The sequence below is a fragment of the Orcinus orca genome, chromosome 2 (genome assembly GCF_937001465.1).
Source record: "Orcinus orca chromosome 2, mOrcOrc1.1, whole genome shotgun sequence".
Lineage (NCBI taxonomy): Eukaryota > Metazoa > Chordata > Mammalia > Artiodactyla > Delphinidae > Orcinus > Orcinus orca.
The window spans coordinates 62949963-63091665 of NC_064560.1; the positions used below are offsets into that span (position 1 = coordinate 62949963).

General features: G+C 50.1%; 3 protein-coding genes and 1 pseudogene across 4 annotated transcripts; 2 read left to right on the forward strand and 2 right to left on the reverse strand.

Annotated features, from left to right (window-relative positions):
* The first annotated feature begins 205 nt into the window (after nt 1-205).
* MFGE8 (milk fat globule EGF and factor V/VIII domain containing) lies at nt 206-14328 on the forward strand. Its single transcript, XM_004278245.4, has 9 exons — nt 206-368; nt 3099-3227; nt 3608-3739; nt 5926-6107; nt 6528-6683; nt 7351-7495; nt 12003-12187; nt 13304-13459; nt 13581-14328. Exons 1-9 carry the CDS (start codon nt 296-298, stop codon nt 13716-13718), a joined length of 1296 nt encoding a protein of 431 aa, XP_004278293.1. The 5' UTR covers nt 206-295; the 3' UTR covers nt 13719-14328.
* An 846-nt stretch (nt 14329-15174) lies between these two features.
* HAPLN3 (hyaluronan and proteoglycan link protein 3) lies at nt 15175-33225 on the forward strand. 2 transcript variants are annotated; one of them, XM_004278244.4, is made up of 5 exons: nt 15175-17515; nt 25349-25528; nt 27490-27858; nt 30328-30630; nt 31533-33225. In XM_004278244.4, exons 2-5 carry the CDS (start codon nt 25405-25407, stop codon nt 31817-31819), a joined length of 1083 nt encoding a protein of 360 aa, XP_004278292.1. In that variant the 5' UTR covers nt 15175-17515; nt 25349-25404; the 3' UTR covers nt 31820-33225. The 2 variants fall into 2 exon arrangements, with proteins under 2 accessions (XP_004278292.1, XP_033258723.1); XM_033402832.2 differs by lacking the exon at nt 15175-17515 and adding an exon at nt 17553-19998.
* A 934-nt stretch (nt 33226-34159) lies between these two features.
* On the reverse strand, nt 34160-70571 carry ACAN (aggrecan). Its single transcript, XM_049705293.1, is given in 18 exon segments — nt 34160-35072; nt 35438-35620; nt 36429-36573; nt 37437-37519; nt 37943-38101; nt 41294-41407; nt 48615-48725; nt 49555-52671; nt 55682-55897; nt 57689-57982; nt 59293-59420; nt 59919-60093; nt 61952-62356; nt 63378-63671; nt 65404-65531; nt 66843-67017; nt 67952-68335; nt 70089-70571. Coding segments are annotated over 18 exon segments (6258 nt in total). The 5' UTR covers nt 70159-70571; the 3' UTR covers nt 34160-34995.
* Nucleotides 70572-118849: 48278 nt separating this feature from the next.
* On the reverse strand, nt 118850-118949 carry LOC117196031 (uncharacterized; annotated as a pseudogene).
* Between the last annotated feature and the right edge of the window lie 22754 nt (nt 118950-141703).

Here is a 141703-nt window from a genome sequence, read left to right on the forward strand (position 1 = left end):
CTGAGCCCTTTCTAGCCCAGTCGACTCAGGACTCAGGGCCTGGTCACCACCAACACCACGCGGGATGCCGGGCGTGGCCGGAGCTGGAGTGGGTGGCCGCGGAGCCCTCGGTTCCCCCCCATCCCCTCCCAGCCGCGGAGCCCCGCCCCGAGTCCGCCTCTGGCGGGCCTGGGCGGAGCACGTGGCCCAGTGGGAGGTGCTGCGCTGCCTGATTTATTCCCGTCCAGGAGAAGGAGTGAGAACCGCCGGGTCTGAACAGCCCGAGCGTCGGGTCTCGGGCCCGCATCTCCACACCATGCCGTGCCCCCGTGTGCTGGCCGCGCTCTGCGGCGCGCTCCTCTGCGCCTCGGGACTCTTCGCCTTCTCCGGTGAGTCGATCGCGCCGCCCTCTCGCCCTCGCTCCTCCTCTCCGCGCCGCTCGGAAGTTCGCCGCCGCGCCCTCCCTCTACTTCCACTGTTTACAAACTTGGTCAAAGAGCCGGCGCCAAGCGGAGGGGCGACCTCTCCGGCTGCGCCCGGGAGGGAGGCGGGGATGCTCTCGGCCTCTCCTGCTGTCTCCGCGCCGGAGGGCTTTTGGCCGGTGATAGAGGCTTGAGCGCTGGGCGGGGACTCGGGACACTGGGTGACAGCCCAGCCTCCCCCAGGGATGTGGCTTACACAGAACAAAGGAATCCGCTGTGTCGGGCCTCTCTTTTCCCATCTGTAAAATGAGGCCATTGAACTGTGTCTGACTCGCGCGCTTCTTCCACCAGGAAGTTTCTAGGACTCTTGTATTGATAAGTCTTCTCCAGCCAACTTTCCCTGGTAACTCCCTTCCCGGCCCTGGCGGCTGGTCAGTTCACTGGAATTTTATCCTCTGCTTCAAAGTAGGTGTCTGGTCAGATAAGCGAAGGGCTGGGGAGTCGGTGGAATGGAAGGGCCTCCAGCTGGGACCCAAGAGGGGGCAAGGAGCCTGGGGAGGGACTTGGAAAAGGGCTCTCTCCTGAGGTGGCGGCTCCTGACTACACCCCTCCCCCTGCGGCCTTGGGCTGCTGGTTTATCTTCCTTGGTCCTCCTCCCCCGCCTAGGATGCATCGTGCTGGCAGCTGGGCCTCCAGCAGGGTGGTCATAGGGATGCCCTATTCGCTTCACAGTGGGCTGAGGAAAGGGTGCCCACGGGGTGGGGGGAGATGGCAAAGACTCTTCAGGCACCCCCTCCATCATTTTCTCATAGAAATAAGATTGGCTGAAGCAAGTTGGGGGTGGGTGGGTGGGTCCCAGATGAGCCCTGGCTGTGCCATCCGGTGCCAGTCTGACCCCCAGGCTTGGAGTGGAAGCCTAAGGCCTCTCCAAGCTCCCCTGAGACATGGAGAGCTGGCTGGGTCTTAAAAGTCCCTTGCCACTCCTCTCTGGCCCCAGAGCCTGAGCCCTGGCAAAATGTCCCTGGGGAAATCTCCCAAAGAGGGTAGGACACTGAAATCCCAAAGGCGGTTTTGTGGAGGGTGACCTGGCTTTGTGGGAAGGGGGAAGTACCACAGCTGCAGTGCACAGGTGAGTCAGTCAAGGACCTGCCAGATAGGGGAGACCTTTCCCTTTCCCTTTTGCCCACTCACCTGCTTTGCCCTGGAGCAGTACAGGGAGAGGGCACTTTGGGAGGGGGAGGGAGGGGAGTTGGACCTTGCCTGGTCGGGAGCCCAGGGCTCTGGCCATTCTCAAGCCTCTGGCAGTGCCCACCAGCCTGTCAGGTCAGGGAGGGGATTAACCTGCTATTTAAAGCCAGTGACTAATAGCTCATTGGGAGCCTCCTTAAGCTCCCGAGGCCCACGCTGAGGTGGAGCTCTGAGGCCTCCATTGCTCATTGACAGTGTTCCCTTCCTTGGAGCCCCCGCCCTGGTCTCTGGAGCTTTGGGATCTCAGGAGGGCCTCCAGCCTGGGATGGCTTGACTCTGCAGTGAGGAAAAAAGATGTCTCATGTTTTACCCCAAATGATGGGTTTGGGTGTAGGGTCTGAGGCAGCCCTTCTGGGATGCTAAGGTCAGCTAGAAGGTGCTCTGCAGGCCTGGCTGACCTAGTGGGCTGAAGTTCACTCGAGTCAAGGGATTGGGGACAGGCTAACAGTGCACATCTGTCAGCCAGGGCCCCAGCCGGAAGCTGTGATGTCCTCTCTAGCCCTCTTCCCACCTCTACTCGTTGTCCAGTTTTTCTCAAATCTGTCCTTCTTCCTCACCCCTTCGCCTGACTTCCTGTCTTACCAGGAGGCCTGTGACAGCCTGCCTGATGCTCTCCTGGTTTCCTACCTCACCTGCTCCCGTCCTGTTTCCACACAGAGCCAGAGGGCACACAGAGCCAGAGGGATCTTTGTGTAGCTACAGGATGCCTCCCCACCCTGGGCAGCGCATCCACATCTCTGCAGATGGCCTTTGCTTGACATTCCCCATCCCCAACTAAGAAATGGCTTCCCCACTCCCACCTCATGCTTGAGAATCTCTGACATTTTTTTCCTGGTGGACAATGGTGGGGAGACTAAAGGAAGGTTAAGAGCCCTTGTTCTGCAGGTTGAAAAGTCTAAACTTGTCATTCTTAAGAGTCCCTGCCAGTCTCCCTTTTCAGCGATGTCTTACTGTTCTCCAGCATACCATGTCCTCTGTGCTTCTGCTTTTCTGAAGAAAGTTCTTTCCTCATTCCCCAGCCTGACACCCTCCCACTCTGACTTTTTTTTTTTTTTTTTTTTGGCCATGCCACAGGGCATGTGGGATCTTAGTTCCCTGACCAGGGATCGAACCTGTGCCTCCTGCATTGGAAGCACAGAGTCTTAACCACTGGACCGCCAGGGAAGTCCCTCCCTCTCTGACTTTTAAACTAGCTCAAATGTCCCCACCTCTGAAACTTCCTGCTCCCTGGCAGAAACCATCCTCTGCTGGCCCCTCATGCAGGCTTCCGTCAGAGCTCATGGCCCCTCTTCATTATGTGGTGACTTGTCTGCCGCTTTCCTCTGGCTTCTTGAGGCCTAGACTGCATCTGATTTCTCTGTCTCAGGGGCCCAGGACGTACATGGTAGTTGGCCCCCCAGATATTTACTCAATGAACGACTTGTTCCTGACTCAGAACTGTTATTGCAGGTGACTTCTGTGACTCCAGCCAGTGCCTGCATGGTGGGACCTGCTTGTTGGACCAGGACAGAAAACCCCCCTTCCACTGCCTCTGCCCTGAAGGCTTCACGGGCCTCATATGCAATGAGACTGAGAGAGGTACCCGCCCTGGGACATACCTGCCACTTCCCACTGGCTCCCAGTTGCAGCCCAGGCTGCTGGGCTGAGCTCCTCCTGAAGTGGACACTGGTCCCCAGCACCCCTCCTGTTGCCCGCCAGCTTTTTCCTGGAAGCTCCCAGGCCACTTGGAAAGCTGGGTGCTTCCTTCACTTGGGCTGACTCACCTACCCGTGACCCTTCTTGGCTCCAGGCTGGCCCAGGCCCCATCGGGCAGATTGGGAGGGGGGAGGGACGAGATGGTTGGGGGAAGCGGGCAGTGGGCCAAGTTTGGGCGGAGGGTCCTTTTGGGCTTGGCGCTTCTGCCTGTCCCCAGCTCCTTCCTGATCACCTGCCCATCTCACCTGCCTCCCTCTCCCCAGGTCCCTGTTTCCCAAATCCCTGCCACAATGATGCCGAATGCCAGGTGATTGACGACTTCCACCGAGGGGATGTCTTCACCCAGTACATCTGCGAGTGCCCTCATGGCTACACAGGCATCCACTGTGAGATTGGTGAGTATCTGGGGGTGCCTGTTCCAGGGGGCAGACCCTGAGCCACAGTCCTGGCAGCCCAGGCAGTGTGCTGGCCTTATTCCTGGGTCAGGGTGCATTGAGGAAGTGGACAGAGCCTCAGTTAGGCCGGGGTGGTGTGTGTGGGAGGGGCGGGGGACCCTGTTGTCCCTCCCCAGGCTTCTTCCTGCCTGGCCCTCTCTCCTGGGACTACAGGCCAGGCCTGATGTCTCTGCAGGGGAGTGAGGGCTGGTGGTAACCCCAGAGGTCGTGGGAGTGTTATTTTATGTCACCATGAATCAGACACACAGCATTAGGGTAAAGTCTTGACATTTTTCTACCAAGAGGGGAAAACCAACAGATTCTTAATCTTTTGGGGCCCAGGAGGTTAGTTAAGGTTTGAGCCTCAGGGTCTGACAGTTCTGGCCCAGGTCTGATCTCTGGCTTCATCACAGAGCTCTGGGAAGAGGGAGAGGCCTGGGCAGGCTGGGTCATCCCCTCACGGTCAGGCGCTCAGAGGCCCTGCGTGTGCAGAGGGGCTGACCCGCCTGGCCTGGTTGGTCATCCACGTGGCCACAGACCGGTGCTGGGCGGGTACCCGGCAGACCTGGCCAGCATTGTCTGTGCACGCCGTCTCCCTCCTGGCCTGGCTGGGGTCCCTCCCACAACCCAGGACTCTTCCTCACTTGCTGTGGGGCGGCGAGGTCATGTCTAGGTGCAGGGGTAGGGGGAGTAGGGGTGGCGGTGCCAGACGTCTGCAGTCTGGTGGCTCTGTCACTGAGCCCTGTGGGCAGGGGGCAGGTGCTCCTGCTGTAGGCAGACGTGGGGCTGGGCTCTGGGAGGAGGAGGGAGGGCAGGGCCAGCCCGGTGGGAGCTGGCTCCTGGGGAGAGCAGATGAAGTGCCTGTGTCGCCCTTCATGTTAGAGGAGACAGCCCCGAGGGCCTGGGCCCTGGGCCCTGGGCTGAGGCCGATGTGTCTGAGATACTGGGTGGAGGAATGTGGGGGGGCGGGGTCGCCAAAGCTGACAGAGCCCTGGGTGGGGCCAGGTGGGCCCACTAATTACGCTGCTGGGTTAGCCCAGGTAACCCTGTGTGTGCCTGAGTGGGGATTACTCATCTAGCCTCCTTCTGCTTCTTGGCCTGGGGTCTGTCCAGCACCTGGGGCAGAAGGCAGGAGGCGACCACAAAGCTGGAGGAACACCCCCAGAGAGACCTTTGCAGCCCCTCCTTATCTGTTACATGGTGTGTTTCCTTGGAGCCCACCAGGACCCCACAGGCCCAAAGAATGCACGTTTGGGGCCCTCTGGGTGTGGGCATGGGGGCTGTGAGGACAGAGCAGAGCAGACCTGGCTTCAGGTCTCTGCTCAGCCAGTGGCCGGCTCTGATCTCGGGTGTATGGCCTCCCTTGTGCCTCATTCTCCCTGCGAGAATGTCAGACACCGAGCTTGGCGTGAGCCTGGGATTTTGGAATAAGAGTGAATCTGTCCCGGGTTCTCTGCTTGGGAGCTGAGCCCCAGGCACACAGGCTCGGCCCCCAAGCACCACATCGCTTGGCCAGGGGCAGCTTCCCAGATGGCTGGGTCAGGACCAGTGCTAGAAGGGGCAAAGGGTATGAGGGAAAACAGAATGGCACTCACACCCCATCCAGAAAACTCCTGCCAGTGGGATTCTAGAAACCTCCAGGCAGATGTGCTTCTTGCTTTATGTGCAGTACGAGTAATGTTCACTGCTGTCTGAGGCGTCGCTTCTTCCGCAGCCATCCTCCTGGGGGAACCAGGGACCGGGCTGGGTGTGGCGGTCCTCCTGATGGGGCGGGGGCACGAAGGAAGAGGAGGCCACGCTGCTATTCACTCAGCAGCCCACCCCCCCTCGAATAATTGCTGCTCCATATCCTGTAAGAACGAGACCACCTCCTGCAGCCTGGTGGGGGACACCAGCTGCCAGTCATGGCAGTACCATGAGTGCCGGCCTGCCCTAGAACCTTCTGGCAGCCCAGGGTCCCAACCCCCAGTGACTCTGCCCGGCCCCTCTCTTCCTCACTGTGCACCTTGTCTTGGTATCTCCTTGGCCTTCATTGTCCCTTCATGGTCTCTGCTCTGGGTCCCCGGCAGAGGCCACACTGTCTTGTTCTTGTGTCCTCTGGGCCCCGCATGCTCGGGTGGCCCTCTGACTGCCCCCTCCCCCCTCAGTCTGCACCTCGCCGCTGGGCATGGAGATGGGCGCTATCGCCGACTCCCAGATCTCCGCCTCGTCCATGCACTTGGGTTTCATGGGTTTGCAGCGCTGGGCCCCGTATCTGGCCCGCCTGCACCTCACGGGCATTGTCAACGCATGGACATCCAGCAACTACGACAGAAGCCCCTGGATCCAGGTATGGAAGGGACGGCTCAGGGGTGCGTAGCGTGATGGGAATGAAGAAGATGGGATGAGTGCACCTGCATTTGGGGGTCACCACGGGAGGATTCATAACCGGGATCCAGGTAGCATGGTAGCAGGTTCCCACGGGTGAAGTATCTTTAAGTAGAGGGCAGCTTTGGGGGGCCTGGAGTGCATGGGCAGAATGAGGGGGAGTGAACGCTAGGCTGTAGAGGGGCTCTTTGCACTGTACGAGGCCTCTGGAAGCTTGTCCTTGTGTGCTTCCCTGAGCACTGGGCCCAAAGCCTGGAGAGGGCCAGATGAGAAAGCCGCCCTTATTTGTCCTGCTTGGGTTGTTCTCCTTCTGGGCTGGGGGAGTGATGGCGGTGAAAAGAACCTGGGAGATAGGGGTTCTGTCCTTCCTGTCCTGGTCCAGGTGAACCTGATGCGGAAGATGCGGGTGACGGGTGTGGTGACGCAGGGTGCTAGCCGCGCAGGCAGTGCCGAGTACCTGAAGACTTTCAAGGTGGCCTACAGCACCAATGGGCGCAAGTTCCAGTTCATCCAGGGCGCAGGGGAGTCAGGAGATAAGGTGAGGTTTGTCGTGAGCCCTAAAGAAGGGCTGTGGTCAGCAACCCCTGGGGCTCCAGCGCCGTTTGAGGGCCCCCAATGAGGTGAGAGTGCCCTGGGTGATTGGCCTTGAGGTGGGTTTTCAGGTGTTTCTTGGTTTGAAGAATTTGGGAAACCCAGATTGTGCCCGTGCTCTGTGGTTAAAAGTAATAGCCCCACTTTATAGATAAGAATAGTGAGACTCAAAAAGGTTCAGTGACTCGTTGAGGGTGGCGGTAGTGGTGGATATGGGATGCATTCAGAGCCATCAGGGATACCATGTACAGTCATACAGGTTGTACACTGGTGTCATTACTAAGTCAGCACCATTCACGTCATGTTTGTGTACTTCTATCTGTGGGAAAAATGTTATAAAAACGTCTTTTGAGAAAGGAGTACCTTATCCTAATTTGCACAGGGGCACCCTATAGATCATAGGTGGCCCTGTGCGAAAGACGGGGCTTTATGCCCAGGCCCCATGGTGACCAAGGAAGATCTGAAAAAGGGAATCTGTGTTGAGGGCTGTGAGGTGGCCAGAGGAAGGGCTGAGCCCACCTCTGCCTCCGGGCCCAAAGAGGAAGGGGAGACCACCCCAGGAAGTGGGACTGCCCACACTGACCCACTCCTCCAGTCTGCCTCTTCTCTCCTAGATATTTATGGGTAATGTGGACAACAGCGGCCTGAAGGTCAACCTGTTTGAAACCCCTCTGGAGGTGCAGTATGTGAGACTGGTGCCCGTGATCTGCCACCGGGGCTGCACCCTTCGCTTTGAGCTCCTTGGCTGTGAGTTGAATGGTGAGTGCTGGAGGCTCTGTAATCCTCGGAGATGGCTTTCCCTGCCCCCTCTTTTCTCAGCCAAGCTGAGCTGAGTAGGGTGGCAGCAAGGCCCGGGAACCTGGGCTGTCACAGGAGATGGCCACAAGAGGGATCATCTGGCCATCAGCAGTCCTGCCCAGGTGTTTGCTCTTTGCTGGTTGGTAGAGGAAAAAAGACACCACTTCAATTTTCAAAATATTTTCACTTAACTCTGATTGGTTCCTTGAACTTCTAGAACATGTAGCATTCGTTCTGTTTTGCAGATGTCAGTTCCACGAGGGCAAGGAGTTTGTTTTGTTCACTGCTGCGTTCCCAGTGCCTAGAACAGAGCCTGGCTCATAGGCACTCAGTAAATATTGATGGATGAGTGAGTGAATGAATGAATGAGGAAAATGAGGCCCAGATAAATTGTTTATCAGGGGCACACAGCTGGTAGGTATTAAAAGTTGGTCTGAATTCCTGGGCTTCTGACACCTACCCATCCACTGTTTCTTCCCCCAAACCTGTAGCCTGCATTCAAGAGAAACATGGGGACTTCTAGGGTCATAGGGCTGGAGATGGTGCTTTTTTTTTAAAGATTTTTCTTTGATGAGGACAATTTTTAAAGTTTTTATTGATTTTGTTACTTTATTGCTTCTGTTTTATGTTTTGGTTTTTTGGCTGAGAGGCATATGGGATCTTAGCTCCCTGACCAGGTTCGAACCTGCACCCCCTGCATTGGAAGGTGAAGTCTTAACCACTGGACCTCCAGGGAAGTCCCCTGGGGATGGTGATTCTTTTTTTTTTTTTTTTTTTTTTGGGGTACGCGGGCCTCTCACTGTTGCGGCCTCTCCCGTTGCGGGGCACAGGTTCTGGACGCGCAGGCTCAGCGGCCATGGCTCACGGGCCCAGCCGCTCCGCGGCATGTGGGATCCTCCCGGACCGGGGCACAAACCCGTGTCCCCTGCATTGGCAGGCGGACTCTGAACCACTGCGCCACCAGGGAAGCCCGGGGATGGTGATTCTTGTTGCTCTTTCGGAGAGATTCTCAGATGGAGGGATGGGGGACCAGAAGGGGATAGGTTTCTGCTGAGTCATAAAAAATCTCACCACTGGAGAGGTCAGGGTGCAGAGGTTGGGCTGAGGGCCTTGTCTCTGCCCAGCTCAGCCCAGCCTTGCCTTCTCCGAGGCCTGGATATTTCCCTCTTTTTACAGCCACAGTGCCACCTGCTGGCCACCGGCAGAACTGTAGGGCTCACTAGGCAGAGCTGCAGAGCAGAGGTGCTCTCTGTCTTTCTCATCTTAACCCAAGACCCACCCTCTGCTCCCCCTTCCACCCCCTGTGGCACCTCTTTCTGTTATCCCGTTTTAGTTACTGCCCAATACCACTCAGAGCTCAGTTCAGTGACTGTCTGGGTTTAGTCTTTTTTTTTAAGTATGTACTTGAGCCAGCATATTCTTGCTCCCAGGGTCACTGCTTTTTGAGCCTAACTGTTCTTTTTTTTTTAAATATTTATTTATTTTGGCTGCACCAGGTCTTAGTTGCAGCATGCGGGATTCTTAGTTGCAGCATGCATGTGGGATCTAGTTCCCCGACCAGGGATCGAACTCAGGCCCCCTGCATGGGGAGCATGGAGTCTTAACTACTGGACCACCAGGGAAGTCCCCCAAGCCTAACTGTTTTAAGTGGGGAGTTAAAGACTTTGCCTTTTGCTAAAAGGAAATTCAGGCGATTGGTAAAGGACATAGACAGGTCTGGGGCCCCCCACCCTGGGCTCCTCTCCCTGGAGTCCCTCACTACTCACTGTCATAGTCTGAATCCTTTGGCTGATTTCCAGCCTAGGCCTGTCACAGCCGGTTACCTCCAAGGCCAAGAGAGGGTGAGTCTGGCAAGCCGAGGAAGTGAAGTTTTTCTGTCTGCTTCCCTCAAGGACTGGACCATCTCCTTTCCCTTGTAGGCATTCCGGTCACCTGGAGAGAGTGTTGGTGTGTGCCCATGCGTGGGGCTGAGGTCTGGGCATTTCTGGGCATGCCCTGCACCAGGATTCCTCTTCACCAGCGGGCAAGGTGTCCTTGGTGAATTGATTAGTTATTTAACTCAGTAGATAGACATTTATTAAGATATTTATTAAGCTCCTTCTGAGTGCCTGGCTCTAGGGAGCAATATTGGTGAGATCCCTGACCTCATGGAAATTGCATTCTAATGAGGGAGGCTGATGTGAAACAAGGATCAAATAAAAGAAAGGTCAGATAGCAGCAAGAACTATGAAGGAAACATTAGAGGGAGTTGTGATGAGGGTGACTTGGGGTGAAGAGAGGGAACGGCATGGGGACTGCTGTGTTGGATGGCGTTTGAGTAGAGGCTTGAATGATGGAGATCAAGCCGCGTGAAGAACTTGGAAAGGGCATCCCAGGCAAGGAATTGACACATGCGAAGGCCCTGGGGCATGTGAAGGATAGAAGGGAGGCCAATGGAGCTGGAGCCTAGAGAATGAGGGGTAGCTTGGTGGGTGATGAGGCTGGAGAGGTAGGCAGAGACGGACCAGGCAGGGGCCACGTAGACCATTTTAAGGATTCAGGTCTTTATCCTGAGAACAAGGGGCAGCCATTGTGGAGGGAGTGCTAATAGGACACGATTAGAGTTGGGTCTAGAAGAGCTCCCTTAGGCTGTATAGGGAGAATGGGGGCAGAGGGCCCCTGTGAGTGAGGGAAGAGACATGTGGGAAGATAAGGTGGCTTGGATCAGGGTGGTGGAGTCAATGGATTGGGCAGATTAGAGCCTTCTACTAAAGTGAGCTCCATGGACCAGGAGGATGAGCATCACCTGGGAGCTTGTAGAAATGCAAACTCCCAGCCCCACCCTTGACTTTCTGAGACAGAATCCTCATATTAACAAGGTCCCCAGGTGATCTGTGAGAAGCACTGCTCTGGTACCTCATTTTATGGATGGGGAGTCTGAGGACCAGAGAGGGGAGGGACTTCCCAGGGTTGCATAGCGAGTGGTGGAGCTGACAGTCCTGCTCTCGGCTTGGCACCCTGCCCAGGGCATTTTATGTGGAAGGCTGTCTGACATGCCGTAAGCGATGGGGGCATGAACTGCTGGAAGCAGATGATCTGTAGAATGGTCCACCGTGGGCAGATGATGCCTTGGTGTCCTCTGCAGAGTGTTCCAGCCTTGGGCTGGTCTCATGGCCCTCCAGGTCTGGAGCCGTGGGATGAGCCACCTCCCAGCCCAGCAGCCTCTCTTTGTGGGAGCAGGGTAGAGGTTACCTGGTGCACCACCGTCACGAGGAGATGGTACGATTGGTCGGCATCAGCACACTCTGGAGGCAAATGTCTTTACTGGCAGGGGAGTGAGCGTGTGGGGAGACAGTGAGGTAAGGCACTGGGTTCTATAGTCAGCTCCCAGATGGAGCCATGACTTTCCAAGCCCACTCTCCCACTCCTGACTTTGCAAACGGACAGGCGGTTGTACAGTGGTGATTCTGCCACGTGTGAGACACGCCCATCGTTCTTTTGGGAGTTTTATCTCCTGCCCGTTCCCAACTGTTCTGGCCACCTGCAGGTGCAGAACAGCCAGCACATTCCTGAGTGTTTGGAGCAGGCCTGAGTGAAACCAAGGCCAGCTTCTCAGGTAGCCCTCCCAGGCCTCTCTGACAGCATGCCAGGTAGTGAGTGTGTGAAGGCCCTCTGGGAGGGGCTGTGGGGCAGGGATACAGGGTTGGTTCTGAGCCCCAGGAATTCTGACTTTTCTGCTTCCACCTGCTAGAGAGCAGGAATATTGTCCTGCTCATCGCCGGGTCACCACCAGGCAGGCCTTCACGGCTCTGGGTTGGTGCAGGAATGGTGGAGATAGTGTCACAGTGTGACATGGTGATTAGGAGTGTGTGTGTGTGTGTGAGACTTGGGCACAATGCTTAATGTCTCTCAGCCTCAGTTTTCTCATCTGTGGAATGGGGTTACTAATACCCTCTTCGTTCCGGTTTTTGTGTGGTAGATTAAATGACTGAAGTCAGCACTGAGTCAGTGAGATGATTGTTATTAGCACTCTTGACGGTTATCCCAGGACTCAGCGGTGTGAATAGCAGCTGTACTGTAGGAGTGACAGAGAGGAAGTGCTGTGAGTCCGGAGAAGGGAGAAGTCCCACCCAAGTGAGGTGGTCAGGGCAGGCTTCTTGGAGGAGGTGTCCCATGAGTCAGGCCTTAAAGGAGGGTGGAGGTGGTGGATCAGGGCCTGCCGTGGTGCAGAGGGAGAAGAGCGGTGGGTGATCTGTGCAGAGCAAGTGAGGGGCACTGGGTGGGAGCTGAGCTGAGGAGTGGGTGGGGCTGTCAGTAAGCAAATAGAATGGTTGGCCCTAAAAGTGGAAGGATCTTCCGTCTGTTGTCTAAGAGGATGCCAGAGGTCAGTCAGGAGCCACAGAGTTCTTTCCCCTTCACCACCTCACGCTCACACCCCTGGGAGGCTGTGGACCCCAGATCTGGGTGACAGCACCCCCCTTGTTGGCAGGATGCGCCGAACCCCTAGGCCTGAAGGACAACACCATCCCCAGCAAGCAGATCACAGCCTCCAGCTTCTACAAAACCTGGGGCCTCAGTGCCTTTAGCTGGTATCCCTCCTATGCCCGGCTGGATAATCAGGGCAAGTTTAACGCCTGGACCGCCCAGACCAACAGTGCCTCTGAGTGGCTTCAGGTGGGTCAGGCTCCCCCTGGGGTGCAGGGCTGGGGTAGGCTGGCGTTGGGTGGGTTTGGGTGGGGCTGTTGGATCTATGACCCTGGCCCAACCCAGGCTTCTGCTCCCCAAGAGGGAGTTTCTGCACGGCCTTGTTTGTGTTCGGCTTTGCTCCTTCTTCCTCTCATATCCCCACCTTTCTCCTGATTCTGTAACTCCAGAGGGGGGGATGGTGGGGGAGCTCAGTGCTGCTTCCACCAAGGCCCCCAGCCCCAGGTGGTGAGTGTGTGTGTGTGTGTGTGTGTGTGTGTGTGTGTGTGTGTGTGTGTGTGTAGGGGTAGGGCCACCTCCATTGGCTGCCACAGGGTGATAAGGCTGAGCCCACGTACAGCAGGGCAGGATGGAGGAGGGACACCTCAGGATGTCTCTGCCTGCACTCAGAGGATGCTCTCTAACTCGCTGTCTGAGAACACACCATGAGACAGCCCTTGGATTTCACTGAAATTGGGAAGCACAGGAGAGTCATGGAAAACCAGAGCATCCACTCATTTTATAGATGAGGAAACTGGGTCCCAGCAGGGTGAGGATTTGCCTGGGGCTCACCCGCTTGTTGTCAGAGAGTTGGGTTTGCAGCCTGGGTCTTCGCACTGCCTGCCCAGGGGCAGCCGGCAGGCTCCCTGGGATGGGCAGGGAACTGGGGGGCAGGAGGGGCATCTCTAGGCCCCAACAAGCACATTAGCCTGTGGGGCTGGGTTCCGTGAGGAGCTGCCTGCCTTTGGAGTCCCTCAGGACCAATGTCAGGCTGTGGACAGCCCTGCAGGGGCCTCGGGAGCAGTTCATGTCCCTGTAGGCTATGGCCTCCCCTGTCCCTGTTCCTATCCTGTGAGGGGTTGGCAGTGAGGTGGCTGGAGCCCAGGCTCTGAAATCTGAGCTTCATTGCATCAAAGTGCTTAACAGTGTCTGACAAAGTAAGTGGAATTATTTATGCCCATTTTATAGATGGAAAACTGAGGCTCTGCCAAGTGAAGTAGTTTTTCCAGAACTAGATTGTATGCCCCAGTGTGTCTGCCTTTTCCCACCTTACTGGAGATGGTCCAAGCAAAGAAGATGGGGTGGATTTTTTTTTTTTTCCTGTAGATTGACCTGGGCTCTCAGAAGCGAGTGACTGGCATCATCACCCAGGGGGCACGAGACTTTGGCCACATCCAATATGTGGCAGCCTACAAGGTGGCCTATGGTGACGATGGTGTGAACTGGACTGAGTACAGGGACCAGGGGGCCGTGGAAAGCAAGGTGAGTGTGTGTCCAGCTGTCCTTCCCTCCCCACTCCAGGGATGCCCTGCGAGTGGGATCCGGGGCCCTAAGGGGAGGAAGGCTGGCTCTGGGGCCCTCCTGACCCCCTCTGTGTCTCTAGATCTTCCCTGGCAACATGGACAATAATTCCCACAAGAAGAACATGTTTGAGGCGCCTTTCCTGGCTCGCTTTGTGCGCATCCTGCCTGTGGCCTGGCACAACCGCATCACCCTTCGCGTGGAGCTGCTGGGCTGTTAGTGGTAGGCCCGGCTGCAGCGACCGCAAGGGCCGTGGGGGCACCTGCCCCTTTCCTGGTTCTCCTGGCCTTCTGGGGACCTGCTGCCTTTTCCACCCGTCCTCCTGATTGTAGCTGACCTGGGGGCGGGGGTTTCAGTCGTCTCTCCCTCCCTCCCTCCCTCCCCCTCCCACGTGCCCGTGGTGCCTACCCCTCATGCCATCCCATTTTCTTAGGCGCGGTGGGAGTTGAGTAGGTCTGGGATGGACAGGGAAGGGCGAAGTAGGGCGCGTGGGTCCTCCGTAGCGCCTCTCCCACACCCCCCATTCCCTAGGCCCTGGAGGAATAGGCCCTGAGGCCCCAAGCTGGAGAGTGCTGGTCTCCTGCCCCTCAGCCCTGGGGCATGATGCTGCCACTCTGCTGCTTCCACCTAGCCCCCCGACACTTCCCCCTCATCTCCCTGGAGACCCCTCTTGACCCTCTTCCTGAAGCCTAGAGGGAGACAGAAGCGGGTGGGTTGGGTCTGTGGAGAGATGGGGGAGGAGGTGGCTGGGCCTGGGCGGCCCTCTGTGCTGGTTCTTCACCCCCGAGTACACAGGCAGCTTTCAAAATATATTTATATCACCCCCTGAACTCTCGCTGTGGTTCATCGTTGCTCCGTCAAAATGGGCTTTGACTTGGGCTGGTGTCCCCACCCTGAGTCCTCCCCGGGTCCCAGCATTCTTGTGTCACCTGCCCGACTATAGAGAGGGAGGAGACTACTGGGGGGGGTCCCACTGGAGGGGCCAGGACTCTTCCCCTCAATTCTCCTCCTCCAGACCCATGCAGCCCCAGGGCCATCGCTGCTGCCAGGTGAGTGCCTGGGGCGGGGCCTATGCAGAAGCTGTCTTCACAAATGCCTTTGCTCCCTTCCCACTCCAGGAAGACAGGCAGAGGCTGCTGGTTTTCCCCTGCGGCAATTGCCATTTTCTCTGCAACTGGAGTGGTGGGCTGGAGAAACTATTAGAAACTCAGTGAACCTGGGCTGCTTTCAGAGCTGCAGGAGCCCCAGGACGGGGTACAGTGTGGGATGGGAGGGGCCAGGGCTCTGCCAAGTGGGTGGGGCGTTCCTGGCCCGGCACACTGGTTCCTGAGAGGCCACTGGCAACTCCACTCCAGGGCTGGGAGGAGAGCTCCAGGGGTACCCCTCTCCCCCCACCCCCTCACACCATGCAGGGGCCATCAGGAGGTGGCCAGTGGGAGGCAGTGCAGGCCAGTGATCTGGAAGTGGGGCTTGCAGATAAAAGAGGGACTGACTAGCTGGGAAAGGGCATATGAAACCACCCCAGTATTCAGTGCCTTGGGACACAAGATGGATTTTCCAGAACAGACTTTGGGAGCCATGCCTTTGTACACATAGGCACCTCTAGGCAGCAGATCTGGCCATGTGGGAGGGTGTGGCTTTGTTGGAAGTTCATCAGAGATGTTAGTCTGGAAGTGGCTCCCCCCCCCAAGAGCTCCTGTTGCCAGGGCTTCTTGGCTGGGCAGGGATGGAATAAAAGGCCCAGGCTGTGGTCTCTGAATGAACTGGGTTTGTGGGGCTCCCCACCCCTGGGGGTCTATTGGCTCACTCCTTCCTGTCTCAGAGCTCTCCTCTGTGGAGTTGCATGGGTTGGGTTTGAAGTCAGTCTTTCTGGGTGGTTGCTGGCTTTAGGACTCCCTCCTGGGAGCATTTCCTACCACCCAACCTGTTCAGGCCTCTCCTGGGAACTCTTGGATGCCTCCTCAATAAGTAACTGCAGTCGAGCCTTGTTAGAATGCAGGAGTCCCACTTGCAGAAGGGGAAACCAAGCATCACTCCCATCTGTCAATTTGTCCCTCTTTGTGGCGTTGAATATTTTCTGTGGGCCAGTCCCATTGGCTGGTTGGCTGGGTGGGCTGGTGTCACAAGCCCCCCACCTGGACCAGGAGATCCAAGGTGACTATGGAATTGCCTAAGCCACCTCTCAGTCCCTTCTTCCTGCTCATCTTTGCAGCCTTGGATGTGTTGGCCACAGCCTTCTGAAAGTCCCCTTCCTGGGACCCTGGACCTGGGCCCCCTCCCTCCTGACCCCTTCTGTCTTTGGCTTCTCTCCCTGAGCAGCCCCCTCCACTTCCACAGTATTCACTATCACCTCCACAAATTTACTTTTTTATTCCTGACTGCAGTCCCGAGAGCCAGCTCTGAGATTCCACCTGCTGGCCAGCCCTGCCACTGGCTGGGACATTAAACTTGCTTAGCTGTTACAAAACTGACCTCTGCTGTCCATCCCTCTCCCTACACGTGTGGCTGTCAGCACTGGCCTCTGTTGACCCGCCTCTCCCAGGAGTCTAGATTGCTTTCCGTTCCTGGTTTAAATATAGTGGAGTGATTGGGAGTGCAAGGCCTCAAGTTGGAGAACCTGGGTTCAAATCTTGGCTCTGAGTGACCTTGGGCAATTTACTTAAATCTCTCTGGGTCTCAGTTCCCTATCTGTAAGGTGGAAATAATAGAACCGACTCCATGGCCTTGAGACTGATGGAGAGAATGTACATAAGCACTGATGTAAAGCCTGGCCCATCAGAGGCCTCAAAAACTTTGGTCATTGTTAGAAAAGCTTGCAACTTTCCTAATTGGAACTCGTGTCCTATTTATTTCCCCCTCCAATCCATCCTGCATCCAGTGCACAGACTGGTCTCTCTTCCTTATGGAGGAACTTTCATTGGCTCCCTTTTGCTCATCAAGCTGGCAGTCACTTTGTGCAATTTAGCCTTGTCCACCACAGCTCTTTGTGCTCTGATTTGCTCCTGGCTGTGGGTATGTAATGCGTGCGTGTGTGTGTGTGCGCGCGCACACACACACACACACACACACACACACGCTGTCAAGGTGTATTTAGGAAGAGGCTCTGGGTTCAGTGACCACTTGGCCAAGGCTGAAGGACCTCCTTAGGCTTTGCTGCTGAGGAAACGAAGGGGCTGTCCAGGCCAGGCCTCCTGTTTGTCTGGAGGGGAAAGAAAACACCCTGTCCAAACAGAGGCATCCTGGGAGGTGGCTGCTTGATGGCTGTGCTGACAGATGTCAGGATTCTAAGGTAGGGTCACCCCTGTTGGAGGACCTGTCAGAAAGGCTTCCGACCGCCCCTGTGGGCTGCTGGGATCACCATCCCCCATCCTGTGCTCCCCCCCCCCCCCAGGGCTCATTCAAGCCCCACCTACTAGGGGCAGCATCCCCGTGCCTGACACTGAGTTAAGAGGCGGACTGGTGATTTCCTGACGGTCAAACTCAGAGGCAGGAGGGATGTCAGCGCCCCCTTGCCTTCTATAGGGGGAAAGGCGGGTATACAGAACGCTCACCACCCCTCCCTCTCCTGAAGGTGGGGGGCAGCCATAGTCCACCTGCAGTGTGGAGAGGGGCTCCACCTGCTTAGTCCCAATGCTTTTGGTAAACCGGAGCGTGCTAATGAGACCCTCCCTCTACAAACGCTCCGCTTCCATCCTCCCCCACTTCCTTCCCCCAGATGTGACAGCCTCAACTCCTGGATACTCCCTTCACATCGCGGCCAGCAGCTCTGCGGGTTGGGTGGTTTCCAGCCGAGTCTGGAGACAGCCCAAGTCTGTAGCACCTCCTCCCTTTGGGCCCAGCCCGAGGGAGGGAAAGGGGCGTGTGTTCCTTTAAGGGGCTGGCCCGCCGGGAGCGCGGGGATTTGTCCGCTGCCGCTTCCTTTCTGGCCATTCAAGATCCCCAAATCCGCCTGCTTCCTCGGACCCTGTCAGCCCGCAGCCTGGAGCGCTCGAGCCGTCGAGGAGTCGCCTGGGGACGGTACGTGGCTCAGAGGTGGCCGGGCTCCTGGGGCCCCCTGTGGGCCGGTTCCTCTTTTCCCGCTTTGGGTCTCCTGCAGGCCCCACGCCTCCCGGGGCAGGGTTGGGGAACCGGCCGGAGGAGTGAGCTGGGCACCGTGGGGCCAGAGCGGAGCTGGGTTGTGATCGCCAGCGCCGGTGGGGGGGCTCCCCCGGCGCCAGTGGGTTGAGAGCAGCGCGGGGCGCGGGCTGACTTGCCTGGGACCCTTGTGCATAGACCCTTGTTCGCGAGAAGGCAAATGCCGAGGGAAACCAGTGGCCTCCGAGACCACTACCCGGGTCCCCTTTCCCACCGGGAGCCACCGGGTCCCTTCCCGTCTCGTCCTGTCGCGGTCCTGCAGCCTCCAGCACAGCGCAACGCCCGCCAGGCTCTGCCCCGGGGCATCTGTCCGATGCTTCCGGGGGCCGCGGGAAACCTGGCACGGGCTGGGGACAACTCGTGAGGCAGCGGGCAGGCGGACCCGCGCCTCTCGGCTTCTTACGGCCTGCTCTGGCCATCCCAGGGCAAACGCAATGGATGCCCGTCGGTTTCAGGCCTGGGTTCACTGGGGTTTCTGTCTTAGGGACAGCAGAGGGGCAGGGAGGGCTGAGGGTAGAGCCCTGGGTGGGAGATGGGATCGCTCAGGGAGGAATTTAGGGCTTTTGAGCAGACAGGAAAGAAACAGCTCCGGGCATTTGGACCCAGCTCTGTCACCAGCTCGCTGGGTGGCCTCCAGCAGCCTGTGACCCGGTCTGGACCTTGGCGTCCAGCGCCGACCTCCGGAGTGCCTTTGCCCTCTGCAACGAGGGGAGGTGATTGAGAGGGGCCCTGACCCCTTTCCCGCGGCCTTGCATGGGCCAGTGGGCTGGGAATGCTGGTAGGAAACACCTCCAGCTTCCACTTTCCGGGAACCGCAGGTTTCAAAGGCCCTCGTAAGCCTTGCCCAAACAGGGGGCACCGAAGTCAAATTCCTCTCGGGGAGCCGGGGCTGCTGCAGACCTGGAGGGCAATGCTGCCCTCTGCTGGTGTCTGGGAGACCTGTACTCCACAGCTGTGTAGTCGGGGTGGTCCGGTGGAGCTCCATCTTCCTTCCAAGTCAGGGTTCAGCTTACTCGGGTGTGTGGAGGGGTCCCAAGGCAAGTGGTGCTAGGAAAAGCAAGGAGATGGGCCGTCAGGAGACATGAATTTTCTCTAACCTGTTTTCCGAAGATAAAGCCTTGGGTCTTCGCCTCCCTTGGCCTCAGTTTCCCAACAGTGGCTGCTTCTCTTCTAGACGATGAGAGAGAACAATCTACTGAAATCTTGTGAGACTCACTTTGTAAACTGTTAACAGTAGTAATCGTAGCTAATATTTTTTGAGTGCTTGCCCCCTCCAGGAAGTTTTCAAAGTACTCAGTAGCCATTCTCTTCCTTAATCTTCACAAAAAGGTTTTCTGGTTGGTATTATTGTTGACTACCACTTTACAGATGAGGAAACTGAGGCTCCGTGACTTGCCCGGCGACAGACTGTTAGCAAGTGGGTGGAACCAGAACTGATTCCAGGTGGCCAATCTGATTCTAGAGCCTGAAGCCTGTCACTGTGTCTTCCGCCAATATGTATTAGCTACTATTTGTTGAGCGCCTGCTGTGTGTCAGGGGCTGAACAAAATTCATCTTTATAATTCTCACCACAGACCCATAGGGAGGTGCTACTATTATTATTTTTTACAGGGGAGGAAGTGGAGGCCCAGAGAGGTTGAGTAACTTGCCCAAGGTCACACAGCGGGATGCAGGTGTGTCCAGCCCTAATGCTGGGCCCAGACCTGTGTGCCCAAGTCTGGGTGCCCCAAATCAGCTGGAGCCACTCACTGCCAAGGTGACTGGGCTGGACTTGAACATGGGCCTTCCAGCTGGTGACATCTCTGTGGTGGTCCTGAGGGGCTGATGGCGGGGTAGCCAGCCTCAGGGAGCAGAGGCCGTCCATCGCTCCCCTTGGTGGTTGTGGTTGGGGATTGGCCCAGGGCAGGGCAGCAACTAGGCAGCAGTTGCCACCCCTCATTCACACCCAGGACTCTGTTCTGTGTTTTAGCCTTGACATTCAGGGTGGTCCTTGTCCTCAGGCCCTGAGCCTGTTAGTATTCTGTTAGTATTCTCTGGAGACAAGGAAACTTCTGTGCAGATGAGTCAAATGACTTGCCCAGGGTCAGTACTCCTAAGGAGGGTCGTAGCTCCTGGACACAGGCTGATCTTTTCTTCAGACTCATTTTGTTTTTCCTGGCATCCCCTCACATATTCTAAGGTTGCTTGACTGCTGGGTTGACATCCCAGAGGAATGTTAACCAGATCACACCTCTCCATTTGCAGCTGTGTTAATAAGCCAGGGAGTGAACCAAGGTGGGTGCTCAGACCGGAGGAGTAATGGAGAGGACTAGGGCTGTTTGTAGCTGGAAAGAAAGAGCCAGGATGAGGACATGCACTTGACTGAGGTAGGAAGATAGCCAGAATGATCCTTTTAGAATGTAAATCAGATTCATGACACTCCTCTGTGGAAAACTCTTCCATAACTTCCCTTCAGGGCTACAGCCCGGGGCCTGTGACTGCTACTTGGACCTCATCTCCTGCCACCCTCCCTTTCTCTATCTCTGGGCTCCAACCTTACTGGCCTTCAAGCTGCTCCTGCCATAGGCTTTTGCCCTTGCTGTTCCCTCTTCCTGCAAAACTTTTCCCTGGGATTTTCAAAGCTCACGCCTTCACTGCCCATCCGCTTCTCAGGGAGGCCTTCCTGACCCATCCTGTTGACAGGACCCCCCCACCCCCTGCTTCATCCTCTTCTGTCACGAGCCACATGTTCATTCACATCACATTATCCCACATGGTGTTTATTGTCCGTCTCCCTGACTAGAGTGTAAACCCCACAAGGACCCCTGGTTTGTAATCCCAGTGCCTAGAACCATGCCTGGCACATGGTAAATGCATGATAAATATCTGTTGAGTGAATGCAGTCAAGTCCCAGCTCCTTCATCTATTACCTGAGTAACCTTAGCCAAGCAACCTAGCATTTCTGAACCTCAGTTTCCTGGTCTGTACAATGGGGATAATTCTGACATTGTGAGGCCTATAAGCAATGATGTTCATGAAAGTGTGTTGACAAGTAGAAGGCAGCCCTTCAGTATGACAGATTGTTATGGAGATTGGCTAAAAAGAGTTCAACAGAGTCCTGCCTCTACCACCTCCAGGCTGTGTCACCTTTAGACAGTTGCTTCATGCCTCGGTGTCTCTGTTCACTTAATTCACTTGTGGATTAATTGGGGAGAATGAAATTCTCCTTGCTGATCAGGGTGGGGGTTGGGAGCTCTTGGGAGGATCAAGGGAGCTGTTGGATGTGGAAGCCCTTTAAAAGCCAGGGAGAAAGTGTGGTGCCCAGGCTCAAGGTTGTGAGTGTGTGCCGGGGTCTCTGAGGCTGGGAAAGGGTGCCTCGGAGACTTACACTCTGCAGTTCTGGAGGGCAGAACTCTGGTTCTGGAGACACCAGAAGGTGCAACGGTCTGTTCTGCCTCAGCTCATATTTCTGAACTGTGAATTACCTCATCCATGGTTGGTAAGAACCCTGAGGGAACAATGTCGGTAAAACATGGAATCGCATTGGTCTGGTGGTGATTTTTTTTCCAGCTCGCTAATGTATTGGAGTGACTGAAACAAGAGTTCTCACAATTAAAGAGAAAACCTTAGCAATGTATGAATTCCTTAAGATAAATGCTGCCAGTCCTGCAGAAAGTGCTTTTCTTTAATACAGATGTCCCTCGCTATCCAGATGCTTGCTATTCACTGTCCAACACAGAAACCAAATAGATTTGAATAACACAGCATCCCTCCCTATCTGGATCCCTCAAATTCTCAATATCCAAACTCTTGCCATCCCAACTCAAGGATGCAATAGATTTGGTGAGGGAGGAATGCCTGTACAGCTGGTTTAGCTGCTTAACAGAACTTAGCGTAAAGTTTTCTGATAAAAGTTGGAACCAGCTGAAGAAGTTGCAAAGACATTTCCTCTGTGTTAAAACAAAACAGAACATTGAAGAAGGTGACTTCACCCTGTGGCAGATTTTTAATTTTGATAAATCCATTGGAATTTACCAAAATTGGAATCCAATGCCCCCAAGGACCTACATGTTGAAGAAAGAAGCACTTGCCCCAGTGGTGGGTGAAGTCTGCAAAGGACTGATTGATGGGACGTGGGTGCCAGTGTCAGTGGAGTGTTAACGATGCTGGTGTTTTTTTGTTTTTTTTTTAGAATTGCTCTTGTTTTTGTTAGTGCTCTGGTTATAAAGTTGCATATGTTTCGAGTAGTTTGCCCCAAACTTATTTTTCCCCTAAACTTGTTACTTTTTAATACATGATTTTACAAAAATACACGTTTTTTTTCCAGGCAGACAAAGATCACTTTGTGGCAGAAATGCCTGCATTTGCTCATCGTGGGGAAGCCGTTTCTCACTGGGGAGCATCTGTACTAGATGAGGTGCTGGAAAGAGGCTGGAAACGTTGCAGGCGGAGGCTGCGGAGCCCCTCTGCTCCAGGAGGCTCTGGGTGCCCAGGGACAGGGCGGACCCTGGGACATCCAGCCTCTCCAACCTCATTCCACTTTTCTTTGCATTCTAAACATGGAAACCCAAGGAAGGGAAAGGAAACTAACTCCTACGAGGACCTGCTGTGTGCCAGGCAGTGGACTATGTGCTTTATACATGTCACTTTCCCTAGTTTGATATTGTGGTTCCAGGCTTTGGAGCTGGAGTGCGTTCAAATCCTGGCTTTGCTGCTTCCTAGCTGGATGACCTTGGGCAGATTATTTAATCTTTCTGTGCCTTGATTTTCCCATCTGTAAAATGGGGATACCAATAGGTCCCTCTCTAGAGGTTGTGGTGAGAATTAAGTGAGATAGTAAGTGCTCATTAAAGTCAGCTGTTAATATTTTTATGCTGATCATAGCAACCCTGTGGAGTTATTTTTTAGGCCAAGTGTGGCTAAGCTACGTTCATGAAGAGACTCAAATGTGGTGGCTTAGATACAATAGGACTTTCTTTTTCTCTCATGACACAGTGTAGGTGGGGGAGATCCAGGGCTGGTGGGGTGGCTCTGTCATTAAGCCTGTGGTTTCCATCTCTGAGTCTAAGGTGGCTACTCTGGCTGCCAACAGATTGGGGGAAAGAATACCAAGGAAAGGCATCCCAGATCGTTTTCAGTGTAAGACCTGCATGTGGCATGTATTATTTTTGCTCACAAGCATATTAACTGTGAGCATATTAACTGCACAGCATACATATAACAGAAAAGTGCATTATCAGGGGTCCAAACTTCTGTATTGGGTTGTTTGTGCTTAGGCTGCCCAGATCCAAGTCACCAAGAGGCTTTGTGGGTGTCACCTGGGGATTCCTCTTGGACAAGAAGCAAGGCTCACGGTGTCCTCCTGTTGTGCAAGGCACAGAGGGCAAGTCTGGGCCTTGGGCTCTCTGCAAAGAGGCCTAAGGGAACAGTGGGTTCTACCCCTCAACTTCCTTCACATCCATTCCTTCCTCTCCAGCAAGAGCTCCTAACTGTTCTGGAAACAAGAATGTTTCCCCCACAATCCCACCACCCTTACAGGCCAATGCATTTCTTTTCTTTTTCCTCCCTCCCTTCCTCTCCCTTTCTCTCCTTTTGCTGCTCCCTCCCCTTCTGGTTCCTGTTCACAGGCATTCTTAGGGCCACACACTTACAATCAGAGCAGAGTGGCAAGTCTATGTTCTGCCTTGTCTATTCTAAATGATACCCTAAGCACTTTCCACGTTGCTGCATGATAATCACAGTCATGCTTCCAAATGCCTGCTGTCAACTCTGGTCTTGCTGCCCTACTTTCCACTCAGCCCCCAGAGGGATGTTTCTAAGATGTAGGTCTGATCCTGTGGCTCCCCTGCTTAAAGCCATTACTGGCACCCTAGGGCTTTGGGGACAAAGGACAGGCTGCTGGGTCTGACACACAAGGGCATCTAGACTCTGGTCCTGCCGTGCCCTCTCCCCTCCTTTCCCCTATATCAGCCAGGGTCTTGGCAGGAAGCAGAATTCACCCTAGATGTTTCCAATAAGAGATTCTCATGATGCGATGACATTTAGAGAGGAGAGTAAAGGCAACAAGCTAGGGAGTTGGGGCGCAGAGACAAGCAATGGCAGTCGGTGCCCCCCTGGCCTCGAGGAGAAAGGGGAGGAAAGAGTGTTACAAAGCCATGAGAGTGGTATTGGGGAGAGGAGCCGCCCGGCGGAGTTGTGATCCTGACGGGACACGGGTACTGCAGAGACACAACCTCTCTCCCCTCCTGCCCATCTCCTGTGTGTGCCTCCTGTTGGCTGAATCTAGCTGGAAGCCAGAGGGCCTGGGGGCCTGGGAGGAGTGATCAGTGCAGGGCAGAAAAGAGCAGAGATGGACCAGGGAGTGGGGGGGGGGCACAAATGGACACCTGGCAGCACACCCCAGCCCTCCACGTGCTCTCTGGCCTCTGAACCTTTGCACTTGCTACGCCCCCTCCTGGGCAAACCCTGCTGTCCTTTTCCACCTGGCTACCTCCTGTGTCTTCAAGTCTAGTTTTCTGTACCTTATCTTTGTACTCACCACACGATATCTTCTGCCTATGACTCTGCCCCTTCCCTGGACGGGGCTCCTCCAAGGTGTGACCCGGCCTTTTAATTGTTGAGAGTACTCAGTAAATGGCAATGAGCAGGGCAGGGGTGGGGGGAGGTGAGTGAGGCACTAGCTTCATGTGCAAATTTAAGGGAGGGGAGTGTGTGTGCAAAAAAACTCAATAGTCAAGAAATAATATTTTGGGACTTCCCTGGTGGTGCAGTGGTTAAGAATCCGCCTGCCAATGCAGGGGACACGAGTTCGAGCCCTGGTCCGGGAAGATCCCACGTGCTGCGGAGCAACTCAGTCTGTGCACCACAACTACTGAGCCTGAGCTCTAGAGCCCACGAGTCACAACTACTGAAGCCCACACGCCTAGAGCCTGTGCTCCGCAACAAGAGAAGCCACTGCAATGAGAAACCTGCACATCGCAACGAAGAGTAGCCCCCGCTCGCCACAACTAGAGAAAGCCTGTGCGCAGCAACAAAGGCCCAACGCAGCCAAAAGTAAAATTTAAAAAGATATAATATTTTGATGCAATACAAAAAAATAGAATCAACAAACTACAGCCCATGGGCCAGCTGCCTATTTCATTTGCATGTCCACTGAACCTGGAATAGCCCCCCAGAAGTACTCTAGCATGGTATTAAATTTTTTTTTTTTTTACCTTGACCCAGGATAAGAAATAATTTCACACTGTGACCCCCCCGCCCCCGACCTCATCCCGACAGATATTTCTGGACTGAAACAGAAGCTCTGCAGTGCAGGACTCATCTTCACTAACCATGAATGCAACCTGATGTTTTCTAGGCTAATCTAGTCTCTTGGTTGTCATTAAAAAATGCTGCTCACAACTTTTCCAATTCAATCCCGGTGTTTGAAAAATGGTGATACTGTCATATCATCCTGCTTAATTTTCTCCGTGGTCTTTTTGCTGCCTCCTAACTCCTGTGTAGGACTTGTTGGCTTGCTTGTCGCCCATCTTGCCCGCAGGGTGCAGTCCCCTGAGAGCACGGACCTTGTCTAGCTCATCACCACTGTCTCCTTGGCCTCGAGAAGGGTGCCTGGCACACAGAAGATGCTCTACAATTTCCTGTCGATCGAGTGAATGAGTGGGTGCTGGAACCCAGGGGTCCCCGGCCCCCCGCCTCAGGGCTTCTCTCACTGGCTTGTTTTTCTCCTCTTCCTAGTTTGCCCCAGCCCCCAGCCTTCCCCGACGCCTGGGCTCTGCCACGTGCGGGACGCCATGGGCCTGCTGCCGCTGGGCCTGCTGCTCTCGCTGTGCTGCGTCTCGGGCCTGCCCTTCTACAACGGCTTCTACTACTCCAATAGTCCCCACGGCTGGAACCCGGGCAAGGGCCACGGCGAAGGTGGGTGGCCTCCTGGGTCGACTTCTGGCTTGGCCAGGTGACGAAGACCTGTCCTGGCCTCTGCTGTGTTGTGCAGGTTCCAGGCTGGGACAGGGGCGAGGGTATGAAGCCAGCAGCCCCTCTCCCAGCTGTGCAGTGGTCCAGCCTCGTTTCTAAGATGAGCAGAAGAGGTGTGGTTCTGTTACTCCGTGTTTGCTGGCCCCTCAGATGTGGAGCCAAGTGCACTGTAGGACAGTCATTTTTGCTTTTTATACTTTCCCCAAAATCCTGCCGAATTTTCCAAGATTCTGCTTAAACATGACCTCCCCAGGTCTCCCCATTGGAAAGGGGGTTTGGGGTTAGGGAGATGTGAGTCTGAATCTCAATTTTGCCGCTTCCTGGCTACGTGGCTTTGGGCAGGTGACTCTTTATCAGTGGTTTTACACACCTACTATGTGTCAGGCATGCTTCTAGGTGCCTTACATATGTTACCTGGTATGATCCTCACAGAAACCCTGACATAGGCGAGGCCTTGTTAGGTGTAGCTGTTTTTCAGCATGAGCTCCTTTGCAGGGAGCCTCCCTGTCTGTCTCCTGCTTACCCCTGAGGCTACCCCCTGCCCGCACCCTGTGTACCTCCAAGGTCTCAAGTCCAGACCCAAGGTCCTGAGACCATGAGGCCCCTATAGAGGGGCTCAAGTTAGAGATGGGCCAGCCTTAGCCCATAAACCTGGTTCTTGTGGTGCATGGGAGGTTCTGTGTTTGTTTGTCCCCCTGAGTCCTGACTATAATCTCTAGAAGTCCTGGCCTCATCTCACTTGTGTTTCCGGGTGTTTGGGAAGAGTCGTGGTGGACAGTGGACAGAGAGTGAAGGGCAGGCTGTGGTCTCCTGTGGCCAGTGTGTTCGGGAAGGAGACTCAGGGAGATTAGAGTCCCAGCCATCCACCCATCTGGGGGTGCTCTTGCTGCCTGCTATACCAGTTTGCTTCTTTTTTTTAAAAAAAATATTTTCTATTTTATCTTTTTTTATTTTTGGCTGCGTCGGGTCTTAGTTGTGGCACGTGGGATCTTCCTTGCAGTGCACGGGCTTCTCTCTAGTTGTGGTGTGCAGGTTTTTTCTCTCTAGTTGTGGCGCGCGGGCTCCAGAGCACGTGGGCTCTGTAGCTGTGGTGTGCGGGCTTAGTTGCCCCACGGCATGTGGGATCTTAGTTGCCCGACCAGGGATCGAACCGCTGTCCCCGGCATTGGAAGGAGGATTCTTTACCGCTGGACCGCCAGGGAAGTCCCCCAGTTTGCTTCTTTTTTTTTTTTACATCTTTATTGGAGTATAATTGCTTTACAATGGTGTGTTAGTTTCTGCTTTATAACCAGTTTGCTTCTTATACCTAACAAACCTAGTGGCTTAAGACAACAGCCATGTATTTTGCTCATGATTCCATTTTGGTCAGCATTTTGGGCTGGGCTCCATCTCCTCAGTCTTGGCTGTGCTCACTTAATTGATCGTGCCTGCGGTTGGCAGGCAGATCAGCCAGGGGCTGGTTGGTCTAGGATGGCCTCGGCTGGGACGGCTTGTCTCTGCTCTCTGCGTGTTCTCACCCAGCAGATGAGCCCAGTCTTGTTCTGATGGTGGTTGGCAAGGTTCCAGGAGAAAGAGTAGCCTCAGCAGGGCCTCCTGGAGCCTCGGCTCAGAGCAAGCACCACAGAACAGTCACTTCCATCATATTCATTTGGTCAAAGCAAGTGGCAGGGCTAGCAAGGATTCAAGGTCACAGGGGGGCGGGGCATAGAGTCACCTCCTGATGGAAGGAGATGTAAAGTTGCGTTGCAGAGCGTGTGGATGCAGGGAGGGGTGCAGCACTGCAGCCATTCTTGCAATCTAGAACTCCTGGGCCTAGCGGGAGCTGAGAGTGAGGGTGGGTTGGCCTTTGCAGGGGTACAGATGTGCTGCAGCGGGTCCCCATCTGCACCCGCCTTTCCCCCCAGGCATCTTCAATGGAGTGAAGCTGGTGGTAGAGACGCCTGAGGAGATCCTGTTCTCCTACCGTGGGGCCAACGTGACCCTGCCCTGCCGCTACCACTACGAGCCGGCCGTGGTCTCTCCTCGGCCCGTACGCATCAAATGGTGGAAACTGTCGGAGAATGGGGCCCCGGAGCAGGACGTGCTGGTGGCTATTGGGCTGAGGCACCGCGCCTTCGGAGACTACCGAGGCCGGGTGCATCTGTGGCAGGAGAGGGAGCGTGAAGTGTCACTGGAGATCCGGGACCTGAGGCTGGAGGACTATGGGCGCTACCGCTGCGAGGTCATTGATGGGCTGGAGGATGAAAGTGGCCTGGTGGAGCTGGAGCTGCGGGGTGAGACCCCAGTGGGGGCTGGGTCCTGGGAACTACAGGGAGAGGGCTCTGAGAAAGCATCCAAACCTCTGTGCTTTTGGCAGATAAACATTTAATCCTCAGAACAACCTCAGGAGGAAGCTGCTCTTATTCTTACCCCCATTGTACAGCTGAAAAAACTGAGGCACAGAGAGGTCAAGTCACTTACCTAAGGTCACACAGCTCATAAATGGCCGAGTAGGGGTTTGACCTCAGGCAGTCAGGCTCCAGAATCCACTGCTCTCTACTCCCTCTTGCTCACATCCTGTTCAGAGAGAGGGGGACAAGAGCGGGGCACCCAGCTGATGGAGACAGAGCTGAGATTCAAGCAGGGTTGGCAGGCAACACAAGCAAATGAGGCAGCCCAGGGTGAGTGATAGGGAGTGGTGGGGACTGGGGCACACTCCTGAGCCCTCATCCATCCGAAAGGAGCTGCTCTATTCAAGCCCAGCCGATGATGCTACATCAGAAGCAGGCCTAGTGCAGCCAGATTTTCTGATTTGAAAAGAGAAGCTTATATTTTCATGTGAAATCTAACTAAAAAAAAAATCAAACCAGTGCTGTGCAAGCCAGCCAAACTCTACACACTAGATCTTATGTATGGGTCCCTGTTGTGATCTCTACATGACTCCTACCTTCTCTGTCCCTAGGATGGGGCTCTGTGTCCTCATATATCTCCTACCTGTTAGGGAGGCAGCTGGGGGGTATGTAGAGAAGGGTGACCTGACTCCATGTCCATCCCATCCCAGCTGTGGTACCCTGGGTCAGTGCTTTACTCCCAGAGCTGCAGGCCCCTCACATGTAAAATGAAGAACAAGGGCAGTTCCTCCTTTACCTCCTTCGAGGAGATGCGGATAAATGTGAGTCAAGGGCCTATCAATCAGTGCAGCTATTTGCCATCAGCAGCCGCATCCCCAGTCCACGTGGCTTAGATGGTGGCCCAGAGGTGGCCTATGACGTTGGGGATGGGAGGGAGCCTGTGAGAGCCATTTGTCTGGGGACCACAGAAGCAGCCTAGAGAAACAGGGAGCCCTCACCGTGTTCCTGCTGCTGGAAGGGCTGGGAGTTTGGGACGGAACCAGGCATGAAATAAGCCCCCTGCAAACACACATGGAGGTTGTGCGCTGATTGTCAAGGCCCTGGGGCCTCTCTGCCTCCTCAACCTGGCTCTGCCCAGGGGCCTGGCTTCCTGCCCCAGGTGATATTGGGGGTGTGGGGCCCAGATGTTCCCAGGCCCCTGGCCACAGGAAGGAGATTCTAAGGGCTCCAGGCCCTGCTTCTAAACAACGTCAGTCCGAGGCACTAGGGACACCGCCTCTCCTTAAGGTTTCAACTGACTTGGTAGAGACTGGATCTAGGGTGTTTAAATTTTTTTTTATTATGGTAAAGTTTCAAACATGAATGGTGACTTTTGAGGGAGCCTATGGTACCTATAAGCCTCTGGCACCAGAAAGGGAAGCCCCCTGCCCAGGACCTCCCTGACCTTGAGCCTCCCCTTTATTAAGACCTTTTACCATCCCTCCTCTTCCCCTGAATTCCGTCTGTCCCACATGGAAACTTGTATTCTCCTAAGAAGCTTCCACATTAATGTTAGTGTTAATGTAGATGATGAGGTCTCAGCTACCGACAGGGAGAGCCAGAGCCCAACAGTGCACCCTCTCCTGTAGATGGCAGTACCTCCTCACTGGTGTCTTGGCTCAGGCTGCTGTAATAAAATACCGCAGTGTGGGCAACATAAACAGCAGCAATTCATTTCTCGCAGTTCTGGAGGCTGGAAGTCCCAGATCAGAGTGCCAGCATGGTCAAGTGAGGGCCCTCTGCTTGACTGCAGACTTCTCGCTGTGTCCTCACATGGTGGAAGGGGCTGGGGGTGGGGGGTGGTCTCTGGAGTCTCTTTTAAAAGGGCACTAACCCCATTCATGAGGACTCCACCCTCCTGACCTAATCACCTCCCAAAGACCCCACCTCCTAATACCATCACATTGGGTGTTAAGATTTAAACATCTGAATTTGGGGGAACACATTGAGACCATAGCACTGGGGTTCTTGCAACAGCCCTGTGAATTAGGCCTTAGTCTTATTCTGTAGTTGGGGATATTATTCTGTAGTTGGGGATATTAGTTAGCTGATTAATTCATTACCTTAACAAGCTAATAGTTTTCTGAGTACTGCTGTGTGCCAGTCTAGCTCTGGGAGGGAGGTGTAAAGCAGATATAGGCTCTGCCTCAGATTTGGATACTGGACAAGAGATGACAGGTTTACAGAGTTTTTCTGAGGGATTTTGTGTGTGTGTGTGTGTGTGTGTGTGTGTGTGTGTGTGTATCTGTGTGTGTGTGTGTGTGTGTGTGTGTGTGTGTGTGTGTTGAGGGGAGCATCTGTCCCAGTAGATTTGGGTCTCCAATCAGCTGGGCCCGGCCCACCCATTCAAGCTGCTTTTTCCTCCCTCCCCAGGTGTGGTCTTCCCTTACCAGCACCCCCAAGGGCGCTACCAGTTCAACTTCCACGAGGCCCAGTGGGCCTGCGAGGAACAGGACGCGGTGGTGGCCTCCTTTGAGCAGCTGTTCCGGGCCTGGGAGGAAGGCCTGGACTGGTGCAACGCAGGCTGGCTGCAGGACGCCTCTGTGCAGTACCCCATCACGCAGGCCCGACACCCCTGCGGTGGCGTGGGCCTGGCACCTGGTGTGCGCAGCTACGGCCCACGCCACCGCCGCCTGCACCGCTATGATGTGTTCTGCTTTGCTGCTGCCCTCAGGGGTGAGTGGAATGGCTGAGCACAGGCCTGCGGGTGGAAGGGCAGTGTCTGGGGAGCTTTCAGACCTCTCTCCCCACCCTGCTGGCACCTTCACCTGGAGGTCTGGAGCACCCGCACATGTTGAAGCCATGTCCAGCTGAGTTTTTTTTTTTTTTTTTTTTTAAGTTTCCTGGTGTTCATTAGGGATGCTCTTTATTTTATTTATTTATTTTGGCCGCGCCTTGCAGCATGCGGGATCTTAGCTCCCCAACCAGGGATTGAACCCATGCCCCCTGCATTGGGAGTGTGGAGTCTTAACCACTGGACCAGCAGGGAAGTCCCCCAGCTGAGTTTTGAGTGCTTTGCTGCTGTTGCTTCACACCAATCATTGGTTTAGTCATTCATCAAACATTTCCTGAGTGCCCACTATGTGCTGGGGCCAAGGCTAGGCACTGGTCATCATAGACAAATAAAACACAGCCCGTCCTCACAAAGGAGTTCATTTCATGGGAAGAGAAATGAATAAAAACAAATTGGTTCCGTGCCATATCCCAAGCACTTAGAAAATTGCCTGGCACATAGTAGGTGCTCAGTAAATGTCTGAGTGAATGAGAGACTCTGATTGGTCCAGCAGAGGTGGGGCACCAACCCAGGGTGCAATTAGGGAAGGCTGGGGTGGTGTACCGATATGACTGGAGGAACCCCAGCCCCATGGCAGGTAGGATGGCACTCTCAGAGAGGGAAGTTATCCCCCAACAGTATCCACTGCTGATGCCCATAGCCTGGCATCTCCCTAGGCTCAGAGAGCTGTCAGGTCTTTGGGGGCTGGTTGGTGGGGTCTGGATGGGCTGGCATTGCTCCAGGCCCTGTTGTCTTCTCTGGCTGCCTACTCCACTGCGCAGCTCTCACGCCCCACATCCCACAGGGCAGGTGTACTACCTGGAGCACCCTGAGAAGCTGACACTGGCAGAGGCAAAGGAGGCCTGCCAGGAAGACGGTGCCCAGATCGCCAAGGTGGGCCAGCTCTTTGCCGCCTGGAAGTTCCACGGTCTGGACCGTTGCGACGCTGGTTGGCTGGCAGATGGCAGTGCCCGCTACCCTGTGGCTCACCCACGTCTCAACTGTGGGTCCCTGGAGCCTGGGGTCCGAAGCTTCGGTTTCCCAGACCCACACAGCCGCAAGTATGGCGTCTATTGCTACCGGCCACGCTAGCGCCGGGCTCCAGCTCTGTACTCACACCTACCCCATCCCCTCATGGGCTGTATTTATTGAGTAGTTCATTTTCCCTTGCAGGTTGGGGCAATTTTCATTTTGTTTTTATACTTTTCAACTTAAAATTTTTTTAAATACTATTTTTTTTTGTAAATCCCACAGATCCTAGATCTTCCCTTTACTCAGGTAGACACTCCAAGGCTCTCCCCCTCCATGAATCCTCCTGCCCCTCTCCTCCAGGACACTTGAGGTTCATGGGCTCATGAGGGTGCTCTCTGCCATTGCTGAGTCCAGCCCCTTTTCCCTGCCCCTGGGAGGCTGGCGCCCAGAGCTGGCAGTGGCATGAGATGCCAGGGCGTGTTGGCTGCAATCCTCCCTCCGCCTCAGCCTGAGGGAGGAGAGGGCATCCAGGGCGGCTGTGGAGCTGGGCTTTGGGCCTTGCAGCCTCCTGCCCCCTCGTACTTCTTTGGCAAGCAGTTGGCCCACATCAGCATGGCGGAGGAGCTAGGGCTGGAAGTGGGTCCCTGGGCTTCTGTGTGACATCCCAGGGAAGAGAGAGACTTTCCTCCCCATCTTTTCCTTTTCTTAGTTCCAAATAGTCCATATTTTGTTCTCATTTTTCCCTATTTGGGGAGCAGCCCTCAGGTGTGTGTACTTTTTTTGGACAATAAATGGTGCTGTGACCCCTTCCTCCACCCCGAGTCCCTGCTCTGGGTCTCACTCTTTATCTCATTCAGTCTTAGGGCCCAGCTCCCTGCCCGGTGGGAATGGGGGACCATTCTGTCCCAGACTTCAAAGGTCGACTGGGTCTGTCCACTGGAGTGGGTGGGAAACACCATGGGCTGCACCTTTGGGCTGCCGTGGTCTGGCCTTGCCTGCCCTGGGGACACCCTGCCTCGGGGGCTGGCCTAGCAGCTGGAGGTGCTGGCTCGCTCTCCCACCATCCCACTCCCGGCTGTGAGTCTGTGCGGACACAGCACAAGAGTGGGAGGTACCTCTCGGGAGACCAGAGGAAGCTGTGCCCTGCAGAGGATCTTGGAGACCAGCCCTCTCTGTGCCTCACCTTCTGTCCCCACCGCCCCCCATGTCAGCCTCAGGAAACCAGACCATTTGCCTCTGCACAGGCACACCTCTGTCACCCACAATCAGTAACTCACTCTATCCTTCACGTAGCCCAGTGCTTCTCAAAGTGTGGCCAGCACCACCAGCTTCACCTGGGAACGTGTTCGAAATGCAAATTTCTGGACCCCACCCCTGACCTGCTGAGTCAGAAACTCTGGAGTGGGACCCAGCACAAGCCCTCTCGTTGCTGATGCAGGCTCAAGGTTGAAAACTACTGACACAGTCGTGTTCCCAATGAATCAGTTAATTAATCAATAAACTGCATGATTATTGCGTTCCTCCTATGTGACCATTGCTGCATCCTCTGCTTTTGTCCACTGATCCTTTCCAGATCTGTAGGTAACCTGGGTACACAAAAATATTCACCAACAAATACTCAACCACACACGTACACACCCAAAGAGACACTAGCAGACTCACACTGGCACACACTAACCAACACCCAGACACCTTCATAAACACAGAATCAGTGCCCGCTGAGCAAGTGTGATGAGAGGGTGGCGCCGACCTGGCCTTCTAAGGAGGAGGCTGGCGGAGGGTCACTGCCTGGAGTGCACACTCCAGCTCGACTCAAGGTCTGTTGAGGGAAATCCATAAACAGTCGAAATCGTTTTCGTTGGTATCCTACAGCCTACTTAAGGGCAGGATGCCCGGACCTTTGTGCTAGCGGCTAGCTAACCATTTGACCTCAAAAATGTATAAGCAAGATTCACTGTTCCTAGGCTGTCTGCAATTTTTTTCTTCCCTCTTATAAATCCTGATTTTGCTTCTGTTCTTGGACTCTCTCTACCAATCGACTCTTCCTATGTGAGCAAACAGTGTAAATCAAAGGACCAAACTCCGGATAGTGGCCAGATGTCTCACTTGAGTTGTTCTTTGACAGCATGCCAACTGGCAAATCCATACACAGCACCCGTTGGCTGTCTCTCTCTCACACACACACACACACACACACACACACACACACACACACCCCCCCCCCACACACACACAATCCATCATCCGCACAGGTACACTTGCGAAAATAAAGCACCACAAGTGTGACTGTCCCAGGCTTTCTGATCAGGCAGGATTTGCAAGAATTTGGGGTCATTTGATCAAAATGTGTCCCCACTGCCCCCATACCTAAGAGCCCCTTCAGTTGACCCTGGACCATGGTCGCCTTCTCTTTAAATTAAGAAAAGAAGGGAAAAGAAAAGAAATAGATCTCTTCCAATGTCTTTATTATCATTATAATTATCATAATCTTTAGTTTTCAAAAATATAAATAGGTGCACGGAACCCTGGTGCCTGCACGGTCCCGGGGGGTGGGGGAGGGAGGGGGGAGGGTTGGGCGGCACTCCCACTGGGAAGGAAATGCCCCCCGCCCAGCCCTGCCAGAGATCGAGATCGACACCTGCTGGGGTGGCAGACCTGGGTGAGACGACTCTGGAAAAGGGTCCCTCGGAAGGAACCCGACCCCCACGCCTCGGAAGATCCCTCGATTGCTCTCTCCTGCCCGCTCACCTGCGGCCGGAAGCCACCCCGTCTCCCCCAGGCTTCTCCCCCGCACAGATGGTGCAGCCCTCAGACTCCGTCTCATCCCATACATTCAGCTGCGGTTCCGCACTCTTCATGCCCTCAGGCCTCTGCCCCTTCCTCCCTCCTCCCTAGCTCTCCCTGGAGGTGAAAGAACCAACGATTGCACTGCTCTTGGATGAAGTCAGGAAACAAAAAATTACCTTCTTTATTTAACTTAACTCCTCCCCTTCTCCCCCTGTCCCTGCGCTGGTCCCTGGAAAGGCACAACGGGGGATTGAAGAAACGTCTCTAAACTCAGTCCACGGGTTACAATACGTTTGCTTTGCTTTGGCATTTGGGAGGAAAATTAGATGCAGTTTGGCGATTTGGGGGGGTGGGGGGGTGCATACACAATGTGGGATTTATTTTTTTTCCTTCTTTAATGGAATTCCTTATATGACAGAAAGCGACAAGGAGAGGACACCATCCCTGTGGGATGTCAGCCTGGCAAGGCTCCTGGGCTCAGCATCCTGGGCACATCCTGGAAGCTCCTCTCAGTGGGCCGTGCTGGGGCGGCTCCTCCGCAGGGGCTGTGAGCTCCGCTTCTGTAGTCTGCGCTTGTAGGTAGAGGCTGGGGTGAAAGGGAGATGGAAACATCTGGGTGAACCCTGGGAAGAAAGTGGGCCAACCCAGCCTCTCCCCGTCCTGACCCTTCTCCGCTGGCTCCCCTCCCTGCAGAAACCATGGGCTCTGGAAGGCAGCTTTACCCACTTCCTGGTTTTGACTTTTCTTGGAACCACCTTGGGCTTCGGGGCTTCGGGGCTGGTGTTGAAAAGGAAAGTGGGCCACCTGCTTTCATCTTCACCTTCTCAGTGCAAGTGAGCCCTCCCTGGGGGCAGCGGACATCTGTGATTGAGCCCATGGACGGTGCAGACAGCGGGGGGCAGGGAGGAGGACGTGTTGGCGGTATCTAACGCTGTGTGGGGCGATGCTCACGGTCTGTGCAGGTGATCCGAGGGTCCTCCCAGTGCCCGCTGGGCTGGCACCGGATGGTGGGCACATGGCGCTGGACAAAGCCCTCGGTGCACTGGTACCGCACCAGGGAATTGATCTCGTACCGGTCCTTCTTCTGCCCGAAGATCCTGGCGTGCTCCACCACGGGGGGCTCTCCGCAGGCCACTGAGGGGCAAACACCCTTCAGAAAGGGCTCTGAGAGGGTCTCCCGTGATGCCCCATGCTGGTCATGAGCCAGTATGGCCCCCTCTGGCTGTGAGGAGATGGGCTCAGAGCCCAAGGAAGGGGCACGGAGCCTGAACACCCAGCAGTGAGCCCTGATTGCTGGGGAAGGGGTGCTTTCATGCCGCACTAAGAATCTGGAAAACACTGGTTCTAACATTTGGGTTCCTCGATTTAGAGCAGCAGTAAGGGAATAAAAGGGAGAAAGGTGGGGAAAGAGGGTGAGAGCCAGGCAGACTGTCTGTGACTTCTCTATGAAAACAGTGATGCAGGGGAAAGTGGGAACTAAAGGAGGCCTCGGGGGGCAAGGGAGGGGAACGCGGCCAGGAGCGGGAACAGGTGGGGAGTGTCCTACCCGCACCTAGGTGTCCACAGACTTAAAGCTGATGATCAAGGCTGACAACTCAGACTCTGCGACTGACGGGCTTGGGAACCCCAGAGAGGGAGGCTCCCAACCTATGTGTGATTGTGGGTGACTTTCTGTGCTGATATCCAAGGCACCGTATGTGTGGAGGGGGTCTGTCCTCCTGTGACCTTCACCCTCTTCCTGTCCCTAGTGGGCTGGCCCTTTCCATCAGCTCTGGGATGCTGGCATTGGGAGTGGCCCCCCAGGTCAGCTCCAATCTGCTGGTTGGGCGGGTGAGGTGACCTCAACAGCCAGAAGTCCGGGTGACTCGCCCCAGGTCACACAGCAGGAGCCTGGAGTCTTGATTCTCTCCACGCTGCTTATCCCTCCCAGGCTGCTGCTTACCTGTGCCCTTTTTACACGTGAAGGGCAGCTGGTAATTGCAGGGAACGTCATTCCACTCGCCCTTCTCATGCCAGATCATCACCACGCAGTCCTCCCCAGTGGCAAAGAAGTTGTCCGGCTGGTTGGGGCGCCAGTTCTCAAATTGCTGTGGGTGGGAGTGGGGAAGGGGTGAGGAGGGGGCAGCCGCAGTACAGCTTGGCCGGACCCCTGCTCTCCCTCTGCATCAAGCCCCTTCCGGGCGGGGGCGCAAAGACTGCTGGGAGTCTGGTCAGGGCTGTCCCAGGTGCCACGGAACCCACGGGCCCTCCAAAGAACTGCTCACACCATCTGGCTGTGGTCCTTGCCAGGAACTCAGAGCCCCCAGGACTCACAGTCCCTGTTAATGAGCTGACAACACTCTCCTCTTCCATATGGGCCAACGGGGCTGGTCACCCAGGCTGCCTGCTTGGGCAGGACTGGGAGGTAGAGATATGGCTCGCAAGTCCAGACTCTGCCATCCCAGGCTTCTCCCTCTAGCCTGACTCAGGGACAAACAAGTCCCCTTTCCTCTAATGTAACTGCTCCCCTCCCCCATGACCCTGTTCATCTTCGCCTCTTCCAGGGAGCCTTCCCTGAGGTCCTTTGCTGACCTCCATCATTTACTATGTGTACTGTTCAGCTGGCAACCATGTTGCTTTCTATCTGTCTGTCTGTCTCCTTGAGTGGACTCGAGTCCTCTGTGGGCAAGGAACCACTCTAAAGCTTCCACGTTCCCTCTCGGTGGTTTGCCTTCATTCATTCATTGCCCTCCTCATCCCTCACCCTTCCTTTCAGGCCATTATTTAGTTGTGCAGCCCTGGCCTGGTCTCTAAAGGGACAAGAACGAGACACAATCTCGGATCTCAGGGCTCCCAGTCCAGCAGCTGCTCAGTGAATGTCTGCATGTGATTTGAATGTGTCTCTCTCCGGGGGTCTTTATTCATTTCCTCTGGGCCGCCAACTATCCCGGGTGCCCCCAGCAGAACTCACCAAGGAGTGTCCATCTGACCAGCGGAAGTCTCCTTCGATGGTCTTGTCATTCAGGCCGATCCACTGATAGTCCTGAGCATTGTCTGGAGAGAGGACATGGGTATGGGGCGCCCTGAAGGTGTCTGAGAAACTTGCGCTCGTAGAGACAGAGGGGATGGAGGGGTGGCAGGAGCTGGGTGGGCTCCTAGGAGCGTGACACCTGCCTCCAGGGTCCTGACAAGGGTCTTAGCACCTGCATGTTTGGAGTGCATTTGGACCATCTCCCTGAGCTGACATGGACTGGTGACAGACTCGGGGTTAATCCAGGGCTGACTCTGACAGACAGTGGGCTGTCCTGGGTGCAGCCAGAGCCGTTGGCCCCTCAGGCGGCGGAAATGCCCTTCCCTCCCTCCCTGCCCCCGACCCCTGCTGCCTCACTGGGCTCAAGTCCGCTGACTGCTGTCAAGGGAGATCCTTCGCCCACGTGACCGTTATCCGTTTGGGCCCCTGAGGCCCGGCGCACTCACTGTTGACAAATTCCTGCTCCTCAGGGGTGACGATGCTGCTCAGGTGTGACTGCTGCTTCCGGCACTGGCCCTCGGCGTCCACCCAGGTCGCCCGGTCGGGGAAGTGGCGGTAACAGTGGCCCTGGAACTTGGTCCAGCCCTTCTCACACAGCTTCTGGTCTGCAACACAGGTCAGGGGCTTGAGGAGAGGGCCTGGAGGCCGACTGGGGATGGCGTCTGCTGCCAGTCTCAGGGCAGGGATTCCTGCGTTCACCCTGCCGTCCGTGTCACTCCCCAAAGGAAGGGAGAGGCCCGACTGGATCGGGGCTCAAGTTGGAAGCCAAGAGGCCTGGCCCTGCCCCCTCCTCCCCAGGAGCCTCTGGGAAATGCCAGGGACCCTTTCTTTTCCTGATATTGCCTCCCACCCACAAAGCTTTTCTCCTGTTGAAGTCTGCTCTGCAGGGCTGGCAGAGCTCAGCAGCCAGGTAAAAAGAGATGGGAAGGTAGGAGGTGTTGAGGCTTAGGGAAAAACACGGCTCAGAGGCTGTGAGGGGCTCCAGGGAGAGAGGGAGCTGTGGGGAAGTGTGTGAAGGGGGCAGCAGCAGGCGGTGCTGGGGGCATGAAATGGAAACTTGGGTGGGGACAGAGGAGCAGAAATGTCTGCTTTGGGTCCAAAGAAGACACAGAGCTCTAAGTCTATCCTATCAGAGCACACGATACTGCCTCAGGGTCCACGACCCAGGGACCCTGGCTTTTCATTCTATTTCTTGGTGGCAGATGGGAAGAGGGGAAGGGCTTCTCTCCTCCCAAGCCTACATTGGTAATGGATTCTGAGTCCAGCAGAAGGCACTGATGTGGAGCTCTTGGAGCAGAGCCTAGAGGGACAGACAGAGGCAGGTGGTGCTGGAACTGGCCCCTTCAGGCTTGGGAAAGCCATTAGGAGTGTGTCTTCCCAACTCGGCCTTTATTTTTTAATTTTATTTTATTAACTTATTTATTTAACTATTTTTGGCCGCTCTGTGCGGCATGCGGGATCTTAGTTCCCTGACCAGGGACTGAACTCGTGCCCCCTGCAGTGGAAGCGTGGAGTCTTAACCACTGGACCATCAGGGAAGTCCCCAACTCGGCCTCTAGTGACATTACACTGGTAGCTTTAACTGGCCCTCGTGAGAGTGTTATACCCCAGAAATTGGCAGATGCTACAAATCAGGGATCCTCCTTCCTCTCTGAGAGTCAGTTGTTAAACACCTGCCAGCACAGTACGGGACAGAGGGAATTCCAAGACCCTCTTTTCTTTCTTCCCCTGGTGCCTCACAGGTGAAGGGCTGTCCCTAGGGCCCCGGAGCTGAGTGTAGGGCCATGAACCCCCCAGGCTGTATGGCAGCCTCCCTGGTCTGGCTGTTCCGGGAAGAAAGGACTAGTACCTGAAGGGAAGGATGCTTAAGCTGAAGGGGTGGATGCTTGGCAGGGTTGGAAGACGGACGCTTGGGAAGAGCAGAGAGAGAGAAGAGTTTGAGGCCAGCAGCCTTTGAAGAAAGAGGCAGAGCAGCAGGAAGGCTTGGGAGGATGCTGCCAATGCCTTCCCCAAGGGTTTGGAAAGAAAGGCAGAGAGACTTCAGAGGTAGCTGAGCACCTGAGGAGGCCAGAGACATGTCATCCCAGGGCTGACTGTGGGTCCATTTTGGGGCCACCTGAGTGCCTGAGGGCTGAGTTGGGTGGGCAAAGCTGGAGGCAGCAGCTGTGCTGGGAGGGGCCAGGGCCATGCAGGATGGAGGCTCTGGGGAAACAGCAACACAATTCCAGGAAGGCTGCAAGAAGGAGCAGGGCCAGAGCCAAGGCTTGAAGCACCCTTGGGGTGGTGAGCGCTCAGGATTGGAGTAGGAGAAGAGATGCAGCCCTGCTCGGTTGGGTGCCTAGGCCCAGGGACCGGTTCGGGGGCTCTGGCACCCTCTCTCTGCTCCATCAGAGTGCAGAGCCCTCTGCGGGCCTGGCCTCCACTCCAGCAGGGCACTTCCTCTCCCAGTCTGACACCCAAGAGCTGTTGTCTGCGTGGACATTCCGTGCCCTTCTCCCCGTGGCAAATATTCTGGCACCCTGGAATCCTTGTAACTCTCCACTCCCACCCCAGACAAGACCCCATGCACCAGTTTCTTGGAGTCTTGGGGTGAAGGTGGAGAATGGGAGGCTGCAGGGAAGGAGGGTCCAGGCCAAGTCTTTTCTTCCAGAAGTTCCTCCACCAGTCTGTAACCTTGGCAGTGCCTCCAAGGAACATGCAATCCAAAACTACCTTCCCACTCTGATTAGGAGTTTCAGTTGCTGTCTGGAAGTTTCTGGGATGTCTAAATTGAGAGTTCATTGAAAATGGTTTTGAGCCCCTAAACACTTCCAGTTCTGCACGGACCATTGCTACTAGCAACTGCAAGCTCCACCTCCCCATTTCTGAGACGGGGTGGCCCTGAGATGGGGAGACTAGGAAACACTGAAGGTGAGAGGGCTGTGGGCTCAGTCTGGCCTAGGAAGTTCCTGGCCCACAGCTCCCCTTGGCAGGGCCTGGCCCAGGTGCAGAAACTGAGGGGTTGGCAAGGCCCAAGAGAGGAAGCTCAGAGCCCTTGCAGCGAGGCTCTGTTCTCTCTGGCCAGCCTTTTGCCTTGCACAAGGGAGGGAGCAAGGAAGCGTGGACTGGAGTGGCACTGATGTGGCAGCTGTCACGGTGGCAATGAGGACAAGGTGACATGCAGCTGTCCTTGTGCATGCATGACTTGAGCATGCTGGTGACACGGGAGCTCTCAGACAGACAGACCATAGCTCTTGCCAGAGAAGAAGAGGAAGGCAGCTTGACCAGTGTGGCACGGTGGCTCCCAAGGCCATGGAGGGGCCACAGAGGTCCCGTGGGCAATACGGCAGGCAGACACATGCCCATGGCCATGCTGGGAAGATCCGGGGCTCTCATCCAGAGCAAGAACCAATGACTCCCACCCATAGTGTCCTTCAAGACAAATGCATGGAATTGGCCCTGTCTTCTTAGTCTGATGCATGCACCAACTTTGCTGATGGCATCTGGAAGCCCTGGAGCAGGTTAGTGTTTGAAAGGTCCCCCAGAGCCCCACCTTCCAAAGTGCAGGCTGGCCCGGCCTGCATGTCTCTTCTGCGGTCAGATCAGCCAGTGCCCCAGAGAAGGGTTTCCGCAGGGAACAGCAAGAGAAGGAGTGAGAGTGAGTGGGGCCGACTTCTCACTTGTGGCCCCTGAAGTGGCTGTCTGGATGGATCTTGGGGGCCCCACAGGGCCTAGAACCTGTGGTTAGCAGGGAAGGATGAGGGAGGAAGAGGGGGTGCAGCAGTTAGTAACATTAGCTGAAGCCGAGACGGTCGTACCGATCTCACACAGGTCCCCTTGGTAGCTGGGAAGGCATAAGCATGTGAAAGAGTCGATGGCGTCCACGCAGGTGGCTCCATTCAGACAAGGGCTTGAGAGGCACTCGTCAATGTCTGCAAGAAACCAAGGGCCACCATTAGGACTCCTGCCGGCAACTCCAGCTTCACTATTGCATTGCAGCTTCTTTATGGGTGGCCAGCCCTGCTGCTCTCCAGAGCCCTGGATTTTCTAAGAACTGTTGCTGCTGCTGCTGCTGCCGCCATCTTGGAGTGCTGAGACAAAGATCCAACAAGGGTTTTCTTGGATGTGTGTGGCTCTGGATGGGCAAGCTTGGAGCATTGGAGCCAGGTTTCCCAGTGGGTGAAGGGATCTGCTGCTTTTGAGGGCAAATGCCTACTGTGAGAGTGAGCTTGGAGTTCCTCCAGGACGTCTTCTCTTGTGAATATTTCAAGAGGCCTTGAGGTCTGAATTGGCTCTCAAACATGGCGCTGCGCAAGGACACTGGAATTCCAGTTCTTGAAGCTTGGTTAGAGCTCTTTCTTTTCTTAGCTTCTTCTGTAGTTATGAACCAAAGAAAGAGGACAAGGCCGTGCAGTACTAGAACAAACAAGCTAGAAGTGGTTCACGGAGTATAGGATCGTGAGAAAATGGCAGTGTGGGATATCCGCATGAGATTGTTAGATTTTTTATTTTTTTGGTTGCAGACACCTTCTTTGTCTTCAGTAAATTAGATTCTAGAGTATCTTATAAAGATGAAGCCAACATTGTTATCTTGGGGGGAGGGACAGAGACCCAGCCTAATATTTCCCCATGTAATCTCCTTCCAGTTTAAGGCCTCAGAACATGGACATCTTCAATGAGTCATGATTTCTAGAAGGGCTGCATCCTGGCCAGTGGGAGACCAGTGTTTGAAGCCAGTGAGGCACTTAGTAAGTGGCCACCCACCAGCACCAGCCTGGGATACTGTCAGGTCCCCATCAGCCTCTGTTCCCCAGAAGACTCTTCTTTCTGTCTGTTCTTCTGGTCCAGGATGTTCTTTGTGATCCAACTTCTTTGTGGGACTTACATTGGTAAGTCATTGGCCTTTGCTTCAAATTTTCATCCATTAGCCAAGGTGAGAACTGAAACTCCTAATCTGGTCTTTCTGCACTTTCAGAGAAGCCAGAGACCTAGAGGATCCTTCTACTCTCTTTGTATTCGTTCTCCAAAAACACCGGCTGGGTTACTTCCTCTGGGAACATTATAAAGGTATTGTGAAGCTCCTCTTCCCAGGGGATTAATAAAATTCTGGAATGAAAGGGTTCCACTGGCTTATGGGGGCAGCATGATATGTACAGCTCTGTTCATACAACCTTCAGGACCTGGCGTGTCTGTGGGTGGTCTCCATGTAGGCAGCTCCCTAAATATGTTCCAGGACTTAGTTCTTACCTCTCGTAAGAACTGACTAGATCTTAACGTCAATCCTCTGATAAGAAGATAAAAGCACTTTCTTCTGGATCCTTTTCACTAGTGCATAGCCGATGTTATCTAGACCAGAGCTGGGTTTGTGCAATGGGAGGCCTGAAAATCTCAAGTCCTCAGGTATGTCTCTCTTCCCACGAAGTTCTTGACTTTATTTCACGGAGTGTACACCATGGGCTAGAAACCAACAGTTCCAAGTTTGAAACTGTTCCAAGCAAAACCAAAATGCATGGAGGAATGGACTGAAATCCCAGCATGCACTTGGATTCCCAGCATGCACCAGGATTCCCAGCAGCAGCAGTAGCAGCAATAGGTCAGGCCGGTGGGCGGAAGCTGGGGGAGGTTCTCCTGCTTCAGAAAAGCTACTGTTGTCTTTCATCCATTAGCGTCATTATGGAAGATGGGAAGCACTGGGCAAGGGGGTATTAAGCAAATGTAGATGCTAAAGCAGTTGTACAGAGCAGGGGACAGGAGTGGCCCATGGGGAGAAGAGCCAGACATCAACCGTGGGGCCTCTGGCCAACCCATGCGGGAGAGGGCAGGAGGGTGGAGGCCCCAAGGGAGGTCAGGCCAGGTAGCTTCCAGTGGTCCCAGAAGCTTATTTCACATCACTCGCCCCCACAAGGCAGCCTGAGGACTAGGACAGTTTTCCTTTGGTGTTTGGCCAGGGCACAGGATCTGAGAAGGCTGCAGGGACTGAAACTCAAGGAACCAGGTTCCCGGGCTCAGAAGCTGTTTTATGCAGGGCCCTGGATTCACAGATGAGGAGGAAAGGAAGGGCCATAATCCTGAAGACCAGAGAGCCTGTGAGTGGCTCTGGAGCAGCTTAGAGAGGCCTTCAACAGTAGGGAGAGGGCTGAGCATCCTGCGTGGGGCCTTCTCAGGCTTGTGGTGCATCCTCTCCCCTTCCACTGGCTGGAAGAGCCACTCTGGCCCTGATTTGCCCACCTCTTTCTGTGAAGGCAATTGGAACATTGCTTGTCTTCTGGAACCATGAGAAGAGTTGGGCTGGGCCTTGCTGTACTTTGGGTACCCCAGACAAGGTGACAGCAGATGGAGGACAGGAAGGGCTTTGGGCAATGGGCAGACTGTATGAAAGAAGAGAGGAAAGAGAAGGAGCCAATATCTCCCCCAAATCTTCTCTGAGCCAGACACTATGTCTCACACACACTTATCCTCCCAGCGGCCCTATGGCATGGACGTCGCTGGGCCATTTTAGAGATAAGAAAACAAATGAAGTGACCTGCCCATGCTGGTAAGTGAGGGAGACAGACTGGAGAAGATGGAGGAGAGAATTAGACCATGAGGATGAAAGCTGGGCCTCTGTTCCACATGGAGAGAGAGAGAGAGACACTGGACTCCTGGATCTCAGCATCTCATTACCATTTCTGCTGCGCCAGCCAAGGGCTCACCGGTCATCACTAAGCAGGGACTTTGAGTCCTCTTCTCTCTACTCTAACCAAACGGGATGGTTTGTTCCTGAACAAGGCCCTCTAGTGATATCTCTAACTTAAGGGAGAAAATAACTGAGAACCCTGGTAAAGGTGAGGGTTCTGAGTTGGAGACCACAGGTCTCCACCCTGAAGGGGTCTTGTCCAGCTGTTGCCTGGGTCAGAGCCCAGGATTTCCAAGTTAGAGTTTATTTTCTTCATAGAAAAGGTTGAATGAAGTGACAGCAGGCGCTTTTACTCAAGTGATACCCAACCAAAGGGGTTGCCACTCGTAAATAGCATGGTATGAATGGTACCCCTCAAGTTGTTCTGTGTACAACCTGTGCAGCTGTATGTACTGACCCTGGACATGACTTTCCTGGACAAGGATAGGGGGAAAATCTCCTCAAGAAGCACAGAGACAATTTCTTAGCTCAACAGATGCTCTGCACCCTGCAAAGACCTAGGATTAATCAGGATGAACAGAATTGAATACGTACACTCACTTTCTGGTGTATCACAATCGACAGAAGGATTACAAGAGCATATTTATCAGTTCCAATTTGCTTTAAAAACAAACATGATTAGATTAAAAGTATGTTATAGTTACTTATACTATCAAGTTGTTTATATTTTTAAAGTTTGATCTTGAATGTAACTTTAATATCCTGCTAAATTCAATTAGTTGCCTGCTAAAATCTGCCCATGGACTTCTTGGTTAAGTCAAGAAGGTGTAATTTGTATTTTCACTTGTAACCCTGTATTTTCACTTGCTTGGAAAGCACTTCCCCCCACCTCCCAGGGATAAGGTGTCACTGGAATTCAAACATCACCCCACTCAGGGGAGAGACAGGGTCAGGTCATAGATCAGAACCCCAAGTCCACAAAGTAAAAGATGTCAGTTAAACAGAAAAGAGGCTGATTAAATTTTAATTTCATGCCCTTCTAACCAAGGAGTTTAGAGAAATCCAGGCAATGCCAGTGATTCCTGGGAAATTGGATGTGAGATCTGATTTCTCAAATTTAGCTGCCCATTAGAATCACTGTGGTAGTTAATCTTTAGATTAGAAAGAATTACCACCAGCACCAGAGTCCCCGTCCCCGCCCCGCCCCCCCCCGCCCCCCCCCCCCCCCCCCCCCCCCGCCGGACCAAGTGAATCAGAATAGCTCAGGGCGGGGCCCAGCTATTCTGATTCTAAGGAGTAGCCAGGATTGAAGCCTCAGAATCAGAAATCTAATCCCCACAGGAAATACTGTATTAGCAATGGAGGTGGGGAGGATGCTTCTGCTTTTTAAGTGGATCCGAATAGGATAGTCCTGCTTTTCTTTTTTGGCCACGTTGCTAGGCATGCAGAATCTTAGTTCCCTGACCAGGGACCAAACCCGCACCCCCTGCAGTGGGAAGTGCAGAGTCTTAACCACTGGACCGCCAGGGAAGTCCCCAGTCCTGCTTTTAATTGCTAAAGAATCTAAGTATTCATTAAACATATTTATTTTGATGTAAAGAGTAGAGATTAATAATTTATCAAGAACTTATTTGTGGAACGCTGACTAAACAAGATTACACTGATCTATACGGTCTTTTAACAACCTGTGGTTCTCAGTTCTAGAGCCAGATGACAGGTGGGTGATCTGTGGGTACTGAACACTTTCTGCAGTCCTTTTGGAAGCACCAGATCTTGAGCCTGAATTGAACAGGAGCGACTTGGGATCCCACGGGTAGAGTCATGGACAATGAGACCCCAGATTTTGCATGTGGATGACTCTTACCACTTGCCCTTTAGAGATGACAAAGCTTTTTGTAATCAGTGGCTTGAGAGATGGGGAAGGGGAACTGGTCAGATGTACACAGATGGTCTTAATCCTCATAGCAGTGTTTCTCAGCTCTGACTGCACACTGGAGTCACTTGGGAGTTTAAAAAACCCCAGTGCTGGGCTTCCCTGGTGGCGCAGTGGTTGAGAGTCCGCCTACCGATGCAGGGGACGTGGGTTCGTGCCCCAGTCTGGGAAGATCCCACATGCCGCGGAGCGGCTGGGCCCGTGAGCCATGGCCGCTGAGCCTGCGCGTCCGGAGCCTGTGCTCCGCAACGGGAGAGGCAATAACAGTGAGAGGCCCGCATACCGCAAATAAAAACCCAAAAACAAAAAACAAAAAAAAACCCCAGTGCCAAGGCCACAGGACCATTCCAATCAGAATCTGCAGGGATGAGACCCAGTGCCAAGGCCACAGAAACACTCCAATCAGAATCTGCAGGGGTGGGACACAGGCATCAGAATTTTTTGAAGCTGAGAACCGCTACCTTTGACCCTATTTACAAATGAGGTAGTGAGGGCTTGTCTGTGACTGTCTAGTTGGACCAACTCCAATTCTACAGCTATTCTTCATTCTGGTTCCCCTGAAGTCTGGCTTCTAGCTCTTTAAGACCGACAACCGGTTGTTATGTTCAAGAGAAGGCTTCTTATTTAACCGAGTGTGTTAAACAGCGAACACCTCAATTCTTGATTGGACTTGCTCAGTGAAGTTAAGCAAATCACTTAACCTCTCTGTGCTGCAGTTTCAAATGGGGATGATTACCAAGCTCTCAGAGCTGCCTAGGAAGAAATTGTGGGAAAGAAAGCCCTTTGGAAATATACACCATTAGAGAAAAGCTGTCCTTAGAGCAGATTAGTTAAGGGCCATTGTCACCTACTTCTAATTTCAGAGGTGCCAGGACATGAGTCTTGCTGTGTGACTTCTGATACCAGCGTCACATTTTTGCTTCAAGCATCAGATTGGGGAAGCAGTTGTTAAGAATGAAGAGAGGTGTCAAAAGATACCAAAAGAGGGCAAAGGGGTTCTGGTCCTGGTGGCTGTCCCCACCCCGGAAGTCCTGTCGGGCTCTGAGTCTGTTCCTCCCTGACCCAGGATGAGCTGGCTGACGGAGCTGAGCTCCACAGCACTTCACCCAAGATGGGCCCCCTGCTGCTCTCCATCTGCACACCCAGACCCAGGGGGGGACGTGTCTGCACACCTGGCACGATGCCCTCCAGGGGCACTGCTCACGGGACAGACAGAGCCACTCCCACTGCCGACTGAAGACTTTGTGTGCTGGAAAGCGCACAAGGTCTCCCCAAGTTTTCATCAGGGGTGGGCTCTCCCAGGACAGAGGCAGTGCTCTGCCTTCCCCTTGGGGGTGGATGACAGAGGGGTATGTCTATAGCCCCTGGGGTCACTATGGCTCAGTGGAAACACTGTCCCCTCGGTAGAAAGGCCAGGACCTTCCTAGGAGAGCCTACCTTCTCTGGCCACGGAGGCCCATAGTGTTCTCAGTCACGGCCCCCCACACGTGGGCACAGGCTGACCCCAAATCAGGAGAGAGTGAATAGGTATTCACCTTAGTGCCTGTTTATATAAACATATATATTTCCTGTCTAAGTGCCAAGGATACAGCATCTTTATATTATGAGTATATAATGCATTATGAGGTGTTATTTTGCATATATATTAATGTCTATAAACACAGAATGCTTCTTTGTGTATGATGTAAAGGTATTTTGCCTGTGTCCTAGGTATGAAGCCCTTTTAGGGAAGGCCGTGGGTCTCTGATGCCTGACTTCAGGCAGGGTGGGGCTAAGGGCATGGGAGCAGCGCAGAGAGCTAACCCAAGAATCTGAGCTTGGAGGGGACCGGGAGTTTCTTTTCTCAAGGGTGGTGATGTTCATGAGCTGAGATGTCCTCATGGCCACAGGCCTCAGGGTGCTCAGGGAGTGACAGGTAGATTCTAATCATCTTGTTTTCAGGGCCACCTTCAATCAGAGGATCCCCCAGACTCCTCACTCATCCCACAAGCTGCTTGGGCAAACAGGGGTCCCAGGGTGGTGGGTGCCCAGGGGTGGGGCACTGCTGGGTCACAGCTGACCTGCAGCCATGAATCCTGGAGCTGGGAGTGACAAGCTCTGTCTGTGTCATCTCCTTCAGGGCCAGAAGGGGACCCAAACCCTGCCCAGACGCAAGCATGGAGGGGACCATAGGGTCTTTCCTGGAGGGCTCCACTCTGTGTGATGCAAGACAGCCTCCATGGAGATTCCCTCCCAGGAGCTGTGGGGCATGACGGGGTCTCCTCAACACACACCCTAGCTCAACATTTCTTTGAAGTCTCAAGTTTTATCTTCAAAATTCCAGCACGTTTTGCATTCTACTCATAAAACAATTATTGGCTTGACAAAAAAACCCGAACTATTTCTCAGTTTAATTACTTGACTTTTTTCTCCTAAACCGCCATGTAGACCGGACACTCTAGAAAGACGTGCCGTGTTTACCCTGTGCCTGCTACCCAGCACGTCACTGTGTACTCTCCTTCCCGGTGTGAGAAGCCTGAGCCCCAACTGACCTTGGTTGCCTCCTCCCAACCCCTCTGCCTGCACCCCCCATGGCCGATGAGGCTCTTACCTATGTCTCAGTGCTTGCCAGTGTGGCCAGGGGGACACAGGCATATGATGTGTCCCTCTGTCTCCTGGCAGGTCCCTGCACCGCAGGGCTCCTTGGCACAGGTGGTGGGGTCTGCAACCCCCGGGGAGAGGCTGAGCACCAAGAATGTAGATGCCTGGGGTACAGCACAGCCTCTACGACCTCGAGGGTGGGGCCTGAGGCCCCAGAAGCCCACAAGGCTGGTTCTGGGTCAACATGCTTCTGACGACCCTGTCCCTCCTGAGTCCCAGCATCTGGGAGTGGTTGGGGGGCTCTCTGACTGGGGAAGGTCTCTCAGCACAGGGGGAGGCAAGTGATCCCAACGCAAAAAGCAAAGGAAAATCATCAGCCTCTGGTGTCCAGTGCCAGGTTTGTGTCAAGGTGAGGCCATCACTATAGTGCAGAGGATTCACCTGCACAGGGTGAGGGTGGGGAGGCAGGGTCTAAAGGCAGGACACAGCCAAAATGACACTTCATAGTTCCTTGAGCTGTGCAGGTTTTCACCCTGCACAAAGCAAATACTGGGGCATAAATATCATCAGCAGATTCATTCTCTCATCTCACACTCACTCCATGGGAAACGGGCATAAGCAGAATTTCCAGCACTATCTAAATAGTGCTTCCCGTGCCAAGTACAGACAGTTGAATTCACATATAAATGTTTGTGTCATGTAACTCCACTGTAACAATAATAATCACGAATCTACAAGTGTGCACTGTGTGCAAAGTATGACGCTTGTTCTCTACATATTTATATCTTGCTTAATCTTTCTTGGTACTATTCCCGTTCTACAGATGACGCTCAGAGAGGTTAAGAAACTTTCTTGAGGCTGCACAGCTCATCTGTGCTCAGAACTTGAACCTACACGGCTACAGTCTGAACTACCCAAACCCATTTAAAGGAAAATAATCCCAACAATACCTGCCATGGTTGCCTCTGATTCATCTGTCCCTCCTGGAGAGTTTGGGATGGAAGCATCAGTTGGGGAGGTGGGTGTTTTGGCTGTTTGGGTCTCTTCTCCTGAGTGCTCGGGGCTTGAGGACTCCATTTCTAGATGCGCCTCTGCAGGGCTCTGGGTCTGCTGCGTCCACTTGGATTCCAGGATGGTGGTGCTGATGACAACATCCAACCCCGAGGTGTGACCAGACAGGTCTCTGCTGATTTCAGTCCTGTCTCCAGAAGCCATGGGAGTGGCCGAAGGTGAGCCTGATGCCTCTGTGCCCACGTCATAGGTGGTGGTTGACTCTCCGCTCACTTCCGGGGCAGCCGAGCCCTCCCTGGGGCCTTCCTGAAAGGCTGAGGTGCTACCTGTCACTCCCAGGCCTGAGGCTCCCTCCAGATCAGCTTCATGGAAGGTGGAGGTGGTTCCACTCAGATCAGGGGACCTGGAAGTGCCTCCGCTGGCCTCGGGGACAGCAGATGCTCCCACCTCAGCCTCAGGATAGGCAGACGTCTCGCTGCTAGATTCTGGGACTGATGATGCTTCTACCCCAGACCCGGGGAATCTTGGTGTATCCCCAGATGCAGAGGTTTCTCCACTGGACTCAAAACGCTGGGGGGTGTATGTTACAGGGGGTCTTTGGCCCAGTTCCTGGGAAACAGTAGGCTCAGTAACACCCTCCACGAACTCAGAAATGATTAAAGTAACTTCTGGAAGTCCTGAGGCCTCCCCACTGGTGCTCGTGGGTGCAGAGGATTCTCCGCTTACATCAGTGGTGCCAGAAAAGTCCCCACTAAAATATGGAGTACTTGATGGCTCTCCACTGGGCTCTACCAGTCCAGACTGAAGTCCACTTAGGTCCAAAAGTCCTGAATGGTCTCCAGACATGTCTGGTGCTCCAGATGGGGCACCACTAAGTTCCAAAATGCCCGAAGGCCCTTCTCCTGCTTCTTGGGCTGTGGGAACCTGGGTTACAGATTCCACCAAAGTTCTGTCTACAAGAGAGACAGTGGAGAAACCAGATGGAAGTCCACGGCCATCATATGCTCCGGAGGGCTGGCTGCTCCCACTCTCAGCTCCAGAGGACTCTCCACTGACCTCAGCTACTCTGCTTGGCAGGCCACTGAATTCTGGAGGCTGGGGTGTAAACCCACTGGAGTCAATTACTCCAGAAGAGAGTCCACTGACATCCACTATCCCAGATGTGCCTGAGAGATCTGCCTCTCCTGAAGGGAGGCCACTGAGTTCCACGGACCCTAAACCTTCTTCTTCTTTAAATGTAGTTGGGGTCACTTCAACCAAACTGGTGTCCACGAATGTAATGCCAGAAGATTCACCACTGCCACTCACGGCACTGGAAACCAGGTCACGGATTCCGGATGTTGTCCCACTGAACCCTGGTAACCCTGATGGCTGCCCACTGAGATCAGGGATCCCGGACGTTTCTCCACTCATGTCGGTTATGCCAAATGGTGGACCAATGCCAGAAAGAACTCCAGAAGCTTCTCCACTGATTTCTGGTTGTCCGGAGGACAGTCCACTAAGCTCAGTCACACCAGATGTTTCCCCAGAAAACCCTGATGGCTGCCCACTGACCTCAAAAAGTCCAGATGTTCCCCCACTAATGTCAGGAAACCCTGATGGCTGTCCACTGACACCAAAGAGTCCAGATGTTTCCCCACTGATGTCAGGAGTCCCAGATGCCTGGCCACTGAGTTCAGCTCCTGAAGAGAGTCTGCTTGCTCCTCCACTAATGTCCAACTCACTGAAGGGCAGCCCAGATGTTTCTCCAGCACCACTGATGCCAATGGTTCCCCTTCCTTCTAGTTGACCTGCAGTGGTGGCTGTGACCACTTCCACCAACGTAGTATCCACTAGGGAGACAGTTGGGAACCCAGATGGAAGTCCACTGAAGTCAGGAAGGCCAGAAGATGGGCCACTTCCAAGGTCCACCCCAGAATACTCACCACTAAATCCAGAGGGAAGGCCACCTGCTTCTGGAGCTTGCCCACTTCCTAGAGTTCCAGAAGGTATTCTGCCAAGGTCCAAGACTCCAGAAGCTGACCCAATCAAGTCTTCTTTTCCAGAAGTCAACCCACTAAGATCCTCAGCTCCAGAAGCAGAGACCTCCAGACTTTCCCTTCCAGAAGGAAGTCTACTAAGGTCCCCTACTCCAGAAGCAGAGGTCTCCAGATGATCCTCACCTACAGAAGGAAGTCCACTGAGGTCCTCTACTCCAGAGACAGAGGTCTCTAGACCCTCTCCTCCAGAAGGAAGTCCACTAAGGTCCTCTACTCCAGAGGCAGAGGCTTCTGGACCTTCTCCAGAAGGAAGTCTGCTGAGATCCTCTATTCCAGAGGCAGAGGTTTCTGGACCTTCTCCAGAAGGAAGTCCACTGAGGTCCTCTACTCCAGAGACAGAGGTCTCTAGGTCCTCTCTTCCAGAAGGAAGTCCACTAAGGTCCCCTACTCCAGAAGCAGAGGTCTCTAGATGATCCTCACCTACAGAAGGAAGTCCACTGAGGTCCCCTACTCCAGAGACAGAGCCCTCTGGGACCTCACCTCCAGAGGGCAACCTGTCAACTTCAGGAGTGGTGGTCCACGTAATTCTATCTTCATCTCCTGAAGCCAGTCCACTTTCCACAGGCAGGACTGAGCCCACTGTAGAGGTGAGCCCACTGAAGTCAAGGTCTTCAGAGGGCAGTCCACTTGCAATTTCCCCTGAAGGCTGCCCACTGGAGTCTAGGTGTCCTGAAATTTCGCCACTGCCTGTGAAGTCACCACTGACTTCAGGCACCCCAGATACCTCCCCAGAGCCTGGCAGCTCAGTCCTGCTGGGCACCGGGGCTGAAAGTGTGGATGGCTCCTCTGAGGGGAACAGCTCCTCTGAGGGGAACGGTTTCTCTGAGGGGAACGGTTTCTCTGAGGGGAACGGTTCCTCTGAGGGGAATGGCTCCTCAGAGGGGAATGGTTCTTCTGAGGGCAACGGCTTTTCTGAGGGCAATGGCTCCTCCGAGGCTGAGGGCACTTCCGTTGCAGAAGGGCCTTCTGTGCTCTCCTCTGTTGCTGTGCTAGTGGGAAGCCATGTAGGAGGGACCCCTGGAGGAAAGGAAGAAGAAAGATGAGGTGTGGATTTAGTAACTCTGCCCCATTTTAAGCTCATGCAGAGAAGCTGAACTCCATTCCTTCCACAGTAAAACTTTTCTCTCAAGAGCTCAGAGATGTGTCCAGACATTTTCTAATGGAACCTCGCACAGCCTCTTGGGAAGGATGGGGACCAGAAACTCCCCGCCACCCTCAGGCTACGCTTTGTGAGACCCTAGGGGGCGCCATTCACACTAGTTACAGAATGTGGGGGACTGGCTGCCACTGAAGACAGTCAAGGTCACCTTTCAAGTACTTCCACATTATTACCTCATTTATCTAAAACCATGATTTTTAAAGTGTGGTCTCCAGACCATCAGCACCAACCTTCACCTGGGAACTTGGCAGAAAAGCAAATTCTCAGATCCTACCCCAGCCCCATTGACTTAGGAATTCTGGGGCGGGACATGGCACTATGTGTTTTTTTTTTTTTTTTTTTTTTTTTGCGGTACACGGGCCTCTCACTGTTGTGGCCCGTCCCGTCGCGGAGCACAGGCTCGGGACGCGCAGGCTCAGCGGCCATGGCTCACAGGCCCAGCCACTCCACGGCATGTGGGATCTTCCAGGCCCGGGGCGCGAACCCGTGTCCCCTGCTGTGGCAGGCAGACTCTCAACCACTGCGCCACCAGGGAAGCCCATACTATGTGTTTTAATAAGCTCTCCCTATCATGCTGATACTCCTTGAAAGTGGGAATTGTTCATCCAGACCCATCCCTCTGAGGCTGAGAGGGCAGGGTGATGTTTGCAAAAATACGTGAACTTTTTCAATTCTGAGAGCCCTATTACAGAGGACTTGGAAAATATAGAAAAAAAAGAAAAGAACAGAAAAGAAAACCCCACCATCCTAAATAATCATGGTTACATTATTTTCTTTCTGTCTTGTTTCCTTTGGCATTTAAAAATAACTAGCTGGAATTATACCTTGCATGTATTTTTGGGCTAATTTCCTAGGCAGAGAACATGAGCACAGAGGGTACTGGGTCCCAGTGGGCAGGCCTACTCTCACTTAAAGGAGAATCCTGGAGGGGGGGTGGGGAGTTCGATATAGCAGTGGTGACATGTAAGACGATTTTAAATGGATAAATACACACACACACACATACATGTATTGGGTTGGCCAAAAGTTTGTTTGGGTTTTTCGGTAAGAGGCTATGGAAAAACCCGAATGAACTTTTTGGCCAATCCTATATATATATATATATATATATATATATATATATATATATATATATACACCACATATCAGAAAATAGACACTTACAGATATGATATAACGTTTCTCTTTGAAATACATCTACATTTCTTTTCAAAAGGAGGTCAATTTAAAGAAAAAGATACAGAGTTAATAGCAGTAGAGATGGTTCCCCGGTAAGGCTCAAATCAGCGAGGTGGTGGGGAACTGAAGAAATATTGGAAAACATTTCTATGGGGCCACTGGAGTCCCCTCCCATGGATAACTCCCGTTAGTGGCTGCCCGAGTCCTGTGCCAAGCCACACACTCATGCCAAAGAGGCCTTGGTTATTCTTGTCCTTGTGAAGGTCAAGGAAAGGGCCTCAAGCAGGTATGGCTGCTGGGTGAGGTCTTGGGGTTAGAATCCCACCTGCTCCACCGATGCATCTTTACCTTCTGGTTTTGCATTTCCAGCACCCAGAGGAGCACTTGGTGTGGCCAAATTGCTTGGGAACTGTGCACTGAATGACTGGATAAATTAGTGGGAAGCTTTGATGTACCCCTGGGCGAGCTGACTCTAAAAGGTGCACACAGGTTACTGTGCATTGCTCTAATTCAGCCTTATCCAAAGTGGACCATGTTAAAAATGCTCCGTGAAGGGGCTTCCCTGGTGGCACAGTGATTAAGAATCTACCTGCCAATGTAGGGGACACGGGTTCGAGCCCTGGTCCGGGCAGATCCCACACGCTGCATAGCAACTAAGCCCGTGCACCACAACTACTGAGCCTGCGCTCTAGAGCCCACGAGCCACAACTACTGAAGCCCGTGCACCTAGAGCCCATGCTCTGCAACAAGAGAAGTCACTGCAATGAGAAGCCCTGAGAAGACCACACACTGCAACAAAGAGCAGCCTCCATTCGCCACAACTAGAGAAAGGCCACGTGCAGCAACGAAGACCCAAAGCAGCCTAAATAAATAAATTAATTAATTAAAAAAATGAAAATTCTCCATGATAAAAAAAGACTCTCTGATCAGATTCATTTGGCACACACTGAATACATTGCCCCCCTCTGCCTTACAGTGCATATTAGCATATCCAAGGCTCTGAGAAGGTCTGCAGTGGGGGAAATCTGTATCTTCCTGTAAGCCAGGATTTCCCAAACCTTATGGCTAGAAAACACTTTTTCCAATAGGGTTTGGGGGTCTTCCGATTTCATCCCATCAAATCCCATCTGATTTAATCATAACAGATGTTGCTCAGCAAGTTCTGACTGGGGACGCCTGGCCCAGAAGAGGGACACGGAAGGAGAAGTGGGGCAAGGAGACAGGTCACAGTCAGACTGCCCACAGCCACCCCCTCCCAGGCCCTTTCCCCTCTACTGGAGCTCCCCCTGCAAGAGAGTTTTTAAGAGGTTAGAGAGTAGGGGTGTAAATGCAGGAGCACAGAGTGAGAGCCCTCTGATTGACACAGTGCTGGGCATTTGGGGGTGTGTAGCTGGAAGACAGTGCGGAGAGAGAGAGAGACAGAGAGAGAGAAAGAGAGAGACAGAGAGAGAGGGAAAGAGGTGTGTTTTATGAACAAAGCTGCCCTTTCTCTCCCTTGGGGTTTGTCCTAGAGGCCCGCTGAGGTGGCGGAAGTTGCCCACAGCGGCACACTTAGCTAGTGTAAGGGCTGGGGAAACAGAGCACAAGTCCCAGGGGGAGACCACCCTGCCCTCCACCCACCGGGGCACACCCTAGGCTGCCAGGCGTGTGACGCATCGGGACGTGGCCCGGAGCCCGAGCCACACAGACCTGGCAGTGGGGAAGTGCCCGCTGGCGTGTAGGCGGGCTCCCATTCCGTCTGGTTTTCTGGCTCAGTGGTGAAGTCTGGGATTGCAGTCGTCTCCTCCCCAACAGGAACAGCAGCCACGCTGGGCCCCACTTCAGTAGTGATCCAGGCTTCCACCTCAGGGCGTTCTGTGGGTGTCCTACCCTCCTCTTCTCCTGGAGACGGCGCCGCTGGGATGCCTAAAGGGCACGTGGGTGGTGAGGGTTCCTTCTTACCAGTGACCCAATCCAGGCTGGCCCTTCTTGAGGGCAACTAGGGGATCCTGAGGTGGGCCAGGCCAGTGCACAAACCTTACTGGTCCTTGGCCTCCCACCACCCCACCCAGTCCAGTAGGATGGCTCTTGTCCTCAATTAATAAGAGCCGTTTGCATCAGTTATATCGATATGCACACACCATCGGCACTTTATTTCAGAGAGGTCTGGGGCACCTCTTCTACAGAATCTATTATACCTGCCAGGCGTTGTTTAAAGGTGTTATGCATATAAAATCATTTTATCCCACAATGGCCATGTGAAACAGATACTATTATCTCATTTACAGATAGGGAAACTAAGGCACAGAGGTAAGTGACTTGTCCAGTGTCAGTGGCTTCTAAGTGATAGATCTAGTCTTTGGACCCAAGTATCCGGTGCCAGACTCTCTGCTCTCAAGTACTGCAATGATGCTGCTTTTCTTGGGGACAGAAATTATATTCCAAGTGTGTCTGGATCAAAATCAGGAGAGTGCTATTTAAAATGCATGAAGCCATCCTGGCACTGATGGCTGAAGGCAGGATTCATTGACTGGGGGTAATTGTTCTGGTTTAGTGGGCTCGATTGGGAAGGAAGCCAAACTTCTTGGCAGTTATATAAGAGGCTGAGTTTACAGAGGGTTGGGCATGGATGGTGGAGATGCATGGGAGGAATTTACTGGGAGGCTAACTGGCTTGGCTTCTAATTCCCAGAGCAGGGAGAAGGGTACTGGGGCAAGAGCCTCATCAAATCCTCTGGGAGGGAATTGGCTTTCTTAGGCTGGCAGAGTGGGACTGAACTTTCTTTGAATTAGGTTTTAAAAGGGGACCTGAAAGTCTGGGAAACTTTGGGGTTCTCAGGGTTTTTTTACAATTAACTTTATTTTGAAATAATTACAGATTCATGGGCAGTTACAACGATACTGAGTTTTGATGTATAATATGTAAAATATGGCACAAGCCATTACCACAATCTACATTCTAGGCAGTGCATCTAGACCCATGGACCTTGTGAGAACTCATCCAATCAGAACCCAGCAAGGCCTTGGCCGTGCCCTGGCCATGCCCACTGAGTTGTTTGATGATGTCACTCTCAGAACTCTGGTAACATGGCATCAAGTACCCAGCATGGGTCAATTTAAAATGTGAATTTTTGGTGCTTGGTGAAGAATAATAATTTGACTAAACTCATCACAGAAATATTTAGAAGGTGAAAATTTGACAAAGGTGTACAAATTAAAACAGTATATGAATATATATGTGTGTGTGTTATTTACTTATAATAATAAAGGTAACATTTATTGAGCACTTACTATGTCCTAGGCACTATGCCAAGCATACTGTGTGCACTACCCTTGTTAATCCTTCCAGCAACCCTTTGAGGTAGAAACTATTGTATCACTATTTTATAGATGAAGCAGAGGAACAGAGAGGTTAAGTGACTTGCACAAGGTCACATAGCTACTAAGCAGCAGAGCCATGATTAAAATTCGGGTCTGCCTGATCTTAGAGCCCAAGTTCTTACTCATTTCTCTCTGTGTGTCTCTGGGAGCATTTTAGAAGGATGTGCTTGCCTTGGGGTCAAAGTCTAGGGTCATGCTAGCTCCAGAGCTGCCCCTGCCCAGAAAAACTGCCTTTTTCCTCTTTGCTGTGATGGATGGACAGAGGTCAGGGGGGATGAGCCGGGGGAGTCACCACCCCAGACAGAAGGGGTGCCGGAGGAGAGGTGAAGGCACATACCTCGGAAGCAGAAGGCGTGGTGCCGGGACAGCGGGTCCAGGAGGCCTGTCTGGTTGGGGTAGAGATAGACGGTTCTCACACCTGGCTTGTCCCCACCGCAGGCAGGCCTTGGGGTGACGATGGGGTAGCGGAGGCTGCCGTCAGATAGCCAGCCAGCGTAGCACTTGTCCAGGCCCTGGCTCCAGGCAGCATAGAGCTGGCCCGTGGTGGCCAGTGTGGCGTTTTGGGTTTCACAGAACTCCTGTGCTTCCTGGAAGGTGAACTGCTCCGGGCTTGTGGCGAAGAACACCTCCCCTGGGGGCAGAGGCAGATGGCAGGTGTGACCCTCCACCCTCACGGCCAGAGCAGCCTCTGCTCACCCAGGGTCAGGGCAGCTGAAGTAAGATGAGTTGGTTTCTCACCATGGGAAGAACCTTCCCGCCTTTCTGGATTCTCCAGTCACACTTAGACACCCCCTCCTCTGGCTAAGAGAAGAACTCCCTTGGGCACCCCGTGCTCCCCCTAACCACAGCACTTAGTCACTGAGCACTGAATGCTGTGGACCTGCCAACCCACCCGCCCCACTGTCATCCCCACCCTGTGAGCTCATCGAGGGCAGGAGGTGGGGCCTGTAGCTGCTGTTGGGGTTTGGGGTCCCAATACCCAGAACAATACCCGGGTCTCTGTCTGATTTGGGGGAAGGAAGTTCACATTTACTGAAAACCTGCTTATACCAGGCACTTTTCATACACGTCTTATTTAATACTCAAAAAAGTCTCTGACATAAGCATAAATCAACCACATTTTATAGATGAGGAAACTGAGGCCTAGGAGGTTAAGTAACTTGTCCAGTTCCCAAAACAAGTGAGTGGCAATGTTGAGATCTTTCCTGAATACGAGCATTTCCAAAATTGGGTTCACTGGAATGGTAATTTGGTGATTTTAATTGAAATGAAAATAAATGAAATAAGACCAAACAAAAGGTCTGTGTTTTTTGTTTTTTTGTGGTACACGGGCCTCTCACTGTTGTGGCCCCTCCCGTCGCGGAGCACAGGCTCCGGACGCGCAGGCTCAGCGGCCATGGCTCACGGGCCCAGCCGTTGCGCAGCATGTGGGATCCTCCTGGACCGGGGCACGAACCCGTGTCCCCTGCATCGGCAAGCGGACTCTCAACCACTGTGCCACCAGGGAAGCCCCAAGGGTCTGTGTTTAACTAAGCTTGGGTGATGCTTGGTTAAGCAGAGTTAAAGAGATATTTTTTACTGCAGGACTTGTCAGAGCCTTTGATTTGTTCATAGGCATTGGGATTCTCCATGAGGCAGAAGGTGTATGTAATACTTTTTGGTATAAGTAAATTAATTTATTTATCCTTAGAACTTATTGCTTTTTCAAGAAACCAGCGCTCCCCCGCAATGCTGGGGAATCCACATGAACCATCTGGGAGGGAGAGGAGGGGCCTGACCTGAGAGACCGGCTGGGAAGCCCTTCTTTCTTAAACAGGATCCTTCCCCTGCTCCCCGCCCAGGTGGGAATGGGATTAGGTGGATGGTAATTCCCTCTTCTCTGTGTCACCCCATCAGCCCCCTGCCTGTCTAGAGACCAAAATGTGAGAACGTGGTCTGTACCATCGAGTCTGTCCACGTAGCAGTAGACATCGTAGGTTTCTGATGGTGGTCGCACGCCATAGGTCCGGACCCCCGGGCTGCTGTCCTTGTCACCCACACATGGGGTCCGTGGGCTCACAATGGGGTATCTGCAGAGGAGGATGGGAAGGGCAGATGAAGGCCTGTTCCGGGGCCTGGGGATGCAGGGCCTCAGAGTGTGGATGGCAGGTCACTTGGGGACTTGGGCAGGGTGTGTCTTCTGCTGTCCAGTGGGATTCAAACCAGGAAGGAACTTCTCAGTCAGCACATTCCCTGTGTGGCTGGGGGAAGGGTCTGGGGGCCGCTGGGGGATTCCTGGCTTCAGAAGAAAGCCCACGGCATGGAAGGGCCAAGCTGGGGAAGACTGTGGGGCTTGACAAGGAGCTCTCTCTATGTCTCTTGAGGTGAAATGGCCAAGGAGTTAATGTCACCTGAGGCCCATCCCCACTGTCTCAGAATATGCCTTGATTCTGAGGGAGAAATTAAGGGATTAGCCAGAAACCACTAATTAATGGGCATGCAGTGTGGTGGGTGCCCGCTCTGGCTCCCCAAGCCTGACCTCTCATGGTTGGGTTTGGGTTAAGAGGGGAACCCAGCTAGTCTGTCACCTGACGGTCTGGTCCTGCAGCCAGCCAGCGTCACACTGCTCGTAGCCTGCTTCATAGGCGGCCTGGAGCTGTTCGGGCGAGGCGATGACGGCCCCGGTGCGCAGGCAGGCCTGCTGGGCCTCCTCAAAGGTCAGCGAGTAGCGGGAGGAGCCCGGGCGGTAGTGGAACACAACTCCTGGGTCGGGAGGAGAGGGAGAGAAGGAGAAACAGGTCAGGCTCAAGGCATGGACCAGGTGCCACAATGCCAGTGACCATGGTGCCTGGTTCTCAAGGCTCTGCAGGTATGGAGGGAGCCCTGGCTCCTTGAGGAATGACCTCCCTTCACCCCCTCCTTCCTTTCCTACTCCCGATCTGATTCCTAGTCAAGCTAGTCCTCTCTGCTTGTTCAAACCACTCCTGAAAGCCACCTCCTTGAGAGAGCCTTCTAGGACTCTTCTGCCGTAAGTCTTCCCAGCCCTCCTTTCTGGACTCCCTACTCCTGGGCTGCTCATTTTTCCTATTACTCTTGAAAACAAATGCATTTTCTCTTATTGTGGAAAGAATAAACAATCATTACAGAGCATTTGGAAAATATAGAGAAGGATAAGGAAGAAATCAAACAACCACTGCATTTCTTCCACTTGGCCCAGGGTCCAGGGTTCAGGGGATGGGTGGTCCTCCTGAAAGTGGCCGCAAGAGTTTGTGTGGGTGCACCGGGTGTATTTCTGGTGAGTGAGCTCATAGCTTTTGCCAGATTCCCAAAGGGTCTGGGCTCCACACAGCTTATCCTGGAGCCCCTACTTACTCTGCCTCCCCCATTGCATTCAGCTGGACACACATTTGCTTTTGACACTCCCCTGGGTGACTGGCCAGTTTATGTCACAGCTGTGGATCCCCAATCTGAGTCTGCCCCTGTTCTTGTCCTGTTCTGGGTTAGCTGTTCATGTGTCCATTGGCACCTTCCCATGTGGTGGCCACGTGGAGACAGTGAGGGTCTCTCCAGCCCTGGGCCAACCCTGGGACTCAGCTACGGTTGGTGTTACTCCAAAACTTCTAAACAATTCTTCCTTCTCAACATACTGTATTAATCTGGGCAATTCAGGCTGAAATCTCACTTGGTGGTATCGTGGGTGTGATGGTGGATGGCAGTGTCCATTTGCCCCTCCTCCAGGAGGGGACACCACCAAGGTCCTTAAGGAGGCCACCCCACTACGTCCTTCCTGATCACGGACTTGAGTCTGGGGACCAGCTGGGCTTTATGTGATGTGACATTCCAATAATCCAGACACTTATTAAGCACCTGAAACACCATCATCCCAGAACTGGGGTGGCAAACGTTTTCTGGAAAGGGCCAGACAGAACACATTTTAGGCTTCGTGGGCTAAATGGTTTCTGCACAACTATTTAATCCTACCATGATAGCCCTAAATGGCCACAGACAACATGTTACCAAATGGGTGTGGTTTTTTTTCCAATCAAACTTTATTTGTAGACATTAAAGTTTGAATTTTATATAATTTTCATTATATGTCACAAAATATTCTTCTTCTTTTGACTTTCCCCCTCAAGTATTTAAAAAGTTTCTTAACTCTTAGTTCATGGGCCATATAAAAACAGAGGATGGGCTGGATTTGGTCCACGGGCCAGTTTGCTGACCCCTGTCCTGGAGGGTCAGTGCTGTGAGAGGCCCAGGGGTCACCCAGTGCAGCCGACCTCAAGCGGTTCTATTCTATGGAAGTGCCTGATGGGGCTAGGAGGGCCCCTGGGAAAAAGAGCCCCCATTCTCCATCACACTTCACCTCTACCTGTTGATATATACCACCTATGACTTCATTGGAAGGAAATGCTTTGTGGCAAAAGAGCCATAGACACACAAAAGAGCGTGGGTATCACTGGTCTGGCCCATCCCCCTTGTTTCACAAATGAGGAGAGTCAAGTCTGAGAGGAGGGAGGCTTGTCCCACGTCCCAGGTTAAGCTAAAGGTATAGAAGACCCCCAGGCCAAGCTCTTTCCACCTACCCTCGATGCAGCCCCCCTGAGGGGCGGGCACTTACCCCCTGGCAGTCGTGGCTGCCCAGGGACCTCGGTTGCACCTGGGGCTGCGGTCACCTGCACAACGAGGTCCTCGCTGGTGAAGGCCGTCGGAGCGCCCAGGCCAGGTGTGGACTCCTCGGGAAAGGCCCAGGGCCGGGTAGCCTCTCCAGTCCTGTTCTCGGCCTCAGAGAAGGCGGTGGCCCCTACTTCGGGGGCAAAAGTGAGGGGCTCCTCGGGCTCCAGGGCGGTAGGGGTGATGTCAAAGACGGGTTTCACTGTGAGGATCACGCTGCCTCGGGCTTCACCCTCGGTGATGTTTCGTGGCAAAGGCAGCTCCACATCAGGCCAGGTCACCGTCTGGATGGTGATGTCCTCCTCACCACCCACCCCGAAGAAATCTTCTGGGATGTCCACAAAGTCTTCACCTGGGGCCGGGGGTTAAAGACAGGCATTAGTGCTCAGCCTGGGGCTGGCTTGGGGGAGGTGAGCAACGGATTGCCTCCTCCTCTGCTAAGGAAGGAAAGCACCTACTGTGTGCCTGGTACCTGGCTAGGCCCATTGCAGTGGTCCTCAACGATTTGAGTATTTATTATAGGGGTGCCCACGATTTCCAGACTGTAAGAGAATGCAGTCACCAGAGCACAAGACTGACCAATCAGCTCACTGCTTGTAAAGCCATCTTGTTCCAACATCCCTTCCTGATTAATGCCAGACAGTTGTCTCCTTACCTATCTTGTGAGTATCTGTTGACCATCTGATGTTATAACTAGCCAACTGGACAATGTAAATCCGCTACAAAGAGAAATGGAAAAATCTTCCCAAGGATGCAGGGGCTCATGAAGTTGATGAAGGTGCCATGAGAGAACTGCCTGCCTCAGTCATGAACAAACGGGGGTCTGGCAGAAACAAGCCATTTAGTAATTAACAAAGAGAGCAACCATGAGGATGCTAGAACTTCAAACAGGGTGGTAGGAATATTGAAAGGTTAAGAGAAGTTTTGGGGGAAATTCTAATATTTTTGCACAAGTAACCCTCTTCATGTAAGAGCAGGCTGTGGAAGTTAAACATGAAATGAGCTATGTTGTTGTGCTAGCACCAGTTTTGTCATAAAATTTACTCAACTCCAAATTATTCATTGTTTTTTTTCCCCTCCAATAATTAGCACTTAATTGTAAGTATAACCTAGACTGTGTAAAATATAAGATAAAAACATTTTTTAAAGTTTTAGTTTAGTTTTAGTTTTAAGGCTGGGTACGCTGCAGCCTTCAGTGCTTCTACCTTAGCTCCCCTAGGAACCCGTGAAAATAGAGGGTGCTAAGACAAGGGGTTCAGGTACCCAGTGGTCCTTTGGAGGGGGTAGAAACCAGCCCCCCACTCTAAGATCTCATCCTCTGGGCCCGAATTTCGGTGGCACGATCCCCTTTCCGGCCTCCAGCCCAAGCCCACCTGTGTAGCAGATGGCGTCGTAGCGGGATGAGGGGTCGGGGTATCCCGTCTGGTTGGCGTGCAGGTAGACAGTCCTCACGCCCAAGAGGTTGCCCCCGCAGTTGGGCCGGGCCTTGGAGATGGGGTAGCGCACGCTGCGGTCGGCCAGCCAGCCGGCGCTGCACATGTCCATGCCACTCTGCCAGGCCAGGTAGAGCTGGCCCGTGGTGGCCAGCCGGGCGCCCAGCCGCCGGCACTCATTGGCTGCCTCCTGGAAGGTGAACTTCTCCGGGGATGTTGCATAAAAGACCTCGCCTGCGAAAGACACATCCGGCAGGGTGAGGCGCTCCCTCCCACGCCTGCCCCATGTCCCCAGGGAGATCCATGTGGTTCCTTGGGGTTTGGCCTCTAACTTCTCAAAGCCCTGGTCCCACATGTCTGTATTTCAGATCCTGCCCTCCACTTCCTATGGGCTTTTGGGTGGGGTGATGTCAGTTTCCTAAAACAGGGACCAATAAAGAAGCTGCCAGAAAGACAAAGAAGTGAGGAAAGGGCAGAGCAAATGTGAGGCCCGGGAGGAAACTCCTGCCGGAAAGCATCTTCGCCCACACTTTTCTATGGAACTTCCTACCACCGGGGCATCTCTCCTATGAGTCAAGCATTGCCCACTGGAACAATCCTTTTTTTAAATTGATTTTTTAAAAAATATTTATTTATTCGGCTGCGTCAGGTCTTAGTTGCGGCACATGGGATCTTTGTTGAGGCATGTGGGATCTAGTTCCCTGACCGGGGATCGAACCCACAGCTCCTGCATTGGAGTGCAGAGTCTTAACCACTGGGCCACCAGGGAAGTTGCTGGAGCACTCCTTTTTACAATTCCACATTCTGATGGGAAAAGCAGGCATCAGACTTTGACCCTAATAGCAGTGTTTCCCAAATTGGGGTCTCTAGGCCCCGAAGTGTCCATAAGGTCAATGGTGGGGGCCTGTGGGCTCTTTTTACTGTTTTTGAAAACCTAACAAGGTTGTGCTGCAGGGAGGGATAGGGTGGTGGGCATCGCTCCTGGGGGTTGTTCTGTCTGTCCCTGCTCAGTGGCAGCTCTGGTTGGCCCTAATCAGTGTCTTTAATTAGCCCAAAGTGGGAACACAAATATTCGTTACTTAATCTACCAGCTTGGGCCCTGGGGTGAGAATGAGGAAAGGGGTCACGGTGGTGAGGAAGCTGGAGACGTTCCCTGCCTCACAGTGGGCCAGGTTGTCAGCCCTTCTCCTGCTTGGGCGCAGCCGTGATCTCGGGGTAGGGGTGGAGGTGCAGAGTTTGCAATGTCAAAATGTGTGAATGAGTGCTGATGGGGGAAGGGGTGTCATCCACTTGCCTGGGTAACTTGCTCAGCTCTGACTGTGACAAAACTTAACTCCCCTTACAAACCAGAGAAAGACTATAGGTTCCTTCTCGCTGCCCCTGGTGCTCTCCAGAATTAGCCCATTGGGGTGGCCTGGATAGGGCTGGGGGCTGGCAGCACAAAAGCTGAGAGAGGGTGGCTGGGAGGCCAGCTCTCCTGGGAATGACATTTCTGATAGGCTCTCCCTGGAGTGGCCTGGGTGGGAGGGGGTCCTTTGTGAGGGTGACAAGGCTGAGCTGGGCTTTAATTGTGCAGTGGAGCTTGGGACAGCGATGGGCTGGTCAAGCAGCGGGGGTCCTGGCTGGGAGGAACAGTCACAGGTGAGAGACCAGCTATAAATATTCTTGGGCCCAGTGATGGCCCAGTTTGCAGGTAACTCGGGCCATTGAGGCCCTCTCCCAACGTGGAGAGTGAGGGGGCCAGACCCTTCCTTCCTTAACTCTTCCCTCCCCGACCCATGCTGGGCATGATGAGGCTGGGGGCCAGGGAGGGGGGCGGGGCAGGGGCGGGGAGGAAGGGGGTGTTGAGGGTGTGATGTCCTGGGTCAATGCCCTGCCCAGGAGGAGGCCCCTGTGATCCTGAGGGTCAGCAGGATGAAGGGATTGGGGAGCCGGCTCTTGGGAGGTCGGGGGGGGGTGGCCTCACCCTCCATCTCCTCTGCGAAGCAGTACACGTCATAGGTTTCATTGGTGTCACGGATGCCGTAGGTTCTTACACCGGGAAATTCATCCTTGTCCCCATAGCAGGCTTCCCTTGGAGTGTGGATAGGGTACCTACCAGGAACCCAAAGTAGGGATGTGACAGTCAGGGGATGGAGGGGGCCAGTGGCCCGTGCCCTTGTATCCTCCTCCCTTGTGGGAGGAAACGGTGACTTACTGATGTGTTTGCTGAGATCTGCCTAGATCTGTGGGCTACTTGTTTCTACAGCTTTTTCCCCAGCTTTATTAAGATATGTTTTCACCGTTACTGGTGATTAAAGGCGGACCCCTTTACTGAATATTTATGGGTACCAAACATGTTCTATCAGGAGCTTGCAAATCTTTTCTGTAAAAGGGCACATAGTAAATATTTTAGGTCTTACAGGCCATAGGGTCTTCATTGTGACCTTGCCATTGTAGTGTGAATGAAGCAACCACAGACAAAATAACAGGAGTGGCTGTGTTCCCATAAAACTTTGTTTACAGAAACAAGGGGTGGGTTGGATTTGACCCATGAGCCGTAGTTTGCTGACCCTTGCTCTGTAACATTTGAGTCTCACATCAACCAAATGAGGTGCTATTACAACTCTATTTTAAACTGGAAGAAACTGGGGCCCAGAGATGTTAAGCAATTTGTTCCAGGTCACACAGCTTCCAAGTGTCAGAGTTGGGATTTGAGCCCAGCTCTTTCTGAGGCTGAGGTTGGGCTCTTGCACTATGCTAGGCTGTTGTCTTATCTTGCTTTAAAAAAAAATGGCTAATGGGTTTTGTGTCCTAAGATCTTTTGCCTACCCCAAGATTACAAAGGGATTTCCCCTTGTTTTCTTCTTGTGGCTTTGTGACTCTGGCTTTTGCATTTAGAGCTCTGATCCATCCCCAAAGAATTGTCTCATCTTGCTTTTACAGGCTTGATCACACAATTGCAGTCCCTTGAAGGCAGGGTTCTGACTGTCCTGCTGCGTAACCTAATCCTCAGCAGCTGTGCTCAGGGAAAAATGCATCAAGAGGCTTAATTTACATATGCCTTGCCTTATTAAAGACAAACTGAATGTAAAGTGGTTTACAAAAATGTATAAACAACAAAGTTTTAAAAAGATATAAGTGAAGAAATCATGGCAAAGGGAAAAATGAGTAGGAAAAATAATCATGTGTAATTTGCATGGAGAAAATGCTCGTGTAGCGCAAAGTTGCTAGTGGCCACTCACTCCACCGCAGGACAGAAGACCAAGGATTTGGGACAGGTCATCGGGGCCTGACCTAGAACTGGTCAAGGCATCCCTTCAGCCCCAGCTGAGGTTGGGCTCTGTGTCTGGCCGGCACCAGCTCAGTACTGTTCAACGTTCCAGCCCATCACCCACCCTACTCCTATGGTAGCCTGGGGCTCACCTGACAGTCTGGTCTGCCAGCCAGCCGGCGTCGCACTGGTGGAAGCCGTCCTCATAGGCGGCCTGCAGCTGCTCGGGCGTGGCGATGATGGCGCTGTTCTGCAGGCAGGCTCGCTGCGCCCTGTCGAAGTCCAGGGTGTAGCGTGTGGAGATGGCTCTGTAATGGAACACGATGCCTGCAAGACACGAGACGGCAAGAGAGCAGGTCAGGCACAGCCTCCCGTCACCCAGGCCCTTGCAGAATTAGGGCAGGAGTCAAGGGGATGTAGAGACATCTGGTCGGGCCCCTAGCTGATGGGTGGCTCCTGTCTCCACATTTGCATGTGGTCCTTCTGCCTTTCCTGGAACACCTCCGGTAATGGGGAGCTCACTACCTCACAAGGCATCTTTTTGGAAACCTGTGATAATTCTGATAATCAGAAAGTTCTTTGACTTGAACTAAAATCTGCCTCCTTATAATTTTTTCTTGTCATTCCAGGTCCCTATATTTGCTTTGCAGAAAGAGACACTTAGAGCTCCATGCACCCTCAGCCCAGGGGCATCCTAGTGGGAATCCTGTTTAAGGCACAGGCAGGAGTGGACCGTCTTTGGCGGAGTCACCCAGCGGAAAAAATCTGGTGCTGACTGAAGTCCTAGAGCCAACCAAGGACAAGCATATTCCCTGGTCCATCGAGAGCAAGGGAACCAGGGTGTCCTCATCCCTTTCTTTGGCTTCTGGAACTGGAGATGGGGGAGGGAAAAGACACCTGGGTAGAGAGTCAGGAGACTGCTCTGGCTCACTTCCAGGGAAACTTCATTCAGGCAAGTCACTTAACCTCAGTTTGCTTGTCTGTAAAATGGGGATGATCACAAGGCAACCGAATCACAGGATTGATGGGAAGAATAGACTGTCATTTTCATGCGACTGTGGCCCTGAAGAATTTAATTCATTTAAATTCCAGAGAGAGTGATGTTACCAGCTCTGTGTTAGAAGTTAAGTAACTTGACTGAGGTGCAAACCTCCAGGGGGAGGAGCCGGGATTTGAAAGCCAGACAGCCTGGCCCGAGAGAGGATGCCATTCTGGTTCTTCCTGCAGGTGAAGCAGGGCCCCTGTGGGAGGAGGCTCTCACCTTTCACCACGACCTCCACGGTGGCCTTGCTGTCCTCGATGCCGTGCATCACCTCGCAGCGATAGATCCCAGAGTCATTGGAGCGCAGGTTCTGGATTTCCAGGGTGGCGTCGCTGGGGATGGCCGGGTAGTTGGGCAGCGTGACCCTGTCTCGGTAGGCACTGTTAACCCGCACCTGCCCTTCAGTCGCCACCAGCAGCACCAGCTCCTTCTCCTTGGAAATGCAGCTCCACTTGATTCTTGGGGCGACGGGGGCGGTGGAGGGGGCGGTGGTCACGGGGTGCATGGGGTCGATGAAGTAGCAGGGGATGGTGAGGGAGCTCCCCAGGAGGGCCCGCAGCGGGGACGGTTCAGGGATGCTGACACTCAGCGAGTTGTCAGGGTCTGTGCGGGAGACACGGGGGTGGGAGACAGACCTGTTAGTGCCCAGAGAGGACCACCCAGCCTCCCTGTCAGTGCTTCTGGAAATGACAAAGTCCCACGAGTGTGCTGGTGTCTATCCTGCGCCATACGGAATTCCCTTTCCAGAGCAGCTTTCTCAAGACCTCTGGTCTCTGTGCCTCAAGCAGGAACTATGGAGCCAGAAAGGGCTGCAGAGGAGGGCAGGGGAAGCTTCAGAGGGGAGACCACTTCTCTGTTTCTGAAACTGGGGTACCCAAAGTGATGCCAAGCCATAGGATAAACAGAACCCATCTTCCTGGAGTGACAGCTTGACTCAAAAATTGGCAAAAAATTATCTGGAGATAGAAAAAATTATTATAGGGAGGAAAAAATATCCATACAACTTTTTAAGCTAAGATATAAAAATATCAAATACTTAAGGAGTATAGCGAGGCCTGCTATAAGGAGGTCTGCTTCAGGCTCCATCCTGACCTTGCAGAAGGATGAATCATTCTCTTCTGCTGTTGGGGGATCGGGAGCCTAGCTGGAGAAGCATCAGAGAGGATCAGACATTTAAGTCTGCAAAGGGTCAGACTGGGGTGGGGTGGGATATGATTAGACTCCACAAAAACACATGGAGAGCATTGATAGGGAAGATGCAGCGTGTCTGCCAAATCCTGTTAGAAGTCAAAGATCTTCCTGGAATTGGCAAGAAGGTGCCTTTGAAAAAATAGCACCTTTCATGGAGATTCATACACTTATTGAATCTTTTTTTTCCAGGAACCTAGAGGTTGAAAATAAAAATGTTTCAGGTATTTGTGGGTGGCAGATACATAACAAGGCAGGGAAAGGGGAGCCAGGAATGTTTGGGGGGAACTCTAACCTTTTGATGTCCTGGCCGGTCACCACCAGGCCCTTCACAGAAACCTCCCTCTGATACTCAACCCTAGCACGTGACATAGTGTGGTTTTAGTGGTGGTGGTTGTCTGGGGACAGCTGGAAGTGACAGCAGTGCCTGGCTCTACAGTTTTGAAAGCTCTCAACCAACCCTCGTGAACTGGGTGGGCTGTGTGGGCAAACCACCCCAGGTTATAGCCAGGGGTCCCAGAGCAAGAGTACAGATGGAGACCCATGGACCATATGTCTAAATATTTAAAAGCTATAAATCAAGCCAACAGATTGTTAAGTAAAACATGTTCTATCTTCTTATTTGACAGTGATACTTTTCAAAATGAAAAGCCGGATTCAAATTTAGAATTCTTGGATTCCTTAGAGTTTTGCATTGAGATGTGTTGGCTAAGCTGGAGGAGGGGAAATCAGGGCACCTTCTCTTCCCACCACAGCTCTGCACTTTGAGGGGTCTGTGTGTACCCCAGTCCTCACATCCCAGCCCTGTCTACACTCAAACAGCCACCCCTTCACCTCTCAGACTGGAGGCGTGGTTCCTCCATGGGAGGATGGACCCAGAGGAACGAACCATGCAGCCCTGGAAGTGACTTGGGTCCAGCTGGACAGGGAATTCTGGGCGTTCTGGGTACCCAGAGGGAGCACAGATCTGAGCGGACACATCTCACTGGCCCTACAGATTCCTCATTCTTTAGGGAGCTTTGGGGCTGGAGGAGGATAAGAGGGGCCTCTAGGGTGATGGCCCAGAGTAAGCACCAGGACTGGCAGGACTAGGTTCGGGTCCCCCATCCCCAGGGTCCAGTCCTCAGTGCCTGCTGGGGAGATGAGACATGAGTGGGAATGTCCTCACCTGAAACTTCTACTGAGATGGCTGCTGCGATGACTCTCAGAGTCAGAAACACGAAGAGTAAAGTGGTCATAGTTCACCTGGAAGAGAGGAGTTATTCGGAGGTTCAGATACAGTGAGGTTGAGGGTCATGTGTCACATGACAAGTGTGATAAAGTCCTGGCCTGTGGATCTGAAATTGCATAGGGATAAGGAGGCTATACTGATAAGCACAGGGAACTCTGCTCAGTACTCTGTAATGACCTATATGGGAAAAGAATCTAAAAAAAGAGTGGATATATGTATACGTATAACTGATTCACTTTGCTGTACAGCAGAAACTAACGCAACATTGTAAATCAACTATACTCCAATAAAAATGAAAAAAAAAAAAAAGGTAAGGAAGCTGCCTGTGACTCGAGAGATATCTTCTCCAAGAATCCCCTCCTCACAAAACCTTCACGGATTTCTCAGTTTAATTAACGGTGTGAGGCTGGAAACCTCCTCCTACCTTTTCTAGGGAACCTCTCATCTTCTGACCAACAAAGGCTCATCCTAAAGGATCCCTGCAATGGTTGATTTTATGTCAACTTGACTGGGCTCCAATATTTGGTCAAACGTTATTCTGGGTGGGTTTATGAGGGTGTTTTGGGATGAGATTAACATTTTTTAAAAAAGATTTTTCGTTTTTTTTGATGTGGACCATTTTTTAGTCTTTACTGAATTTGTTACAATATTGCTTCTGCTTTTTATGTTTTGGTTTTTTGGCTGTGAGGCATGTGGGATCTTAGCTCCCCAACCAGGGATCGAACCCACACCCCCTGCATTGGAAGGTGAAGTCTTAACCACTGGACTGCGAGGGAAGTCTCAAGGATGAGATTAACTTTTAAATTGGCAGACTGAGTAGAGCAGATTGCCCAGCTAATGGGGGTGAGCCTCGCCCAATCAGTTGAAGGCCTGAGTCAAACAAAACGGCTGAACCTCCCCCGAATAAGAGATCATTTCTCCTGCCTGATGACCTTCAAACTGCCTTCAGACTCGAACTGAAACATTGGTTCTTCCTGGGTCTCAAGGCTTCAGACTCAGGCTAGAACAACACCCTAGCTCTCCTGGGTCTCTAGCTTGCCAAAAACCTCAGTAATCATGTGAGCCAATTCCTTAGAATAAATCTCTTTCTATATGTATACACACATCCAAATGGTTCTATCTCTCTGGAGAACCCTGACTAACACAATTCCCCAGGCCCAGAAAAGTGACATGAGTTACCTAACCTCCCTGATGAAATCTGGACCTGCCACCAATTTCAAATTCAGGAATCTTGTGCGTTTTAGGATGGAGGATGCTCCAAGATTTGGGGCACAATTCAGGGGCCTGGTTCAAGTCAGGGGAAGGATGCTCACCCAGAGAGCTCTGTGGGATGGACAGGTTAATAATTTAGGAGAGAAATGAGAGCCCAGGATCCCTGGAGCCCTCTTGCTGGCCCAAACAATGATTTCGTGTGAATTAGAGAAACAAACTTCCCTTATTGCCATCTGCTGGAAAATGGTCATGCTAAGTATACTAATCTTTGAAGGGCAACCCCTGCATTACTGGGATCCTGACTCCAAGTGGGCGAGTGCAGTTAGACCCCAAGAAAACCCATCTGAAGTTCCAAGAGATCAACCAGAGCGGTGGTTCTCAGCTTTGGCTGCACGTTGAGATCACCTGGGCTTCAGCCTGGTCCTCAGGCGTTTTAAAATCTCCCCAGAAGGTTCTAACGTGCAGCCAGGATGTGGGCAGTCACACTGCTGACACCTGTGACTCGCACCCCATGACACGTGCCCGAGCATGTTTACTGAGCTGTTCTGTTGGGTGGACCTGCATTGGCACCTTCCCTACCCTCCTCTCAGTCTGTGAGCGTTTAGTCTTGGTTTAATGAGTGTTTGCATGCTCCGCCGGAAGGAGGGAGGAAGCCTGGAACTAAAGACAAGAAGGGAGCTTTCAGAGGCTGAGAGTAATGCCCAACTGAGGCTGCGGCTAGTGTCCCTGACCTTGACTCTGTCAGTGTCTGATGGCCCAGCAGGCGTCGCTATTGGCTCAGTCAACATCAGCTGGGGCCGGATGGATGTGAGGATGAGGGCCTCCCGTGGTCCCCATCTCTGGAATCTGTGCGGGAGGGGCGGGCAGGGCCCAGGACTCTAGGGACCCTCTTGGGTGACCCCAGTCTGTCATTTGAGTGATCTTTCCACTGCTATCCTTCATTCCTTCCACATACATTGGGCACCTGAGGGATGAAGGGCCGTCTGTAGGGGTGCTGCTGGGGCCCCAGAGATGGAGCCATGAGGCACAAAATGAGTGGGAAGTCTGGGAAATCCCAAAGGCTTAAGAAGCAGCCCCTTGCTTCTCCTCAGGGATGTTTCTCCTTAGAGGCTGTCTTCAAAAAGAAAAATCTCTGGGGCTCCAGGTTCTGGCTCTCTCAGGTCCAGTGTGATCCGTCATGGCCAAGAAATATTCCCCCGGAGGCTAAAACGGTCAGGTGTCTCCTCCACTGTGAGGAGGGGGCTAGACTTGCGGGCCCCCCTCTTCCCAGAGCCTCAGGGAAACCGTGTCCAGACACAAGGCCGCCTGTTCTTCTTCCCTCAGGAACACCCTTCACGGAGAAGTTCTGTGTATGTTTTCGGAGTTGTGCTTCTTTTCTCACTCTCTGAACAAGCCTGACATTGTCCGGGAGGCAATGGTTCTCTGTGGGGCTTGGGCCCGCTCTGTTTTTCTCCCTGGCCTCGGCCAGGAATGAAAAGGGCAGGGAGTGGGCATGGGGGAGGCGGGGTGTGGGCAGAGAAACTAATTTTATTTCTTCTTCTTTTTTTTTAAGACAAACTTTGGGATAGAAATATCGCAATAAATATGCTCTTGTGTTTGCGTGTGTTTTCTCAGCTGTAAAGAAAATAGGGAGAAATTCCATTCTGTCTGGGTTCCAAGTGTCTCCAGGACTCACTGAGCCTTTATGTGATGAGATGGACTTTGCCAGTCCGTCAACAGGGAGGCCTTTCTCCATGGGAGGCAGAGTTAGTTGTGGCGAGGGGATTGGGTAGCTGGGACTGAGGAAGGGGTAAGGGGGCATCTGAAATGGAGGGAAAGAGGAGCCTGGAGAGTGGGAAGTGGATGCTGGGTGAAGGCAGGGGTGTGTGAGTGGAGCTTCTGTGGGAGCCATGTGTGTGAGCTTGGGTTCATCATCAAGGAATCGGCTTTTTTAGGAGAGAATTATTAGGAGGCTTGATGGGAGAAAATAAGCTTGCTAGTGCTTTGAACCTGAGCTGAGGCTGCGTGTGTGCATGTGTGTGTGTGTGTGTGTGTGTGTGTGTGTGAGAGAGAGAGAGAGAGAGAGAGAGAGAGAGAGGGAGAGAGAGAGAGAGAGAGAGAGACCCATAGCTGAACACAGGAAAACCCACCTCCTCTTCAGCTAGACTCTGTCCCATGGTTGCCAACCCTGCTGGGCCTTTGACCTTTATTCCATCAGATTATGGGATTGAATGGGCAGCTTGCCTGCTTGCCCTGAATTCCTATTCCAGCAACGTGCAGTGGAGACCCCCAGACCTGGGTCCCAGTCCTGGCTCGGCCACCTCCTGCTCTAATAACACAGGACCCACCTCCACCGCTGTTTCAGAGACCGAGTAGGATAAGGTGCCAGGCAGGCCCTGCTTCTGGAGGGCGGGGGCTGTGTCTCTGGCTTGGTACCCAGCCCAGGGTCTGGCACTCAGCAGGCATCCACCAGCGCCACTCTCTTCCCACCTCCCTGGCGTCAGGCCCGGGTGAGCCCCTCAGAACGTGGGGACTGGAGAGCGTTTAGCGGTTACAGGGTGGCTTCTTGCCCTGGGATGAGGGTTGGACTAGATGACTTTCTATAAAGAATAAAACTGCGTTTGCTTCAAAAACAACATCACCACCCTACCAAACTTTGGAAAATAAGAAACTAGAGAAAATAAATCACCATAATCCTCAATCCTAATCCAACCATTATTCGTGTTTTGATAGTTTTCCTTCTGGTCTTTTTCCTTAGGCATCTACTTGCTTTTCATGGAGTTGTAATCTTTTTGCATCCTATTTGCTTCTTCCACATAGCACGATGGACCAAATGACTGCTTTTGGTTCCTTCAGAACTGATGGCTTTGGGGTTTTACAATCATGACCTCACTGCCGGAAATCCTTTCTATGTGGCCGGGACAGGTGGTCTTCAGCCTCTAATCGAACAGGAAGTGCTCATTCCTTCACGGGGTGACCCACCCATGGCTGGACAGCTCCAATTGTGCTCAATATATTTCAAGACGGAGTCAAGGTGACCCACCCCTATTACAATTTCCACCCATGAGTTCTCCCCTCAGGGACCACACTAAACAAGCCCACTCCTCTTTTATGGGACTCATGCCAGATCTTCAGGGGTCTAATCTGCTCTCCCATCTGCTGTTCTCCTATGGAGACATTCCTAGTCCCTTCAAATGTTCCTCATGTGGCTTCTCCTCCCTCCCTGGAGCCACAGAAGGTCAAAGCTGGGATAGACTTTAGTGAACATCAAGTCCAACTCTTCCATTTTACAGGTGAAGAAACCGAGGCCAAAGGAGGTAAGTGATTTGCTCAAGGCCACACAGTAAGTTGGAGATGGAGCCAGGACCAGCGTTCTGGTCCCGAGTTCTCAGGACTGGCTGTCTTAATGCCAGGTTTGTGAGCTCCACAAGGCGGCAACTGTGTCTGCTTGTTCCTCACTGTCTCCCTGGCCCCCAGCAGAGTATCCAGCAGAGAGAGAGGGCAATTAGGAAATATCTACCAAATGAATGAATGAATGAATGAACAAATGGAGGCCCAAGAACCTTAGAAGTCACCTCCTTCAACCCCAGGCCTCTGAGGGAGGAGGCTTGGGCTGGAGGCCCACATTTGTTGAGCACCCATGAGGGACACAGCCCTTTGAGGCAGACTATTTTGCAGTCAATAAATCTCAGCTAGAGACATATATTGCTTGCTTGTGATGCGCACAGCAGTAATGATTAATGCTAGTGCATCAGTACAGTGTGTGACAGTGTGTGACTTTGGGAAGGTCATAGTCCAGGTGCAGCCCAGGAGTGTGACCCCCCCAGGGTCTTCCCTTCCCAGGGCTCCAGGGAGAGCCAATGCTTGAAATTGGTCACGATGGGAGTATTTACACCATGGAAATCAGGAAACACTACAAACAAGGGCTTTTCTTTTTCTTCTTTCCTTTTCTGAGAGTGGGCTTACCAGCACACTCCTGGAAGTTACTAACACTAAATAAAGAAGGCAGCCGGCAGAAGGGTAATGAGCACTTCTCCTTATCTAATGAAGCCTTATTCTTCCTTCCTTTTGCTGTCCTGCATGAGTTCTGAAGCTGACCCTGAAACCAAGCCCAGTTTGCCAGCCTGAGGGCAGGGTGGGGTCACAGTCATCTCCATGTCATATTCCCAGGCCCAGCCTGACAGCCACATTAGTGTGGACTCAGCAAATGTTTGCTGGTTAAGTGAATGTATTCACTCCCCCTTCCCTGACCCTGCAGGGCCCCTGTGTCCTCCATGAAGCCTCATCAGGCCCTGCCCCTCAGTTCTGCTCTCCCAACTGTGACTGCTTGTACAGCCACTTTGGCACTTATTTTTCTCTATTGTTTTACATACGTTAGCTTGGCCTCATCATGCAGACTGTGACCTCCTTAAAGTTAAAATCAAGCCTTAACTGAAAAAAAAAAAAGTCCTCCTGTGTTAATTCACACAGTGCAGGTCGGGTGGGGAGTGGGTTGGGGGTCGGGAACAATAAAAAATGGTATTTGACACCTACTTGTTAAACGAATGGGTGGATGCTGGAATTTAGTAGACTAGTTGACCAGTAAGATTTGTCAGTACCCAAGAAGCTCTGTGTCTGTGACTTAAGTCCTGAGGAGAGATTCAAGAGGACCAAGGTCAGCCATTCCCCTAGCTACCAGCCTCCAGCACATCATTTATTTGCAGGCTAACTTCCCAGTGGTGCCTCTTCTCTTACCACTCATGGATCCATGCATACAAGTGGTGGCATATGCACTTGAGATTGGAGTTTTAAACCCAGCATAGGGGAAGTAGTAGGGCTCCCACACCAAGGACACATCTGGCCAGAGTGACCCCAACTGCAGCTGCTAATTTTCCACATATTCTAAATAGACATGGTGGGGGGTGGTGTGCAAAAGGGGAGCCAGGAAACTGATTCCAGGAGAACTTATACAAGCCCTCAGTTTTCCTAACTGCAAACTGGAATCAGAATGCAAGCTTCACCCCAGGAACACTGTGAAGGTAATTTTCATGGATGCTAATACTGTTTTTGTATTTCCTTCTCTTTCTCTTCTCTCCCTTTTCCATATTCTCTCTCCATCTATATCTTTTTCCATATAGTTGATTTCCTTATTCCTATTGTGTTACTTGCTTGGTCATCACCAAAGCATAGTAAATTCTGCAAATGTTTTCCTGCTTTCTGGGCAATTAAGTGGGTCCTCTGAAAAAGGCTGCTGGCAGTGGGTGGGGGGCTGTAGATTGACCTTTCAAGCCCATAGTTTTGTCTAGGATTGGCCTCAAGCAGCACTGTGCTTAGACAGAAGGGCACAATGAGGTGAGGAGGAAGGTTTTCCTCTGAGTTGCTTATAGCCTAGCAGGTGGAGACAAACCTATACCCAGAGATAGCAGACATCAGTGAGTGGGCGCTGGATCCTAACCTTGACCCTGCCTAGAATGACTGTATGACCCCGAGCGTCAGTTTTTCCATCACTGACATGGGGCAGAGTGGGAAAATTGGCCCTGGAGTTCTCTGAGATTCTAAATGCCAGCTCCACACAGTTCAGAAGAGAGACTCATTTGATATGGGGTCAGAGTGAGTCACATCTCACAGTCACATCACAGCCTCCCCCATGGTTAAGAACCAGATCATCTGTTACTTGCCCCTGCACCAAGAACAGCATTATCTGGGAAAGTTCAAGCCCACTTGGAAAGATGTCCCTTGTGCCCTCAATGTGCTGGGGAAGAAGTGAGGGGCAGCAGGATGCAAAGAGGGGAGCTGTGAGGTTGTGGGGGTCCTGCCTAAGTCTCAGAGGAATTAGGGGAGGCTCTAAGGAGAGGAGCAAGGCTCAAGTGGTGGAATTGGGAGAAAAAATAAAGAAATCAAGAAATGACACAGGTCCATACCTGGTATCTCTGCAAATGTGGCCATGGGCTTATCTCCTAGCAGTGCCCTTGGCTTGGGTCTGGCCCTGCACTTTCCCATCCTTCCTTTTGCTCACACAGTTTGTTCTTTCCAGAAGACTCTACATCTGTAGAACAGCTCTACCTCTGACCTAATCATAGCCTTCTCTGAACGCAGTGCAAATACTACCTCCTGGGAACTTCCAGGTACCCTGGCCTGAAACCATCTCCTTTCCGCCCATGTTCTTGTCATTCCTTGTTGTTACCACCAATTAATTAACGAATACAACCCAGCTTGTGACTTCCTTCCCACCGCTGGTTTAAACTACCAGGCCAAGCACTTATGGGGGTGTGTGGGTGGCTGGGTGGCTGGGTGGAATGGCTTGGGTGGAGGGCAGGGCTGTGTAGTGAGAAGATGGCTGTGGAGTCACAGAGATGCTGTTAACTCGCAGTCCTGATACTTATATGGGAACATAAAATCTTGGCCCAATTATTTAACCTCTTGAAGGATCGGTTTCCTTACTTCTAAAGTGCTGATCAAATAGGATCTATCGCATAGGGCTTTCGTGGGGATTAAATGAGAGACACTGTGTGGCTCTCAGTAAATTTTGTCTCCTTTCCTAAGTCTTGTCCAACTGAATCCTCCCTCACTGAGGAGGGAGAAGAGAACAGCTGCATCATGTACACCCATCACGGCATTCAGTCTAGCATAGACGCACTGAGCACCTGCCGTGGTCGCCGAGGACAGGGCTCTGCATGTAGTAGCTCCACAACCAACATGTGCTGACTTGATAAGAAGTTACACCCAAATACAGTTTATGCCTCGATCTAATTTAAATGATGCCCCATGAGGATGGTCTTTTGATCTGCAACGATAACAAACCATGGGACCCCCTCCCCCACCAACTAGGTTAACCTAGGCTCATTCCTGCATTCGCACCAAGCCTGGGCACAGGATGTGGGTTCAAGTAAAATTCTGGACTGTAAGTAAGATCCTAATGCTGCTGGGGTCGTATCCAGTGACACAAGACCTGTCACTCTCAGAGCTTCTCCGTGTTCACTGACTGAGGGCAGTCCTCCCGGTTCCACCCTCCAGCAACAGTGAGTATCTTACAGTCAGAATCAGCTTATACAGTGGTTTCAGGGACCATCTGAAGACTACCTTTATGAAGGGCTTACTATGTGCCAGGAACTATACTCTGATCATAATGGTACATAACGCCATGCTTAAAAAAACCTTTCAAAGATTGGTTTTGTTATCCTCACTTTACAGATTGTGAGATGACTGCTCAGAGAGGTTAAGCAACTTGCCAAAAGTCACACAGATAGTAAGTGGCTGAACTTGGCTTGGAACCCATGTCTTATGGCTATAAATTCCATGTTTCTTCTCAACATTCCCAGCCCCTCTACATTCATTAGTTTTACTCATTCATTCCACTCTTCAGTCAACAAACATATTTAAATTAAGGGGAAGATAGGGGATGTCCTCATTGAATTTCAGATCCAGAGGGTTTTAGGGATTGGTAGAGCGTAAAATGAGTCCCTAATTAGTTCATCAGAGGGAAATCCACATTTACTCCAGCTCTGCCCAGGACTACAGAGCACCTGGAATATGGGCAGGGCTGGGGGGATCTTGACAAAGATTAACACAGGGTCCAATCTGGAGAAGGTGAATTCCCAAGTGAGAGTCCTGACCTACTCTTGGACCTTCCATCAGCAGGGAGGTCCCCAGCCAGAGCTCCGAGTCCTGTCTTTCCCTCTGTGCCTAGAAGTCCAATGGAGGAATGGCCCCTGCAGCCCAACATGGCAGCTCTTCCCCAAAGTCCTTCAGGCAAATTGCCTGAGGGTGTCCAAAAAAAGATGGCCACTGCACAAATCCAATTCTGCTCTGCTGGGCTGCAGGCAGCCCTTGTTAACTTCTTTCCAGGGGTCTTCAGGGCTGGTTTTTAAAAGAGCTCCAATCAAGTCATTCTTGATTGAATGCGCCATGTCTCAGCCAGTGTCTGCAAAGGCATGAACATCACTTGCTCATGAATAATTGGCCTCCTATCAGCCAACTCACCAGAAAAGTCAGTAGAGCCCTCCCTTGGGCTGGGTGTTCTGGACCTTTCTAATGTCCCACCCTGCCACGTGAGGACCGTTGCCTCCACCAGCTAGAAGAACTGGCCAACTCCTTGCAGGGAGAGGCGACTCAAGGGAAGGAAGCCCTTTCTGAATTTCAGCTTCAGACATCAGCCCAATGAGCTATTTCTGCCAACGTCAATCTGTGGCCAAACTCCCTGTCCTTACCAGGGGCCAGGAGGATGCTGGTCCCACAACAAAAACAGCACTGGCCTTGGTTTGCTGAAGGTCTATGTAGGTTTGAAGGTAAAGGCCCTCCCTGCGGAGGTGGGTGATGTGCACAATGGGAAATTGGAAGGAGTAGACCTTGGTTCAGGGCACAGAGCACATAAAAGACTTTAGAAAACATCAATTTCTCCTCTCTCTGGCCTTTCTGTCGTGATTCCCTTCACCCACCAATAAAGGTCCTTGCTAGCAATAACTGACCTGGATCTATTGTGACAAGATATATTCTGTTCTTCATCTTCTCTCTGGGGTTTACTTTAAACCCCATGCAATTTCCTCAAATGGCCTCTTCTCAGTTTCCAGGGAGACAATATGGTTTGGGAGAAGGTGGGTACCTTAAAAATACAACCTGAATTCATACCGTTGACTCATCACTTGCTATCTGGGTGAGCTTGGGGAAGTCTCTTGGCAGCTCTGGCCAGAATATCCATGAATGAGGCCTCTGGAAATGGCTAATTTCCAGTTAGGAGGAGAGGCAGGGAATGATGATTCCCATGACAAATTGCTCTAAACTTCTAATTTCCTTTAAATTATCAAACAGAAGTCTTTATGTCCCCTGAATAGTCTGGTCCTGTCGGGTGGTGTGGCAGGAGGAGATAGAGGAAGGGAGCTTGTATCACACTGAAACCTTGAATGAGTCAGGGATGCTGAGCTCAGGTCAGGAGGGACAGCTAAAGCAAAAGGGATCTTGGCCAGGGCTTCCCTGGTGGTGCAGTGGTTGAGAGTCTGCCTGCCGACGCAGGGGACACGGGTTCGTGCCCCGGTCTGGGAAGATCCCACATGCCGCGGAGCGGCTGGACCCGTGAGCCATGGCCGCTGAGCCTGTGCGTCCGGAGCCTGTGCTCTGCAATGGGATAGGCCACAACGGTGAGACGCCTGCGTACCGCAAAAAAAAAAAAAAAAAAAGGGATCTTGGCCTATATTTCATGGCAGAACAGGACGAATGTCCTTAGAATGAAGTCCAGCCTGTCCCCATGGCCTGTAAGTATCCTACATGATATGCCCTCGCTCCTGCACACACCTCATCCTACCTCTATTCCCAGCCACATTCTAGCTGTTTCTTCTTTCTTCTTTTTTTCTTTTTTTTTGTCGTACGCGGGCCTCTCACTGTTGTGGCCTCTCCCGTTGCGGAGCACAGACTCCGGACGCGCAGGCTCAGCGGCCATGGCTCACGGGCCCAGCGCATGTGGGATCTTCTCGGACCGGGGCACGAACCCGTGTCCCCTGCGTCGGCAGGCGGACTCTCAACCACTGCGCCACCAGGGAAGCCCCTAGCTGTTTCTTGAACATAAAAACTTGTTTCCCTCTAAGGGCTTTTGTACCTGCACTTCCTTCTTCCTGGTACACTTTTCTGGATCTTTCCCTAGTTGGCCACTCTTCGTCATTTCAGCCTCAGTTCAAAGGTCCCTTCCCTGGCCACCTTGTTCCCTCACCCCTACCCAGTGCCTCCCTATCATGTCACCCTATTACTGTTTATTTATATCATTATCATTATTAGAAATTATTGCCATTTTCTGTTTGTTTGTTTATTGTTTGTTTCCCCTCCTAGAATATACACTCCATGAGGGCAGGGACTTTTGTCTGCTTCGCTTACTACTCTACACACTTCAGGTGCCTGGAACAGTGCCTGTCACATAGCAGGTGTTCAACAAATATTTGCTGAATAAATGAATGAATGGTGCTTCATGAATGGGCAATGTTCTTTCTGGATTAAGTTCTGGAATGGAAGGAGTGTTAAGCTTAAGACTGACCATAACTGTTGCAAGTGATTTCAAAGCATTCTTGCCTCCGCAGTCCTGGAATATGTTGGAAGCTCTAGGAGGAAGGGTAACTCCAAATGCGGAGAACAGGGGTAGCCTAGAGCATGCCATGGCTCCTGGAAAGATTCATCCACCCTCCTCTCCTGTTAAGAGAGGACCAGGAGTGGTCAGGATGGGCCCAGGGACCACCAAGCAGGGAGTGGTGGGTGGCCCAGGAGATAGCATCCAGGGACAAAACAGAACTCAGAGTCATGCTGGCAGCCTGATGAAGCCTGCTTTTCTAAGGTGCTGGGAGTGAGCCAAGTCCAGAGCTGGGAAGGAAGGCCAGCCATGATGGAACTTCCTAGGGTGGGATGGAAGCAGCCAAACCTGGCCCCGAAGCCTATGACTGGACGAGGGTGGGCACCAGAGGGAGGAATTCAGCTCAACACCACCAACCTTTCCCCGTTATTCCCACCTCTCCCCACTCCCAATTGCAATTTCCTTGTAAAACCAGTTTAAAGTGGAGAGTGGTACACGGCAAGATTAATGGATCCTGATTCACTCACCCGGGGACACTGAGCTTTGCCCTGCTCTCTTTGTGGGAAAAAACCTGGTACTTGGGACATGCCCCTTCCTGTTCTCAGCCTTCCGTTCCAGCCCGGGCACTTTGGAGGTTTTCTCTGCATTAATTTCAGACGTTGTGTAAATATCAGGCCTGGGAGTTTGGAAGAGTATCCTTCAGCCCAAACTTTCCATCAGGCACAAGCACCTTTCTTGGGGCAGGAATCTTGGGCCAAGAACTGAGTTCCCTCAACTTGGCGCTGACCACCAACCTGGCAGGACAGAATGCTCCTTCCTGCAGGAGTTTGGGAAGGGGCTAGGGGACCAAGCATGACTCCTTGGTGGCCTCTCTGGGTAGAAACTGAGCCCAGGTTTCAAAAATGATCTTCAGTAATGGTTTCTAGAAGCCGAGGGTCCTTGCCAGAAAGGGCCACCAGGCATTTGGGGTTACAGCCAAATTCCTGAACAAAGCCGAGGGCCAGGTGCCTGAGATGCAGCTGAAAGGAAACAAGGGGCAACTAGCCCAACCTCTTAAACTCTAGGGGCGGATGCACGTTCTTGGAGTTTAGTCCTGGGGTCTAGTCATTTGGAATCAAACCTCATTCTTTTGACTCTAGTTTGCATGCCCTGATTCCAGGACTGGGAAGACTTCATAGAGAACATCCACTTAGCTCCTTTTGGGTCATGCTTCTCTTTGAGAGCCAATGGGAGCTGCAGACCTGGCTCCCAGAAGGTAATCTCCAAGCCCTTATTTAGCTGGGGGCCTTGGGCCATGCTGGATAGTCTATACTAACAGTGTGATTTACGGTGGGGGTCTTGGGTCATGTGATATCAACTTGACCTCTGGAGGGGCTGGAGACTAAGGTCAGCCATGTGGGTGGTCAGCCACGTCTATATGACCAACCTCCAGTGAAAACCCTGGACAGCCAGGCTCAAGTGATCTTTCCTGGCTGGCAACACTCTATGCATGCTGTAACCCATTGTTGCTGGGAGAAGTAAGCATTGTCCACAAAATGCCCTGGGCGAGCACCTCTGGATGCTCATGCCCAGTCTCTCTGGGACCCTGTCCTGTGTGCCTCTTCCCTTTGCTGATTTTGATCTGTATTCGTCTGCTGTAATACACCGTAACTTGTGAGCACAGCAGCTTTGCTGAGTTCTTTGAGTCCATCTAGTGAATTACTGGACCAAGAGGAGGTCTTGGAGACCTCCTGAAACTGCACCTTTCTGCTACATCAGGTTAGTTTGTCCTGCCCAGGGTGGTTCAGTGTGGGTTGAGTGGACAAGACAGTGGACAAGCCCTCTTCTTCCCACAGCTGTCCGTCAGTGACACTGCTTTCCCTTCTTGGTGCATGTGCTCTGAAGAGCCGAGCATTCTTTTTTTGGCCCTCATGTGGAAGGAATAATTGCCTTTCATCTGGAAAAGTTCCAAGGACTTTTTGGCCCTCCTCCCTCTCTCGTTTCCTCTGTCAAACACCCACCATGTGGAAAACTCTGCAGCAGGTGATGAGGGGGATTTAAGGAAGGACCAGTGTGAATCCACCCCTGGGGCTCACTGTGGGAGATTGGAGATAAGATATGGGAATAAATCCTACAATACAAGAGGGGGAGCCTCTCTCAATGAGAGGACTCCAGAAGCTGCGATACAGAAATCACTCCTGTTGGGAGGACGTGAGAGAGCTTTGAAGAAGAGGTGGCTTTTGAGCTGAGCCTTGAAAGATGAGGACACTCTGGGCATGTGGAGGTAGGGAGAGGGCATTCTAGGAGGAAGGGACCACATGAACAAAGGCATGGCGAAAGGAGTGGATCCAACTGGTGAAGGATCAAATAAAGTTAGAAACAAAGTTGGGCCAGATTCTGAGGAGCCTCCATGATTGGGCTAATGACTTTGGCTTTATTCTGTAGGTGATGGGGGGCTCTCGGGGGTTTGGGGAATGACCCGATCTAAGGTGTGTGTCAGGAGGAAATCACAGCCCCCACTATCTCTGCTGGCTGATCCTTGCTCTGTGAAGTTCCCATGGTGATCAGGTTCACCTCCTCCATTACAGCAGGAGCACATGCTCCTAGAGCATTTGTCTGCCTCTGCAGGGAGATTTCACCCACTGGGCTTGCCCATCCTTGGGCCTCCCTCACCCACGAGCACCTACCATAACTACTTCCTCTAAAAATGGCTGTCTGTTGAAGGTTGAGCCCAGGCCGGGCACGGCGCGCAGCAGCAGTGTGAACAAACAAATCATGTCATTCAAGGCTCACAGTCATCCTGGGAGGGGCACCGTTACTAGTCCCATTTTTAGAAAGGAGGATACCGAGGCTCAGCGTGGGTAAATGACTTACCGTAAATCCCACAGCCAAGGAGTGGCCGAGCCAGAATTCAAACCCAGATTAGTCTGACTCCAACACCAGTGCTCCTAGCCAATTCTCTGCTTCCCATGCCCGTGCCAGGGATGGGGGCAGGTGCTGAGGACGCAGACTGTCACGAGTTTGTTCTTGTCACCCAAAGACCTTTGACAATCTGTGGCCTCAGCTTAAAGGCACGATTCAAAGAACGGACATTAGTTGTGTGCCTCCTACACGGGGAGGCTTCGCATTTTGACTCAAAGCACCAAGGCGCCTCGGTGCTGTAGAATAAGACCTCACGAGAGGCAGAGAGCTTGCTCTCTGAGCCCCTCACAGACCTCTCTGACTCTTGACTTGTTCAAGAATAGTCGGCGAAGAGGTGCAAACATCGACATGAGATGATGTTGCCCCCACCCCGTTCCCGTTTCCTCCCTTTCCAGCTGTCCCTGGCGTGTCCCCCGTTCTCTGCCAGCTGTTCCTGGCTGTGTGACTGTGCCCTGCAAGGCTGTCAGGATTATGGTGCCCAACAGCCTCCCGACAGGATGCCAGAGCAGCAAGCTTCATGAAAGCACCTTCTAGGGATTCATGCCATCTGCTGCCTCCCAGTCAGGGTTTCTTCAAAAACATTGTCCTCACAAGAAAGTTACCTTTCCCTTTTTAACAAATTGATCTCCTTTTTAAAAAAGCTGTGATAAAATACACATAACATAACATTTACCATCTTAACTATTTTCAAGTTCATATATTTTATAGTTCAGTGGCATTAAGTGCATTCACATTGTTTCTTTCTTTTTTTTTTTTTTTTTTAAAATTAATTAATTTATTTTTGGCTGTGTTGGGTCTTCGTTTCGGTGCGAGGGCTTTCTCTAGTTGCGGCGAGCAGGGGCCACTCTTCATCGCGGTGCGCGGGCCTCTCACTGTCCCGGCCTCTCCTGTTGCGGAGCACAAGCTCCAGACACGCAGGCTCAGTAGTTGTGGCTCACAGGCCTAGTTGCTCCGCGGCATGTGGGATCCTCCCAGACCAGGGCTCGAACCCGTGTCCCCTGCATTGGCAGGCAGACTCTCAACCACTGCGCCACCAGGGAAGCCCTGTTTCTTTCTTTTTTTTTTTTTTTTTTTTTCCGGTACGCGGACCTCTCACTGTTGTGGCCTCTCCCGTTGTGGAGCACAGGCTCCGGACGCGCAGACTCAGCGGCCATGGCTCACGGGCCCAGCTGCTCCGCGGCATGTGGGATCTTCCCAGACCGGGGCACGAACCCGTGTCCCCTGCATCGGCAGGCGGACTCCCAACCACTGCGCCGCCAGGGAAGCCCTGTTTCTTAACCATCACCACTATCCATCTTTAGAACACCTTTCATCCTGCAAAACTGAAATTCTGTACCCATTAAACAATAACTCCCATTTCCCCTCCTCCCCTCTCGCCCAGCCCCTGGCAACCACCATTCTACTTTCTGTCTCTATGAACTGGACTACTGTCTTTCCTTTTGAGGAGGCAAATATATGTCCGTAACTGGAAACATCTAGAGATCTTTGCATGCTATTTCTATTGGACAGGTTCCATGTTTTTCTGGACTGTTTTTGATATCCAAGGAGGCCTTCACATACTCAGGGCTCTCCTGGGTACCACCTGGTCTCCAGCATCCTGGGACGCCTTCACATACCCCAGAGAGGAGCTGCATCTTCATGGGGTTGGGCTCTAAAACCACACACAAGATGGAAACCAGGTACGATCAAAACTCACCTTGAAAATCTCTTAGGAAGGTGTCATGGCGGAGCCCCCCCACATTCTCTCCTAAAGAGTTGAACACAATCATCTTTCTTCCATTACTGGGTGGGACTGTTGTTTGTTTATCTGAGCAGCAGATGAATTGCTTATTAGGAGGGCCATGTTGTATGAGAAATACATGTCATGAAACACTAGATACACGTGTGGTGCCTCAAAATGCTCTCACTCAGAGAAATGAGGGAACGGAGGCCAACCCTGGGAGCAGCAAATTTGAGCCCCTTGTCTCTGGCTCACTGGGAACACAGACCCATCAGCGGAATGCCTGCAGAGTCTCTTACTAAAGCGTGCTCTCTCCCAGTGACCACCACTGCACTGTAGCTGAGCCTCCAACCCAGGATAGCCTGATGCCAATTTCCCTTGATGGAAAAATTCACTCACAGCTGCACAATCAGCTGTACGAGGGCAAGGAACTAGGGCTCTCTGCATCACATGATGAGCACACATCACTTTCTCCGACCTAGCTTGTGGGCTTTCCGGAAAGTCAGGGAAAACTTTTAATTTCTCCTTTTGTATTCCCTACTGTGTCCAGTAGAGAGCCTGGCACGTAGAATAGTCCAATTATGGAAAACTGTTTACTGACTTGGAAACATGTTCACACTATATCATAAAGCTCAAAAATCAAGTTGCAAAATAATATGTAGAATGCAATTCCATTCTGTACTTATGTATACCTATTCACAGAAAAAAGACCAGAAAAATAAATAGAAATTTAACTCTGGTCATTGTTGGGGGAGAGTTTACAGTAGATTTTAATTTTTTCCATTTTGAGCATTTTTATTTCCTAAACTTTCTATGTTGTTCTTTATTATTTTTTAAAGGAAAAATGTTTCTAAAAATAAAATGAAATTTTATATCCTTTAAAAAAATCTAGGGGCTTCCCTGGTGGCGCAGTGGTTGAGAATCTGCCTGCCAATGCAGAGGACACGGGTTTGAGCCCTGGTATGGGAAGATCCCACATGCTGCGGAGCAACTAGGCCCGTGAGCCACAACTACTGAGCCTGCACGTCTGGAGCCTGTGCTCCGCAACAAGAGAGGCCCTGATAGTGAGAGGCCTGCGCACCGCGATGAAGAGTGGCCCCCACTTGCCGCAACTAGAGAAAGCCCACACACAGAAACGAAGACCCAACACAGCCAAAAAAATAAATAAAAAGCTGAGCTTATGTCCTTCCTAAAAAAAAAAAAAAAAGAATCTACATTCAGGACAATTGCAGTAGAAAATAAGCTCCAGTCCTGCCAGGCCGTTAGGAGAACTGGAGTTTGTGGGTCAAAGCCAATGGACTCCCCAGTGACCAAGGTGACAGCCAATTAGGGTTGGTGTGGGGAGGTGGGGAGGAGTGTCTCAGGGAGGAAGGGAGGAGGGAGACAGTTGTCTATGTGTTAGAAGTCTTGGAAACCTGCTGGGAAACAGAATTTTCTTCTGTCACAGTGAGTGTTCAACAGACTTTGAGCCCAAGATCTTTCCAGCTCATGGCTCCCTCTCCTGAAGGTGGCCCTGACTCTGAGCCAAGGAATCCCCATGAAGTTCAAGGGCATGGTGTGCAGGAACAAACAGGGCTTTACACACACACCCTGAAGGACAGGCCCCAGACTGGGTAACAAGCCCTGGTGCTTCTCTTTCTTATGCTAGATGTCAGGGTCTGGTCTGGGAAATTCATCTTCTCTCGAGGCACAGTGTACAGAATAGCCAGGAAACCATGAACTTTATAATCAGAGAGTCATGAGTGCAAGTCCTGGCCCTACCACTTAACAACTTTGCCTCAGTTTCACTATCTATAAAATAGGGATAATTAGACCTACTTCAAAGAGCTTCCTGCTGACGCAGCATGAAGTGTGTGTGCGTGGAGAGTTTGGTTCAGGTCATGGGAAGGCATTTATATCCTTTGTACTCAACTTGCCCAGTCTCTGGTTAGCTTACATGCACTGACCTATTGGAAGATATATCATTTATTTAATCTGCCTTCCCTGATAGAACTTCCTTTATATCTTACAAATGAAGCATAGATCTAAAATATAACAGCAAGTCAATAAAGGATGCCATAGGCTGAATTTTGTCTCTCCCCCACCCCAAAAGATATGTTGAAGCTCTAACCCCCAGTACCTGTGAATGTGACCTTATCTGGAAATAGAATCTTTGCAGATATAATCGTTAAGATGAGGTCATTACAATGGTACAGTAGGCTTGCTGCAGTTTCCAGGTGTGTCGGGAGACTTGTGCTAGCTTCAAAGTGGCAGGGAACATAAGGCTCTTGTTGCATCCCTCAGGTCCCTTCCTGCTCCAAGCTTGTATGACTACCTTAAGAGCATAAGTGGGCAGGAAAGCAACTGAGGAACTTCCGTTTGGGCAAGAGGAGGCAGTCACATGATCAGCCAACCCACTGCTACAAAACGTCAGGTTCTGAGACACCAGGAACGGGTCCGGGGATATTCATGATGAACAGCTTTGAGAGTGTTTCGAGAGCACTTGCTCTGTGCTACGTACCTTGGTTTAGCTATGTTATCTTGCTTTATCCTCCCAATAAACTTATGAGGGGAGAGTCATTATACCCAATTTGCAGATAAGGAAACTGAGGCATGCAAGACTAATCAACTCTGGCAAGGTCACACTGCTGGCGAATTGGCCAAACTGGGCCTGGAGCCCTTTGACCTGACTCCACCCCTGGAAGACAGTGGCCTGATGGATTTCTTGGTGAGTCCAAGTGCTAGATGTCATCAGGAAGGGAACTGGGAATAAAATGTAGGTGACAATGTGCACCACAAAAGAAAGACAAGGTGGAGCTGGAGTTCAAGGAAGGCCCAGAGTGGGCCCAGAGTGGGCAGGGCCTGAGAGGACAGGTGCAGAGCTGGTCGGGGGTAATGTTGCTCAGTGTGGACAGTGAAGGTGCAGAAGAGCTGCACACTGAGGTCTTCAGAATCATGAAGACGCTGAGCTCTGAGGCCAAGGAAACCTCGTCTTGTTCTCTATGCTCTCCCCGGTGCCTGGCCTACCTCCTACCATGTCATGGGTAGTGCTGGGACCCTGCAGCTTGAAAGATGTACAGGAAATGAGATGAAAGATAGCCCATGGTCCATGTTGGGTGGCCCAATGATAGAATTTGACGCTCCAAAGGTGGTAGAACCTAAAAATGTAAATTTATTTCTAGAAGCAGCTGCTCCCCAAGACATTCAATTCATCATGAACTGCTAAGGAAAGCTTGGAAGGGAGTGGCCATTCCTCTCCTCAGCTGGGTCCCGCTGATGGCAGAACATCAGCTGGCCCAGGTGACTATGCAAAGTCCCTGGGCCCTGGCCAGGGTGGGATGGGCCTACTAAGGTGGCTGGGACAGTGGGGACTGTTCTTAGACAGCCACCATGTTCTGGAGATAGAGCATTGGGAGCTGGGAGACTGGGCCCTTGTTCCAGCTCTGACAGCCACACCTCTAGCCAGGACATACTCTTTTCTAGGTCCCAGCTTTCATATCTATGACAAGAGAAAGATGCACCACACGATGGCTTTCAAAAGACATAAAATCAGAGTTGTTCTCATAGAACCTGACACAGACCCTCACAATCACTGCCCCTCTCAACTCACTTCCGTGGCCCCTGAGGGGTGTCAGAGACACCCGCCCCCATGCCGACTCCTTGTGGAGCATGGTTTGAAAATTACTGGATTGAAGTCACTCAGCAGACTTTGACTGAGCACCTACTGCATGCTAAGCATTTTCTAGGTGTTGGAGACAGAAGATGATCAAGACAGACAGGGCTCCTGTCCCATGCAGCTTTTGTTGTTGGAGGGGCTGGGAAGGGGGCAGACAACCACCAAGGAAAACAACCAAGCAGCAACTTTTAGATAGTGATAAGCTACAGAGAAAATGCAACAAAGGATTGCTGGGGCATTGGGGTAGAGGTGTTCAACTTCTTGAAATTGGGTGGCCAACTTAAAGGCTTCACCAAGGAGGTGACATTTGGACCTGAATGACCAGAATGAACCAGCTATGCAAAGTGATGTGGGAAGGGCATCCTGGCAGGGGAGACCATGTGGGCAAAGGCCCTGAGGTGGGAACGAAGTGGGAGGCCAGTGGCTGGAGGGTGGTGGATGAGGGGAGAGTGAATCGTGGATGCTGAGATGGTAGGGAGACAGCTCCTGAGGGCCTTGGGCCAAAGAAGGGGATTGGGCTTTATTCTTGGACTACATTGGACCACATCTCTACGGCCTTCTAAGGGCCTCTGCAATCCCCAGAGGGCTGAGGCAGGCATGATTGCTGCCTGCATCTAAGGGTAGGTCATCCCACAGAGTACTTGCAGTGATTGAGAAGTAGTCCAGACTAGTTGCCAGTTTCCAGCCATTGAAGTTGCCTGAGCCTTATCTGGTGTATATAAGAGTCTTGCTGACCCCTGTGGGTAAAGCCCGGGCGCTCCCAGGCACTGAGAGGGCAGAGGGAGCTCCTGAGAGACGAGCGATGGAGGCCGAGGTGGGTCGAGGGGGCAGTAGGAGGCCAAGGCTCTGAGTCAGTGCTAGGAGCTTCCTTGACTAACAAAGCCACTCCAATCCCCAACCCGGCTACATAGCAGTCCTCTCCCTCAGGGATGGGTTTGAAGACAATCTAAGCAATCAGGTTCCCTCACACCAGGGGGACCCTGTCTCTTAAAACATCACCAAAGCGAGTTACAGCAGAAGCCACTGCAGGCTGGGCTTAGGAAGCAAGTAGGAATCCCAGAATGAGGCTGCCCTAAGAGGAATTAAGGGCTGAGGAAAGGGCTGGAGAAGCCCCCTGGCCTGGGTGGGGGTGAAGCCCACCGATGGAGTGGTGAGGACAGGAGACAGAGACAGGTAGGTAGACAGGGCACCTCTTTGCTCAGCTCTGGGGCTGCCATTCCCCCCTGGGGATGCTACTCACTGAGACTTCTGGGAGACTGGTGCCCCCTGGAGTCGGACAGCCAGTAGAGCACACAGGGTTAGGCCTGCAGCCGATGGGGTAGGAGGCAAGGGCAGTCAGGTCTGGAGAGAGAAAGTGTTCAGATGCAGGACTCAGTCAAGGAGCCAGGGCCCCACCCTCCGGAAAACCACACTGAATGTTCTACCTCTCTCCCCATTTTTCTTTTAAATCCAGGAAAAAAAAGGAACTAAAATGAGCTTCCAACATGACCACCCTTTAAACGGAAGGTAGCAGGTAGGAGGTGAAAAAGGAGAGGTTGGGTCCAGCCTTGCCCTGGGGGTGGAGAGGGCTTGTTGGGTCAGTGACTATATTTGAAGTTTAGGGTTTTAAGCTCTACTTGGTGGGGTCTCCCTTGTCCCGGGTTGGCCCTGGGGCCCTGGTGCAGCAGCCTCATTCCTGCTGCAGCATCAGACCTGGCTGACTGCCTAGATCAGCATCTCTAGACTGAGTCCCTCACTCTGCTCTAGGGAAGAAGAGTTCTCTGGTCACATTCAATGTGAGGAACTTGATGGAGATTTCCAATGCCCCTTAGCATATTGAGCAGTCCTGCAAGAAAGGGCACTTTTTATTCTGTTTAACCCTTAGGGATGAGATCCTTTTTACATGCAATGCTACTGACATCCCTGGAAGGAATGTTCTACTTTGGGGAACTCTGGCCTGGCTTTTTCTGCCCCTTGGGACAAAGGTACTTTAATCCAGGGTCAAGGACAATTGTGTTAAGGAAGAAGGGCCCCTGTCTCAGGCAGGAGAGGGGAGGCAGGCTTCCACTTTCTCACTCCCCTAAAGGACAAAGGTGAGGCCAGAGGCTGTAGTTCTGCCTGCAGGGAAGGGAGGACAAGTCACCTTGAGAGGCAGGGCTAGAGGGAGGGGCTTAGAACCAAACACAACAGGAGGAACTGTTTTGGGCTTTAAACTAGGGGTTCAGAATCAGGACTGCATTAGAATCACCTGGGGAGATTTTGAAAAATGCAGATTACTAACCTGCCCCCCACTATCAACAATCTCTGGGGGCACATGAGGCCTGGGAACCCTTGTTTCTCAAAAGCTCCTTAAATGTTTCTGATTCTAGGGACAGAGGTTACCTCTGGTGACAGCCTTCCAGGCCCCTTTTTCAGTGCCTCGTAAAACTGGCAAACATCTGCTACATCCCTGAGTCATCCTAAAATCCAGGTGTTCCCCTGAACCATCTGAATAAGCATGTCAAAGCGAGGGGGTTTGGTCGGGAGGCGGAAGGAGCACCCTTGATGGGGAAGGGAAGTAGCGGAGGGAAGGTCAGGGAAGATCTAGGGTTTGTTGGGGAAAATACCCCTACATATGACCCAGAGTGGTGGCCAGGACAAGGAAGCCCAGGTTTCTTGAGAGAGACGGGAGTCTGGGCTCCCCCCTTGCCTTGGACATTTCTCTTCTAAAGGGTTTTCTTCCCCAAAGCAACCCTGGGGCCAGGAAGGACCCTGGAAGGACAGAGTCAGAAGGTGGCCCAAGGGTGGGCAATGGGTGGTCCCAGGACAAAATGTGTCCATAGTTGGATGGGATGGCACAGTGTTTATTGACCTAGCACCTCCTATTACTGGTTTGGACGTGACATATGATGTGGAGGGAGGAGCCTCAGAAGCCTGGTTAAAGCCATGGCTCTGCCAAGAGCTGCCTGTGCCCTCCCAGTCCAAGGCCCTCCCCTCTCTGGGACTCAGTCTCTTCACCTGCATGATGAAGGAGCCAGGTGATTTAAATGTCTCCTTAGTCCCCCTGTGCTCTAATGCTTCATGATTCTGAGAAGGCTCAGGGAAGTTTGCTGATTTCCCAAATCCACCCATTTGGCTAGTGACTTTCAGTTAGGCCTTAATTTGTTGTGATTTCAACTCCATGTGGTTGAGTAATGGTTCCATTTTAAAGAAAGGAAAATGGAGGTATTCAATGACGTGCCTGCACTGAGATAAGTCTCCAGGTTCCTGATCCTGATTTGGTCCTCTATTCAGCAGCTTCCTCAGTTCTGATGTCCCATTCCTCCCTCCCTCCCCCCATGGGGATCCTGCTCTTGGGACTGTCACAGCTCAATGGCTCAAAGGCTGTACCTGCAGTTCCCTCTAGAGGGCGCTGCTGCCTGGTGCGGTAACCTGACCCTAGCAGGCACTGGGAACCAGAGGTCCTGGCTTCTGGCTTTCTTGGGATAGAGTGGCAAAGTGGAGGATGCCTGTTTGGGTGTTGCTGGCACTTTTCTTGTCAAGAATTGAGAGGAGTTTATAGTGCAGTGGTCCACTGGTTTGTTCATTCATTCATTCAGACTGTGCCCAGCACTGGTTTGGGCACAATGCACACCAGATACAAAAGAGTCCTGCTTGGGCTTCACAGGCACCCCTTCACAGGCACCCCTTCCTGGACAGTAATTTCTCACTGGATCTCGACCTATGAGGGCAGGGCTTAGTATATCCATTTTACAGATAAGGAACCTGAGGCTCAGAGAGGTGAAACAGGTTCCCCACATCACACAGCCAGTCAGTGCCCAGTTCACGTGACTCCAAGTCAGTGCTCTTCCCCCTGCACACACTGGAGGATGCACACATTGGGCTTCTTGCTGCAGCTAACCGTTCTCCCATCTTCTCACCCCTTGCTGGGAGCTGTGTGTGTGAAGAGGTGCTGACCCTGCACCCCCAGAAGCAGAAGGCATTACTGTGACAACTGTGTCCCAAACAGCAACCTTCTTTGACCTCATGATCATATGTCCGTACCTGCTGATACTGTAACTTTCCATAGTGGGACCTTTAAAAACCTCAGATAATCATAACAGCTGCTATTTTATTGTAGGTCTACTCTGTGTCAAGTCCTTTATTTGCTTTATCTTGAATTCTCTCAGCTGTCTCACAAGTCCAATTTCACAGGTGCAGAAACTGAGGCTCAGAGAAGATGACTTGTCTAAGTGCTCATAGTTCGGATTTCAACCTGTATCTGGGCCACCAGAGTCCAAGTTCTCTCTACTTTACCTCTGTGCTCCTGGCTCTTTCTTCATTTGTTGTCTCCTCTTTATTGCCTGCCAAACTCTCCCTTCTTGCCCTCCTACCCCCAGCTTACCTTCCTGCTGTTACACACAGTTGGGCATGGCCTGACCCAATGACTAAATGAAGATCTGGAGCAGAGTTTCTTAATCTTGGCACTAGGGACATTTGGGGCTGTATAATTCTCTCTTGTTGAGGAGAAGGCACTGTCCTGTGCATTGTAAATGTTTAGCAGCATCCCTGGTCTCTACCCAGTAGATGCCAGTAGTATCGCTCCTCTCCCACGGTGACAACAAAAATTGTCTACAGACATGACCAAATGTTCCCTGGGGGGCAAAATAGCTCCCCAGTTGAGAACCACTGCTTTATAGAAATGAGGGGTCAGGGTCAAGTTGATTATAACCTGTCTTCCCCTTTAGACCATGAGTGGCTGGAGGGCAGGAAGAGTGAATTGTTTTATTCACTGCTGTGTTACCCACACCTAGTGCTGTGCCTAGCATGTGACAAGTGCTGCTGAAAGAAGAATGAATGAATGAATGAATGAACGAACAAGTAGTGTCCACGGGCATGGTATGTTTCAGGATGAGGGCCTGAAGGCCTAGGTTCCCTTCCAGATCCTCACTGACCTGCACTGGGCTGGCCTGGAGCACAATACCTTTTCCTCTCTAGGCCTTGGTCCCCTTTGCCATCTCTTAAATAAGGGTCCTCACTGGCCCTGAAGCCCTGGACGTCTGTGGCCTGGGAACTGCCATGTTCCACCTCAGAGGCCCGGAGTCCAGGGGTTGAGGAGAGGGGCTGTCTCCCAGGCTGGACATTAAGATCTGCCCAGTCTTGAGTTTCTCCTTCCTACTCTTGCTCCCCAAGTCAAATCAATTACAGAGAGACGGGAAGTACCCCCCCCCCCCGACCCCCCCCCCCCCCCCCCCCCCCGCCCCAAGACCATATGCAGCAGAGGTGGCTCCCTTTTTGGGTGTGTGTCTTAAAAGGAAAAACATGTAACCTCAAAGGTAACCAAATATCCAAATCACGGTGCCCAGCATCACACACCCCAAATCCACCTATTCATGAGTTTAACAAAAAGCTTCTTTAGGATACACTGTAAGGCCATTGAGAGGGAGAAAAGTCGCCTCTTACACGCCCAGGCCAGCCCACAGGGCCGCCCTCCCAGCACACACATACACACACTCACACACACATACACATACTCGGCCGCTTACAAGAAGGCTCTGAGTTTTTAAAAGTAAACTCTACCGTTTCCGTTCTTGCCCTGGATTCAACTTTTTAAAAAAGGAACCGTTTTACCGTTTTCCCTACAAATTCCCGTCTCTCTCGTCCTCCCTTTGCCTCAATCCCGCTCCCTCCCTCTACCCCTACCCTTGCCCACCCCCAGCAACCCATCCTCTTCAGTCACCACTCCAGCTCCCACCGTGCCCAGGGGCCCAGACCCCCTGACAGGGATGGGGCTGTTCTGTTAGGTCAGGGGAAGGAGAGCAGCCTCCCCAGGGGAGATGCCACACGGACAGCCCAACCTTCGCCCCCTGGAACAGGGCTTTCTTAAGGAAGGAGGGTGGTAGTAAAGCTCCCTTCAGGACCCAAAGCATGGCCCACAGGCAGCCTGGTGACAGCAGGAGAGGATGGCTCCCGGCTCCCATTTCAAGATGTGTTCCCATCCACAGACCCCCTTTACCAGGGCAGTCCATTAGCCCTGTCCCTTCTTCTGCTCCACTTGTAAGCAGGCTTGTCCTCTTCCTTGAACTTGCCCTTCACTCCCACCTCCAGCTTCCATCCCTCGCTGCCTCTACTCCCATGATACTTAAGGGTTTTGTTCCTATAGGGGCAGCAAGGATGCCCCAGCGCCCGCCAGCTGGAGCCACGAGGCAGGAATTTCTCAGAGACAGAAATATCATCAGGATCAGAGTCTTCCAAATTCTTTTGATCACAACCCGCAGTAAGAAATACATTATACAAATATCAAATTTGTGTCTATTTGTGTGTATACATATATATTATCAACATATATACACTTATGTAGACCTGCATAAGTATATATCAGAAAGAAAAGTTTCCAGAAGCAATACTTACCTTTATGACATGGGAGGCACTATGAGATTATTCTTTCCTATTTCATTAAACCTCCACGAAATTGGTTTCAAAACCAGCAGTTGGACCACTCCTGTTCTAGATGTTCATGTGCGAGCGGACTAAAAATGACACTCCGAACAGGGTCCTGCGGGCTTCCCCTGGCTCAGCTGAGGTCTTCCTACTATCCAACAAGAAGGGCCTTGGGGGGGACCAGGTTCTAGCAGGGATCATTAAAAAAATCCACACCAAAAGTTGGACACATGGTCTTTTACTAAGACAGAACTGGGACCCCAAAGGGGCCTAGAAACCACTAGAGGAGAGGAATTCAGGTTTGTGGTACCTGCTGAGAGCCAAACAAGGCACCCACACTGGGTCTTTTAATTCTCATAAAAATCCCCAATCGGAGGTTTTCATCCCCGTTTTAGAGAAGAGGAAACTGAGTTTCCTTTGTCAAGGAAACCTTGCTTGACAAAGTCATGTAGCTAGTAGTTGGCCGAGCCGGGATTTGAACCCGGGTCTGCCTTGGCCGGCAGGCTGCCTGCCCACCCACATGGCTCTTTCCCACCAGCTCAGCAGGTGAGCTCTCTCTTGGACTCCCTCTCAGACTGGGGAGTCTGACAGGCCATTCTGGGTCTGTGAGGATGGACAGTGCCCCATCTTGGCAGGCGGGGGTACAGGCTGCCTGGGATAGGAGTGTGTGTGTGAGAGGGTGACAGGGGCAAAATGTGTGCCTGGGTGTGAGGAAAGGCATGGGGACAGGTGTGGCTCACACCAGACAGCGCAGGAGCTCACCCCTCAAGCGCACAGACTTCCTCCAAAGAAGTAATAATATATGTTGTTTTCCCCTCTGGATTCTTTGCTCTTGTGTTGATCAGAGGGCTTTCAAATAATAAAGGAAGAATGCCAATTTAAGTATGATTTTCACTGAAAATTCTAGGAAGGAAAAACTTCTACTTAAGATTAAAATCAGTAACAATAATAATAATATCGAACAGCTTTGAGTACTTGTCCAGTGGCAGGCACTGTGCTAAGAGCTTTGCTTGGGTCACATCACAGCTTCTGTTTATTGAGGACCCGCTATGGGCCAGCACTGAGCACAGAGCCTGGCACCTAGGTGGTGCTTAGTAGATGTCAGAGAATGAATGAATAAATATACCAGGCATTTAGCTAGAAACTGCACAGAAATACAACGAATTTAAACACAACTGATGTAACCTGAGGAATTGCAGCATTTCTCTGAGAGAGATTTTCTTCCTTTTGATAATTCCTCCATCCAAAACTTCTTAAACTGGAGAGATCTTTTGTTCTGTAATTTTTTCTTTCAGGTTAGAAGCGTCTCCCCAACCCCACACTCCCAGCCCTAACGAGCTTTTGGGTTTTCTCCCCCATTGCTTTTCCATTCCTGAGTAGTCTCTTCCTGGCTCAGTGACTGACAGGCCAACACGCCAACATGGATCTTCACATAGCCTCCTAAGCCCCTTTGCCCCTTCTCCCTGGCAGCCCAGAAGACAAGGAAGAGAGAGGAGGATTTGATCCCAGACCTCCGGACCCTTCAATCAGTACTCGTGATCAACTATGGCCTCAGAAAACCTAGATTCTAGTCCTACCCCTACCCCTAAGTCACAGTGCAACCTTTAGTGAATGATCACACCTTTCTAGGTTCACTTTCACTTATCATGAGATGAGATGAGTGTGTTTCAGACTGTCAGCTACCCGCCCACCGCAGCATCCAGGAACCAAAATGCCACACTAACCCAATTCAGCTTTGCATCTTCCTCCCTTCCCTCCTGGTAGCCAGCCCCCCCCGCCCCCCCCCCCGCAAAACTGGAATTTACACATCAATCAAAATGCAGAGACCTGGGTTCCTTAGTGGTGAAACCCTAGAAAAACCCCATCAGAACCCTGCTATGACTGCAAGGAGGAGAATGATGAAGAAGTTTGGGTTGGATCTTGTCCCCCAATAGGAGATGACTCCCACCCCTACAGTTTGCTGTAGCCTAGAATGTGGCTTCCATTGGCATTGACAACTGCCTACCCAACCCCAGGGGTAGAAAGGGTTCCTGCTCCACCATCACTGGCTTCTTCTGCAGAGGGATCCAGAGATGGAAAGGCAACCCATGGCCATGTGTCCTCCCCTCCCCTCCTTTTCCTTGAGAAATGCCCCTTCTTGGTGGCATGTTCAGAGCGCTGCTCTTGTCTCCCTTGCTGGCAGCTCAGGAGCCCTGTCCCAGGCTCTGCCAATTCCTCCTGGCTTTCCCCCACCCCTCCGGGTGCCCAGTGGCCAAGGAAGTGGGACCAAAGGGTTCTCTCAGCCTCTACTTAGGCACCTGCTGGGTATCTGACACACTGCCGTGTCATTTCGTTTATTCCTCAGCCACTCTGCTGCTGAAGAGGCCTCCTCCTTCCCCACTGACAGAGGGCAGGCCAAGGCTCAGGAAGATGAAGCAACTCCCCCAGCTCAAAAATAGCACAGCGGGATTTGGACCCACAGTTTCCTGACTCTGGAGCTGCTACTCTGTCCACTATGGCTCCTCCCAGACCCTGGGGCTTGAAAAGTGGGTCCCTTAATTCTGGGGACCAGGAGACAAGAGCCCCTCCTCACGTGTCCCTTCGCCCCATTCACTCTGAGTCTGCAACAGCCAGAAAGTTTGCTCAAGTCCACTGCGGACGCAGCCGGTGGATGTCGGGGCCCCCAGCACACACCTCCCAGGGGGGTGGGGGAGACGGAGGCAGCACAGCCTCCAGCACAGAGGGGGCAGCCACAGCACCGCTCCCGACTCGCCAGGCGCCCTGGGAGAGCCTCTCTCTGGAGGGCAGGAGACGGTTACCTTGAAGAGTTGGGCTCCCTTCTCCAAGAACTTCAGTCCCATACACTTGGCGAGGCAGCGGGGTCTCCTGGGGCCAGGAAGCCCGGGTCTCGCCGCGCACAGGCGGAGACGCTCTGGGAGGGCGCTGCGCACTCCTCCTCCTGCCGGCGTCCTGTCCGCAGGTCCCCTCGGGCGGTGGCCGCAGCGGCAGCGTCTGGGTTGCGGAGTCCCGGCCGGCCTAGGGAAGGGACACTGAAAGGCGCCCGGAGCCCCCTGGCACCCGTGTCAGATGCCGGCCGGCGAGGGTGCTGAGAGAGAGACTTGAGCAGCGCCGCGCGCGTCCTCAGCTCTGAGAGCCCCCTCTGGAGCAGCGGGAAGGTAGGTGGGCGGGCGGGCACGGCGCGCGGTGACACATACATAGGGGCGGGCGGGGGAGGGGAAGGCCCAGGAGCGGGGCGGGAGGGGGCGAGCGCGAAGGGAAACCCCACCCCCGGGGGACCCGAGGGGCGGCCGACAAAGGGAGGGGAAGGCAGAGGCGCGGACCGGCGCGCGGCTAGGGAAGCCGCCGGGCGCGCAGGGCGCGAGAGGAGCGCTCCCCGCCGCGGCGCGGCCCCGGCGGCCCCGGCGCCCGCCGGAGGACGGCGGCGCGGGAAGGGCTGGAGCGCCCGCGTCTGCAATGCGGTCGGCCGCTCCTCAGTCGGAGGGGCCCGGGAGGGCTGTACCCGCACTGGCAGCCCCTGCGGGCCCGGCTCTGCAGCCGCCGCGGCCGGACAGGGCTCCCCGGCGCCCGCGCGGGGGTCTGCAGCTGACGCCCCTCAAGATGCGATAGGGAGGGGCGTGGCCCCCTGCTCCCAGGCCACAATTCGGAAGGACCCTCCTGAAGAGCTGACTGAAAGTTTTTGGGGATGGGGTGCGGCGAGATGGCAGGGGAGTGCGGAGCGGGGCTGGTGGTGGCGGTGGGGAGGAAGTTAGGGGACAGCTGGGAGGCGTGCTGGGGCTGGGAGCCTCAAGACCAAAGGCTGAGGGTTTTCAAAATCTAGGAGAGACCAAGGACATCTCAAATGAAGCAGGAATTCTCCAGTAGCTGCAGAGACCACCCTCCTTAATTTTGTTTCCACGCAAAAGAATAAAAGAACGAACAGGTTTTGAAGACCTTCTGAGCTGGTTGTTTAATACACATTAATGTCTCATTTAATTTTCTCAAAGAGCCCAATGAGGTAAATACACGTAAATATTACAACTAATCTCCCCTTGCAAAGAAAAAAAAAAAAAAAGATGTGAAAACTGAGGCTCAGAGGGTAATGGAGTTACCAGTCAAGGTGGGGTTTGAATTCAAACCCAAGGTCATACTCTCTGCTGCTACACAAGCTGCTGGTTCAACCTTAGCACTTTGGGGGACCCAGGCTGGCTGGTGGCCTTCAGGGTCCTTATGGAGGAAGCTGCTGGTGATTGACACTAAGATTTAGTGGCCTTGGTCAGTGTGGTAGAAGCCGCTAGACCTCTGATTGGGCAGGGACTGAATGGAGAAAGACAAGAAGTGGGATCTTTGCGGGCTGCCCATTACAGAGATAACAGACCCAGCTTTTCCTTGGCTAAAAGGAGTCGGAGTGCCTCACTTTCCCCAGCGTGAGTCCTCTGGAATTGTGTGGGTATTTTACTAGCCATCTCTTCTGCGGGGCAGGACTGGCCCTGGCCCAGCACATTCTCTGGAGCTGGCCCCCAGCCCTTCCCTGCACAGGACAGTGAAGCCTAGGGAGGGCGTGGTGCCCACTCCACCCGCTGGTCCGGGGAGCTGGGGTTAAGGTGTTCCACTGGTTGGCGATTCTGGCTTCACCAGTGTTCTACCTGAGTCTGTTGGCTTCTCCGAGTCAGGTCTCTAAGTTGCAGAGCACTTTGGGCACTGCTGACAGGACAGTGACCAGAACCCCTTAGATGGAAACAGCAACTTTCAAAGAAATGGGATGAAATCTTATTAGTTACTGGCCCTAATGTCGGGACCAGGGGAAATGGTCCTTTCCTTTAGAAAAAAAAACCTTTAAAATTCTAGAAAAAAAAAACTTTAAAATTCCAACAGGAGGGTCATGAATTCTCATGTCAGTATTCATTCATCAGATGCTCTTGGTGAGAAGAAACCGCACCCTATCTGTGAAATGGGGCCGTATCTGACATATATCCCAGGACACATGGGGTTAACGAAGGACAATTCAATTCAAGGAAAAATATTAATTAGGTAATTAATCTTTGTAATGAAGGGAATGAATGTTTATTGATCATCTAGTTTGTAACGAAACTAAGAAGCATATAACAGGCACCTTTTGTGTGCCAGACACTGTTTGATACCACGGCCTGGCAGGTGACTCTTATTACCATTTTACACACTAAGAAGCTGAGACTAAGAGGCCACCCAGGTAGTGAATGAGTGCAGGTTGGCATGACTCCACACTGCCTACCTTTACAGGCTGCAGAAAACCCAGCATGATGGGAAAGCATTTGGATACTTTAAAGACTGTGTTGAGAGAATCAAAGGACATGAGTGTCTGAAAGCCCTTGGTGGCATATGGACGTTCCCCTATTCAATGCAGGAGTCTACACAAGGGAACTCCTTGTGTAGTATTTCTGATCCTGGTTATCTCTCCTCTGCTCAAATACTTTGTAGCTGCCCACTGCCTTTTCCAGGCTGCCTGACCTGGTCTGCTGTCATAGGCAGGTTCTAAACTCTCACTGCTCAGAGTAGTCTACAGACTAGCACAGCCAGCTGGGAGCTTGTTGGAAATGCAGACACTCATGCCCACCCCAGACTCAGAATCTGCATTTTAATGAGACCCCCCCAGGTGTTTCCTATACCTGCTGATGTTTGAGAGGCACTGTGCTGGCATTGTTCAGCAGGTTTACTCATTACAGAACAAGAGAATGTCTGAGCTAGGAAGGGCTCTTAGAGAAGGTTGAGGACAACTTTTTCTGGGTCTTCACTCAGCCTGGGACTGAGTTCTAGGGCAGGGCACTGGAGACATCCCTCCTAGGATGCCATGGCTCCATAACCCAGTAATTATGGCTGTGTGTCACATCACCCCAAAACTTACTGGCTTAAGACTCATTTACTATCCCTCATGGTTTCTATGGGTCAGGAATTTGGGAGAAGCTCGCCCAGGCAGTTCCGGCTTGGGCTGTCTCATGGGGTTGCAGTCAGATGTCAGCTGCAGGCCCATCATCTGAAGGCTAGACCGAGGCTTGAGGATCCAGGTCAAAGGTGGCTTACTCACATGGCTGGCGAGTCGGTGTTTGCTGTTGGCTGGAGGCTTCAGATCTTCCCCATACAGGGCCTGCTGGTGGAGCTGCCTCATGGCATGACACCTGGCTTCCACCACAGTGAGTGATACAAGAGCACAAGGCAAAGCCACAATGCTTTTTTGTCCTAGCTTTGGAAGTCACACATGGTCATGTCCACTGTAGTCTATTGGTCACATAAGGCCAACCCTGTATTAGTGTGGGAAGGGACACACAAGGGTGTGAATACCAGGGCATGGGGATCGCCGAGAGGAATCTTGGAGGCTGGCTTCTACCCTCCATTAAACTGACTGTTAGAAGATGGCCAGTCTCCCAGTCCATCTAACTGTATCATCATGTTATTGTCCCTTACATGGTGATACCATGTAAATGCCTCACTAAGTCCAAGTGTAAGGTGTTTTCAGAATTTCTCTGAAGCATCTTTCCAATACCCCTGTATGAGTAAGGGGTCTAGCCTGCTCTCTGGGACAACACATCTGTCTCAATTTCTGCAGGACAGGCTTCATTTAGCCCAAGGGCGTTTTCATATCATCCCTCTATGTCTCTCCTCACAGCAGAATGCCCTCAGGTCCTTCAACTATTTCCCAAAGGAGTTTCCTCTGGCTTCCTCACTCTCTGGAAACTCCTGTTTGTGGATGCCCCTCAAATGTGTAATTCCCAGCATTGGATGCCCAAGCTCAGCTGTGGACTGACCAGGGCAGAGCCAAGACAACCTTTCCCTCTCACCGTTTGGGCATTCTGCTCCTGCTGGCACCACCAAAGATTGGTGAGTCTTTGAGCTTATGCTTTTGGTTGATATTGAAACTTGTGGACAGTTGAAACCATCAAACTGTTTTCATGCTGGCCACCATGAAAGGGCTTCCTGTGTATCTCAAGCAACAAAACAGGGTTGAGGAGGGGAAGGTTCCCTGTATATTCAAGAGCATTGGATGTGAATCCCATGTCTGGCACACAGATCTTGGGCAAGTTTTGTAAGCTCCCTGGGTCTTGGTGTTCTCATCTGAAAAATGGAGCTACCTTATGGAATTGTTGTGAGAATTAGAATGAGCTAGGATGTCAGCACCTAGCAAATGATCTGGCTCAAGGTGCAAGGTGGTTAGTTTTCTTCCCTGCTGCCCTTCTTTGCAGTTTGATGTCCCTGAATAAGTGCATTCTCTTCTGTATGCTGGTTTCTGGGTTTGTAAAAGAAGCTAAAAATACTCACCTCATAGGAGTGTGGCAATGATTAATACTATATGTAATGTGTGTAGAAAACGCTGTGATCCTTTCTGGAAGCAAAGGGCCATAGAAACATGATAGAGAAAAGCGTTCTTATTGCAGAACTGGGCCGGGGAGTGGAGTCTTCTGAGAACTAATGGAACATTTGAAAAGTGCCATTTTATTTCTTTAACACCGTGCGAGTGACAAACTCAGAGGGAAGTGGGGTGTTACCGTGTTGGTTTCTACCGTCATAGTTGTCATCATCATCTTCATCATCATCGTCACCAATTACAAAAACACTTTTCAAGCAGGTCTGGGGTAAGAAGACGTGTAGAAGGATGCTTCCCTAGGTAACTCCAGGCCCCAAAGCTCCTGAAAGCCTCGCCATCTTTCCTTTTCCCCACCCTGCATCCTATGGGGCACCTCCTACAACCGGGCCTGAGCTGAGCTGGCTCTTCTCTGCTTTTCCCTTTATTCCAGCCATCAGAGTCTTTGGGGACTGACCGCCCAGCCCTTGTCACACTGGGCTCGATGTTTTCATTTTCTTTCACTGGTAAACATTGTGTCATTCTGGAAAATTTTTCCTAGATTTTTACACGTAATAGTACAGATACAAAATATGTATAAAATGAACAAATATGGTACCCCACAAACAAATGCTTGCTAGAAATGAAATATAAGAGGAACAGACAGCAACTCCATAGTTTGGAAATGATCTGCTAAGACACAGGCATGACTTTTCACCACAAAACTTGGTACTCATTTGATATACGGTGCTGGAGAATAGTCATCTTGACATTTTAGTTGTTTCTCCTGATCTATTTGGTTTTTTAATGTGTATGCCTTCAAGAGGAGAAAACCAGAATATATAAGAAAACTCAGAATATGAGAAGAAGTCTTATTTAAGTAGATTATCTTTTATTCTTAGGACATTTACTTGTTAACATTTTAATCTTGAAAGAGTCATAAAAATAGGCATTAAAAATGCTGGCGGGTTCTCTGACTGGTCTCAAAAATCCCAAGTTTAAAAAAATGCGATTTCAGTTTCTTCATGGGCTAGTGCAGCCTCATCATCGTGATAATATTTATGGGTTTGTTTATTTGTTATTTATAATATTTAATATTTATTATTGTGGTAAAATATAAGTAACATAAAATTCATCATTTTAACAGTTTTAAGGGTTTAGTTCAGTGGTATTAAGTACATGCACATTGTTGTGCATCCGTCCCCACCCTCCATCTCCAGAACTCTTTCATCTTCACAAACTGAAACTCTGTACCCATTAAATAGTAAACTCCCCATGCCCTCTCTCCTTCCCGCGCCTGGCAACCACCACTCTACTTTCTGTCTCTGAGTTTAACTACTCTAGGTACCTCGTATAACTGTAATCACACAGTATTAGTCCTTTATTGACAGCTTGTTCATTTAGCCTAATGTCTTTAAGGTTCATCCATGTTGTAGCAGGCGTCAGAATTTTCTTTATTTCCCAGTAATCTTTACTGGGTACTTACCCTATGCTAGGCCCTGTGCTAAGGGCTTTGTTAAACCTCACAATGATCCTGTGAGGTCTTGTTGCCTGCATTTCACTGATGAAGAAACTGAGGACAGGGAAGTTTAGTAAGCTGCTCAAGTTCATGTAGTTGCTAAATGGTAGAACCAGGCATCTAATCCAGGCCACCTGGCTTCAGAGCTCTCATACTTAAAGAAAATGTCAATATCAGTCATTTATTAAGCACCTATGTGCTTGGTACTAGGCTAGGCATTGTACCATCCCCCCCCTTTCTTTCTTTTGATATATAATTTACATAGAATAAAGTACATCTTAAGTATGCACTTTATTCTATGTAATTTTTTTACATCGACAAACACCACTCTAATCACAACCAAATCAGGATGTAGAACATTTTCAGCTCTTTAGAAGGTTCCCTTGGGCGTGTTCTAGTGAGTACACCATCTCCTGCCCGCGTCCCCCCTCGGCCCCTGCCCCAGGAAGATCACTGTTCTAACCTCACTGACAGACCAGTTTTGTCTATTTTTTACTTGATAGAAATGTGATCTTCACATGAGTACTCTTTTTTTTTTTTTTTTTTGCGGTACGCGGGCCTCTCACCGCTGTGGCCTTTCCCGTTGCAGAGCACAGGCTCCGGACGCGCAGGCCCAGCGGCCACGGCTCACGGGCCCAGCCGCTCCGCGGCATATGGGATCTTCCCGGACCGGGGCATGAATCCGCGTCCCCTGCATCGGCAGGCGGACCCTCAACCACTACGCCGCCAGGGAAGCCCGAGTACTCTTTTTTGTCAGGCTTCTTTCACTCAAACCAGAGGCAAACTGGAGAGGGTGTGGCCCACCCAGAGGGAGAGCCACTAGCCAGCTCCAACTAAATGTTGCCATTCAGGAGTTCAGGCTCAATGTTGCTGGGTCATGTAGTAGTAGTAGTAGTAGTAGTAATAGTAGTTATTATTGTTGTTTTCCTTGAGAAGCCAAATATCTAGATTTTTATGGAATATCAAATTATGATTAATTTGAGAAGTTATAGTACATGTCAAAACACTGAAGGATAAGCAAAATTCATCTATGAGTGGTTGGATGAATACTATGGTGATGGCAGTGAGAATGGACAGGAAAGGACATCTGAAAGGAAGAATCAGGGACACTGGATCTTGAGGGAGAGAGAGAAGCGAGAATGAAGAATGGCCTCAGGACTTCCCTGGTGGTCCAGTGGTTAAGATTCCATGGGGAACTTAAAAAAAAAAAAGAAAAAAAAAAAAAGGAATGGCCTCAACCTTCTGAAGCTGAATGACTGGGAATGGGGAGTCCCTGTCAAGAGCCGGGCAGTCTGGAAGGGCAGCTGTCTTAGGGAGAAAAGACAGGGAGTCCTCTCTGTAGCCAAGTTGGGTTTTCCTAGGTGGAGGGACATCCAGAAGGAGGTGGCCAGCAGGCGGAGAGGAATGTGGGGCTCGGGCTTGGGGAAATGCTCGGCCTGAGATTCCACACGTCTGCTTTTAATATAAGATCAGGGAACATTAAATTCCAGTCGACAAATGCTAAAATATACTTTAATTTCATACTGTAACTAATTAAGGGAGAGAGTAGAAGGGCAGAAAAGGGGGAGGAAGAGAGGCTGCTGGAGAGAAATGCAAGGATGCGCAGAAACAGGAAAGGAATGCCAGAGACCCTGGCGCACCAAGGAAAAGCGATGCATGTAAGGGGGTTCTAGAGAAAAAGAAATGTGGACAAGTATCAAGCGTTGAGCTTCCATTGGCCGTAGACAAAACTAGGGTTTGATTGCATGACAGCTGCATCTTGTGGCTATTAGGACCTTGTGGCTAATGAATTTTTAAATTCATTTTTTGAATGACTATTGCATATTTGCAGCTATAAGCCCAAATACAATATGAATCTGATGCTTTGTGGCACTTACTCCTAGGCCCAAATAAATGAGATCAACAGCTATGACCTTCTTACATACAGTGGCCAGATCTCACCATGGAACCATGGCATCAAGTCCACCTTAGGTCCCAGATCAAGTCAGAAGTCCAGCCCTGCAGAAGTCACCCCAGCCTTCCTTGAGGATCCCTGGCTTAATAAGGGCATGTATAGCTCAGGCTAGAAGTTCTCCACAGAGTTGTGTCAGAGCCAGTTTAACCTTTGAGAGATGAAGAAAAGAGACATGGTAAAATTCATTCAGCTTAGGGGGTGGTGTCATTTAATTGTTGTTCTTTCTTGCCTCCCATCTTCCACAATTGAAGGAATAGGACCATTGAGTCCCACTATTGTGCCTACAGAGTAAAATGGTCGACCAGGTCCTAAGTTGTGTGTGTGTGTGTGTGTGTGTGTGTGTGTGTGTGTGTGTATGTGTGTGTGTGTATGTGTGTGTGTGTCAAAGGAATAGTAGCCATACAGCTACCAAAGGGACACTTACAATTGAATTCAAAAACAGAAAATTGACAAATGAGAGTGACTTAAAGCCATAACAAGCAAATATGTATATATAAGAAAATTAATACTCAGTAAAACTCCCTGATTGAGAGGTGATAAATGACAGATGCAGAGGAGAGAATGGTTAGCATTGAGTGGGGTGAATCAGAGAAGACTAAGAGGGCAAGGAAAGTCTATGAATATCTGGGGGATAAATAAATAGAAATTACAGTGGAGGGGCAGAGGGCTTCCTCCCCAAGTACCCTCAGTCTGCAGATCAGTTGTTGCCTGTGCCCAGGTGAGCTGGGTCCCACTGCCTGTCCAAATCTCACACCCGTAAATTTTCTCCCCATCACTGGCCCCTCTGCATGCCATAGTTGGAAACGTGGCTTTTCCAGAGTCAAAAGCCAGAGCACAAGGCCCCTATTCACCCCGCTGGGTTTGAAATTCTCCTCCGAAATTCCTTTAACTGCAAACACCTTCTCCCAAGTACACTGTGCATCTTTTCAAATTTCAGACATAAACAGCTGTGTAGCCCCACCTGGCAACACCCTCTCACCCTCCTGATAAAAATAGAAGGGGCTGAGGTGGGGAAAGCCGTGGGCACAGTGGGGTTTTGTGGATCAGCTGTTTGTACGAGTGTTCCTGACCCCTCTGCCTATTTTGGGAAGGGGTTTCTCTCGGGGAAGCTTGGAGCTGGATTCTTGGGGGATTTGTCATCCCTGGCACCTTGGCGCCTTCCATTCTGGGCCCAAGATGCATCTCTGTGGTTGTGTGTTTAACTCTGTGTCCCAGGGAGAAACACCTTTACCTGTGGTTATTGGCTTGGGTGTCAACTCTGGTGACTGTGGGGGATGGAAAAAGTGGTGGCAAGAAGTGCGGGGAAGCAGCTCGTTTGCAGAAGCCACTGGTGTGAAAACTGTCACCAGGCCCCCAAGGCAGGCACCATGACCCCACGAGCAGGTGAAGGGCTTTTAGAGGTAATAAGCTCTTACCTTGTACACTTGGTTCCTCTGTATGGGACAGGGGTGAATGAGCAGTGCAGGGCGAACTGGCAAGTTCCATGAGATTGGCCTTATGTGAACTGTTCTAGGTCCAACTGTACCGTTTACCAACGATGTGACTTTGAACCTCAGTTTCCTCCTTAGTAAAAGAGGAATTTCAATATTCCCATAGAAAGATGCAGATGGGATCCTGCTGCTTCTCTGCTTACAACCATCCAGTGGTTTCTGGTTGCATTCAGGACACCACGGCCAACAGAGCTTGAGCAACCTGGCCCTGCCTCTCTCACCTCATCTCCCCACGAGTCACCTTACTCTTCCCCTCTGTGTTTTGGCTCCATTTCATCTTCAGATTGTACTTTATTATTTTTTTTTAATAGATTTATTTTTGGCTACGTTGGGTCTTCGTTGCTGCATGTGAGCTTTCTCTAGTTGCGGTGAGCAGGGGCTCCTCGTCGTTGCCGTGTGCGGGCTTCTCATTGCAGTGGCTTCTCTCGTTGCCAAGCACAGGCTCTAGGCACGCGGGCTTCAGTAGTTGTGGCGCGTGGGCTCAGTAGTTGTGGCGTGTCGGCTCAGTAGTTGTGGCGCACGGGCTTAGTTGCTCCACGGCATGTGGGATCTTCCCAGACCAGGGCTTGAACCCATGTCCCCTGCATTGGTAGGCGGGTTCTTAACTACTGCGCCACCAAGGAAGTCCCTCAGATTGTACTTTAAATATCAGAGAGGCCTTGCCTGACCACCCAACTTCTCTGCCTCCCCCAGTTTCTATTACGGCATCTCATTCCTTCCCTTCCTGGGCTAGACCACGCCTTGCTGGTGTGTATTTTGAGCTGTTTACTTGTGTAGTGTCCACCGCCCTCTCTCACCAGACTCTGAGCTTCAGGAGGGTAGGGACAAATATCGTCAGCTCCCATCTCAGTGTGGGGCATTGCAGCCTCCCAATTGATATTTGTTGAATGAATGAGTAGGTCTAGTTTGCTCTCCTTTGTATCTGCTATGTCTGGCACATTTAGAGAATCTAGAAGTGAATCATAATAACTCACATGCGTTGAGCACTCTGTGTTAGGCACTGTTCTAAGCATTTTGTGTCTAGTAACTCATTTAGTAACCATAGTAATCTTACTGTTTGTTAATGGCCCTCACAACTTATTCCTGTTTTACAAAAAAAGAAACTGAGGCCCGGAGAGGTCAAGCCCCTTGCTAGTGAACGGCAGAGCAGAGATTCAATGCCAGATAATTAGGTCCCAGAGATTGTGCCTTTAACCTCTCACCATCCTGCTTGAATGAGAAGTGAGTGAAGGAGAGCAACTAGCTCATTGCAGGGACTCATAAACATTCATTTATCCTTTCCCCCTCCCTGTCCACTTGGTTGAAAGGGTCAAATTAGAGCTATATAAGACAGTAAAGATGTGTAAGGTATAAAATCTCTAAGGGTGTGTAGGGTGAGGCCTCTGTACCGATCAGCCAGCCTCTATCAGCCAGGAGAATTTCCTGGGCATGGTGGGGTTAGGAGAAGTCTAAATGACAGGAGAGAAGGGTGATGACAGGCCAAGGCCATGGGCTGAGGCTTGAGCTGGCAAGGGTGGGGAGCAAAAATAACTAGAAGCTACAAATCGCATGAGATAGCAAGTTAGACAATTGATGGGAGAAGAGGAGTACCGCTAAGATGCATTAGGACGTGAAGCTGAAGATGATGACCCAGCAGGGCCGTCAAGTCAGGACCCACAGATGGGAGTTCTCCTTTTCCAAGATGAAACCACAGAAGATGTAAAGTTAGTTTTTCTTTAGTCAAACCTGGCAAGAAGTGTTCGAGCTCCGTAGTCTGACGTCAGACATCAGTTCATATGTCATGGTTCGACTTCTGGCATTTGCTTGGCAGCCTAAAGTTTGCCACCTGTAGCTGCCTAACCCTGACTTTAACACTGAACCAGAATCTACCAAATCCGGAAGAGTTGGCATCTTTGACTCAGAGAAGATTATAGATTTGGAGTCTTCGAGCTGGGCAGGATTATGTGGAATCCTTACTCTTTCATTGTATTAGGACTGAGGTGTTGACTTGGACCCCAAATTAAAAGTGGATGATGGGGAAGCAAAGCAGCATGGGTCACTGGGAATAGTGATATTGAACTTGTTCTGTGCTGGTTGGCCTTTGGCCCATGTTTCAGTCAGGATAGGCTGGGTTATGCTTCAGTAACAACAGTCTCCAAATCTCAGTGAGTTGAAATAACAAAGATTTAGTTCTTGCCCACGTCCACTGTGGATAGTTGGGAGCTTTGCACCAGGTCATTATCCTCCAGGTCAGGCTGATGGAGCAGCCACCAACTGGAACATTGCAGGTTTCCATGGCAGAGGGGGGAAGAGAGCCCTGGAATGTTGTATATCAGTAGTTAAATGCTCCAGCCCAGAACTGGCACACGTCACTTCTGGTTACAACTTACTGGCTAGAACTAGTCAGGTGATCCCATCCAGCTACTGTGGGAGAGGAAGTGTAATCCTATGTGCCAGGTGGATGAAAAGCTGGAATATTGTGAAAGGCATGATTACTGTCTCTAGTCAGTATCTCAGTGGTCGAATAAGGTTTGGGTTCCACATGGCTATTTTGGTCCCTGGGATCCCTTCTTTAGGGGTCAGAATATCTCCCAGAGTAGGTAAGGGTGATATGATGCATGGGGGGCTGGGGGTGCAGCCTGGATGGCTCCATTATTGGATCCTTGTTGCCAGAACAGCCTTCATACTCTGACAAGGGTCTTGGACATTTGGTGGAACCCCATTTGCCTGTGGTCTAGACCCACTCTTCTGGAAAGAAAGGAGGGCAGCCTCCTCCTTGTGTTCCTTACCTGGGCATTTGGGACCTGGAGGCCCCACTTAAGATGTGTTCAAGTCTTTGACACAAGGTGGTGGGTTCAGTGTGCTTGCCAGGGTGAGGGCTCCTCTTCACTCTAGAATTGTTAGCTCTGCAGAAGGCCCCTTTCCTTCCCCATGGCTTTCTTCCTTGTCTTCTGGGACCAGATCTTGGAGGCCACTGGGCTCTCCAAAAGGTGGAGGCATCACTGGAGTTGGTTGTGGTCTTGCCGGCTATTCCCATTTGGGGACCTCTTGCAGGCTTACCTGCTCAGCTGGTCAGTGAGGAGCTCTGATGACACCTAAAAATGATACAAACAAGGAATGATTATAAGAAAAGAATGGAGCATCTTGTGCAATGACAGCAAGGATGCAGGGAGGCATACCTGGAGCCACAGGGCTCCACTTTCCTAGTCGCAGCTTGGCCCTGGCTCCAGGAAGCCTGCCCTTCCTCACTCAGCAAAGGAGGAAGAAGCTTCCTGGCTTATTGGGACAAGGGGAGGATATAGGCTAAGAGATTCCAAGCTGTCTCCTTAGGCAAGGCACACAGAACAAAATTCAAGGGTTTGTGCTGGGACTAAGGCCTGAGAAGCCTCAAATTGCTTCATTTTTGGTCCAGGGAAGCCATGGGGCCTTGGCCTGGGTCCATCCGTGAGAATCTAGGAGTTGAAATACTGTGGCCTAGGAAGAGCCAGGAATGGGGAGTGGAGGTGGGGATCAAGAGCCAGGTCATAGGAGAAGGCCTAACCATCCACAGCACCCCTGCGCTATGTAAGATAGGGCTCACCTGGAGGCAGGTAAAGGCTTCATGAGGAACCAGAGCTAGAGAAGATGCAGGAAGGGACCAATGATTCAAGTCAAAGAAGTAGAACCCTGGGAACATGAATGCCTGGCTGGAGCTGTGGATTGGAACCTGGGGTGGAGGAGTCAAGAGAAGGGACAACCAGGCAGCTTGTCTACAGCAGGGGCCTTATTGAAGGTCATGTCTTGTTGTTGGGGCTTTGTTGGTGACGAATCTAGAGAAGGCACTGGCATGACTGGCACATGGCATAGCGTGGGCAAAAGACAGGAGGCAGAATAGAATGCCTGGAGAGGCCACCCTGAGTAAGCTTGACTCAAATGGGGAAGGGGCCAAGAAGACTCAGGACACACTAAGGGGTTCTGAGCAAGAGGAAACTGGCACTGATATTTCTGCATGTAAAAACCGTGCCCCATTGTCAGGGCCCAGCTCAAATGCTACCCCATCTAGAGAGTTCTACCATAATCTAGGGTCAAAATATACCTTCTTCTATGATTCTATATCTGTCAGTTCTTGTCATAGGTGCCTTGTACTTGAGTTAGTTACGGCTGTCTCTCCCAACAGCCTGATCTCTCTGTGGACAGGACCCCACCGCAGGGGACTCCCAGCTCAGCACCTGGCTCTCAGGTATCTGAGAAGCCAAGGGGAAGGCAGCAGGACGTGGTGGGTCCTTTCCCCATCTTCCAGAGTGCTGCTTCTCCAGGGACGAGCCAGGACCACCTGCCTTCCAGGTACTTGGGCTGTTTGTTTAGAATTCACCCCAGACTTGCCAAATCTGACTTTCCGAGGTTGGCCCCCCAAATCTTCACTTTTTTACTTTCTTTTAAAATTACTGTTGGGACTTCCCTCGTTGTCTAGTGGTTAAGACTTTGCCTTCCAGTGCAGGGAGGGCAGGTTCGATCCCTGGTCAGGGAGCTAAGATCCCACATGCCTCGTGGCCAAAAAACCAAAACACAAAACAGAAACAGTATTGTAATAAATTCAATGAAGACTTTAAAAATGGTCCACATCAAAAAAAAAAATTAAAGTTAACAAAGCATAATTTATGCATAACAAAATGTACCCATTGTAATAAAGTTTGATGAGTTTTGGTAAATTTACACAGTCATGTAACCATCATTTCCATCATGATATAGAGCATTTATTTCACACCAGAAAGTTCTCTTTTGCTCCTTTGCAGTCAATCAACTACCCCACTTGGCTCCAGATGACCACTTCTATTTGTTTCTAGAGATTTGTTCCAGAATTTCATATAAATGGAAACTTGTGATGTGGTAGGTTGAATGGTAGTCCCAAAGATGCATCCTAATCCTTGGAACCTGTAAATGTTACCTTATTTGGAAAAAGTGCCTCTGCAGATGGGATTAAGTTAATGATTTTTTTTTTTTTAACATCTTTATTGGGGTATAATTGCTTTACAATGGTGTGTTAGTTTCTGCTTTATAACAAAGTGAATCAGTCATACATAAACATTAAGTTAATGATTTTGAGATGAGGAAATATTTCTGGATTATCTGGGTGGGTCCTAAGTGCCATCACAAATGTTTTTATAAGAGAGAAGTAGAGGGAGATTGAATACCACACACACACTGGGGGAAATCAGTGTGAAGATGGAGGCAAAGATTAGAGTGATGTGGCCATAAGCCAAGGAATACTGGCAGCCACCAGAAGCTGGAAGAGGCAAGGAATGGAATCTCTCCCAGAGCCTCCGAAGGGAGTGCAGCCATGCCGACATCTCGATTTCAGTCTTCTGGCATTCAGAACTCTGAGAGAATAAATTTCTGTTGTTTTAAGCCACCAAGGTTGTGGTTATTTTTCACAGCAGCTCTAGGAAATTAATGCATGTAGTACACAATTTTTTGTGTCTGATTTCTTTTGTTCAGTTTGATTTTAATATTCCTCCATGATATTTGTGTTCATAGTTCATTTTTCTTATTTCTAGTAGTATTTCACTGTATGGATATTCCACAATTTGTTTATTCATTTTACCTATTGATGAATATTTGAATTGTTTCTAGATTCAGAGTATTATGAATAAAGCTGTTATGAACAAGTTTCTGTGTGTGTGTGTGTATGTGTGTATACATGTATTTTATTTCTCTTGGGTAAATATCAAGGGGTGGAATTGTTGGGTTATACTATAAGTATATGTTTAACTTAATAGGAAACTATCAAGTTCTTTCCCAAAGTGGTTGTACTATTTTGGATTCCCATGAACAATGTACAAGAGTTCCAGTTACTTCACGTTCCCACCAACACTTGATTTTGTCAGTCTTTTATTTATTATATATGTATATGTAATAAATAAAAATATATAATTCAACTTTAATTAAAAAGTATGATCTATATATTATATATAATCTATAATAAATATACATATTTATGCTAGAGTTAGTTATAGGTTATTTTAATAAATATATATGTACTATATATAATAAATATACTGAATATATGTAGTATACACATAAATTCCGAAAAACACTTACTTGTTAAAAAAATGCTTCTTTTTTTCCAAAAAAAAAAAAGTTAAAAAGTTCATAAGTGATGTACAAAGGTGATACTTTAATATTACCGGAAGGAAAAAAATCCTTCAGTGAGACTTCCGGGAAGATGGCGGAAGAGTAAGACGCGGAGATCACCTTCCTCCCCACAGATACACCAGAAATACATCTACGCGTGGAACAACTCCTACGGAGCACCTACTGAACGCTGGCAGAAGACCTCAGACCTCCCAAAAGGCAAGGAACCCCCCACGTACCTGGTTAGGGCAAAAGAAAAAACTAAACAGAGACAAAAGGATAGGGACGGGTCCTGCACCAGCGGGAGAGAGCTGTGAAGGAGGAAAACTGTCCACACACTAGGAAGCCCCTTCGCGGGTGGAGACTTCGGGAGGCGGAGTGGGGGAGCTTGGGATCCGCGGAAGAGAGCACAGCAACAGGGGTGCGGAGGGCAAAGCGGAGAGATTCCAGCGCAGAGGATCGGGCCGACCGGCACTCACCAGCCGAGAGGCTTGTCTGCTCGCCCGCCGGGGCGGGCGGGACTGGGAGCTGAGGCTCCGGCTTTTGTCGGAGCGCCGGGAGAGGACTGAGGTTGGCGGCGTGAACACAGCCTGCAGGGCGTTAGTGCACCGCGGCTAGCCGGGAGAGAGTCCGGGAAAAGTCTGGACCTGCCGAAGAGGCAAGAGACTTTTGCGTCCCTCTTTGTTTCCTGGTGCACGAGGAGAGGGGATTAAGAACGCTGCTTGAGAGAGCTCCAGGGACGGCCGCGAGCCGTGGCTAAAAGTGCGGAGCCCAGAGACAGACATGAGACGCTAAGGCCGCTGCTGCCGCCACCAGGAGGCCTGTGTGCGAACACAGGTCACTAGCCACACGCTCTTCTGGGGAGCCTGTGCAGCCCGCCACTGCCAGGGTCCCGGGATCCAGGGACAACTCCCCCGGGAGAACGCACGGCGCGCCTCAGGCTGCAACGTCACGCCGGCCTCTGCCGCTGCAGGCCCGCCCCACACTCCGTGACCCTCCCTACCCCGCGGCCTGAGTGAGCCAGAGCCTCCGAATCAGCGGCTCCTTTAACCCCGTCCTGTCTGAGCAAAGAACAGACGCCCTCCGGCGACCTACACGCACAGGCGGGGCCAAATCCAAAGCTGAGCCCCTGGGAACTGTGAGAACAAAGAAGAGAAAGGGAAATCTCTCCCAGCAGCCTCAGAAGCAGCGGATTAAAGCTCCACAATCAATTTGATATACCCTGCATCTGTGGAATACCTGAATAGACAACGAATCATCCCAAATTAAGGAGCCCTGTGGATGAAAGGCTCTTGGTGCTGCAGCCAGGAGTCAGTGCTGTGCCTCTGAGGTGGGAGAGCCAACTTCAGGACACTGGTCCACAAGAGGCCTCCCAGCTGCACATAATATCAAACAGCAAAAATCTCCGAGAGATCTCCATCTCAACACCAGCACCTAGCTTCACTCAACGACCAGCAAGCTACAGTGCTGGACATCCTATGCCAAACAACTAGCAAGACAGGAACACAACCCCACCCATTAGCAGAGAGGCTGCCCAAAATCATAATAAGTCTACAGACACCCCAAAACACACAACCAGACGTGGACCTGCCCACCAGAAAGACAAGATCCAGCCTCATCCACCAGAACACAGGCACTAGTACCCTCCACCAGGAAGCCTACACAACCCACTGAACCAACCTTAGCCACTGGGGACAGACACAAAAAACAACAGGAACTACGAACCTTCAGCCTGCAAAAAAGGAGACCCCAAACACAGTAAGATAAGCAAAATGAAAAGACAGAAAAACACACAGCAGATGAAGGAGCAAGATAAAAACCCACCAGACCTAACAAATGAAGAGGAAATAGGCAGTCTACCTGAAAAAGAATTCAGAATAATGATAGTAAGGTTGATCCGAAATCTTGGAGATAGAATGGACAATAGAATGGACAAAATGCAAGAATCAGTTAACAAGGACCTAGAAGAACTAAAGATGAAACAAGCAATGATGAACAACACAATAAATGAAATTAAAAGTACTCTAGATGGGATCAATAGCAGAATAACTGAGGCAGAAGAACGGATAAGTGACCTGGAAGATAAAATAGTGGAAATAACTACTGCAGAGCAAAATAAAGAAAAAAGAATGAAAAGAATTGAGGACAGTCTCAGAGACCTCTGGGACAACATTAAATGCACCAACATTCGAATTATAGGGGTTCCAGAAGAAGAAGAGAAAAAGAAAGGGACTGAGAAAATATTTGAAGAGATTATAGTTGAAAACTTCCCTAATATGGGAAAGGAAATAGTTAATCAAGTCCAGGAAGCACAGAGAGTCCCATACAGGATAAATCCAAGGAGAAATACGCCAAGACACATATTAATCAAACTGTCAAAAATTAAATACAAAGAAAACATATTAAAAGCAGCAAGGGAAAAACAACAAATAACACACAAGGGAATCCCCATAAGGTTAACAGCTGATATTTCAGCAGAAACTCTGCAAGCCAGAAGGGAGTGGCAGGACATATTGAAAGTGTTGAAGGAGAAAAACCTGCAACCAAGATTACTCTACCCAGCAAGGATCTCATTCAGATTTGATGGAGAAATTAAAACCTTTACAGACAAGCAAAAGCTGAGAGAGTTCAGCACCACCAAACCAGCTCTACAACAACTGCTAAAGGAACTTCTCTAGGCAAGAAACACAAAAGAAGGAAAAGACCTACAATAACGAACCCAAAACAATTAAGAAAATGGGAATAGGAACACACATATCGATAATTACCTTAAATGTAAATGGACTAAATGCTCCCACCAAAAGACACAGATTGGCTGAATGGATACAAAAACAAGACCCATATATTTGCTGTCTACAAGAGACCCATTTCAGACCTAGAGACACATACAGACTGAAAGTAAGGGGATGGAAAAAGGTATTTCATGCAAATGGAAACCAAAAGAAAGCTGGAGTAGCAATTCTCATATCAGACAAAATAGACTTTAAAATAAAGACTATTAGAAGAGACAAAGAAGGACACTACATAATGATCAAGGGATCGATCCAAGAGGAAGATATAACAATTGTAAATATTTATGCACCCAACATAGGTGCACCTCAATACATAAGGCAAATACTGACAACCATAAAAGGGGAAATCGACAGTAACACATTCATAGTAGGGGACTTTAACACCCCACTTTCACCAATGGACAGATCATCCAAAATGAAAATAAATAAGGAAACACAAGCTTTAAATGATACATTAAACGAGATGGAGTTAATTGATACTTATAGGACATTCCATCCAAAAACAACAGAATACCCATTTTTCTCAAGTGCTCATGGAACATTCTCCAGGATAGATCATATCTTGGGTCACAAATCAAGCCTTGGTAAATTTAAGAAAATTGAAATTGTATCAAGTATCTTTTCCGACCACAACGCTATGAGACTCGATATCAATCACAGGAGAAGATCTGTAAAAAATACAAACACATGGAGGCTAAACAATACACTACTTAATAACGAAGTGATCACTGAAGAAATCAAAGGGGAAATCAAAAAATACCTAGAAACAAATGACAATGGAGACACGACGACTCAAAATCTATGGGATGCAGCAAAAGCAGTTCTAAGAGGGAAGTTTATAGCAATACAATCTTACCTTAAGAAACAGGAAACATCTCGAATAAACAACCTAACCTTGCACCTAAAGCAATTAGAGAAAGAAGAACAAAAAAACCCCAAAGTTAGCAGGAGGAAAGAAATCATAAAAATCAGATCAGAAATAAATGAAAAAGAAATGAAGGAAATGATAGCAAAGATCAATAAAACTAAAAGCTGGTTCTTTGAAAGGATAAACAAAATTGATAAACCATTAGCCAGACTCATCAAGAAAAAAAGGGAGAAGACTCAAATCAATAGAATTAGAAATGAAAAAGGAGAAGTAACAACTGACACTGCAGAAATACAAAAGATCATGAGAGATTACTACAAGCAACTCTATGCCAATAAAATGGACAACCTGGAAGAAATGGACAAATTCTTAGAAAGGCACAGCCTGCCAAGACTGACTCAGGAAGAAATAGAAAATATGAACAGACCAATTACAAGCTATAACAACCCTCAAGGAAGACTCCACAGCCTGGCTCTGAATTAACAGTTACTCTGGGGGAGGGAGACGCAAGAGGGAGAGGATATATGGGGATGTATGTATACATATAGCTGATTCACTTTGTTATACAGCAGAAACTAACACACCATTGTAAAGCAGTTGTACTCCAATAAACATGTTTAAAAAAAAAATATTACCAGAAGATTGAAAATACTAGTAGTTTTAACTATAGAAATATCTAAATATGAACCAAATGATATTTAGTGTAAAGTGTAGATATTTAGTGAAGTGTAAAGTTGTAGACTTGAGATCTTTCATTTTTATTTTCTTAAATTTTGTGTTAAAAACCAACATAATTCTTCAAATGTTATTTCACAAATGTTATGGTCAAAAAATATGGAACACTTCCCAAATTTGCATGCCATCCTTTCACAGGGGCTGTGCTAATCTCTGTATCATTCCAATTTTAGTACATCAGTCTTTTAAATTTTAGTTATTTAAATGAATGTATAGAGGTACTTCACTGTGGTTTCAATTTGCATCTCCTCAAATAAGCATTTTTTGGTGTGCTTATTGGTCATTTGTATATTTTTCTGAAATGCCTGTGCAAATCTTTTGCCCATTGTGTGTGTAGGAGGTGTTGTTTAATTTCTTAGTGAACTTTAAGAGTTCTTATGAACTTTACAAGTCCTTTGTTGAATATAAATATTGCAAATATTTTCTCCCAGTCTATGGCTTTCCTTTTCATTTCTTTGACAGTGAATTTCAAAGAGTGGAAGTCTTTAATTTTGATAAAGTTCAGATTTCCAGTTTTTTCCCTGTATAGTTAGTGTTTTTTGCGTCCCACCTAAGAAATCTTTGCCTACCAAGGTCAGAAAGATAGTCTCCTGTTTTCTTCCAGAAGTTTTATAGTTTTAACTTTTATGTTTAGGTCTGTGATACATCTTGAGTTATTTTTTGTGTGATGTGAGGTAACAGCTAAGATTAACTGTTTTTCTTACAGATATTCAGATTTTTCAGCACCATTTGTTGAAAAGACTAGTTTATCCCTGTTGAATTACTTTGGCCCTTTTGTTGAAAATCAGCTTGTAGGTTGTTTACCCATTCATCCATGGACGGATCATGTGTTTTTGAAGCTACTTGATGATATTACTTTTTAGATTTCTTTTCCCAAATGGTTTGTGGTTCAAATCTGCATTTTTACCGAGCACCTTTGGTGATTCTTGTACTGGCTAAAGTATGAGACCCTTGGGTCATAGGGCATTGGTTCCTAATCAGGAATAGAAATGATAATCACCCAATGCCAGGGCTCCACCTTCAAAGGGCCTAATTTAGCACGTCTAGAGTAAGCCCCCAGAAGAAAACTTCCCCAACTAAGAGCTATTGATTCTTTGCTTAAGAACAATGGATACATCCTCTCCTTTTCATTCATGTGTTCCTTAGACACATAACGACTGGCTCTTCTGCTGGGCTCTGAGGTGCCTCAGTGAACAAGGTTTGTTTGAACAAGCAAACAGGCCAGTGCAGCCCCTTGTGTGCAGATGGGTCCGACAGAGCCTTGTGGGAAGAGTGGGTGAATCTGGTGGTCCTGGGTGCCACTGTGGATGCTGCAGTTTGGGGATACAGGGAGCCTCTCTTTGTCCTGCAAAGACCCCCACGAGGCCTAGCTATACCCCCGTGCTGGTTAGAGTCTGAGCGTGAATTCCTTCTTGAGGTTAAGACTGCATGTCACGTTCCCTACACTTGTGAACTTTCTGGCTTTGTCTTGGGACGGCTACGTCACGCTGTCTCCAAGTGCTCTGTCCCTAGTGGAAAGTTTTGGTCTCTGGAGGTGCTGAGAGAAGGCAGCTCTGTTGGGTCTGGTGGATTCTGTGACTGCTGAGCTGTCCACATAACTTGGTCTCGGTCCACACTGCCCTGTTTGTTTGCCGTCTGGGTCGCTTCTTCTAGTAGGGTTGACTGTCCCTCTTGCCCAATTTCACACCAGACCTGAAGCCATTTGGCCTTTCTTACCCCGCTCCTCCACCTGATCAGTGCTTCTGGGCACGTTGTCCAGCCTGATTGCTCAAAATGTGCAAACCCAGCTCAATAGACAGGGCATCCAGGCCCTGGAGGCATTAACCAAGCTCATCTTTACATGGTTTTCTTTCTGGTCTGGGCTAGAGCCCTGCAGTTCTGTAAGGAGAGGGGAGCCTGTTTGCTGTTCCATAGAATGGTCCAGAAACTCCAGCAACTGGCTGTTGCCCTGGAAGTGGAGGTAGCCTGGGCGCTGGGGTACAGCTGCTTTAGCTCTGAAATTGGTCAGAAGCAGTGGTTCTCAGCCCTGGTTGTACACGAGTATCACCTGGAGAACTTTGAAAGCTCCTGAAGCCCAGGCTCTATCCCAGAGCAATTCAGCCAGTATCTCTGGAGGTGGGATCGGGGGTTACAGTACCTGTAAAGTTCCCCAGGTGATTCCAACACACTGCTAAGTGTGAGAGCAGCTGCTCTATCTAAAAGGACAACACCATTGAGAGAGGTGAGGCAGAGTTGGGGGGTCTGGAGCCCACCTTAGTCGACATGCCTCCCTGGATGAAATATGGCACAGTCTATTTTGTTTTTGATTAAAATTATAGGGGTATCACCCCACTTTATTTTTTTAAAAAGTATTTTATTTATTTTTGGCTGTGTTGGGTCTTAGTTGCGACATGTGGGATCTTCCTTGCGGCATGCAGGATCTTTCGTTGTGGCTCGAGGGCTTCTCTCTAGTTGTGGTGTGCGGGCTCCAGGGCATGTGGGCTCTGTAGTTGTGGCGCACCGGCCTAGTTGCCCCGTGGCAGGTGGGATCTTAGTTCCCTGACCAGGGATCGAACCCGCATCCCCTGCATTGGAAGGCGGATTCTTTACTACTGGACCACCAGGGAAGTCCCTCACCCCACTTCCTTTAAATTTCTATTTCAGCTGTAACTGATGCTCTTCCAGTGTCCATCCTAAGATCACCTTTTGGGTGCAAAACATACTCCCTCAGGCTGGGGAACAGGCTGCAAAGGGCATAGGCTTTGTTTGGCTCTGTGTTTTCAGTCCTTTGCACGCTGCCATGATACCACGGAGTGGTGATTAGTGGCAGAGCAGGGCAGTGACTCAGGAGAGCTGGTTGGTCTAGGGGCTTTAGGCTCATTCTTTAGGCTTCTCCTGTCCCACCTCACGACTCAGCCCTGATTCTCATCTTGGGCTTGTTATCCCCACAAACCCCCAATCCAAGCATCCTGCTTTCCTACCACGATGGCTTCTCCTTCTGGCCACCTTTGGCCCCCATCCTGCTACATCCTCAGTGGGATCTCGCCTTTCTTCTAGTCTTCACCCTCTCCTTCTCTCTTACTCAACCTATCATTTCAGTAACTCTTTTGCCAGCCCCCTCCACTCCTGCACCCATCCTGTATTTTATAGAGAAAATTGAAGCTGTAGATTAAGATTCTGCAACTTCCAAACCAGCAGTGTCCTCACTCATTCTTCCCCCAACCTTCCTGTTGCCATAGTGGAAGCTCCTTCCCCCTCTCTGAGGCCTGTCCTCCAGCTCACCTCGGAGACCCCATGCATCCCCCAACCCCACTATCTTCTCAGGACCTCCCATTGGTGATCCCTTCTCTCTTTTGTATTTTCAACCACTGGCTTTCACCTCCATCAGTCTACTGAAACAGCTTTGGCTGATGTTACCTTTGAACTCCCATGTAACCAAATCTGTTGGATTTTTTACTCTCTGTTTGACTGACCTCCTGACCTGTCAACAGCAGGAGGCACAGATGACCCCTCCCTTCTTCAGGTCCACCCTCCCTGCTCTCTCCTGACTTCCTTCTACCTCTCTGCTCACTCCTCCTCAGTCTTCTTTGTAGACTCATTCTTTTCTCACAAGCCATTAAATGTAGACATTCCCCAAGCTGGGTCCTAGGTGCCGTTATCCTTCTGTTCAAAGCCAGTTACAAACTGTCCAAAATTCATTCTTTTGCTTGTGGATGTCCAGCTTTCCTAGTACAATTTGTTGAAACGACTGTCCTGTTTTCATTGAATGGCCTCCACTGCATGGCACTCTTGTTGAAAATCATTTGACCATATATATATTCAAGGGCTTATTTCTGGGGTCTCTATTCCATTCCATTAGTCTATATGTCTATCTTTATGACAGTGCCACACCGTTTTGCTTATTATAGCTGTGTCATAGGTTCCTCTTTGTCACTTTAAAAAACATTTAGTTTTTGTTTTTTCACAGATGTATGTGTGTGTCTGTGTGTGAATACAGCTTAAAGAGTCAATTATACTTTAAGGCTTATTACTCTACCTCTCAAATCAGACCCTGCCTCTCTTTGTTTTCTGCTCCCTGGAGGCAACCACTTCAATTCTTTTATCTTTTTCATTTGGAATTCATCTCTATATCCTTAAGTAATATGAACATAGTAATACTTCTTGGTTTTTAGGTTCTAGGCATTATCTATTGACTTCTCATTGTGTTGGAAATGAAGATTTAGCTCTCTTTCACCACCATCTCCCAAAATGTGCACACTTTCTGTCCCCATCATCCTCCTGGTAGAGTTAAATCATAATTTTGGACAAATCAGTAAGAGCATTACTATGAGAGTGGAAATGTGCTTCACAGCCCAGCCATGTAGAATACTGTCATATATTTTCTTTTCTTACAGAACTTCTTGTTTTCCCTTGACTTAAGAATATTTTTATTTGTTTGCTACATTTTCTATGTATGTATCATTCATTCAACCCCAGAGGGTGCCTGGGAGCTCCCTTAGCAAAACTCTGCTGAACATGAGGAAGCCTGTAATTTGGGGATGGGTCATATATCCGTGAACAGGACACCTTCCTTTGCTAGCAAGAGGCTTGTCCACTGAGAGGCAATTGGAGTTTCCTTCTATATATGAGGTGCTGGGCTAGGGTGACAGGGATGGATGTGACAGTATTTTGCACACCAGGTACTTACACTTGAGTAAGAGAGATGGTATTGAGGCAGTCATTCCAGTTTGAGGCAAACTTTGATGAGAAGAACAAGAGCAACTGCAAATTTGAGAGAGGACAGGTTAGGAACAATTATTTCTAAGTAGAAGATTCAGGGAAGGCTTTAGCAGGGAGGGGGTATTTAAGCTGAATTAAGATTTCAATGGGAAAGGTTAGTGGTGCAGAGAGAATGACATTTAGGTGCAGGGAAAAGGAGAAAACAAATGTACAGAGACTGGAAAGTGTACTGTGGGTTCAGGGAAAGATGGGAGGCTTGGTGTGGCTATGATGGGGGATGCATGGGGTTGCATCAGACAAAGGAGAGCTAATTCTGTGTTTGGGCATCTCTGTTCTAGGACTGGGTTCAGTCTTTTATAGGCACCAAACTAGTAGCTCTCAAAATGTTATCACCTGGGAATTTGTTAGAAATGAAAATTCTTGAGCCCCACTCAGACTCATGGAATCAAAAACTCTGGGAGCGGGACCCAGCAATCTGTGTTTTAACAAGCCCTCTAGATGGTACTGATGCATGCTAATGATTGAGAACCATTACCCCATCCAATTTGATGCTTACAACAACGCCATAGCTGGGCACTCATTATCCCCATTGTACAGATGGGGAAGCTGTCTCAGAGTGAGAAGGTAACTTACCCAAGGTCCAGAGGGGTGCTGGAGCCGGCTTGCACTGTCTCTTGAGAGCAAATTATAAGCATCTCTTCCCAACTCTAAGTTTAGTGATGTCATATTGGTAGTTTGAAACTGGCCATAGTGGAAGTATTAACACCATGGAAACTGGCAAATGCCACAAATCAGGGTGTCAAGCCCACCCCGAGAGCCAGTTGTTAAACATTCACCGGCATAGCACTCTCAGGGCACTCGGTTGGTAAGTGGTTGGTAGGCCTGGGTCTTGAACCCTGACAGCCTGGCTCCTAAGTGCATGCTCTTAACCACTAGGTTAAACTTATTCTGAAAGTCTGGAAAGATGGTCTGGGGCCACAATGTGGAAATCTTTTAAGTGCATGGTAAAAATTTGGGCTTTATTCTGTACACACTGGATTTTTCAGAATTTTGAATGGGTAAGTGATAGGATTGTATGTTTAGGCAGGAGAACTAAATTGTTGGCTGTGGCTTTTCACTTTGCAAATATGGTGAAAAGATGGGATTGAGGGGGTGTTGTATGGAAAGTCAAAATACATAGTTACACTCCATAGAGAAGGGCCTCCACAGCCAGGGGGTTGCCCATTCACAGAAGAGGTCATGCAGCACTGCAGAGCAGATGCCTCGTGCCTCACAAAGCCTTCTTGTTCTACAGGAGAAAGGTCCCCTGTCTCTCACTCCAACCGTCTGCCACAGCATGTACTGGCCTTAATGCAACCCTGCTGGCCAGAGGTGTCTCAGGAGTCCCTGGTACAGGTCATCATTCACTCTGCAGCCACTGTAGCAGACCAAGTGGTCACTTACCCACATTCACTCCTCCTTCCTCAGGGAACCTCGAGGGTTTTCAGACCCCCTTCATATCAAGGCAGCCATGTGCCTCTGGGAAGGATGGACAACCCTTGGATCCCAGAGGGTGAATCCTGATTGGGTTTAAACCAGCAGTTCTCAGGACTGTTAAAAATTGAGGACTCTTAACGAGCTTTTGTTTATGTGTTACATCAATTGATTTTACCAGATTAGAAATTAAAGCTGAGAATTTAAAAATTATTTATTAATTCATTTAAAAAATAACAGTAGAGGACTTCCCTGGTGGCGCAGTGGTTAAGAATCTGCCTGCCAATGCAGGGGACATGGCTTCGAGCCCTGGTCCGGGAAGATCCCACATGCCGCGGAGCAACTAAGCCCGTGTGCCACAACTATCAAGCCTGTGCTCTAGAGCCGGTGAACCACAGCTACTGAGCCCACGTGCCACAACTACTGAAGCCCACGTGCCTAGAGCCCGTGCTCCGCAACAAGAGAAGCCACCGCAATGAGAAGCCCACACACCGCAACGAAGAGTAGCCCCTGCTTGCCGCAACGGGAGAGAGCCTGAGCGCAGCAACGAAGACCCAATTGAACCAAAAATAAATAAATAAATAGATAAAAACGAACAACGAAGAAATCCGCACTCTGTTATTAAAAAAAAAAAACAACAACAGTAGACCCATTACATGTTAACATATTTTTTTATGACAAATTAGTATATTTTCTAACACAAAAATATTTCATGGGACTATCTAGTTGTAAAAGAGAGGAGTATTCATGTATTGTATAGTTGAAACTTGCTAAGAGAGTAAATCTCACCACACACACAAAAGATAGCTGTGTGAGTTAATGGATGTGCTAATTAGCTTGGTTGTGATAATCATTTCACAATGTAACACCTGTATCAAAATATCATGTTGTACAACCTAAATGTATACAATTTTTATTTGTCAGTCATACCTCAATAAGGCTGGGGGAGAAAGGAAAGAAAGAAAATAGGAGTATTTGAATAGCTCTTTCATATAATTGGATATTTTTCTTTGATACTACACCAAAACTCAACGAGAGGTAGTTTTGAAAAAGTTAGTTGTAATTTGCTATCTGAAAGGAGGTCAAAGAACTTTTCATACCCTGTCGCAGGAAAATCTATTTGTGTACCTTGTGCTTTGGGTGGATCGTCTACCCATCTGTGATATTTGGAAAATACTGGTTTACTGAGTATGCACATACTCCAAATGTTGACACATTTTGTTATACAGCGTAAAAAATAAAATCATATTTGTTAACATCACCACCAAAAAGTTTTATTGGGAAGCTGCCAAAGTCATGATGTCAGACACAAGTTTTCCAAAATCTGAATTTTCGTTTGAAAGCTTGAATTTCGTCATTGGCCACAAACACTGTCAGTTGTTTTCCTTGAAATGACAGGCTCACTTTGTTCATTTTTGAGAAAATATCTGCCAGATAAACAAGTTTGAATAACTATAGTTTGGCAATTGTTGTTCCACGTAAAAATAATGTTTTCTGAAAAAAGTGGCTAGTTTAGTTTACAACTCAATTGTACAAATGCTTTTTCTCTAGACAACCATTTTCATACATCAGACATGCTGTTTGCTTTTATGCTTTATGCATAATTTTCATTTCATCACAGGATATTAAAATATCATGTTAAAAAAAGACGTGTTTAGGTGTTGAGATTTAATAAAATTAATAATTCTTACTGCTTCATCAAAGACATCCTAAAGTGAAACTGGCTTTTCTTTTAACTGGGAGAGCATGATACCAAAGTATACAATGATACTACTGTTTGCCACTGCTTGGGTGCTAAGACCTCAGCAGTTTAACCCACCACTGCTTTTGCTTTACCAGTGCAAATGTCAACATGGTTGATAACCCTTAAGATAAACCATAAGATTCCAAAAAAGTTCTTCAACACTGAGTATTTCAGCACCACTCGTCTGTTGCCGAGCATTCACATAAAAGATCTTCTTTGATGACTAGCTAGTGCTGATCTTGAACAAATACAAACAAAGCAGCTGACACAGGCACCCCTGTGCATTTGTCCATTTATAAGACAAATGTACAACTCTGCCAACGAGAGATCAATTCAGTCTTCATGTTGACAAGTAAATTGTTAATTCAATAAGTTGTCGTATCACTGGGAAATGGCAGTGCTGTGATTTTTTTTTTTTTTTACTGAGTTTTCATTCGGTAGGTATTCAACAGTGTTCACTGGACAAGACTTTTCTTAGTCTTTCGATTAATGCAGTTTGATGACTTATTCTGTCAGATGCTTCTGTGGCTTTTTCACTTCTAGTTGGAAGAGCTGTAACAAACCATTTCTGGCTTTTTAAGAGCTCATAATGTCTACGTTTAAAATATTTAATTCCTTTTTCTTTAAACTCTGGTTTTAAAACGATGCCACAACTCAAATGGCCCCATCAGGGCTGGAACAGGGGTGAGACAAGTGAGAGCCGAGGGCACAGGGTATAAGGAGGTGCCCAAGCTGCCTCCCTGCCCTTGCAGGAGCCTGAGAGCGAGTGCCTCCTGACATCCTGCGTCCTGGGAACCTCACTAGCCTCCCCCTAGAACTGGCTCTGGGCACCATAACGCCATTCAGAAATGTTCTGTTGCATAAGGCACAATGATGCAAATAATTAATTTCTATAAAGCTGAGGGAGAGATTGCTTTCATCCTATTTTTGCTTCTTGTTCACGGTTCCTCCCAATTTCTTTGGAGTAGATTCCTCCTATCAGTAGTCAGCCAACTCTCTGACATATCACTTTCCTCTTCTTCAGGATCTTTAGATTTAGTGATGGGTTGAGAAAGTGAGTCTTCTAAGCACCCCTTTTAAAGCTAATGATTGACTCTTAAATGTAAGAAAATATATATTATAAATAAATTTATAAATTTCAGAATAAAATATTATTAAATTCTAAAGTAAGAGTTTGAGATCCAATTTAAAAATTAAGAAAAAATTTTGAACATTTAGGGAATAGTATTTCAAAACGAGCAACAAATTGTACTTCTTACATTTCTGTGTAGGTGCAGAAGAAACTTTGGGATTTCAAAATAAAGGTTTGTTGGATGATAATTAGGTCACAAAATACAGCAGGTATAACTAAAAATAGCCAATAAAAGCACAGTGGAAGTACTGAGACCAAACTGAGTTAATCTCTGAAAATACATGTATTGATATTTATGCCCTAAGCTTACTTTTCTTAGAAAATTCTAGAAAACAGAGCAATACACAAGTATACATTTCACGAACTGTCTGACATCATATATCGTTATATATCATGTAGCCTCTGGGAAAATCTACTATATACTCAGGAAAGGATGAACATGAACAAGACCTATGAAGTCTTATATTATTTTGAAAATTGTTTTAATTATTTTGTTTTTTTATAATTTTAATTATTATTATTATGAAAATTGTTTTAATCTTACAGACCCATTTAAAGGGGTCTCACATGCCGCAGAGCAACTAAGCCCGTGTGCCACAACTACTGAGCCCACGTGCCATAACTACTGAAGCCTGCGTGCCACAACTACTGAGCCCACATGCCACAGCTACTGAAGCCCGCACACCTAGACCCGTGCTCTGCAACAAGAGAAGACACTGCAATGAGAGGTCTGAGCACCACAACAAAGACCCAATGCAGCCAAAAATAAGAATAAAAATAAAATAAAATAAGTTTTAAAAAAGGATCACATTTGAAGAACCGCTGGTCTAAGATAATGTTAGTCCCCTTGCCAGTGATTGGTTTAGGCATAGTTATGTGACATAATTCTGGCCAGTGAAACATGAAGAGAATTCTGCTGGGTGGTTTCTGGGAAGGTTTCCTAGTCCTTAAGAGAGAAATGCAAGAGATAATCTCTTCCTCTACTGGATATTGTTGGGATTGGATGTAATGCCTGGAACTGTTGCAGACATTTCATGCCTTTGAATTTTGCTGATTCGTATCTTCCTTTCACACTCCATATAGAATATGTCAGAAAATTCCATTAGCTCTACTGTTAAAATATATCCAGCATCTGACCTTCTTCTACCACCTCCACACTCCCCACTCCAGTCCAAGAAAGTCTTTTTTTTTTTTTTTTCCTCCTTCAGAATAAGTCTTTTAAAAAGAAATCCAGATCATGTCACTCTTCTGGTCAAAACCATTTTTTTTTTTTTTTTTTTTTTTGCGGTACGCGGGCCTCTCACTGTTGTGGCCTCTTCCGCTGCAGAGCACAAGCTCCGGACACGCAGGCTCAGCGGTCATGGCTCACGGGCCCAGCCACTCCGTGGCATGTGGGATCCTCCCGGACCAGGGCACGAACCCGCGTCCCCTGCATCAGTAGGCGGACTCTCAACCACTGCGCCGCCAGGGAAGCCCTGATCAAAACCTTTTGATGGCTATCCTTCTCTCAGGATAAAGGCCCAAGTCCTTACTATGACTACAAGGATGTACCTGATCTGGCTCCCAGATACCTCACCCTGCTGCCCTGTCCCTTCCTTACTCATTCCATCTTCCCTGGTTGCCTTCTGTTCCTCAAACAAGCCAAGCATGCTCTTGTCCCAAGGCCTTTGCCTAGTGCTCTTCTAGATGTCTGCATGGCTTAGTTCTAACTAATGCTCCCTTAGTTCTTTTAGGCATTTGCACAGAGACACCTTCCCATTACCCCCAGCCCCACCTGGGACTTCCTACCCCTTTTATCCTGCTTAATTTTTTTCCATGGCATTTTCATCTTTGACATATTACATAGGAATTTGTTTGTTGCCTATTTCCCCCCACCATAATGCAAGTTCCATGAGGCCTTTGCTTTGTTCAGCACTGTAACCTCATCACCTAGAAAAGTACTTGGTACTTAGTAGTGATCGTTAAATAAGATTTCCAGAAAGATAGAAAAAAGTGTATGGAAAAGAGCAAATAGTGACTAAGAATATCATAGAATTGAAAGAAATAAATTGAATTTTAAAAGTTCATAGAGTATTAAAATGGGGCACATTGACTCAAGACAAACAAATACTCAAGTTAGAGGCATTACAGAGAAGTCTCAGAACACCAAATACAGGAGAAAATTCTGAAAGTTTACTTTCAGAAAAAGCAGAAGAAAAAGCAGATCATGTACAAATATAAGAATTATACTGACGTCAGATTTCTCATCAGGAAGCCATGAGGCATGGGAAAGAAGGACTTGTAAATAACTTACTAAGATTTGTCATTCTCTAAAAATAAAATTTTAAATAAAGGGATAAAAATTGTTTGTGACAATCAAGGACCAATTCTGGGTGATACCAGTGTGGCAGGGTGGGGATAATGTTGAGGAGATGTAGAGACTGGAAAGAGGTGAGTGAGTGCCAAGGGAAAAGAAATTGACAATGAAAAGTAAACATAAGTGTCATACTTAAAAAGTTAGGGGAAACAACTAGAAGAATAAAAATAGAATATACAACTTTCAATCTAGCATAAGAAAATCTGATTCATGCAATGGAAAGTAGGACAAAGAGAGAAAACACATAGAATAAATACAAAATAAGATGGTAAATACAGTAAAACACAAAGTGAGATGGCTGAAATAAGTCCCAATATACCAGCAATTAAAATAAATGTGAGTTAAACTCACTGATCAGATTGGATGACAAAATGAAAACAAAACAAGATTAAGCAATATTTTGTCTTCCAGAGACTGTGACAGATAGTGTTATTCCTAACCCCTTTTTCCTTGTTGCTTTTCTTTATAGAGGTTGAAACATTAAATTGTTACTCTCATAATCTCCACTCCAAGTGAAGTGGCCTTGGGGCCCAGCTCTATGCCATGAGACATAAGTGGAAGTCAGCTCCACCGAATTTTCACAAAAAGCAACAGAAAACCCACATAAACCAATAAAAAAAAATTAGAGTAGTAACCAAACACTTCCCTACATCAAAAAGCCCTAAGATCAGTTAATTATATGAACCATTTAAGGGACAAATAATCCCTATCTTACACAAGTTTTCCAGAAAATAGGAATGAAATGAATAATGATTTCATGAGGTTAGTATAACCTTGATTTCAAAACTGATAAAAGAAAAGAAACTGTGATCAAGAAAAGAAAATTATAAGCCTGTTTAATTTATAAGCATAACTATGAAAATCCTAAGTGAGACATTAATTGAACTAATCTAAATATGTATTTTTTAAAAATCACAATGAAGTAGAATTTATCCCAGGAAAGCAAGAATGGCTCAGCATCAGGGAAAAAAGTCAATGCAATTCACCATGTTAATGAGTAGAGGAGAAAAAACACACCAAAGACAAAGAGACAATCTTATATGTTTTGTGCAATAGATATATACATGGTTTTTGATAAAGTGCACACCTAATTATGACTTTTAAAATTCTTAGAAAATTAAGAATGGACAGAAGCTCCCTTGATAAATGATATCTACCAAAAACATCATACTTAAAGAGAAATTTTAGAGACATTCCTTTTCATAATAGGAATTAGACAAGGATGCTTGCTATTTGACATAGCAATTGAGGTGCTGTGAGTGCAATAAGACAAGAAAAGAAAATAATAGGGAGAACAATTAGGAGGGAAGAATTAAAACAGTCATCATTTATAAATAAGATGATCAGTTACATAAAAACCCAGCAGAATCAACAAACCTCTGGCACTACTAAGACAGTTGAACAGATCTACCAGATTCAAGATCAACTTGAAAAAAATCAGCAACATTTCTGTGCTCCAGGAAAAACCAACCAGAAAATGGGATAATATTTGCAATAGTAACAAAAATTTTAATGACAAAAAAATGCTTGAGATATTTATAAATACAATTTTAAAATTAAGGTCTTAAATGAATGAAGAGATAGACTTATGCTATCCAGTCCATAGCCACTAGCTACATGTGAGCACTTAAAATGTGGCTAGTTCCAACTGAAATGTGGCATAAGTGTAAACACTGAATTTCAAAGACTTATTTCAAAGACTTAGTATAACAAAAGAATGTAAAGGATTTCATTAGCTTCTTTATATTGATCACATGTTGAAATGATGATATTTTGGACATATTGGGTTAAATTAATTTCACCTATTTCTTTTTACTTCTTAAAAAATATTGCTACTAAATTGTTAAAATTACATATGTGGCTCACATTATATTTCTGTTTCACAGTGGTAGATCATGATTATGATGGTATAACTTAACACAGTAATGATGTAAATTGTCCTTTAATCAATCTATATCCAATGCAATTCCAATCACAATTCCAGCAGAGGTGTGTGTGTGTGTGTGTGTGTGTGTGTGTAAATTAGAAAAATGGTTAAGAAAAGATACTAAGGGGCAATTTACGGAAAGTGAAACCTGAACTTTTTGAAGAGATACTTTACCTCAGTAGCCATAAGAAAAATAATTTAAAAAAGCAATAGCATTTTAAATGCAAATATTGGCAATCATTAGAAAGCTGAATAATATCAAGTGCTGGTCAGATGGTGAGGAAACAGGAACCCTGATACCTTATTGGTGAAAGTGTAAACTGGTTACAGGCATTCAGGAAACCAATCCAGCAATACTTAGTGAAACCAAGTGAGTGTGTATCTTGCAAGTCAGCAATCCAAATCCTGGACATGTAAGTCCCAGAATTTCTTGCAAAGATCCATAAAGGGACATGTACATGGCTGTTCATCATTACATTATTTGTGGTAGATAGGAGTTGGAGACAGCCCAGGTATCCATCAACAGGCAAATGGACCAAGGTGGTGGGGGCATGTGGTGGGCTGTTATGCAGTAGTGGTCGTATGTAGAAGGGCTAAATAGCAACACTATACACTTTCCAAATATAGGACTATGATGAAAAAGTTAGAAATAGAGTGAATCTCTAACAGTACCACTTACATAAATTAAAATCACAAACACTTACCATAGTATTATCTTTTCAAAGGCACATACATATAAAAAATGCACATTAAACAAATTTGAATGCAGTTGTCAATGGAGAAGGTTGGGAGTGAGGATCTGGGGAGAAGAGGAAGAAATGGAAACAAGAGAAAGTGGCCATGCGGGGACAAGTATGCATATGATCTTCTTTTGTCTACTTGAAACCCTAAAATAAAACAAAATCGTAAAATAAAATAAAATGATAAAAATTTCACCAAGGTGCATAATTATTTGACAGGATCAGGAAAACAGTTACTTGTCTTCTGGGGAAAGCGCTCTGCCCCACGTTGCTCCCGAGAACCCACTTTTTTTAAAGAGGCCTTTCCTGTGGCCTCACAGTATACCAGGCCTGTGTGAGGCTCCTGGAAGCCTGCGTGGAGAGTGCAGAACAAACTGAAACCCAGTTTCAGTTTGAAACAAACTCTTTCCCCTGAGCGGGTGGACTGCTTCCCTGGTCAGGCCTGGGAGGCACCTTGGCCAGGCGGGCAGATTGCGAAACACAGCGGGGTCTCTGTGCAGGCCTGAGGTAACCCAACAGGAGCGAGGCTGCTCCTCCTGGGCCGCAGAGAATGGGCTTCTCTGTGTGCGCTTGTTTGCTTTGGTTTCGAGCTAAAAAAAAAAATTATTTCACACATAATTAGGGCTGTGGCAGTGAGATTGTGCTCAAGGTGCTTTTACTGGAAATATCAAGAGGAGGGACAAGGCACGGCTGTGTTCCTCTTCCAGCAGGGGCTGGAAGCAGGAGGAGAAGCCCCAGGCTGCATGGATGGGACAACAGGCAGTGTTCAGGGCAGAGAAGCAGCTTTCACGGAGGCAGGCCCAGCTGCGAGGGGCTGAGGTTGGCTGTGGAGGTGGCAGTGTGTGGGCTGTGTGGTGCGTGCCTGGGGTGTGGTGGGGTGAGGACTGTGTTGCTCCCCACCCCTGCCTCTCCTTTCCCATCTCCCAGCTGCCTGTGGAGGAGGACAGGCGTCCTCACAGGAGGAAGAGGTGGGGGGAGCAGGCAAGGGGTGAGAAGGAGGCAGGGGCGAGAGGTGCAGGCCACAGGAGAGGCTGAAGGGATGGGGAAAGAGATGGACCTCACACTTCCACTTGAGTCTGCACAGCCCACGTGCCCGACACCGAGCTGGCCCCGTGGGAGCAGCCCGGCACCGTGGAACCAGCCCTAAGCCAGGCGCCGGGTGACCTGGCTTCCAGTTCTGACTCTGCCTATGACTGGACGGGTCTCTGGACCTTTCTGGGCCTCACATGGATTCTCCATCCCATTAGGGCTGGACCCTCAGCCTTTTGCAGGATGGCAGCTCATTTAAAAAAATATGTTTTGGGAACACCAAATACCATATCTCCCTCTCGGAGATTCACAGTGCACATAGTGTATTAAAGGCTGTGAGGGAGGAGTCCTGTAGAAAAATAAAACCCTGTTTCACTTGGAATTTGTGTAACAGAGCACTTTCCAAAACATTTAATTATAGGGACCCCCACTCTATTTTGCATAATGTCTATTAACATCGTGTGTATTCAGTTACTATTGATGAGTAATAAACCATGTCAAAACTTAGTGGCATAAAACAACCATGTTATTATGCTCCCAGATTCTGTGGGTCAGAAACTTGAATGGAACACAGGAGGGATGGCTTGTGTCTTCTCCATGCTGTTTGGGGCCTTGTCTGAAAGGCCTTGAAGGCTGGGGGTAACTATGGCTGGAGGCTGTCTTCACTCATGCGCCTGGCAGTTGTTGCTGGCAGTGGTTGGGACCTCAGCCAGGGCTGGGAGCTGGAACACCTCTGCGTGTCTCATCCACGTGCCTTGGGCTTAGCGGCCTCTGGGTAGTCGGACTTCTTACCTGGTGGCTTAGGGCTCCCAGGCGAGTGTTCCAAGAGACCTATGCAGCAGCTACATGTCTTTTATGACAGCCTTGGGTGTCAAGGTCACATGAAGAAGAGCAAGTGGGATGGGAGAGACTGCTGTGGCTACAGTGGGAAATTATACTGCCACACTCTGAGAAATGGTGGGTTAAAGCTCTGAGGACTTTGAAGGACCTTTTGAAATTCCACCAGGGCTCTGTCCTCTGGGTCCTGCACCCCTACTCGCTCTCACACTCAGGGCCAAACTTCCAGGTCCTGCCCTCCATGCTGCCCCTGCCCTGGCTTCTCCCTGCCCTGCAGCCCCACATGGCCCTGGAGAGCATCACAGGCTAGAGAAAGCCCACAAGGGGTGCAGTTTCACTCAGGTCAGTAGGACCCACAGTTTCCTTGTTGTTCTGATTCTGAAGTCCCTTTGGGTTGACTGCTCATTTCTTCCTTTTAAGACAGGTTTTGTTACCAACTCTCCTGAGCCGGTTTCCAACAGGGTCCTTCTTCTGGTGTCGCTCGGGGCAATAGAATGAGACTGAGTTAGGTTCAGAAGTGAAGGAAAGCTTTATTCTTTGATCAAAGAGTAGAGAGGTGCGAGCTCGCACTCTAGAGTTCATGCTATCCCTGCAAAGCTTTTGGCAGGGCTGCCTTATTGGGCTTTTGTCGGCGGGAAGGCGGTTGGAGTTCCAGCACATGGCCAAATGCTGCCATCTTGAATTGAGGTGTTGTGCACAGAGTTTTTGCACACCGCCCATGGAGCTGAAGTGTTGGGTGCAGCCATTTCACACTAGGAACTCTGGTCTGAAGTGCCAGGGGCCAAGCCTCTGCACGCTGTACCCTGACTAGACTAAGCACACACACACACACACACACACACACACACACACACAAAGGTTAGACTTTGTTTTATTATCCAGATTCTTTGTTTATTCACTGAGAATTGTTAATGGACTTTGCTGGTGACAGTTTGGTTGGGAAGCTTTGGGGAGGACAGGTTTGACCAAGCCCTTCTGGAAGGCCTGTCTTGTACCTGCTTCTGGGAGACCATTTCTCCCTGACCACCCCATATTTTTTGTCCAGTTTTCCCCACTTCTAAATCCACATCCTTTCCCACAAAATTCTCTTTTTCCAAACCGGTCAACCCAGATACAGCTATAGTGACCAGCATACTCTATGTCAGTTAATTAGTGCAGAGAACACTGAGCACGCAAAAGGAGAAGGCAGCTTGGAGTCGAAGGATGAATGGAGGTTAGCTGGGTCGGGGGGGAGGCAGGGGGAGGAGGAGAATCTTCCAGATGTAGAGAATAGCCCCTGGAAAGACACTGGGGAACAAGGAGCACGCCAGGCACTTGGACATGGTCTGTCAGTGGGTGTACAGAACTGCCGTGGAGGGAATGTGAGATGAAGCTCTTGGAATCAACCATTCAAGCAAGATTTTGTAGATCTTATTCAAGTCTTTGGATTTTATCCCAAGAGTAAACAGAGGGAAGGTTTTAGAGAGGGAGGGGACTTGATGATTTTCATTTTGGAAAGACCCCTCTGGCTGTTGCTGGAGGATGGACGTGAGGGTGAATGTGGACCGCTGGGAGGTTGTTGCAGTGTTGATGTGGAGATGGAGAGAAGTGGATGGCTTGGGCAGATGTTTAGGAGGCAGGGCCTGGCTTCGGCACCTGTGTGGTGCTTTTTCTATGAGAGGGAGCCCTGGAGAAGGACGAGCTTCAGCTGAGAAGATGAGAGTTTGCATCTGGGAATGGTGGCTTTGGGCTACCTCTGAGATGTAGTTTTCAAGGAGGTAGTTGAATATGAGGGTCTGAAGTTCAGAGAAGAGGCTGGGGCTAGATACACAAACCTGGGAGTCAGCTCCCTGTAAACGGAGCTGTGGAGAGGACGATCTTGCCTGGGAAAACGTACAGAGGGAGGCGGCAGGGACCCGGCGATGCAGAGGTGCCTAGTGATATGTAAGAATTCTAGGTTAAGAACTTTAGCAAAATCCTGGGTGTCTCCAACTTATCAAAATCCGGATGGGGCCAACTGAGCCTCTGTCTTTCTGCTGGTGCTTGAGATGGCCCAGTCTCCCCAGGGAGTCTCTGCCCCTCCCCTGCTACGGAGAGAGAGGACAAGGTGTAAGGTGAGAGCTTCTTGGGATTGAAAGACGGAGAGAGATCTGGGCCTCTTCTGTGTTTTGGAGACTTCTGCTATATTAAAAATAAACAAATTCCAGAACATAGTTATAGAAACTGTGGCAAATTTTTAAAACTTTTTATTTGGAAATAATTCCAAACTTACAGACAGCATACAAAAATAAACATACCTAGATGGTACAAACATACCTATAACCCTTTACCCAGATTCACCTCCTGTTACCATCTTACCCATTTGCTTTATCACTTGCTTCCCCCCTTTTCTCTCCTTCCTCATCTCTCTCTCTCTTTATCTATCTATCCATCTATCACCTATCTGTCTATTTTCTTTTCTGAGCCATTCAAGGGTAAGTTATATATTGGGCTGGCCAAAAAATTCGTTCGGGTTTTCTGTTCCATCATATGGGAAAACTCGAATGAACTTTTTGGCCAACCCACTACCTTTTGGCTCTTTACCCCTACATAGTTCAGTGTGTATTTCCTAAGAATAGGGATATTCTTGTACATAACCATAGTACAGTTATAAACTTCATTAATTTAACATTGATACAATACTTTCATAAAATCTAGTATTTGTATTCCAATTTTTTCAGTTAACCCAATAATGTTCTTAATAACATTTTCCCCCCTCCCATATAGGATCCTGCCTAGGGCCAAAGCTTAAATGTCATGTCTCTTTAGCTTTCTTTAATCTGGAACATTCCACAACTTCCTTTGTCGTGCATGACATTGGCATTTTTGAAGGAATACAGCTTGCCCTTCCCTTCTTTTATTTTATTATTTTTAATTTTTTATTTTTTTGCGGTACGCGGGCCTCTCACTGTTGTGGCCTCTCCCGTTGCGGAGCACAGGCTCCGGACGTGCAGGCTCAGCGGCCATGGCTCACGGGCCCAGCCGCTCCGCAGCATAAGGGATCTTCCCGGACCGGGGCACGAACCCGTGTCCCCTGCATCGGCAGGCAGACTCTCAACCACTGCGCCACCAGGGAAGGCCCTGCCCTCCCCTGCTTTTAACTGAATGTGCCTCACTTTGTGTTTGCCTAATGTTTCTTGATGATTAGATTGGTGTTTGTATTCTTGGCTGGAATACTGCACAGGTGATAATACGTCCTTCCTCAGCATATCACATCTGGAGGTACGTTATACCCCTCTGTCTCTCATTGATGATGCTAATTTTGATCCCTCAGTCTAGGTATTCTCTAACTTTTTCATTGTAGTATAATTATTTTCTCCCTTGCAATTATGGGGAACACTTTAAGACCATGTAAATATCCTGTTCCTCATCAAAATTTCCCCCTGGATTTAGCATTCACTAATGCTTCTTGCCTGTCTTTATCATCATGGCAGCAAAATGATGATTTTCCAGTTCCTGTACTCCCACCCCATTTAATAGTTGACTCTCATATTGTATTTTAACCAAGAGTCCTTCCTGTCCCCTATTTATGTACCTATTTATTATCAGCATGGACATGAATTCCTATTTTTTCTCAATGGTTTATAATTCATGACTGTACTTAATTGTAACACACTGCGCTTAATTATTTTGATGCTCAGATTGTTCTAGATTTAGTCAGTGGCTGGTCCTTCAAGCTGGGTCCCATGTCCTTTTGACACGTGCCCATCATTTTTTGAGCACTTACTTTGCAGCATAACAAGATGTTCCAGGCTCATCTTGTACCAACCCTTCCCCAGGCCTGGAATGAGACTTTTCTTTAAGGAACCTTGATTCTTTTAGTGGAGAAGAATATTACAGACCAAGATCTGAGCATTAGGCATGCTCATTGCTACTAGGGTGGCTTTGCTTCTTGAAGTTGTGGTGTATTTAAAATATTGACATAAATTGATGTTTTTATAAAAATGCAATAGAGTACAATTGAGCTACTTGCAAGTGAATAATGGGATTTATAAAACCATACTATTTCGCAGTGCTTGGTGGCGCTGTCCTGGGACATTGAAACCAAGTGCTGATCATCATCTTCTGTCCATCCTGGCAGCTGATATCTGTGACTGTACAAAATGCCTTATTGGGGAGAATTTCAAAAGTCTGAGTTTGAAACACTTTGTGAAATTTGAAGTTCAAGCCAAATGACCCTTCTCTGCTGCACCCCGGGTCCCCCATTCCATCCACCTCCTTATTACAGGGTTAACATTTGAATAGTATTGGTTACAAAAGTACCATTTCAGCTTCAAATGCCTGGTATTGTTTACCTGAGGAAAAAGCTCCTCTCTGTGACCTTATTGCCCTGGCCTAGGGCTGACCACAGATGCTGACCTTCCCCCAGTTGGGCACCTCAGTCCATCTGGTCTCCCAACAGTAGGCCTTTCTTTGGCCCCTCTGAGCATTCCCCTTTTTCCTATAAACAGTTGTAAAGTATTCTGTGCCTCCTGAGCTGAGCCCAATCAACACCAGCGAAAAGCTCAGATCGGCTCTGATGCCAAAGATGGGCATAGTCTTGTGTTTTGAGAAAAAACACTCAGGCTTAATCTTTTTACTATTATAGCCTATTCTGTGTTTAAAGCTGTGGCCTCACCCTCTGACCCATAGTACCCTGGGTCTCTGAGCTGCAGATCTTCTGGAGGTTTCCCAAGGAGATTGGGGCCACTATAACCCAGGATGCCCTGTAGGCCTCACCCCCCCAGGGAGAGGTTGGATATTGGGTCTTGAGGAATGGAGCCTGGGGCCTCGGGAGGAAGGTGTTTAAGCAGCCTGTCACAAGTCAATCCAAGAAGGCTTTATTGAATTAGAACCCCCTGCAAGGGCCTGTCCTGCCTCAAGGAGGCTCAAGTCCAATTCCTGCCTCAAAGAGCCTCAGTTTAGTGGGGAAACTGCCTCAACCAACTGGAATACAGTAGGCTGTGGCTTCTGCTTCGGAGAGAGAGCAATTGCTGTGTCAATCCAAAGAGGAGAGAATTTCCTTCAGCTAGGAGGAGGCTTTCTGAAGGGGGTGGCCTGCCAGTGGGACGGTGGAGGATGAAGTGAGGGGAAGGAGAATGGGGAGGGGAGGTTGGAGGCAAGCCTCGCCTCCACACACCCAGCTCCGCCCCAGAGTCTCCCTTGCTGGCTTCTGCTGAGGCTTCGAGGCCTGGTTTTAAATGGAGTACGTGGGACAGAGCAGCCAGATAGCTGTGGGAACTGCAATCCTCCCGTTGTGGGTACTTGCTGGCACCTGGAACAGGGCCTATGTTCTGTGAGCATCCACTGCCCAACACAGTGACCTTGGGGTGAATTCAAAGTCAGGAGTCCCAGGAGAGCATTTGCCACCACTCACCTCTGTAGGGCAGACATCAGGAGAGGAGTCCCTACAAGGATGGGATTGAGGTGGGAGCAGGCCAGGAAGGACATTTCTCCCCTGGATACATACCCAGCTGATTCAGGAAAAGGAATAATTGATCAGTCTGAGGAGGGGAGCTGCTCAGAAAGCTGCTCGGAAGCTGAAAACGACTTCTTGTCTTCAGTCCGGTTTAAGAGTAGGCCTGTCTGGGACAAGACTCTGAGAACATGAGTTTGTTTCTTTTCAACCCTGCTTCCACCTCAGGGCCTTTGTATCTGCTGGCTCTTCTTCTTGGATTACCCTTTCACAGAACACACACCCTCCCTCCTTCATCCCCTCCAAGACCTTTCTCATCTGTTACCTTTTCAGTCAGGCTTCCCTGACTTCCCTGCAAAAAACTGCAGCACATTTCCATACTGGTATTTCCTCTTCCCTACTCTATTTTTCTCCATTGCAATTATTGACACTTGACATGCCACATATTTCATTTACTTATTTTGTTAATTGTCTGTCTCTTCTTCTTTCCCTGCTGCACACAATAGAATGTAAGCTCCACGAGGGCAGGAATGTTTGTCTGTTTTGTCCACTGCTTTATGCCTAGTGCCTAGATCAGTATTTGGCCCGTATTAGGTCCCCAATAAATATTTGTTGATAGACATAGAACCTCTTTGAGCAAAAATGCCAGGCTGACTTGTCTGAGCACTGCATTCAGCAGCAGCATCTGGGTGACAATGTGATCTAGGGAGTGTGGGTGGCCTCAGCAACCTTGGCAAAAGGCCTCAAGAGAAAACACAGCAGAAAGTCTCTTTCCTGGTAGTTGATGCTTAACACTCAATAAATTTCCATCTTGCCCACTTGTGAGAGCTGTTTGCAAATTAAACTGTGTTGTGCGGCATCCCCCATCCTCCCTGGCTGACGCTGGATGGTGGGATGCTTTGGCTGGCCTTGTGCTTCTTGTCAGAGCCCATTCTCTCAAGGGGGGGTTCTTTTTCCTGCAGAATGGATGCTTTGCATCCTCAAATTTGGGCACAGATTTTCAGGTAAGCCACAGCTCTTAGGTAGAACAGGTGCCTTTCCTTAACTCTAGACTTATTTATTCCACCGCCTACTTGACATCTTCACTTGGGAGTCTGATTGGCATCTCAGTATATGGTGTCCAAAAATGAGCTCCTCGTCCCTTATTATAAATATGCACCTTCTAGAATCTTCCCCATCTCTGTTAGAGGTAACTTCATCCTTCTAGTATCTGAGGCATGAAATCTTGGAGTCAACTTTGACACCTCTTTCTTCCACACCTCATCTTTAATATGTCAGGAAATATTTTTGACTCTGTCTTCAAAATGTATCCAGAATCCAACCACTTCTCACCACTTCCATCATTACCACCATGGTCCCTACCATTATCATCTCCCCTCTGAGTTACTGCAACAGCCTCCTAACAGGTCTCTCTTCTTCTATTTTGTCCCCCTTTAGTCTTCACATGGAAGCCAGTATTAAAACCCATGTCAGATCATGACACTTCTCTACTCAAAACCATTTATCATCTCCCCCCTTCACTGGCTCTACTTTCCTTCTCTGTATTCATCTCCATTACTCTCTTCCTTACTCCATTCCAGCTGCCCTGGCCTCCATGA

What these genes read in the sequence shown, in the direction of transcription:
- MFGE8 (XM_004278245.4), top strand. Translation starts at nt 296, where the DNA reads ATGCCGTGCCCCCGTGTGCTGGCCGCGCTCTGCGGCGCGCTCCTCTGC. An exon ending in ATGCAATGAGACTGAGAGAG is followed by an intron (nt 3,228 to 3,607) that starts GTACCCGCCCTG and finishes CCCTCTCCCCAG; the next exon opens with GTCCCTGTTTCCCAAATCCC. An exon ending in AGGCATCCACTGTGAGATTG is followed by an intron (nt 3,740 to 5,925) that starts GTGAGTATCTGG and finishes CTCCCCCCTCAG; the next exon opens with TCTGCACCTCGCCGCTGGGC.
- HAPLN3 (XM_004278244.4), top strand. Translation starts at nt 25,405, where the DNA reads ATGGGCCTGCTGCCGCTGGGCCTGCTGCTCTCGCTGTGCTGCGTCTCG. An exon ending in GGGCAAGGGCCACGGCGAAG is followed by an intron (nt 25,529 to 27,489) that starts GTGGGTGGCCTC and finishes CTTTCCCCCCAG; the next exon opens with GCATCTTCAATGGAGTGAAG. An exon ending in CTTTGCTGCTGCCCTCAGGG is followed by an intron (nt 30,631 to 31,532) that starts GTGAGTGGAATG and finishes CACATCCCACAG; the next exon opens with GGCAGGTGTACTACCTGGAG.